Below are 109,905 nucleotides of genomic sequence, written 5' to 3' on the forward strand. Positions count from 1 at the left end.
ACACTGGAACTTGATTGGACAATAAACATTAACTTCATTTCGAGGTTAAGTTCCACATAGCAAGCAAGTCGTTCAAAGTTTTGCTTCGCATGCTTTTATAGAAAAGCTGTAAAGCAGCATTACAAGTAAATGCCATTCCATCAATAAATCAAGTCACAAATATAAATTTCTGCAGAAACTAAGATCTAATTCACTCCTATATTCTTAACATAATGAAAATTTAACTATAATATAATAAATATTCTTTCTTCTAATTTCTAAACTAAATGCAAATAGATGTTCAAATGCATAAACATGTAAAATTTATAATAAATACATGCAATGCAAATAAGTATTTTTTTTTAAATCAAATCTAAAAGTTGTGAAACTAGAAACGAACCTGTTTTTAAGGTTTTTAAACACTATTTTATATACTTTGTCTGTAAACTATACTGTGCAGTTAGTCCACAATGATACTTTTAATAACAACCTAATAGAAACAATATTGATTCACTATATGTTAATATTGGTAGCATCATCAATATTTGATTGAATAAGGCTATAAAAAGACAGTGACTATAACACCTTATTCCCAGCTTTGTATATTTTTCGGAATTCGATTGTTAATGGCACATTGTTGAAAACCCATTTCCCCGGCTGTTGCTACCCAATTTTGAATTGATATCCATTTTTGGATGTTCATGACAAAAATCATCAACCACTGTTCTATCATTTAAGCTACAAATTGCACAATTTTGTATAGTTTATTCATGGAAAAAATACATTATTGTGAACAGAAAGAAATCAACGCAATAGAATTTTGAAACAATAAGATAGCTTTGATATTATGTGCCTTTAGAAAATACAATGATAAAATTGTGTCAAGGAACTCATTCTTATTGCTGCAAGAGAGAAAAAGAAAATTTCATTAACATTCCTTTATAAAATCGTTGCTATAAGAGTTATCTTCCTTTATATGGCTGAGTTATAAATTGAATCCAACAAATATAAATGGTAAGTTTTTCGAGATCTGAAAAAAAAAGCTAAAAAAAAAAAACCCCAAAAAAACCCCAACTATTTTCGTCTATTAAAATAACAGTGTTCCATATAAATTGTCGATCTGTCCATACTATAGACCGAGATTTTGACTTCGTCAAACCCGACCAAAAATCAAAATACAAGCAGAACATGGTTATCCTTGATAATTATTATTGATAAACATTCCAATTCATTCTCTCCATCAACCAAAAATATGGTATACTACTTAAGAAAAAGAAACAAAAATTATCACAATTTATGGTAAAATTCATTTTAAGCTTATTAATTAAAAAAAAACAGGATGATCTGAATTGTGTTTTAAAACCCTGGAAATTTTTCCCTCATTCCGTGTTATCATGACACAACAGCCACAACTACAGCAATCATGCACTACATAAACAATACCATGCACATCTTCAATTGAAATAAAGTATTTATCTGATGTTTTTCTTAATTTGTAACATTTAAAAACTCTATCTTTATCTTCCAATTTATGCATTCTTGAAATACCTACCAGTGTACTAGAAATACTTGTTATTTCACCAAATTTGACCTGCAAGAAATTACAAACATAAATCTGTATTAGGTACTAATAACTGTATGATTCTTCATTTTTGGATACATTATTCTACGACAAAAGATTTTATTTGGCTAAAACATGATTTTTTCTGTTCATCAAGGAAAAAGTAATATGTGATTAAGAAATAATTCTTTCATGCCATGCTCTATGCTTATTTTAACATGGGTATGCATTATATTTGTCAATATCTTTATACCGAGCATTAGTATGTGTGGATGTGCAATCTGACTATAGAAATTTCAAAATGGCTGTCATTGCCATGAAAATGGCCAAAATGAAAAATAAATCAAAATTTTCCAAACTTAATGAAATTTTACAGACATGTTAATCGACACATAGAGATATTTTCTTTGACTTTGGAATTTTAAAAATGGCTACCGTAACCTTAGCCAAAGTAAGGTAGCCTGGCAACGTCAAACGAGGAGATATCTGCTTTAATTGCTCGCAATGTCAAATTGCCTATCTTGTGCAGACCAAACAATTAAAAATGTTTGTAGTTTTCTTATCTATAAAACTTAATGCTCTTTTCATCAAATGAAACCACCAAACCATACAAGCAACCCGGTATTACAAATGTTGAGCAATAAGATGGTTGCCAAAATAGGAGCAGTATCTGATTACCCTTCTGGAGCATCAGAGATCACTTCATTTTCGTTGTTGTGGGGATTGTGTTTCTCAGTCTTTAGTTTTCTATTTATAGTATTATATGCTGACTGCTAAATTGTCTTGTCATTTTGTATCTAAACAATCACACTGAGTATTTCAATTTTTTGAGAAAAAAGTTAAGACACATATATATATAACTGTTTTAATGAATACTAACTTGAGCATTATGGTAGTAATAGATTACATCTATTCTAAATTTTTCCCCATTTTTTGTTCTGCATCTGGATTTTAAACTAATGCCATCATGGCTTCTTTTTACAGAGCTGTGACCTAAAAATGTAATAATAATTGTTAAACAGTTATCGTTTTATAAAGTAAATGGAAACTATGATGAAGGTATACAATTTGAACAAAAATGATTAAAATATTTTTTTTACATATATGATTTAATTCTTAAAATTAAAAAGAAGATTTGTAAGGCAAATCCACAGAACCAGTTTGTTAACATAAGTCAGATGTTTTTGTTGCCATCTTCCTTACAAAGGTATGTTGTTTTCTTAAGGCACTTAAGCTTCATCCACCAATAAAAGCTAACCAACACACACAAGAGACCAAATGACACAGAAAGTTTTGTATGTAGTTCTAATATGTGTTTAATTTTTTGTACATTAACTAGGCCGTTAGTTTTCTCGTTTGAATTGTTTTACATTGTTAATTTTGGGGCCTTTTATAGTTGACTATGCTTTGCTCATTGTTGTAGGCCGTACGTAGACCTATAGCTGTTAGTTTCTGTGTCATTTTTGTCTCTTGTGGAGAGTTGTCTCATTTGCAATCATACACCATCTTCTTTTTTATATGTCTACCGAAGAACTGACGTATCTTAATTTTCTAATAAATCATCGTAAACTTCATATATGTCATCTCCCCAACCCCAACCCCACTTAAAAAAGAAATCAAATAGTTTTGCTTATTTTTAACGTCCAGTGACTAATATTTCATGGATGCCGAACGGTTGAGGAAAACACGAGTTTAAAAGTCATGTATATAATATCAAAAGAAGGAGATGTGCTATGATTGCCAATTAGGCTCCTGACTTGTGACAGACTGAAGCACATAAAGAGTGTGACAAGGTTAAATATTTTTGTGAGCGCTCAGCCCTTCCCTAAACTTGGACAGTGATGTAACAGTACAACATAAGAACAATCTGTAAAAATCAGTTGCAAATGGATTAACTCAAAAGATCGGTACGAGAAACAAGAACAAAATTAACAACTAACATTAAGACAATAAACACAAAGCATCGAAATAAGAGTATTTCCAATAACTGAAAGCTTGTTCAAAGCCAATTACAACTTACAAATAAATTATGTTCTCCCTGACGAGAGAGGACAATCATTACATAACCAACGGATTTAGTCAGAAGCAGTCTGAGAAATGCCACAACCTTGTATAATATACATATACAATTAAGGTTCTCGAAAAGTGGTGGTCCGAAGGTTTTGATCATCAAAATTTTGCAAGGAACGGCACATTTTTGGCATTTGGCAATAGAATTAATAGTTAGGACCAGCAGATTTTCTTCAAGAACCACCAGGGAAGAAAGATGGTGAGAACCGTCTGCGATATCTTTTATATACAACAATAATCTAGCTTTGTTACTTGAGAAAAATTGAGGCAAGATATCAGTTTCGATCATATACCAGACAAACATTGACAAATTCTTGTACAGTTTAAGATTATTGCTGAAAATTAAATGGTCGGAGCTTTAAGCCGGATTTGTTGAGCTTAATCAAGTTAGAAAAGCATAAAGAAAAAATGACACGAACACATGCAGCGATTTCTTCCAACTAATTTTCTTTGTTTTTTCACTGATAATATGATTACATCAATGCCAAAACAGAGTCATGTCTACCGAATGACCTGACGTAACTAGAAATTTTCTAATAAATCATCGTAAACTTTGTCATCCAACATAAAAAAAAAAATTCTGCATAACTCCAGTAGAGGGCCAGGCTTATTTATTTGGACTCTTCACTAGAAGACATTCTGGAGATGTACAGATGAGACCAAATAAAACACGCCCCTGGTGACAATAAAGATCAATTAATTTCACTTGTTACTTGCACCTTCAGTTAGGTTCTTCCAAAGAGAATATGATTTTTCCCTGTGATTTTTAAATCTTGCTACTCATGTCTTTCTTTCATAGGCAGATCAATCTAATGAATATGCCCCCTGTATGTCATCCATGTCACCAACGGTAGAGAACCAAGGCGAAAATATGGACATAGTATGTACAACAGTGTCGTTACAACATATAGGAAATCTATTGACTAAATAAAGTATACATTGTTCTATACTGGGCACAATCATCACAGGATCCATCCAACATGAAATACCATATTAATCTCTCATTGAGTCAAGAATGCAAAGTGTTATCATTAATTGGTATCCCCTTCGTGTTTTAGAACGAACATTTTTATGCCCCCAACGTAGCGGAGGGGGCATTGAGTGTTACCCATGTCCGTCCGTCCCGTCTGTCCAAAATGTCCCGCAAAGTATTGGTTTCCATTCTTTAACTTTAGTTTTCCTCAACCAAATGTTATGAAACTTATATACAATGCATATCACCACAAAACACATATCAATTTGGACATTGGGTGGCGTCACTTTTAACGTTCATGAGTTATACCCATTTATAAACATAAAAAATGCTAAATATGTCGTTTCCGTTCTCTATCATTAGTTTGCCTCAACCAATGCCTTATACACAATGCTTAAAATCAAAATACAGTCTTAACTACGTGAATCCTGCATCTGTTTGTGGAAGTTGACTCATGCATATTCACAAGAGAGGACATCTGTGGCTCATAGACATATTCTACATTTATTGTCTTCACGTTCTCATGCAACATTGAACGGGCCGAAACTTTTCATCTTTTTATATTGACTAACTATTACATCACCATTCTAGTTTTAGGGGAGCGTGTTACGAATGGTGTACATGTGATTTTGTCAATTTCATTATATTCTTTTTCAGGAACAATCAGAGAATGAAGAAATTATCACAGACACGCCAAGACAAGTGTATGCAAATAGATTTTTATCTGGTATGCAATGTACAAGAACCAAATCTTATTTTTTCATTTGTAAAATTATTTTTTCTTATTGTGTGTGCTAACAGCGGCTTGTTTCGTCTACATGTGCATTTTAGGTACATTGTCAGGAAATATATACTGTACTTGTACAAGCTTTAGAAACAGGACAAAAATATTCACATACAGTTGACTAATTTGATTTATCAGCAAAACACATTTATTGTGTCATTTTTATTTTTAATGTTACAGGTAGAAACATATTTGCATATATGTAAGAAATTCAAAAGGCGGTGGATGCAATAAATAAGAAAATAGACTTCCAAAAAAAATTTCAGGGTTGAAGGAAAAATTAGAGTTGAACTGAGTACAGTTGCAAAGTCAGCATTTGGTGTCGACATATTTGATATTTCTGGTGTTTTCATTGTAAGTATATGCAACCAAATATAATGCGATTCTTATTTGCGCTATTTGTTGTTCTACTAATCCATCAGTAGTCATGGCGCTAAACAATGAGATAGATTTAAAGGACAATTATTGATTTTGTTATAGCTTTTTATACAATTTAGCTATACAAGAAAATGGATGGGTAATCACACTTTTTATAAAAATCTGCACGTAGAATCATAATTCAAAAATGATTATAAGGGCCCTGCCGAATGGCGGGTCGCACAATAGTGAGCAGTCTGTCCGTCCGTCCGTCTGTCCGTAACAAACTGTGTCCGCTCTATATCTAGAGAACCGTTTTGATTTCATTCATACTTTATATTTGACATATATATTAACCAACACCAGAGGTTGTGTCATAATGTATGTACAACTTCCTAGTTCAAAGGTCAAGGTCAAAAACTTTGGTTTTAGATGACCCCATGTCCTATGGTAAAGATACAAATTTTTTACCACACGTTATTCACAGCAGGGCCCACAGAGATGGCTCCCATCTCAATGATGTCTAGTTTCTATTTGTGATACAGTTCAGTATAGATTTTGACTGTTTTTTTGCACATGCCATTAAACAGAAATTTTCTATGGAATATACACCTAACATGTACAAAAACTGCTCCAACAAAGTTATGAGGAGGACAGATTAAAAATGACACTCCGTAAATTTTACGGACACCATCACGAATTGGTTAATCCATACGATGTGTCTTTGTCCAAACTAACTAAGGACATTTTTACCACGTGTTAGATTGTGGTTTGTCATTACGTCGTCTGATCTTTTAATTACCGAACGTGACTTATTCCCGATTGTGACTGTTTTGCTGAGTGTGAAACCGCATTGCTATAAGACGTGTCACGGTACTTTTCTATCCCAAATTCATGTTATATTTGTTATTCTCGTCGGATTTTGTCAAATGTCTTAACGTCTTTTCTGTTATATTCGTGTGTTATGGTAAAGATAATTAAAATTAAAATTTTAGTTTGGTTCAACGAAATTTATACGATATATTTGGTTTACAGTTTGATTCAGAAGAAACACCGACATAGCTAGATAATACAATTAATTATCTATTACTACCACAATTTGATATTAATAAGTATTGTAATTTTCATTGTTATTAATAAATGTAATGTCAGTATTACAAATATAATCTTGAATCAATGATAATTCTATCTTATTTTTGGGAAATATTTTTACAAATTCAAATGTGACGTCACTTTGTGTGTTTTTTTTAGAATTTCAAATGTGACGTCACTTTGTGCGTTGAGGCGTTGGCTAACTCGGCTGTGTATTTTTATGTGTTGGATTAAGTTGTTTTATGTAATGTATCCGTTTTTATTCTGTAGTTAGTCCCCACTTCGGTTTTATCATGTATATCTGTTATATAGTCATTTTATAAAATTTACTGTTTGCAAAATTATAAATTATTCTAAATAATAAGGATGTTCTTGTCCCAGGCAGAAAACCCTGGCCATGTTAGGCGCAACTTGTTGGAAGTTTTGGTCCTCGGTGCTCTTCACCTTTGTACTTGTTTTGGCTTTCAAACTTTTTTCATCTGAGCGTCACTGGTTGGTCTTGTGTGGACGAGACACACGTCTGGCGTATTGAATTTTAAGCCTAGTACCTTTTGTTAGCTATTATTCGTGTGTTTCTTTGTCCTATATGTTGTCCCATTTATTTGCATTGTGGTCCTGTCATGTGATGTTGTCGTTTTGGTGTTGTGTTTGACGTTGCCATAAAAGCGGGAGGTTTGGGATGCCACAAAACCAGGTTCAACTCACCATTTTTTTCTTAAAATGTCCTGTACCAAGTCAGGAAAATAGCCATTGTTATATTATAGTTCGTTTCTGTGTGTGTTACATTTTAATGTTGTGTTTTTGTTGTGTCGTTGTTCTCCTCTTATATTTGATGTGTTTCCCTCAGTTTTAGTTTGTAACCCGGATTTGTTTTTATCTCTATCAATTTATCAGTTTCGAACAGCGGTATACTACTGTTGCCTTTATTCGTGCTAAAAGAGGGACGAAAGATACTAGAGGGAAAGTCAAACTCATAGACCGAAAAAAACTGACAACGTCATGGCCAAAAATAAAAAGACAAAAAGACAAATAATAGTACAGATGACACAACATAGAAAACCAAAGACTAAGCAACACGAACCCCACCAAAAACTGGGGGTGATCTCAGGTGCTCCGGAAGGGTACGCAGATCCTGCTAAATGTTTAGAGCAGTTTAAAAAAAAAGTCATTTTGCAAAATGTCATTATATGTTTGAAGGATGAACTAAAGCAGATCGTGGTTATAGAGATGAACAGGTCAGCTACGCCTTACGAAATAAGAATGGCAAAACAATTCATGAAAAGGAAATTTTCTATGGAATATAGACCTAACATGTACAGAAATGTAAGAATAATTCATATGTGTTGTTTTGTACAATTTCCTCATAGTAATCCCATGCAATGTCCTCATGGTAATCTTATAAGTTATCTACATTCATATCCGTAGATATGGATATTTTAACACCCTGAAGTATCCAAGTACACCCTAAATTTATCCCCGGTCTTAGTCCAAATCTTGCGATTTTTAGAGAAATTCAACCACAAAATGTAACGTGAAAGCAACGTTTTTTTCATTTTGTGAAAATCTTTTATTGAAATTTTGGAATTTGACCTATTTTTAACGGGGTGTAGGGTACTACCTTTGGTAGAACCCTACAGGTAGTTAAATATAAGACGTTTTCAATCCAGAGACAGAGAAACGGGAATGGGTCGAATTTGGCGCTCAATTTTGTGAGAGTTAAATCATAGACGATGTGACGTCAACGTGGGTCATTTGCATAGTTAGGTCAGTAGTCCAATTCATTGACAATGTGGCAGCTAAGTAATGCAGTTACTAAAATGTGTCCAAAATATCGACATAAGATAAAATCGTTAGTTGATTAAATATTTAATTACAAACATCATGGATAATCTACAGAATTCGATATTTCATAAGGAACAACCATGGAACTAAGGAAAACGCGCGTGATGTTCCCCGTTGTAATGGGTAGCAACGTCCGGGTATATGGGTAAGCAACACACAGGGGCTATGGATTTTGTAACGACGTGCGTTAACCAATCAAAATCCTAGAAATATACTAAGCCGGGGATAATATACAATGTCCTCAAAAACAGATATTGCAATGCAGTCTGTAAACTAAACTTGATTATGGTAAATATATTATGCCTGCAGATTTATAACGACTGCTGGACATCATATCATGTCAGTAGGATGATGTAAACGGTAATGCCATATAAATTGAAATGGTGTAAAACTTGCATTAATTCATAACACGAAATCGATACACACACACTAGCAAAAAAGGAGTGTTTTCTATTGACGTTATACATTTTAAAGTCACAGAGCTGGAGCTTATAACTAGGTTCAAATTTAAAACGGCTCTTGAAACCGGATACAAGCCCTTAAAAATGGTAAATTAGTTATAAAAAAAACAAAGAGGTTATGAATGCCACAATGAAAAAGAAGTAAATATTCGTTTGTATATATCGGCTTATGATTGAAAACATGTTCAAAGTCACGATGAATATACAGTTTTTAAGATTTGCACACACCTTTGCAAATTCAAAGAACCATTAAAATGTTTAACAATGTAAAATCATTCTGTCTGCAATAAATAAAATCAGAACCGCTGCCAATTTGTCCATACCATTAAATTGCCATAATGTCAATTGTATCTTAAACAAAATATGGATTTAGGGAGGGAGCCTTTAACCAGAAAACTGTTTCAAAACTTCCAGGATTCAATCCATCCAACTGATTCGAACACAATCAGTTACAGAAAGAAAATTGTTCTGCTGATGGTTAGGGTGTATACATATAAATATTTTGAATTGCTAGATCGAAAACTGATCGGAAAATTTTTTAAATATATTTGCAGATTAGAAACTGCATTTTGATAGCAATCTGATATATTTTTGTAATAGCCGATTATATAGATATAAGAAGATGTGGTTTGAGTGCCAATGGGACAACTCTCCATATGCATATCTGCCGCGTCACAATCATCCTGATATTAAATTAGTGGTAGAATGCCACATTCAACGTAACACATTGATATTTCAAATATATACGAAGGCCTCCTAACAAAGATGTTGCATCATTGTAAACCAGACAACTTAATTTTCGCTATAAAGCACAACCAAGAACCCATGTCGTATAATGCTAGTAACCTATAAAGGGCATCGATATTACAGAATGATAAACAATTAGAGCAGATATCAAAGACATATTTCATGTAAATTACATAGATGGAAAACAAATATGATAAACAAAAACCGACAAAATCCACACGTGAACATAATGTTCCTCTTTAAACAGTCTCCAAATGCAAGAACAAGGTGTTCCATAAAATTTTCATCTCTTTCAGTTTGAGTTATCAATTTTCTTGGATAAAATGTTCCTTGTGTAAAACTAGAAATTAGTAAACAAATTGATGTAGCAATGGTGTGAAATGTCCCTTGCATATTGAATTTTAAGTATTTAGCAATGAAAGTAGCAAACAGTAAACAGTTGAATTGACCTATTTTTATTTAGTGTTTTATTTTTCTTTCAGAAAATTGTATACATAAGAGGGGTTGAAAGGGGAACCTTCTGGGTTAAAGTTAGAGATTTATTTCAATTTATTGAAACAAAGGATCAACCCATGTATGAGGCTCTACAGGGAAGGATGACCGTTGTCACAATGAACAACGAAATAAAATAAAAAATAAATGAATAAGTGTTTTTTAATTATTTTATTCACCACAAAGGTCATAAGGGATTATATAAAGTTCTGAAACTGCTTTCAATATTTATACGTTTTCAATGCAATACTTATTCACAAACTTTTGTGATATGGGTGTGATGCTTACAAACTTTATTTGTCAGTCCAACGAACTTCACTCAAAGTTTAGCATGTCGGATGAGTTTGTTTATTGTTAAACTGCTTGAAAGAGGTATTAAGTCTATATGACTTATTTCAAGAACATTAACAGATGAGCATATAATAGTTTTTAACGACTACTATATGTAGTCTAAGTTTATATATTTTTTTCAAATCACAATAATAACTATATTTTAGTTTTCGCGACTATAATGATAGTGTTTTTGGTGTAAAATCCAAATTTTTGATCCATACAAAGACATACAAAAGACGATACTCACAAAATTTGAAATTAAATGCTTACAAACATAAAAAATGTATATTATGAAATGTATATACACAAGCAATTAAACATACATGGTATTAATGTGTGTTTGTTTATTGCACATTAGCTAGAGCTATAGGGGGAGGGTAGAGATCTCACACGACATATTTAACCCCGCCATAGTTTTTCACCTCTCCCAAGTCAGGAACCTTTATACTTTGTTAATCTTGTGTGTTTTAAAATTTTTGGTTCATTTGTATGTTTCTGAGTTTAGTGTGGCGTCCATTTAGCTGTAGTAGTATACATTATGGTTTAGGGGCCAACTGAAGCCAGCCTCAGGTTGAGGAATTGTTCAATGCGTTGAAGACCCAGTGGTAGCACTACAGTCAGAATTTTCTGACTCCAACCAACAGTCTTTAAAGATTAATTTCTCCAAAACTACTCAATGGATTTTTAAAATATTTAACTCATTTTAAAGCTGAAATATAACTCTTTCTTAATCTATAGATAAATTTATTTTTGGAATGATTAATCTCAAAATATAGCTCATTAATTGCCAAAAAAGTGGTCTTCCAACTTGGATGAAAATGGCACATTCAGGTCAAATGGTAGTAAAAATTTGTTTTCATCCCTTTAATCAACCATTCACAATCTACAAAACCGTGTCTCAGATTTTTGATATATGCCTCCAGTAATAAGATATATTATTTTTACTGCTGGATGCCAAACCTCATTTCACCTTTCATCTTTGAAGACCTATAAATTCATTTAGAAACAAATTATCCAAAAACTGGGACACGGTATTGTAGAATATACTCCCTTCAATCACATATATCAAAGTCAAGCCAATAGGGGTACCCATAAAGTTTCTATTTTCATTTTTTCCTTACAATTCTCATGAAAAATTGTTCTGAGAAATGACCTTTAAACTGAATTTCCTCTAAAGAACCCCTATAAATGCCACATAAATACAAAAATTCCACCGGGAACACCCCAGTAGTGTTCTAACACCATTACTTTATCAATAGAACCACACACATTGTGTCTTTGATGCTCTAATGCTGTAAAATTTACATTTTGTGTGCACTGTATAACACTAACTTGGCATTTGGCGGGAGTATGACGTCACAGATTTGACCAACATCTGTGTTGTAGTAATTAAATAAAGACAAAGCTCCGCCTCTGTCCAGACAGTCTAAGATAAGAGAATAACAGGATTGGCCAGCTGCATCATAATTAATATTTAACATCATTATTCTCACTATAAAGAATAATTTTCATTTGAATTTTAAAAAGAAATATAATATGACCATCATGACTGAAATTAGCTTAAATATTAAAATTGTGCATTAAAAGACAAGTCCATAAAAAGATCAAGACAATCCCCTTCTTGAAAATAGACTGTCCAACATGATTTATGAGTTTCGTGGAATTAAAAAATTTCACATAAACTTAAAATTAGTTAAAATGCCTAAAATTATTTTTAAATGTAGAAGAACAAAGACGAGAAATTTATACAGGCAGTCAGAGGCTTTCAAAGATACATTCACACTCTTTTCCATACTTTTTTTTTCATTTTAGTAGATTTTTTTCCCTTTAAATTTTTTCCTATTCATATCTTTTTCTTTTTCTCTGTTCTAAACTTCCATGTTTTATAAATTAGTTTTGTTGCAATGCAATGAGATATTCATCTTGTGGTCAGGGATTACCAGCTGGACACTGGTACATCATCAACAGATGATTGACATATTAGCCCCTCCCAAATGCCTATATATTTAGATTAATTACATGTGCTTTTATTTACATAAGTTCATTATCAATTTACTCCCTGTTGTGATATGATAATGACTTTGGGATTTTTACAAACTGTGCAGAGTAATACTTACTTCAAAATTATATGATAAAAAAAATATCGTCCAAAAATTATTGTAAGACTGTAGTGCTACCTTAATGCATTCAAATCAAAATACAAGCCACACCTACTTTATCAAAGTATCGAGAGAAAAAAAAGACATTGAAAAGACAGATTGCAACATTTACTTAAACAGAAGTTAAATATTGACCAAAATGAGGTGAGCACTGAATGGTAAGTTTACGGTTCGGTAGGGAAATAAATCATTCCACGAAACACACTACTAAAAAGTAGTACTGTTACAGTACTGCAAAAAGCATTACTGTTACAGTACTGCAAAAAATCAGTAGTGTTACAGTACTGAAAATATCAGTACCGTTACAGTACTGCAAAAATCAGTACTGAAAATATCAGTACTGAAACAGTACTGAAAAAATCAGTACAGTTGCAGTTCTGTTAAAAATAGTACTGTCCCATTACTGAAAAAAACCGTACTGATACAATACTGAACAAATATGTACTAAATATAACAAAAAAGTCACTGTACAAATATAAGTATAAATTTCAGCAGTACTTATTTAAACAAAAGTACATCATTACAGTTTTATCATGTAGCCGTTCAGTACAGTTTTACAAGAGGGTAGAAATGTACCATAAAAGTGTGATACAATTCTTGGTAGTGTATACATTATTGTTTAGGGTCTAGCTGAAGCCCGCCTTCGGTGCGAATTTTTGCGGTGCGTTGAAGACACATTATTGGCCTTGGGCTGTTTTCTGCTCTTTGATCGGGTTGTATTTTCTGTGACACATTCCCCGTTTCCATTCTCTAATCCACATTAATTATTGCCCTTTGAATCTTTGGCTCTTCATAATTTCTGGCAAATGTTAACCAAAATGTAGCGTTTTGGGTGAGAGGTGTGGCTAGGTATAAAACCAGGTTTAATCCACTATTACATAAGGAAATGCCTGTACCAATTCAGGAATATGACATTTGTTTTCCATTCGCTTGATGTGTATAAGCTTTTAATTTGCCATTTGTTAAGGGACTTTCCGTTTTGAATTTTCCTTGTAGTTGGGAATTTTTGCTATTTAATTTTTATGAACGTAAGCCTTGGTTAAAAAAATAAAAGAATAAAAAGTAAACTGATATGACTTCTTGCTCACAGTCTATATCTTGATTTACTTTTTCATAGTTGGTTATTGACCAAACCTCAAAATTTAAATCGCTTGCCAGCATAAAACGAGTGAAGCTTTAAATTTTCTCCTGGACAACATATATGAACGTTTCGGCGATAAAGTGTATCATTAGGTAAAATTGAGAATGGAAATGGGGAATGTGTCAAAGAGACAACAACCCGACCATAGAACAGAAAACAGCAGAAGGTCACCAACAGGTCTTCAAAGCAGCGAGAAATTCCCGCACCCGGAGGCGTCCTTCAGCTGGCCCCTAAACAAATATAAATACTAGTTCAGTGATAATGAACGCCATACTAAACTCCAAATTGTACACAAGAAACTAAAATTAAGAATAATACAAGACTAACAAAGGCTAGAGGCTCCTGACTTGAGACAGGCGCAAAAATGCGGCGGGGTTAAAGATGTTTATGAGATCTCAACCCTCCCCCTATACCCCTAGCCAATGTAGAAAAGTAAACACATAACAATACGCACATTAAAATTCAGTTCAAGAGAAGTCCGAGTCTGATGTCAGAAGATGTAACCAAAGAAAATAAACAAAATGACAATAATACATAAATAACAACAGACTACTAGCAGTTAACTGACATGCCAGCTCCAGACTTCAATTAAACTGATTGAAAGATTTTGTCTTCATCATATGAATATCAGGCACAATCCTTCCCGTTAGGGGTTTAGTATCATACCATCATAACATATATGAGAAGAACATAACCCGTGTCATACCAACAACTGGTTTTTAAATAAATGTGTTTAGTGCCGATGCAAAGACCCTATAAGTGAATCAATATTAACGCCAAAATATGCAATCTTTAATGACCTGACAACAGTATCGTAACTATATCCCTTCTTAATAAGTCTATTTAAAGGTTTTGTTAGCTTCAGAGGTGAATACTGACATTTTTGTGCTTTATAAAGAATATTTCCATAAAAAATTGGATGTGAAATACCTGAACGTATAAGAAGTCTGCATGTTGAGCTATATTTACGAATGATGTCCTTATACCGATGATAAAATTTAGTAAATGTTTTGCCTAGTTTGTGATATCGAAAACCCTGGTGTAATAATTTTTCAGTAATACATAAATTTCTCTCGTTAAAATCTAAAACATTGTTACATACACGAGCGAATCGTACAAGTTGAGATATATAAACACCGTAAGATGGTGACAAGGTAGTAGGTTTTCCTATAGGTACTTATTTCACCCCTTTAATATCAGATGTATTCCTGTATTGCTATGAATCACAGTTTATGGCCAAACTCAGTAAAGACGCATCATTGGTACATTTGGTTGACACAAATACCTACCGTTATCTTTATGATATTTTTTCATTAAATTCACTCTAAATTAACCACCGAAAGGAGAAAGTCCGGTAAGGGCTGATTTCGGCCTAAAATTCGAAGTACATTTGATGAAAGATTTTTGACATTTTTTAAACACTCAAGTGTCTACTTCAGTCGATTCAATTAGTTAATGTAAAAGATTTGAACTGATTTGGTCATTAAAGACGCCTAAATTCAAGCTTAAATATAAAAAAAATCAATCAAATATGCCACAAAACGTCACTTTTCAGATGGTTTTTGTCTAAAATAGAAGTGGCCGCATTCGTGTTCAGTCTCAACCATTATATATGTATTTGATTTATCATCATCAAATACAACATATATTTAAATATCAAGACTGAACACAAGTGCGGCCACTTTCATTTTAGACAAAAATTGTCTAAAAATAAGCACAAATGCAAAAATTGTGAAGATTTCAGTAATTTTGCCTGAATTAATGATGCTAGTATCTGATGCATGTGCATTGTATTGTCAAAAACAGCCCATATTTATGTAACAAAAGTATTTTTCTTTCCAATAGATAACTAACAGTTTATATATTTAACAAATTTTTGAAATGCTATATTTTGGGGCCAAAAAGGGCTCTTACCGGGCCTACTCCTTTACCAAAAGGAACTTACTTTAATTAAATCTAACATAAATAGCAGTAATTGTCCTTTTCTAGATTTAGATATTTTAATTTCTAAAGAGAAACTCCATACTTAAATGTACGACAAAAGAGACGATATTTCATTCCCTACTGTTAATTTTCCTTTTTAAGACGGTGATGTTCCTTTGGCTCCATCATACGGTGGTTATATATCCCAGCACGTTTGTTATGCCCGTGTGTGTAGTGATGTCATAGATTTTAATGAACGAAATCAATGAATCACTGGTAAATTATTAAGTCAGGGATTTCGTTACCATGAATTACTTAAAACATTTACTTAATTCTTTCATAGATACACAGATTTGATTAGTAAATTTGGCTGTTCCTGTAGGAAACTTATTAAAAACGGTATTTCACATCCTAAATTTTACGTTAATATTGTACAAAAAGCACTGAAATCCCTATGTGATCCGTGTAAACTCATCGAACCTTTAAACAAACTTATTAGCAATTGTTATCTTATTAATGTTGTAATAAGATCTTTGAAAATTGTTTACATTGGCACTAACATCGATTTTGAAATCAACAAATTAAAACATAACTCAATTTGTATTCTTTTCGAATGGTTTTTGGGATGTATAAATACACATCCACGTCTATTTTCAATTTAGAGATTGCTTTATCTATACATGAAATACATATTTATGATAAGGTTAAATCCTAACTATCCTACTGCCTGTCGATACTTTTATTTTGGCATTGCACAAGTCATGTCTTCTTTGACTGTCCATGGCATTAAAACACTAAATCCCTGGGATGTGTTTTAATTGATTTTAGCCTCTGATGCATGATTTTTTTATTATTAGTAATTATTTTTGGCTTTAAACTAGCTATCAGTAACTGCGAGTACTTTCAAAACGTGTTTTCATGTTAATTTGACCTGTTGACACAATTTGTACTGCATTTATGTTATTCAATGATTACGTATTTTGTGTTATATCTCGTCTAAATATTTTTTAATATGTACAACCTCTGATAAGTATTTAGTTACATGAAGATAAGTTTTCACTTTTGTACTCGTACTGTGAACAACAAATTTATTATTTATTTTGTAAAAAATGTTTCCGTACTAACAACTAAATTATTATATTTAAATTTACCTGTGCACGTTATTTCATTTAACGCCATTTTGTCCCAGGTTAGAGTTGTCTTTTTGATACTATTCCTAATACTTTTTTTTATTAATATTGTATGTATATTGTGTCATAGATCGAACTTGTTTGGTCAGTGTATGTTTACTTCTTTTTGGTTATATGTCTTTTTGGTCAATTGATATCTTAATTATATATATATATATATATATTGAATCTTTTCATGTTGTAATTTTACACTACTGTTTTAGGTTAGGGTGAAGGTTGGCGCCTGTTAAAACATTTAAACTCGATGCATTTGTATACACGTGACCTAAGTAAGGAGCATGTTGTTCAGTGGTTGTCGTTTGCTGGTGTGGTTAATAAGTGTTTTTTTTTTCTCGTTTTTTATATAGATTAGACCGCTGGTTTTCCTGTTTGAATTGTTTTACACTAGTCATTTTAGGGCCCTTTATAGCTTGCTCTTCGTTGTGAGCCAAAGCTCATTGTTGAAAGCCGTACTTTGACATATAATTGTTTACCTTTTATACATTGTGACTTGGATGGAGAGTTGTCCCAATGGCACTCATACCGCATCTTCTTGTTTATACTTATTTAGACGAAACGAGCGTCTGGCGTACCAAATTATTAACTTACTGTCTTAAATGAGTTTTTACAACCACTGGGTCGATGTCACTGCTGGTGGACATTTCGTCCCCTAGTAACAACAGCCAAGTAGTCATGAAATATCATTGATAGGTAATTTGTTCTGTAAATATTTTGAATCATTAATTTTAAACTCCCAGGTATAGATTGCCTTAGCTTTATCTGGCATACCTTTTGGAAATTTAATATGTATGATGCTCTTCAATTTTGTTTTTGATTTTTCCTTCCAACGGTTTTAATTCAAGCATCACTGATGGACCTTATATAGACAAAACATACGTCTTGTGTAACAATGATATACCTGGTATTTTTGATAAGTTTTTATAGGATTCCAAGCCGTTTATGTATATCATACATTTTGTATCATAATAAGACACAATGTGCAAGGTCATATGAATGGGTTTATTGTCCGAGCCTGTTTTCTGAGGGTAATAAAACGTATATATATATATATATCACGAGTAGAATATATATATATATATATATATGAAGGTTTCTTATATATAAACATATGATATTAGAACAAAATATTTGTTTATCAATGCGCTCAAAATCGATTCAAAATAGTAGTGAAAATGACTTTTGCTATTTGTAGATTCGCACAATGTCGAGATGGAGTTATGGAAAGAGCAAGACGTTATGTTCGTTGAAACTCCTGTTGTAGAAGATATTTCAAAGATCCTTGAATCAGAACATAGTGTATTGGTAGTAGGTGAACCTGGTATTGGTAAGAGTATGTTGATGCATCATATCGCTTTAAAACTACATTCAACGACGAATTACAACATAATTCCATGTGCAGCAATTAAGGATATAATTCATCATTATAAAGAGGACATAAAGCAGATGTTTATTCTTGATGATATTTGTGGACGATTTACAGCTAGTTTTGGTGAGATTGAATATTTGCAAAAAAAAGGAGAAACTTTAAAAAGGATGCTCGAAAAGGGGAAGATAAAAATAGCAGCAACATGCCGGTTAGATATTTACAGTGACGAAAATTTCCATGCATCATGTACTGTTTTCACATCGAATATCTTTAATTTGTCTGAAGAATATTCAAAAGAGAACAAACTAACGATATGTGCCAAGTATTTAACCGAAACTAATATTCAGCTGTTAAAAGATGAAAATGAGGTGTTTACACCTTTTATGTGTTATCTTTATTCTAAAAATGAAAATTTCAATTTGACAGATTTTTTACACTGTCCTTACGAAACATACCAAAATGAATGGAAAAAGTTAAGATCAATTGATCCATATAAATATTGCGCACTCTTTGTTTGTGTTCTTCACAATGGCATTATTACGGAGTCATTATTTGATATCTATAGTGAAAATATTAGCAGCAAAAACTTTGACTGGGAAACCATTTTTGAAATCTGTGGATTAAACCGTGGTGCACCAAGATGTAAAATAAAGGCAGTCTTTGACAGCATTATTGGAACTTACGTACGGAAAATAAGAAACAAGTATAGGGTAATACATGACCAAATGTTGGATTTTATGTGTGGTTATTTCGGTAACAATGATACAATGGTCAGATGTATATTGCGTGATGCATGCATTCAAGTTTTAAATGAACGTACACGGCTAGAATCGATTAATGAAAAACATGGTAAATTTACTATAATGATATCAAACAAATATGAACAGGAATACTTTGAGAGAATAAAAAATGAAGTTAAACTAGGAAAAATCACAGAATGTTCTCGGAATCCACAGATGAAGCATGACAATTATAGAGCTTCTTTAATCAAAGTATTAGAGTCAATAGACGAAAAGTTTCTTTTTAAACAAATAAATCAGGGACCCCTTTTAGAAAAATACAATAAAGGTTTTTCAAAATTTTTTATAACAGCATGCTTTCGAGGATATTATGATTTAGTCCAATTTCTTATTTCAAAATATGTTGATTTAGAGAACAGTCATTTTTTAGAAACACCTCTGATAGTTGCTTGTCGGGGAGGACATACAAATATAGTGCAGTTACTTATAGACAAAGGATGTAATGTAAACCAGGCTGATAGTATGAGACAGACAACTCTAACAGCTGCTTGTATAAGAGGAAATGAGAATATAGTGCAGTTACTTATAGACAAAGGATGTAATGTAAACCAGGTTGATGGTATGGGACAGACATCTCTGACAGCTGCTTGTCAGAGCGGAGATGAGAAGATAGTGCAGTTACTTATAGACAAAGGATGTAATGTAAACCAGGCTGATGGTATGAAACAGACACCTCTAACAGCTGCTTGTCAGAGCGGAGATGAGAAGATAGTGCAGTTACTTATAGACAAAGGATGTAATGTAAACCCGGCTGATGGAATGGAAAGGACACCTTTGACAGCTGCTTGTGAGGGAGGAAATGAGAAGATAGCACAGTTACTTATAGACAAAGGATGTAATGTACACCAGGCTGATGGTATGGGACAGACACCACTGACAGCTGCTTGTTGGGGAGGAAATGAGAATATAGTGCAGTTACTTATAGACAAAGGATGTAATGTAAACCTGGCTGATGGTATGGGACAGACACCTCTGACAGCTGTTTGTTTGGGAGGAAATGAGAAGATAGTGCAGTTACTTATAGACAAAGAATGTAATGTAAACCAGGCTGATGGTATGGGACAGACACCACTGACAGCTACTTGTTGGGGAGGAAATGAGAATATAGTGCAGTTACTTATAGACAAAGGATGTAATGTAAACCCGGCTGATGGTATGGGACAGTCACCTCTGACAGCTGCTTGTTTGGGAGGAAATGAGAAGATTGTGCAGTTACTTATAGACAAAGGATGTAATGTAAACCCGGCTGATGGTATGAAACAGACACCTCTGACAGCTGCTTGTAAGAGAGGAAATGAGAAGATAGTGCAGTTACTTATAGACAAAGGATGTAATGTAAACCAGGCTGATGGTATGGGAAAGACACCACTGACAGCTGCTTGTTGGGAAGGAAATGAGAATATAGTGCAGTTACTTATAGACAAAGGATGTAATGTAAACCAGGTTGATGGTATGGGACAGACATCTCTGACAGCTGCTTGTAAGAGCGGAAATGAGAAGATAGTGCAGTTACTTATAGACAAAGGATGTAATGTAAACCAGGCTTATGGTATGGAAGAGACACCACTGACAGCTGCTTGTTGGGGAGGAAATGAGTATATAGTGCAGTTACTTATAGACAAAGGATGTAATGTAAACCCGGCTGATGGTATGGGACAGACACCTCTGACAGCTGCTTGTTTGGGAGGAAATGAGAAGATAGTGCAGTTACTGATAGACAAAGGATGTAATGTAAACCCGGCTGATGGTATGGAAGAGACACCTCTGACAGCTGCTTGTAAGAGCGGAAATGAGAAGATAGTGCAGTTACTGATAGACAAAGGATGTAATGTAAACCAGGCTGATGGTATGGGACAGACACCAGTGACAGCTGCTTGTTGGGGAGGAAATGAGAATATAGTGCAGTTACTTATAGACAAAGGATGTAATGTAAACACGGCTGATGGTATGGAACAGACACCTCTGCTAGCTGCTTGTAGGATAGGAAATGATAAGATAGCACAGTTACTGATAGACAAAGGATGTAATGTAAACCAGGCTGATGGTTTTGGACAGACACCTTTGACAGTTGCTTGTGAGCGAAGAAATGAGAATATAGCACAGTTACTTATAGACAAAGGATTTAATGTAAACCAGGCTGATGGTATGAGACAGACACCTTTGACAATTGCTTGTGAGGGAGGAAATGAGAAGATAGTGCAGCTACTTTTGGACAAAGGATGTAATATAAACCAGGTTGATGGTATGGGACAGACACCTCTGACAGCTGCTTGTTTGGGAGGAAATGAGAAGATAGTGCAGTTACTGATAGACAAAGGATGTGATGTAAACCAGGTTGATGGTATGGGACAGACACCTCTGACAGCTGCTTGTAAGAGTGGAAATGAGAAGATAGTGCAGTTACTTATAGACAAAGGATGTAATGTAAACCTGGCTGATGGTATGAGACAGACACCTCTAACAGCTGCTTGTAGAAGAGGAAATGAGAATATAGTGCAGTTACTTATAGACAAAGGATGTAATGTAAACCAGGTTGATGGTATGGGACAGACACCTCTGACAACTGCTTATAAGAGCGGAAATGAGAAGATAGTGCAGTTACTTATAGACAAAGGATGTAATGTAAACCCGGCTGATGGATGGAAAGGACACCTTTGACAGCTGCTTGTGAGGGAGGAAATGAGAAGATAGCACAGTTACTTATAGACAAAGGATGTTATGTAAACCAGGCTGATGGTATGCGACAGACACCTCTAACAGTTGCTTGTGAAGAACGAAATGAGAAGATAGTGCAGTTACTTATAGACAAAGGATGTAATGTAAACCAGGCTGATGGTATGAGACAGACACCTCTGACAGCTGCTTGTTGGGGAGGAAATGAGAATATAGTGCAGTTACTTATAGACAAAGGATGTAATGTAAACCCGGCTGATGGTATAGGACAGACACCACTGACAGCTGCTTGTTGGGGAGGAAATGAGAATATAGTGCAGTTACTTATAGACAAAGGATGTAATGTAAACCCGGCTGATGGTATGGGACAGACACCTCTGACAGCTGCTTATTTGGGAGGAAATGAGAAGATAGTGCAGTTACTGATAGACAAAGGATGTAATGTAAACCCGGCTGATGGTATGGAACAGACACCTCTAACAGCTGCTTGTAGGAGAGGAAATGAGAATAAAGTGCAGTTACTTATAGACAAAGAATGTAATGTAAACTCGGCTGATGGTATGAGACAGACACTTCTAACAGCTGCTTGTAGGAGAGAAAATGAGAAGATAGTGCAGTTACTTATAGACAAAGGATGTAATGTAAACCCGGCTGATGGTATTGAACAGACACCTCTGACAGCTGCTTGTCAGAGCGGAAATGAGAAGATAGCACAGTTACTTATAGACAAAGGATGTAATGTAAACCAGGCTGATGGATTGGGACCGACACCTTTGACAGTTGCTTGTGAGCAAAGAAATGAGAATATAGTGCAGTTACTTATAGACAAAGGATGTAATGTAAACCAGGCTGATGGTATGGGACGGAGACCTTTAACAGCTGCTTGTTGGAGAGGAAATGAGAATATAGTGCAGTTACTTATAGAAAAAGGATGTAATGTAAACCAGGCTAATGGTATGGAACAGACACCCCTGACAGCTGCTTGTGAGCGAAGAAATGAGAATAAAGTGCAGTTACTTATAGACAAAGGATGTAATGTAAACCAGGCTGATGGTATGAGACAGACACCTCTGCTAGCTGCTTTTAGGATAGGAAATGATAAGATAGCACAGTTACTGATAGACAAAGGATGTAATGTAAACCAGGCTGATGGTTTTGGACAGACACCTTTGACAGTTGCTTGTGAGCGAAGAAATGAGAATATAGCACAGTTACTTATAGACAAAGGATGTAATGTAAACCAGGCTGATGGTATGAGACAGACAACTTTGACAATTGCTTGTGAGGGAGGAAATGAGAAGATAGTGCAGCTACTTTTGGACAAAGGATGTAATATAAACCAGGTTGATGGTAAGAGACAGACACCTCTGAAAGCTGCTTGTAGGAGAGAAAATATGAATATAGTGCAGTTGCTTATAGACAAAGGATGTAATGTAAACCCTGCTGATGGTAAGAGACAGACACCTCTGACAGCTGCTTGTAGGAGGGGAAAAGAGAAGATAGTGCAGTTACTTATAAACAAAGGATGTAATGTAAACCCGGCTGATGGTATGGGATACACACCTCTGACAGCTGCTTGTGAGGGAGGAAATGAGAAGATAGTGCAGTTACTGATAGACAGACAAAGGATGTAATGTAAACCCGGCTGATGGTATGGAACAGACACTTCTGACAGCTGCTTGTGAGGGAGGAAATGAGAAGATAGTGCAGTTACTGATAGACAAAGGATGTAATGTAAACCAGGTTGATGGTATGAGACACACACCCCTGAAAGCTGCTTGTAAGGCAGGAAATGAGAAGATAATGCAGTTACTTTAGACAAAGAGAGGAATGAGAAGATATTGCAGTTACTTAAAGACAAAGGATGTAATGTAAACCAGGTTGGTGGTATGAGACAGACACCTCTGGCAGCTGCTTGTGGGGAAGAAATGAAAAGATAGTTCAGTTACTTTAGACAAAGAGAGGAATGAGAAGATATTGCAGTTACTTAAAGACAAAGGATGTAATGTAAACCAGGTTGGTGGTATGAGACAGACACCTCTGACAGCTGCTTGTAGGAGAGGAAATGAGAAGATAGTGCAGTTACTTATAAACAAAGGATGTAATGTAAACCCGGCGGATGGTATGGGACAGATACCTTTGTCAGCTGCTTGTGAGGGAGAAAATGAGAAGGTAGTGCAGTTAGTTATAGACAAACGATGTAATGTAAACCAGGCTGGTGGTATGAGACAGACACCTCTGACAGCTGCTTGTGAGGAAGGACATGAGAAGATAGTGCAGTTACTTATAGAAGAAGAATGTAATGTACACCAGACTAATAGTATGAGACGGCCACCTCTAACCGCAGCTTGTCAGAGAGGACATGAGAATATAATGCAGTTACTTATAGAGAAAGGATGCAATGTAAACCTTACTTGTGGTAAGGGACAGACACCTCTGTCAGTTGCTTGTGTGGGAGGACATAAAAATACAGTAACTAATCGACAAAGGATGTATTGTAAACCAGATTGATGGTTTATGACAATACCTTTAACAGCAGCTTGTGAAGAAGGACATGAGAAGATGCTGCAGTTACGTATGGGATGTTATATATATCAGGTTGATGGTATGAAATAGACACTTCCGACACCCTCTTGTAGGAGAAGAAATGAGAGATTAGTACAGTTACTTATAGAGGACGACTTAATGTAAAAAGGCTATTCATATGGCAAGGACGCCTCTGGTTATTGTACGGTTATTAATAGAGAAGGATTTAATGTTCACCAGGCTGATGGTTTGAGTCATACATCTCTGTTAGCTGCTTCCGATGGTGGAAATGAGAAAATAGTACTATTACTTATAGACAAAGGATGTGAAGTTCATCAGACTGATGGTATGAGGCATACATGTACACCTCTGACAGCTGCTTGTCAAGGAGGAAATGAAAATGTAGTACCATGTCTAGTAGACAAAGAATGTTATGTTTACCAGACTAATCATTTGAGACAGACACCTCTGGTAGCTGTTTGTTTGTTTGGGAGAGAGAAGATTGTACATGATGTGACAATTACAAGACTGATGGTATTGGCGAGAAACCTCTAACAGATGCGTGTAAGGGAGGAAACGAGAAGATCATACAACTACTTATAGACAAAAGATGTAATGTTACCCAACCGGATGGTATTCGACAGAGACCTCTGACAATACTGTTTCTTATAGACAAAGGATGTTATGTTCACTAGACCGATGGTTTGAGCATACAACTCTGACAGTTGCTTGTGAGAGAGTAAATGAAAAGAGAGTACAGTTTCTTATAGAAAAAGGATGTGGTGTACACCAGACTAATGGTACGGGACATACACTTCTGACAGCTGCATGTGAGCGAGGACATGATACCCTAATAAAGTTAATACATATCGATCTTAAAACTTATATGGTGTAAATTTAAATCATTCCTATTTGCTGGAGTTTATTTTATGTAAAGGGCACAACCTGGTTAATGAGGCCCGTCTAATGTGAACATGCACGGGCCTAACGTATCAACTGAAATATGTAACCGCCATACAATTGAAAAGAGAAATGGAAAGTTTAAATCATCACTTTTGTCCTAGATTCTAGTTTGAAGTCGTCAAAATGTGTCAATATTGTTAATGCTGTATTGATATTAATACTAGACGAAATTTCAGTTTACAAAGAATGTGTTAACTTTTGTTTATTCTATTTATGAATCTAGCTATGAACGCTGTGGACAAGAAATACGTTAGTCGTTGTTCTGATGGAAATACTGGAAACAAAGTAATTCAGGAATGAATATAACTAAAATTTCATATTTTTATTGTTGCTTGAATGATAAAACGATCGTCAGATATTTCAGCTCTGCTGTTCATTTTCTTGCATTGTAAAGATAAGGACACTTTACTTGATTTGAAAGCAATAATAACATTTTAATAGAATAAATATATATGTTATGGTGAATATAATACTACGTCTACGGATATAAAAATAAGAGTTAAAATTATCGATACTTGATACTATGGGTATGACAATATACCACAAATGTATTTATATTTTTGTAATTTTCTATTTGTAGTTCTTTGCCTATAATATATTGCTAATACTATCCATACGATGTAATCCAAAAGAAGTATTCAATTCATTCCTAACGATATATTATTATTTTGTTCTTCTGTATTACATTGTATTTGTTGTGTTGTAATTTGCGTGATTATTTTCGTTTTAACTATTCATTATTAGCACATACTTATAACTTCTCGTCCAATCAAATTGCTTGCATTTGCCTTCTAATTTTCATAGTACATACTTTTCCCGTGCTAAGTAACTACGCATGAATGATCACAATGGTAAGATTTCATTGTATCGTAATCAAGATATCAAAATAAAAATTGCCACTGGCTATTTTGAAATAAAATGCTGTGTTCCAAATTAAATAAATAGTTTTGTAACTAGTTTTCACATTGATTTTTAAATATCCTGCTATTAAAATCTTTGGATCTAAAAAATGTTTTTGACGATTGCAAGTTTCTTTCATTTAAATAAAGAGTAACAAATATGATTCTTTATACCTTGATTAGACTACAACGCCATCTTAAAATTGTGATAATTTATCATCCATGCAATTACTTTGTACACCAAAAAGTGTGTACTATGAAACCTTGTGAAGGGAAATTAAGGCAACTTGATCTATTTCGTCATGAATTGATTGATTGATTGATTATTGGTTGCTTAATGTCCAGTGGCAAATATTTCATGCATGTTCAGGACGATGTCACTAGTTGAAAAACCGTGATAATGTCTGAAGAGAATGTGCCACCTATATATATATATAACATCTTCTGATAAATCTTTTAGTTTTTACTTTGAAATGAATAAAATAAACATAAACCCTAGTATCTTTGATCTATTGGTAGTTGCTTTTTAATGACTATCCGCTAGACTATCTATTGGACATACCAAAGGCGGATCCAGCCATTTTTGAAAGGGGGTTCCAACCCAGGATAAAGGGGGGTTCCAACCATATGTCCCCATTCAAAATCATTTTTATCGTCCAAAAAAGGGAGTTTTGCAACCCCCTGAAACCCCCCCCCCTCTTTGGTTTTCAAGAAATGTAAAGCTTCCACTGCAATATAATTATTGCCTGCTTTTGGTCAATTTATTTTGTCATCTTACCATGTAAAGAAGTATATGTATAGTAAAACACCGCTTTATTTCAATAAGCAAATTACACCAGCAGCTACCATCTTTTCATTCTGGAGTCAAGGGTCTTTTGAAATCACATATTTTACAATGATAGATTTACAAATTACTCGAGTTGTAAATATGTGCTAAATTGGATAGTCTATGAAAAGGTATATACTATGAAATTAAGAGCTAGGGGCAAGAGCTAGGGGCATGCCCCTCGCTCTAAATTTCATAGTATATACCTTTTCATAGACTAACCTAGACATATTGTCCAACTTCAAAGTATAATTATATGCCATATACTACTTTTTTCATATACATGTACTATATAAAAAAAGCCATATCTGTTTTGATTAAGTATTTGAACGTTTTTCAAAATGATTTGTCCTGTGGTTTAGACTTCATCAGGACTGTTTTATATTTCAAATATCTGGGTTTTTGTCGAGTCTGCGACTTCTGTAGCAGAAAGCTCGACATAGGGATAGTGATCCGGCGGTGGCGTTAACTAACTTCTTAAAAGCTTTATATTTTAGAAGGTGGAAGAACTGGATGCTTCATACTTTGTATATAGATGCCTTATGTTATGAAGTTTACGTCTGTCATATGTCCATTGTCCTTGACCTCATTTTCATGGTTCGGTGACTACTTGAAAAAAAAGAGTGTATCTCTTATTATGAGTAATAGGATAACTATATTTGGTATGTGCGTACCTTCATTTTCACGGTTCATTGCTCAGTGTTAAGTTTTTGTGTTTTGGTCTGTTTTTTCTTAAACCATAAGCAATAGGTCAACTATATTTGTTGTATGGAATGATTGTATGGTGTATATGTCTTTCTGGCAGGTATCATCTGACCTTGACCTCATGTTGATGGTTCATTGGTCAGTGTTAAGTTTTCATGGTTAAGTTTGTTTTCTTAGTTACTATAAGCAATAGTTCAACTATATTCAATACATAGATTGATTGTAAGGTGTACATGTCTGTCTGTTATGGTTCATCTGACCTTAACCTCATTTTCATGGATTGTAAGGTGTACATGTCTGTCTGTTATGGTTCATCTGACCTTGACCTCATTTTCATGGATTGTAAGGTGTACATGTCTGTCTGTTATGGTTCATCTGACCTTGACCTCATTTTCATGGTCCATTGGTCAATGTTTAGTTTTCCTGGTTAAGTCTGTTTCTTAGAAACTATAAGCTGTAGGTCAACTATATTTGGTGTATTGAATGATTGTAAGGTGTACATATATTTCCCGTTTGGTTTATCTGACCGTGACCTCATTTTCTTGATCATGTTAATTTTATGTGATACTTGTAGTAAAACTTTATATTTAAGACTATCAACGTAAAATCAATGGTTAGTAAAGAAGGCGAGACATTTCAGCGTGTGCACTCTTGTTTTTAAATAGCCCTATACTTTATGTTATTGAACATTTTCTATATTATGGATGATTTGTAATATTTGCTTTAGGGTAATTTTTGTATTTAGTTAAATATTTTCTAGTTATAGTCATCATTGACTAATGTTTGTAATTGATATCAACAATGATATTATCTTTAATACTGAATGATAAATCATCTGGGAAAAAAACATGAACAACTTTTGGTTCTCACCATCCAATTTAAACATCCTTGACAGTTTGTATTAAATTTTGCTGAGATAAAAATTTTGAAGGTCCTTTATGAAACTCCATATGTCCTTCCATTCAAATGAAAAAAAAAATTTGCCGCCGAACGTTTGCTTTTGATTTGCCAATATTGAAAATCCTCCACAAATTGTTTGAAACAATGCAGTATCGGTGGTACTAAGGACATTCTGCCAATTTTTGAAAAACTAACATTTTCAAAACAGACAGGAATAAAGAATGAAATGTATTCTTAATCGGTAATTATACAGCAATATTTTTTTTAACAATTAAGGGGATTTATGTAGACAAGGTTGTCATTTGACCCTATATTTATCAGAAGTTTTCTACTGTTAATAACATCTTACAATGATAAAGGAATATTGATCAATGTTATGTACATATAAACCAAATGATCAATAACTAAATAAATGATTAGGAAGTCTTTCATTTCAATCTTTTATTTTTAACAAGAATTTTCTTATATGCAACCTTATTTTTTAAAATTTTATTCCTATTTTGTTTTTACTTTTTATGGGCTCGGACAATTTTTTCAAGATTTTTTAATCAATGACTCAAAAGATTGCTCATAGTTATAATGATTATATAGTAAATAGTTGTTTCACAATCAAAGTGTGAGGTATATGTACAGCAGTCATTTATTTGTCACTAACTTTACCATGCAATGCAATTCAAATAATAAACACTTAACCAATATGAATTTTTTGGAGTTTGTGTTAAATGTTTATGTCTAAAAATGAAGCGATGGATGCTGTATCTGTGTTTTTTTTTCATCTCTAGTTTAGGAGAATATATAAATGGGACCCAATCAGAAAAGTTTGAATTGTAAATGGAAAGAACATTATCAATATACCTGAATGTGAAATGAAATGATCAAGCTTCTTTTGTCGTTTTTTTTTTACAAATGTCTTAAAGAACTCCGACTCATATGAAAATAAGAAAGGTTGGCAAGGAGTGGCGTACAGTTGGTTACCATATGAATGTCGTCAACCTGCTTGAAAATTCTACATCCATCTTCAACAAATATATTATCATTGAGAAGCTGCAGCATACTGGTCACTTGTTCACTGGCGAAGCATGTTTTTCACGGGTTCATTTGTATCAAAATATGTCGAAATGTTACCCAAAACAATAAATTTGTAGCGTATGGTACCCTTTTAATGAAAAAAGCATTGTGAATTATTTTTTTAAACTTTTTTTTAGCTTTTTCTCATGTGGTATGGTGGTATCAAGGGTAAAACAAAGAAGGTTTTGAAAGAATTTATTTCAGACAGTGACCAATATTTAAAGATTTTCTAAAGTTCTTCTGAGTTCTTAATAATAGTCAGATGTGTTAAAGCCGCTATGCTTGGAAACAGTATCACATCCTTTCTGTAATCCCTCTTGCACTGTGGACAAAATTTTGATTAATCTAACTGACATTTCATTGGTAGTATATGCAGATGATCCTGCTATGTATCGTTGTTTGTACGGAGTCTTATAGAGTTTAGTTATCTAATGCAAATATGGTAAGACCTCATATTTGTTACTCAAAGGAATATTCAATGAAGACATGAGGGACTTGTGATTTGCCATGATTTCATCCATATCAAAAGTAACGTTTTTGTTCATTTATTCCTAATTCTTTGTTAAAACACTCATAGTAATAGAATTTACATACAAACACAATAGTGTTTGAAGTTTCGTCCGCAGGATCAACACCCTTTATCTTGAAATGAGGATAGGTATTTCACAGCTTCTTTGTCTCTGAATACGGGTCCAACATTTAAACAGTTTTTTAACTTGCGGATTCGACGTTGTTTCAAAGAATTGCATGATTACTTGTAGTGAAAACGCAACCGATAAAGATCATTAGGATAAAAGATAATGTGAACGCTAACTGGTTTTTATTCAGAAAGATTCAAATTTAGACCTATTGAAAAAAAATGCAAGTGTGAACAGGGTTTTTAGTTATGTCACGTTCCTTCGATTTTTCCCGATTATACTGCTCTAGTATTTTTCCTTATCAAATTGATATTTGAAAGGGTGCACAAAGCTTACTCTTAAATGACTTAAAAAAATTATCTATCTGATGTGAACTGATTTATATTTCAGTCTTAGTTACATGTACATGACTGATTTTTCATAACTAGTAGTTGTTATTGGCTCTGAACTAGTTTTCACTAAACATGAGTACTCAAAGATCTATATTTTTGTCTTAAGTCATTTTTCTTTTAGTTATTTGTAAGTTTTCTGTGCTTATATAATGAGTCAAGCCTTTTTCAACTGATTTTATACATTATTTTCTTCTTATGTTGTGCTGTAACACCACTGTCCCAGGTCATGATAGGATAGGCATCAGCAAACATGTTTAACCCCGCCACATTCTGTATGTGCCTGTCCCAAGTTAGGAGCCCGTAATTCAGTGGTTGTCTTTTTTGTGGCTGTTTACCAAATTGTTTTCGTTTATTGTTTTTACATAAATTCTGCTGTAACTTTTCTCGATTCAATTATTATTCGTTTATCATGTTTAGGCCTTTAACAGCTTGCTATGCGTTATGAGTTTGTTCATTGTTGAAGACCGTACAGTGACCTATTTTATATCTAAGTAATTCTATTTTTTGGGGGCAGTTACGAGGGCTACTTGGTATAATAATCACCTCCTCGACCATAAGATGAAGTACACGATCTTAATTGTCATTGCATTGATGTATGGTAAAAAAGAAATACAAGCCACTTTCTCAAAGGACATTTTCATTTTACGAATCTTTGCTGTTAGGTTCTCACGAAAAACCGAAAACAATCTCGGGAAGACTACTTTGAACTTATTGCGGAAGGGGCAACTTTGATAACACATGTATCGTGAGTGTTAACTGGCTTAAATAATTCGCGAAAGTGACTGTAAAACAGTGTTGTATAACCTTCGTTAAGAATAGTCTTTGTTGAGGAGGTATTTAGTAGCTTTTCGATCAAAATACAAATAGGTGCGTCTTATTGTCCACCATTTTCTTTTTTTCTAAGTCTTACGTTCAACTAGGTTACCATCCCATAACAAGGGTGTGAAGGTCACGCAGAACTTGAACTTTTACCTTGGTCTAGTTCACATGTCAAGAAGTTCGATAGTGAACCAGCTGATTATTTTTTTTCAATGACCTTTGAATTAAATAGGAAAACGTTTGTTTGATAAGATTGTGTTGAAGTGAAGTATAAAGAGTGGAAAAATAAAAACTTTCACCTGAATCTAAAAGACAATCAAAAGCACGAAATTGATTTAAAACATCGAATGATTTTTTTACACTCCAGAAATTTTTATATATTTATCACTAAGCTTTTTTTTATAGTAGTTAGTGAAATAGTTAAACGCACTTTAAGATAAGTAGCAGAGCACAACTAGAGGCCAAGAGGAAACGATATGTTACGGGTGTTTTGTGTAGTTTAGGTAACCAATACATAGTGGGACCTTCAAATAATCAGAGGAGGACGATGAGTCGTATCTCTTCGGTTTACATATACTGTGATGTTCCGATTATATTCCAGAATTTACTTTTTCCCTATCTACTACGGTCATTTTGTCCTTTGATATTTTGATAATTGCCATGGTCTTGTGCACGGAACAACAATAATGAAAAATTTATATTTCTAGAAGTTTTGACGTTTGAAACGATTTAGATTCACACGCGGATTATTTTTTCTTATAGATTCAATTCTTATAAGTTTAATTAAGTATCGTCATGAGCCAAGAAGCATCCGATCATTTAGTCTTCTTCTGTCTATTACTGTTTCTGTTTTATTTTTAAGTTTGGAAGATAAGTACGCAAAGAAAGATTGTTCGGTCGCATGGCCAATAATATTAGTCAGCCCAATACTGAACACAAATGATTATATTTCATATGTTACGTACCTTTTGTCTTGGAGATGATTCGAAAAGACGCGGATAAAAAATCAAAACTTCGCTATTCAGTTAGGGGTTCCTGTTTATAAGAAAACAATTTAGTTATTTCTAATCGAACTTTTACCTAGGTTAAAAAAATGTATTTTTTTTTTAATTTTTGTTAAATAAATACTTTAATCTATCAAAACCGTTATTTATATTATTAAAGAATTTATGATTAACTGGTCATGCTTTAAATACATGTAAGCCAGACCTGTTAGAATCTCAAACTATGATCATGTAAAATAGGGTAAATAAGATTGAAAGACTTTCAGAACTGTTCCTGTCTTGTAATAACTTTAGGGAATATTGCCCTGCAACAGAAATATATTATAACATTACAGAATTGAATATTTCTTTGAAAAAATGATTGTTTTGTCTGGATGAAACAATGTATACGCAACTTTCTGACAAATAATTGACAAAGTGAACAAGCGTTGTTCAAATAAAATGATAATCTCGGCCTGATTATATTCAATGCTGTTTGGAAACGGGTTTAATTGGATTATGCTAGTTTAGATAAACAATATGTTAAGAAATACTGAAATATAATTCAAAGAATGGACAATCCTGTGGTAAGCAAATTCTTTACTTTTTTTCTAACTTAAGAATTAAATTATTATTTAATTTAACTTAAGAGTTAAATTATTATTTAATTATAATTTTCAAAAACGTACTTTTTATCCATTATTGATGCAAAAATTCCAAACCTATTTTTTTGTTATCAGACTGAATACTTATAGAATTTTATTTGCAATGGAAAAAAAAATGATACCGAATTCCTACTCGCACTTGACAAAAGTCCCTACTTGCACGTGACAAAATACCTACTCGCACTTGACAAAATACCTACTCGCACTTGACAAAATCCCTCCTCGCACATGACAAAATCCTTACTCGAACTTGAAAAATCCATACTCGCACTTGACAAAATCCATACTCGCTCTTGAGAAAATTCCTACTCGCATTGGAAAAAATCTCTACTCGCACTTTACAAAATCCCTACTTGCATTTATTAAAATTCTTACTCTGACTTGATAAAATCCCTATTCGAACTTGACAAAACCTTACTCGCACTCGAACATGACAAAATCCCTATTCACACTTGATAAAATCCGTTTTCGGTCTTGACAAAATCCCTTATCATACATGACAAATTCGTAACTCGACTTTGGGGCCCTTTATAGAATGCTGTTCGGTGTGAGCCAAGGCTCCGTGTTGAAGGTCGTAATTTGACCTATAATGGTTTACTTTTCACTAATTGTTACTTGGATGGAGAGTTGTCTCATTGGCACTTATACCACATTTTATTATATCTATTGACAGAATTCCTACTCGCACTTGACAAAATCCATATTCGCACATGACAAAATCCCTACACGCAATACTTGCCAAACCCCTTCTCGCACATGACAAATGCCTGCTCGATCTTGACAAAAATTCCATTCTCTCATTTGACAAAATCCCTTCTCATGATACACAAAACCTTACTCATGCTTGACAAAATCCGTACCCGCAGATGATATAATCCGTACCCGCATTTGACAAAATTCCCTTCTCGCACATGACAAAATCCCTCTTCACACGACCAAATCTCTACTCGCACATGACAAATCCCTACTTGCACATGACAGAATCCCTACTTGCACTTGACAAAATCCGTATTCGCACTTAACCTTAAGTAAAGGAACAGCGCTTTCCATGTTTTTACAGCAATTACCAAAACTAAAATATTCGGCAGTACAACAGACCAGACCAAACCAACAACCCAATCATCCGGGAAAATAGAAAAACAAACAACAAAGAACAACACGTTGTCAAAATAGCCTACAAATGTACATGCAAACATTGCGGTGGAGTTTAACCAGATTTGCACGTGCACAAACCTCCCCTTTGCCTATCTAGAACATACAAGATAAAAAACATATATCGTAAAAGTAAAACATTCAATATAAACAATGTACATTTGAACTTCCAACAGGATAACCGCTAACTTTAAGAAATATAAGTCGGCTAATAATTTGGAAAAAACTTAAAGCTTTATGATTACCACTACAGGAAATATGCTTTTGTAGTAACAACTGTTGGTGGGTACTGCAGGTCAAGAAAAAAAAGGCCTAGTAACTACGCCTTAACAGTTTTATAAAGTCACATAATAATTTTAATTGAGATCGACAGTATAAGCGAGAAGCCAATAAGCATTAACAAATTAAAGTAACTAAACAGCTGTACATTTTAATCAATATTTACTAAGTGATGATACTAGTAATCAGATATTCTGAAGGGGAGATGATTTTCCAAAATGAATCAATATTTTTGCGTGGTTGGAACTGAAAAAAATACCCAATCTTTAAGAGGGGATGCAAATGATTAGTCTGCCCACCGAAAAGAAGGAAATATATATGTACAAAAAATATATAAAATTTCGAGAGGAATTCCGTCCACAAAAACACTCTTGCGTCCACCCGCCCTCTTGACAATCAAATGTTCGTCCTCTTAAACACATTTACCCTTTTGGATCATCAATTCGAGGCAATGTTTGTTTAAACTATTAAATCTGCAGTAAGCATACATATATTTAAAACAAGTAATGCTTGGAATAAAATCGATCAGACTCGCAAATGAAAATTAGAAGATGTACTATGATGACATTGTACCAATTAGACAACATTACATCAGACCCCAAATGACGTAGAAGTTAGCAACTATAGGTCACCGTGCCTGAAACAAGAGCAAAACCCATACCGCATAGCAAGCCATAAACGACTTTGACACAATACATGTAAAATTATTCAAACGAGATAACCAACGGCCTGATTTATGTATAAAACATTAAAGAAAAATAAATATAATATACAGCAACTAACGACAACCATGACACCTTAATCAGGCGCACCGACTAATGCACTGGAGATAAACGAACATTGTAAAATAATTTTGATATAATGGCTTCCTCTGAAATAACGCAAAGCAGACTTTTGGAAAAAAATATATACATTTGACAAAACCCATCAACACTTTTAGTAGTGTACGCTACATTTAAGTAAGTTGTTTTGGAGAATGATGTCAAAGTCAATGTTACGAAGAAATAGGCAGCAAATCCTCAAAACATACAATCCTACTAAAGCATCAATAATCAATCATTCATAACTGCGATGTCATAATGATGCATGTTAGCAAAGAAAATCCTAGTTTTCTCATTAAGACCTAAATCTGGATATCTTTAAAAAAAATTATATACATAAATTCATGCATCAGCATGCTATTATGGAAGCAAGTGCATTTCACCCTCGTGCACAAATCATATGAAATAATAATCTCATAGCTCAAATCCTTGAATCCAACAATATTATGGTTATTAGTGTATTCCATTGAAAACAACTGTATTTTTTAATCTAATTATATGGTTTCTATCTGAGAAGAATCTACTGGTTAAATAGAGATGATCTGGACTCTTGGTAATTTTACCATTATCAAACTGGGTTCATACAAGGACAGGTTAGAGCCATTTATGGTATTATTAAACCTTTGATTGGGAGTATCTCGAACGTAGTTTTTCCGTCAAAATATAAAGAAGTTGCGGTTGATGTCCGGAATGATTTCACTTTTTTCACTTTTTGTATCTCTTAGGGTTTCTCAGTATATATACATTCTCTTAAACTGAGTTTTACTGTGCGTACTGTTGTACGTTTGTTTTTTCTACATTGGCTAGAGGTATAGGGGGAGGGTTGAGATCTCAAAAAACATGTTTAACCCCGCCGCATTTTTGCGCCTGTCCCAAGTCAGGAGCCTCTGGCCTTTGTTAGTCTTGTATCATTTTTAATTTTAGTTTCTTGTGTATAATTTGGAGTTTAGTATGACGTCCATTATCACTGAACTAGTATACCTATTTGTTTAGGGGCCAGGTGAAGGATGCCTCCGGGTGCGGGAGTTTCTCGCTGCATTGAAGACCCATTGGTGGCCTTCGGCTGTTGTCTGCTCTATGGTCGGGTTGTTGTCTCTTTGACACATTCCCCATTTCCATTCTCCATTTCATAAATAAATAAATGAACTTAACGTCAATGCGAATTAAAAGGTACTTGGTGAATAGTAAAATTCCTTGTTTTCATTTATTGACTTCAATATTATACATGTAAAGAAATTCCGATTTCTTCCCGAGAACTGAGTCATCACATACATGTTTCTGTTTATCTGGTTGTAATGACTCCAGAAATTATTTTAAATGCTGATCTCCTGTCAAAATTCATCACATATTTTAAAAAAAGAAAGTATATGCCACATGTAATGAAGTTAAGAAATTGAAAAATCATCTAATTGTGTGACCAGAATGTTGGCAATACGCCAACGAAAAGCATTGCAAATATGTATTGCAAAAGTAAGAAAGTATCACATTTATTTATTTATTTGAGGAAATTGATTTTGGCAGATTTTTTATTGTTTAATATACATGTTTTCCAAGCCTTTTTACATTTGGAATGATTTAGAACTTTACAAATTGTATAGACACCGGTCTATTGTCGAAAAATGAACGTTGCCCTGTATTTATATTTTTTGTCGTTGGATTACTCTTCTACACTACAAAAGTCTAAAAGTCTGAAAAGACCAGTTTTTGTCTTAATTTGCATGAACTTTTACTCGACATTCTCCAAAAGTATGACTTGTGTCTTAATTTTTCTTGACAAATTCTCATTTAAATTATATTGAATTTGTATGAAATTTACTCGACATATTCTCGACATTCTGAATATGGTCTTAAAATTTCTTGACAAATTCTTGACATTTGAATACTGTCTTGAAATTTCTCGACATATTCTCGACATTCTTATTTTTTCTCAGTATGGCTTGACATATTCTGAACATTTTGAATCGTGTCTTAAATTTACTTGACAGTTCTGAGTTTTACAAATCATGACCAATATTCATGATATAACTTTAATCTTTATTTCTCTTTATATGATATACTGTTGTTTCAAGTTACACTTCTTTACAACAAAAATAAAAGTTGGGCATGTAAAATAATTGAAAATTTGGGTATATAAATATTTTTACAAATGCAAATATGGCTATGAAATCTAAAGTATAAAATAATTCAAATGTGGGTGTGTTGATATAAAACAATTTCAATGTGGGTTTTTAAATAATTACAAATTTTGATTCCTAAATCTTATAAATTAAATGATTCAAACCAATCATACTGTAGACATATTTCATTCTACATTCATAATATTCAATGTTGATATGGTAAATAATTATTATACCAAAATGTGGTTTATATAAATAGCAAATTATGATGATATACAAATCATTCATTTAACAGAAGAAAAATTTGTGTAATGTCATCTGTTGGAATATATTAAGTATTACACATGGACAGGATGTTCCCCATAAAATTAAGGTATTCCACACCCCAGAGTACACGCAACTGTCAAATAGAAGTTATTGCTTTACCTGTAATCAGCCATACAACTTATCAGTTGACCGACCATGCCACTACAATTTAAAAAGTTTGTTGATAGATGAAAATGAAAATCATCATTTTGATGATAAAAAAATTGAATTGAAATGGATTTTCTTCATCAAAATTATGAAGTTGATTATTTTAACATAAAAACAAATTGAATAATTCCCAAAGATTAAAAGAAAATTATTATCTACTCCAGGAATAATAAAAAAAATGTATTTATAATGGGTCCCATCAATGATTTCTATAGAAATCATCAGTCTTATGAAATGGTTCTCAAACAGATATGCATAATATAGATCTAAACATTTTTTTCTTTTCATGAAGGAGTTATCACAAATATTTATTTTTGATAAAAAATTATAAAATTCGAATGTAGGACAGAAAGTCACAGGACAATAAGTCACGGACAAAAAGTCACAGGACAAAAAGTCACAATTCAGTTTTGAGATTATTTTTCTTTGAATAAGAAAACACTTATTTAGAAAAAAAAAAAAATTAAATTTTTCTTGAACTAATATATATAAAGCAACTTTGTACTTAGAATTTATTTAATAAATTTCAATAATGATCAAATAATTGTTAAGTAAACAAAATGTCAAAGTGGCTTGGTACTAAAATGGCTTCATTGTGCCAAGAAATATATCCTTTGCATGGTTAAAGATCGTTAAAATCTAATTATTTTTCATTTATCAAGGCTTAATGAACAATGTCCTAAACTGTAAAATGAATATATGAAATAAAAAGAATATTTTTCAAGATTTTTCTCTAATATATTCAAACAATTGGCAACACATTATTTGTGACTTTTTGTCCTGTGACTTTTTGTCCTATCAACTTTGTGACTTTCTGTCCTGTGACTTTCTGTCCGTTTACCAAAAATTCAACACTCAAATTTGAATAAAAAATGTTTTTGGGTTGTTCTAAAAAATGAATAAGGTTTTTGAATCAAGATGGGAATAAATTCTTTGACATAAACGAAAGCCCCCCCCCCTCTTTTTTTAGCCACACAAACCCAAAAGATGAATTGTGGGGTCCAAAAGAGATACAAGACACCTATTTTAGTAAAGCAAATTTGACTGGCAGTTTTGCGAACGGCAAAAATCTAAATGCTGTTTGTCAATACCTTCGACTTATATTCCAAGTGAAAACAATTACTTAAATTTTTAATAAAAATAAATCAAAATTAAACTACATGGGGGATTATTCAGGGTATTCCAACTTAGTTGCACCAAAAGGGTATCTTACTATACCAAATTAATCCTTGATTCTTCAAAGTTTAGTTTAGCCATAATAAAAAGGAGTATACAACAGCAATAGAATGTCATAAACAGTGCAGAATAAGTCTGTTCACATTTCAGGCGAAATTTATACTGTTGAGATAGTGTCAAGACATATTTAAGACTGTCAAGAATGTGTCGAGACATATTCAGACATTATTTAGAATGTCAAGAATATGTCGAGACATATTCAGACATTATTTAGAATGTCAAGAATATGTCAAGACAGATCGAGACAAATTTAAGACGGTCAAGAATTGGTCGAGACTAATCCAGACTCTTATCAGATGATACAGGAAGTGTCGAGAAATTTTAAGACAATGTTCATACTGTCAAGACACTTGTCAAGAAAAATCAAGAACTTTATTAGACAAATTCATACTATGTCAAGAATTTTTAAAAATTATTCAGACAAATTAAGAATGTCGAGTAAAAATTCATGCAAATTCAGACAAAAACTGGTCTTTTCAGACTTTTTGACTTTTGTAGTGCTATATACGTTTACCCCCAAATCGCCTTTTATTCACATAAATCTTACCTTGACATTTTTAAATAAAACTCAAAAACCGGTCTCAAATAATTCGCTCTAAATATTCCCTGTCAAGTTGACGAAAAGCAATAAAGTCCCTATTTGTTTCACACTTGTTTGTAGTTATCTCCTGCAAATTCTTTCTATTCCAATAAAGATTCATAAGATGTCATCAGAGATTCTGATTAATTTATCCTTTTATCAAATATTATAATACATTGTAGTTGCATGTCATTGTCTACGTTCACATTGAATTATATTATAGTGTATATAGAAAATTAAAGTGAAAACCTCGACCTTAAAAGATTAGTTAATTAAGGCAGTATCTCAATGTCAGCTGGTTTCGTCAAGCAGAACCGTTTTCGAAATCGCTATACTTTCTAAATGTGAATAAAAACAAGACCACTTTGAGTGAGACAAAAATTTATTTGATTACACCATTCATCTTCATCAGCATTTCCTGAACTTCTACTGATGGACCGTAAATAAACTGTCGGTCAGTGGTGAACTGCGCATGACACGTGGTTCTTAAATTTTCTTCGTCAAGTATGCATTGAACACAAATGTTGGGAATTCCATATAAACTAGAAAAAGAAGATACACGTACGAAGGTAATAATAGAAATAATAAGTCGAAGACAAACTGTACAGATAATTATACCATAGCCAAGAAAAGAAACGACGAAAAACACTACAAAAAACTGAGCAGCAGAAACCAAAAACCCGCTAGTGTCACCTGTCTTATTGCTCTTATCAAGTAAACTTGGTGATATCACAATCGAGGAAAAGAGGACAGGATTGTGACATCGACAATTCGACCATAACAGTGGTCATCTCTGACAGACATATTCCAAAAGGGTCAGTCAAATCTTGATGACGTCCGTAAAACATTCGAACGGATTATATCCCTAGGTCCAATAGCGTCATTGTAAGTGGCAACCCTCAATCAAGGAAATAATGGTAGTCAAACGCAAGTTCCGGATTTTTGATTCATCTGGGGGTGTATACAAACACTCCATATGTAATGGCTGCTGGAATGCTTTTAGCCGCAGATGATTTCCAGGTAAGGGATAGTTTTGTATAGTGAACACAGACAACACTTCTTTTAAAAAGATTGGCGTCGAAGCTTGAGATGTAGATTTGATTATGCAGCAGACTATATTATGCTTCATGTACAGCAGTATTTATATGTTTCCATTCTAACATTTCCCATTGTTGCATTATTCCACACATACCAATTGATGTTGTTTACTTGCAGGTAATAGTGTTTACTGCTTACAGCCTGATATGTACCGGTAGGTGATAACAACTAAATATGGACCAAAGTAGTATAGTAACTCCACAATACCGGGGGATACTTAAATATAGACCAAAGTGGTATTGTAACTCCACAATACCGGGCTTATATAGACAAAAGTGGTATAGTAACTCCACAATACCGGGGGATATCTAAATATAGACCAAAGTGGTATTGTAACTCCACAATACCGGGGGAAATCTAAATATAGACAAAAGTGGTATAGTAACTCCACAATACCGGGATATCTAAGTATAGACCAAAGTGGTATAGTAACTCAACAATACCGGGGGATATCTCAAAAGTATAATTGAACTAATTGAACCAAAAACCATGGAATGAAAATATTGTCAGATATTGTCTAGAGAGGAAAGTAAAGTTACATTGAACAATATTCTGTGGTGTGTCCGTTAAAAATACATATGCCACATTTAAACAAAGATAAAGCATATTTTTTACAAAGGCACATTACCATGTAATACCTTACACCACTTCCTTCATCTTCTATAAAACAGAATTGTCATTTTCCTCCTTTATCTCATCAACTTTGTAAAATAATTTTTACTTGCTTGATCGTATCAAAGTAGACTTCTGAAATAATTATATTGCAGCGATATAGTTCTCTACTCTTACTACCCTAGGAGTGCAAAAAGTTTTTTTACAAAGTAGTATTTTTAGTTTGAGGAAATCGTGATCTGAACATATAACAAGCACTGACGGCAAGTATAATGTTTAATAAACCTGCGATAGCAGCTATCAGTATAATATAATAATCTAATATTGCTGTTGTTACAAAGTAATTCTTCATATGTTGCTGTTTTATTTGACGTTGACATATTTCGTATTAAACATTAAGTAAATGACAAGTAATCAATTAACCAGATTAGAACTGTGAGGTGGGATTATAAATAGGATTACATTGTATTATATTAAAGATTCTGAAAATACTTCATTTATACAACGATAAATATAAACTAAGGCAACAGTAGTTAATCGATGTTAAATTCTAATTCGTAAACTCAAACGAACATAAAATATTTATCAAATAACCACAGTGGTCTACAAATCTGAAAATAAATAATATAATTAATAATATTATTTATTTGGCAAAATGCTACTGTACACTTTGACTGCAATGGCTCGGATGACTTTTAACCACCTGAGTTCACTCGTGCATGAACTCAATATCCCAATCGAACTGACCTTACTATAATTAACCAAACACTATTCAACTATAAACAAACAACATTTTTACATGTTCGATTTTTGTACAACTTTGATAAATACATTTCAAATCTCGTAAATCGATTAGGTAGAGACAAACCAAGGTCACAAACAGAAACTGAGGGAATCGCATGAACTCCAAAAGGAGATCAGAGAACAAAATTAAACAAATAACTTGCAGACCCATATCTCTTAGTTTTAACTGGTTAATAAATACTGTACATATGTCTCCAAATATCCGCCATGAAACTAGATAATGTGACAAGATTTGAACATTTTATTACTTCATAGAATAAAAGCTTCTTGGTGATTGTGGTAAAAGGCTAAATAACATGTTTATACTGAAATGTGCTTTAAACTCAGTGATTCCGTAAGGTATTGCGTAAGTTATGAGACTTCAAAAACATTTCTACACAGATATTGGCTATTATTCATAAATGCAATCTTTTGTACACCGCAGCTTTCTTTTTTTTTATTTTGTGTTTAAAAGGGACTATTTTTTATGACTTAGTGTTATTGTTCTTTAGTTTATTGTGATGTTCTGTTGCTTTGTTTTTGTTTTGCCATGTTTTTGGTGTTTTGTGTCCGTTAGGTTGCCGTCTCATTGTCGAATATCCGAAATTTCTTTTAATCCTAAGAAATACCTACTAATTTTCTTCGCTTTTTTTCGTATAAATTCCTTAACATTCTTGTTCTTCTATAATCATATTATTTATTTAGACTTGCTGTACGAAATATAAACGGGAGTACAGCGAGCGGTAATGATATTTCTCTATCAGCGATTAAGTTTTAGAGCTTTATCTTGCTTTTGGGGACAAAGAGTATTGTTGAATGCGATATCATTTCGTATTATTCTACTGGTATCTGTTCACTTATTGTCTGAAATATCAAGATGTGCATATTTGTTGTCTTTCTCTGAACTGAAAACATTTCTGATTTTAAAATGATAATGAATTAATCCCTTCAGCATCATCTAGCAATCTTGGCACATGCTATCAAGGATGGACGTGGCTTTCGGATCAATGCTACAAAGTAGAACATACCCCTATGTCTTGGGAGGATGCCAGAGACCATTGTATTACCATTAATGGTCATCTTGTACAGTTTGACGACATACCTCAGCAAACCGAAGTTCAGAAGAATTTATTTTCTGATATGAATGATGACGTATGGATCGGGTTGAAAGCAAATGTAAGACAATATCGTTTATAATATAAAAATAAGGAGATGTGTTATGATTGCCAACGAGACAACCATCCACCAAAGTTCAAATGAAGTTGATGTGAGCAATTATAGGTAACCGTACGGCATTCAACAATGAGAAAAACCCATACCGTTTAGTTTGCTATAAAAGGGCACGACATGAAAAATGTGAAACATTTCAACTGAGAAAACTAATGGCCCAATTTATATCAAAACCATTTACGAATAAAGAGCTGCGCCATGAGCGCTTGATACGCCGATCGTCTTTTAGCTCGTCTTTATGCTTTCAATGAATATATATGATCAACTGGAAATACTGTGAGCACTGCTCAAATAGACCCCCTCCATTACACGGGTTTACAAGACGTCATAAAAAGACTGAGTAACGCCTGACCTTGAGCAATGCCAAAATATAAGTTAACAGGATGTAGGGTAATAATAGCTACATATTATAGATAAGTAAGTTTCGTGCTATATTCTGTACAGATGAAATGGCCCGTGAATGACAAATAACGAACGCAATACAATGTCGCATGCATGCCATTTTATTGACCTCGTTTTCGAAAATAACTGTCCACAAAAACTGATGGTCTTTAAGGTATTTTGATGTAAAGAATATTTATACAAAGTCTATAAAAAAATTCTGATTTAAGCAAATATGTAGTGATATAGACTACTAATGTTTGTACGTCAGGAAGATACATTATACATTTCAGAAAACTGGTTGGACATGGACAGACGGTCAGAGTAACCAGTATAATAGTTTTAAAGACCAAACACAAGGTACAATAACTACATGTGCATGTTAAACTTGATATATTTCAAATAGGAAAAAAGTATAACAAAAATACTCCAAGGTAAGTTCAAAAAGGGGAATTCCATAAAAACTGACAAAGTCAACGTTATTAACTAACGGAAGCAGTGGAAAACAGCTGTCATTTTCCTGACTTGGTACAAGCATTTTCCGTAGAAAATTATGATTTAAACCTGGTTTTATAGCTAGCTAATCCTCCCAGTTGTATGATAGTTGTTTATAGTTCCGTTATAAGAATGCTTTTTTTTAATTTACATATGAAATCATCAAGATGTTGTTTGTAAAGATAATCAGGCAACCAGAACATAAAATAAATTTTACAGCAAAATCTGTATTTTAGTTACGGTTTTTTGATAAGGTAAAAAGGAAAAGCTGTAATATGAAATGCGATACAGTTAAGGACAAATATAATTTAATTATAATTAAAATATAATTATCAATAATTTTTGTGCACTTTTTCTATCCCTTTTCCTCTCTGGTATATTTCCCCCTTTTTATTAGAAGTTAGCTTATACCTAAAATAGGCATGTTAAACCCCGCCACATTATGTATGTGCCTGTCCAAAGTAAGGAGTCTGTAGTACAGTGGTTGTCGTTGGTTCATATCTCATATATGTTTTTCGTAAGTTGTTATAAATTAGGCCGTTAGTTCTATCTATTGAATTGTTCTTCATGCGAGGGCCTTTCTCATTGTTGAAGGCCGTTATGTAGCCTATAATAGCTTACTACCACTTCATTTTGACTCTTGATTGATCGTTGTCTCATTGACAATTATACCACATCTCCTCATTTTTATATAAGATAACAGTATACACCTTAAAAAGAAAGTATTTGCAAAATACTAGTTGTAGATACTTTCAAAATGATTACTGGTTTTATTTGATACCAGATGATGGCCAATGCGTCATGATGGATAGAAGATTCTGGTATGAAACAAACTGCAGCAACAATCATCCTGTTGTATGTCAGGCTGCACCCACAGGTACGTGTCAGGCTTAAGCCACAAACCAAAGGTACGTGTCGGCCTACAACCAGATTCTGAGGTTCTTTTCAGACTGCAACATACAGGTACGTGGTGGACTGCAACTGCATGTTTTTTCTCAATACACATCCGGTTTTGAGAACAAAGAACAGACAATACAAAAGTAAAAAGATGTGGTAGGATTGCCAATGAGACTTCTTTCCACCAGAGACCAAATGACATAACAGCTAGCAACTATAAGTCAACGTTCGGCCTTCAACAATGAGCAAATCCCACACCGCATAGCAAGCTTTTAAAAGCTCTGTAATATTTAACGTAAAACAATTCAAATATGAAGTCTTAAGTACTAACTGCATTGAACATTTATCAAACACGTTAAAAAATTAAAAACTTAATTGAGAATGTGTCCATGAGACACAGATGATGCCCCCGCTTGCATATAACGTTATAAAGGGACATAAGTCAAGAACGGTAAAAAGTGACGCCACCCAAATTCGAACTTGATCTGAATTTTGTGGTAATAAGCATTGTGTATAAGTTTCATAATTTTGGTTGGAACAAACTAAAGTTAGAGAACGGAGGCCAATTTTGGGACGTAAGTACGTTCGTTTGTACGGGCGGACAAGGGTAACATTTAATGCCCCCTCCGCTACGGCAGGGGCAAAAAATGTGTGCACACCTATGTTCAGAAAATCCTTCCGCTAACAATTGCGACACAAAAATATATAACGTTATATTTCCGTTCTATAATTTAACTTTATAAAATGAAAAACAAATAAAGTGAACTTAAATAACATTATGTACATAAATATAACCAAATATATAACACAAAGAATATAAAAAAAGAGGAGATGGGTTAGTCATGAAAATAACACAATTTAAAGCACCTTGAAATTTAATCAGCTCCTGACCAATTCACTGTTTTTGTAGAATGTGAAAATGCAGATGAATGGCTGTTAACACCAAGCTATCATTGTATATTGACAAAACAGGGAAACACAACTTGGCACAAAGCCCGAGAATACTGTGAAAACAACAACGCTGATCTGGTTTTATGGGATAGCAATACTGAATTACAGATGTTAAAAAATATCAGCGTCAGGTACACTAAGAATATGATATGACACCTTCTATTATAGATAACAATTCAATTTCATTATTGAATGTTTAGCAATTTACCCAGTAAACAACAGTCTCTTTGTTTTTTTATTCATCAAATTAATAAGCAAGCAGAATTTTCGTGTTTTTGATAAACATGTCAGTAAGCTGTGATTAATAATCTAACAACTGTTGTCTGCATGATAAAGAAATGTGTTTCATTTTTTTCATAAAAAAGCATAACAAAAATACCGATCTCAAAGAGAATCAACTCTCCAAAATGCTTTGTCCGTTTAGCTGTGAAGGATGACAAAAATGACTGCCACATTTAGTTTGAATTGAAACGTTAAATCCAAGTCACCGTGTAGGTAAAACACAACCTGCTTGAAGGTTAGTGTATCCTTGCAATAAATCTTCAAGGTCCGTAGATGTCATTATTTTCCACTAGCATTCCAAATTTCCGGCCATTCCTAACGAACGACGAATTCTGTAGCACCTACTTAAAATACCGTTTTTGTTAATTACAAATAATTCCATCATCTAGCACCATTGAGATCAAGAGCTTAGAAAAACAAATGAAACTTAGAGGGCATAAAACGAAACGAAACGAAAATGGTCCAGACATAACTTCTGAAATAGTTACAGAATTTAACTCTGGCTAAGGGAGCCGCAAGCGTAGTTTGAGGACAAGTTTATAAAGCTTTAAAGTGAAATTTCAGACCAGATGTCTTATTCAAAATATGCCAATACCGAAATACTGGCTACCAGGGGAATGGCTTCCTCGTAACTTCTCTCCTGTATACATTTAGGAATGGACGTTAATCAAACCACAATGAATAAATCAATCTATCACATTTTGATTAGTATTTGCAAAACAATCGGTTGGTTACATGTTCATCTTTGAAAAATGAGGAGAGGAAGGCGATTCAGACTTTTTTTTAATATGTTTGATGTGTTAGATTAAAAAAAAATAACACAAAAATGACTACCGAACCTCTGATTTGATTTCATTCATATTTACATCTTTAACCATGCATATATTTTTTTATGACATTTGAGTTTGTTTTACTTTGGAGATAGATTTTTAGCGAGTATTATGAGTAGACAATTGCATTGAATTATTATATTACAGCTTAAACAGTGATTTGTGGATAGGACTTTACTACAACGATTCAAACAAATTATTTACCTGGGTCAATGGAACAGCAGCAGCCAAAGTTATATCAAGTCAACACACATTTTCGTGAGTAGTAATTAAGATCAAAGACATGATAAGTTACAAGAGCATCCTCGACAATACACCACAAAACAAGCTTTTGGGTATATGTTGGGTAAACACCATAAATATGTCGTTATGTTTTTATTTTTTTCTCGTATTTTTTCGAGCAAGTTTTACCCATTAATGAAATTATTACTTGTCATGAAAAACCAAATGATTTTGTTTATTCGTCCTTTTTTTGTTTTGTCTTTCTTTTTCGAATTATGTGTTTTTATTGTCCTTAATATCTACTTTTCTTGGTAAGTTATGATAGATTATATATATAAAAGCATGGTCATCGTCGGTTGCTTTCTATCATATTATTTTTTTTTTATTGTTTTGAACATTAAATCATAGCGTTGTTTTTTACGTTTGAATTGTTTTATATTTTGTCCTGTGGGGCCTTTTATAACTGACTATACAGTATGGGTTTTGCTCATTGTTATAGACTGTACTGTGAACTAAACATCTACACCATTTGGTCTTTGGTGGATAATTGTCTCATTGTTATTTATACCATATCATCTTATTTTCATATTAGTATTCAGAGCAATGACTATAAATGTGAGGCTACAAGCGATGAAAGAATTTGATTATGTGGTAGATTTTAGTGACATAGGAGGAAAACGTTAGAACTTTCAAGAACAAGGAAATTTCTATTTACATCGTGCAGTATATTTAAATATGTCCGAGTACCTTTAGAAACGAATACGAATCATTTTCAGAATCATTTACCGCTGGTAATGATACCTCAGAGGAGTTTGTTGTTAAAATATTTTTCTATAAGATTTGTTAAAGCAAAAAATCGCTTTTTATCTGTAATCTTACTCTCTGAAAACACAATTATTCTTTACAAAATGTACTGATATATACGTTTCAGAACTGCTTGAGTTCTAAATCTTCAATATTCATTTAAGTGTTAGGTGCTTTTGATATTTATTGAATATGGTGATTGTATTTCAATATCCAGTTGGAATAGTACAAGCACTCATGTATCCTCGCATATCATCCTGTTCATCTGTTCATGAACAAACAAGAAGCATGCTTTTAGACTTTTTCGTTGAATTCTTTCACATTTTGTCACGTTGGGGCCTTCTACAGCTGACTATAAGTATCTTGTTGAGGCCGTACGGTGACATATAGTTACTTATATCCACGTCTTTTTTTACTCTTGTGGATATTTATCTCATTGGCAGTCACACCACATTTCCTTATTTTTCATATCAATAAAAAACATTTTCAAAAAGCAAGACGAATACTGTTTTATTATAGGTTGCTCTTTCATATAATTTTATTCAAGCTGAGGATTATACGGAGACATGAAAGTTGTTATCAAAGTCTGTTTTATTTCTAGAGGTTGACAATGATGAACAAACCATACGCCTCTGGTCAATGACGAATCACTTTTCTCGTTGCTCGTCACATACTACTCGTCAAAACCTAAGGAGTTTTGCATATGCTAGTTAATAAGATATGCAAGAAGGTCTTTTCGTCAGGCATGAGTACTTCAAGTTCAAAGACTATTATTAAGAAATCAACCATGATCGTACGTCTCAGTTGATCGAAGACTTCTTTTTATATTTTGACTGACATCTGGAATTAGCTGATAAACTTTTACCGTTTGATCTCAGAAATTATTCAATTATACCCTCCAGCTTCGATTTATTAATTGTCGTATATATACAAATATTTTACGCATACTCAGGACGATTAATTTGTTGACACGCTTGATGTAACATCTTTGCGAATACAACACTATCTTAATTTCTCTGGAAATTGCCTGATACCATTCAGGAGTATGACAGTAGTTTTTAGTTATTACGTTCCGTTGGTTGTTATAGTCAAGCGTTTTGTTTTGTCATTCTTAACATGTTTTGCTTGATTCAATCACAACTTAAACCTCTGATATTTGAAATATTGTTTTTTTGGTTTTAAACTTTACGGTTGAAAAATGCTGTAATCACACCTTAAAATATCAGTTAAACACGAGTGATAAATAAGAGAAAAATGTTGCAATAAAGAAGGAAAGCAACATAATTGATTGTGTTGTTCTGATCTGTCAATTCCAATTTCAAGATCGACTGTCATACAAGTGAGGTTTAGCGCTATAAAACCAGGTTCAATCCACCATTTTCTACATAAGAAAATGCCTGTACCAAGTCAGGAATATGACAGTTGTTGTCCATTCGTTTGATGTGTTTGTGCTTTTGATTTTGCCATTTGATTAGGGACTTTCCGTTTTGGATTTTCCTTGGAGTTCAGTATTTTTGTAATTTAACTTTTTTCCAATGTTTCAGTCCAACCTCGAAACAGTGTATAGCTTTGCAACCAGATGTAAGTCAACGGAAAGCGGTATGGACTCAGCGATCATGTGATGAACAAATTGGATTTATTTGTCAACTTGGTGAGTTTTTAATTTCAGTTATCTCGAAAACATATTTCTATTGTGCCATTGGATAAATAAGATGAATTCTTAGTACGATAGTTTGAATTAAATCAGTATGCATAAAATATATGTGCAATGTTTGGACGATATACTTATCTAGTTTGAAAAGACTGTTAGTTAACGTATAGACCATCTATCATATCTAAATAGCGTTCGAGACGATCTTTTTACTTCTGATTATTTAAAATCTAATATGTCAATGAGTACATCGTAAAAAATAACCTTTGGAAAATTGTTATGTTTCATTTATTAATTAGATAAAAGCGATTTTATTAACTGACATTTACTTTTCCATGATTTTTAAAACAGCGAGTATATAACAACACTTTTCAACAGTTAATTTCTGATTTATCGAGTCTCCAAATAATAGATAAAAAATATTCTAAAATGTTATTCAAAATGAAATGGAAAAGAAAAATAAATCTTAACCTATCAACATTATGGAATAGAAAATTATTTTACCTGTTGACACAATTTGTAATGCATTTTTGTTATTCAATGTTTACTTATTTTGTGTTATATCTCGTCTCACTATTTTTAATTTGTACCACCTTTGATTATTATTTAGTATGACGATAAATTTTCATTTCTGTACTCGTACTGTGAACAACAAATTTTGTAAAAAATATTTCCGTACTCCTAACAACAAAATTATTATACTTTAATTTGCCTGTGTACGTTATTTTATTTAACGCCATTTTGTCCTAGGTTAGAGATTGTCTTTTTGACATTGTTTCGTATCTTTTTTTATTAATATTGTATTTATATTGTGTCATAGGTCAAATTTATTCGTTCAGTATATGCTTACTTGCTTTTTGTTTAAATGTCTTTTTGATCGAGTTAAGCCATTTCAATTGATATTTTATAGTGTGTCTTTTTATGTTGTAATGTTACGCTACTGTTTAAGGTTAGGGTGAAGGTTGGCGCCTGTTAAAACGTTTAAACCCGCTGCATTTGTATGCACCTGCCCTAAGTCAGGAGCCTGTTGTTCAGTGGTTGTCGTTTGTTGATGTGGTTCATTTCTCGTTTCTCGTTTTTTATATAGATTAGACCGTTAGTTTTCCCCGTTTGAATTATTTTACACTAGTCATTTAGGGGCCCTTTATAGCTTGCTGTTCGGTGTGAGCTTAGGCTCCGTGTTGAAGGCTGTACATTGACCTATAAATGTTAACTTTTTATTCATTGTGACTTGGATGGAGAGTTATCTCATTGGCACTCATACCACATCTTCTTATTTATATAGTAGTTTGTGCTTTTATTTGAATAGTGTCTGGCAGAAGACTATCGTATATAACAACAGATGAAGCAACAACAACCGATGCAATAACAACAATAGACGAAAAATCAACGGTGACGATATCATCTTCGTTAGATGAAAACAACATCACTGAATTGTTTACAGCTTCTTACAAGATATCTACCAACGATGCAGCAACTGGGCTCACAACACATAATATCAATGACAACATGACCACATTTTCTCTTCAGGATAGGCAATATCATCTTGAAAGAGATGCATTGCAGGTTTGAATATCACACACTCTCGTAAACAAATTTAAGTCTTGAACGGTCATTTTCATCTTAACATCATCTGGAAAGGACTGAACAATTAATTATTCAGTCATGTTCAGTCTTGTAGTACATTTTCCACAGCGGTAATTTCAGTACTGTTCAGACAACTCGCTTGCAGTCAATTCAGTACTATTTAGTAGCTTTTTAGAAAATTCAGTATAATGTTGATTTGAAAAGGTTAAAAACAACTAATTTCATAGTTTGTTCTTATGTTATGCTGTTGCACCACTGTCCCAGGTTATGGGAGGGTTGAGCGCTCACAAACATGTTTAACCCCGCCACATTCTTTATGTACCTGTCCCGAGGTCAGTGGTTGACGTTGGTTTGTCTGTCATATATTTTTTTCGTAAACTGTTTTGCTATAAATTAGGCCGTTAGTTTTCTCAAATGAATTGTTTCATATTTTCATGTCGGGGCCTTTTATGGCCGACTATACGGTATGGGTTTTCTCATTGTTGAAGGCCGTATGGTTGCCTATGTTTGCTTACATCCACTTCATGTGAACTTTGGTAAATAGTTGTCTCATTGGCAATCATACCGCATCTCCTTATTTTAATTATAATGAACAGTCTGAAAATGGACTGAACAGATCTTAATTGACTGCCAGCAAATTTTCTGAACAATACTGAATTTACCGCAGTGGATAAATAAAGGCAACAGCAGTATACCGCTGTTTGAAATTCATAAATCAATTGAGAAAAAAACAAATCCGGGTTACAAACTAAAACTGAGGGAAACACATCAAATATAAGAGGAGAACTACGACACAACAGAAACACAACATTAAAATGTAACACACACAGAAACAAACTATAATATAACAATGGCCATTTTCCTGATTTGGTACAGGACATTTTAAGAAAAAAAATGGTGGGTTGAAACTGGTTTTGTTGCTAGCCAAAATTCATTTCTATGTAGCAACCTTCCAGCAGCGCCTGAATAATGAATCTTCGAGTTGAAACGATATTCCAGAGCTTGATTTCCTATCATGATTTCCTTGAAAGAGGGTTGCCGCCTATAAAGAAAAAAATGACTTTTCTGTGAGAGATTTATGTTTTTGGTTTTCTTACCAATACATGGCTATTGTTTAATTTGGGTGCTACCTAAATTGTATCCGAAACTCCCCCTGTGCAATTTATTTCAATTTATTGAAACAATGTGACAATCTTAACCATAAAATGCTATAGTGCGCTTCTTATTATATTTTATGATTAGAATACTTTAATGCGGTTTCCTTCAGTAAATCATGTACACACTAGAGTTCATATTTATATCCCTTTCTTTTTCTAAACTCGAAATCAAATTTTGGTGAAATTTGCTCAGAATCGTTACATAAAATGTCATTGTGCACCTCCTTTCTTGTTTTATATCTCAATTATCAATTGATATTGGAGTTCGCTTACCAAAGCACGGACTTTGCAAGTGGCGATGCATCAATTTGTGAGTTTTGCATAGTTTACTCTAATTTATTTGATATTGTTTGGCTATTTGGTTTAATATATATAAACAAATAAGAAAAATATGTGTTAATAAAAGGCAAAATAAGCAAAAATGTGTCGTTAGCTTAATATCAACTTAACAACATAAAAATGACAAGACAAGAGTTGTGTCCTCCGTAAGACAACTAAGGTCCGAAAAACCTCTGTCTAAGTTGACTTTAGAAGAATTTGGTTATTATTTAAGTTCCCTTTTGGTCATATAGCTTTTTAAGTGTTTCAATACTAAGGCATTCTTGGCTTCAAAAATGTTGGTTTTGAGTGTTCCTGATGGAGGTAAATCTAGAAAGGTGCTTGGGCTTTGAGTGTTCCTGATGGAGGTAAATCTAGAAAGGTGCTTGGGCTTTGAGTGTTCCTGATGGAGGTAAATCTAAAAAGGTGCTTGGGCCATGAGTGTTCCTGATGGAGGTAAATCTAAAAAGGTGCTTGGGACGCATGAAATATATAAAGTGTTTATTTCATGAAAGTTATTGTCTGGCATCAAAACAATTTTGCGTTTGTTTTTACTTTAATATAGTTTGCACACCAAATCAATGTTCAGTGTAATGTGGACGGAATGGACAATATGACACAGGCAGTAGCAAGAATTTTTACAAACTATATAAAAGTGATTGACTACACGGTCTTTTTGAAGGTAAGATGTAGGTAACTCTCTACTTTAAACAAACGTATTGTGATGCTGTAGATATTATCAATTGCACACTTCCATTTTAAAACCAACCAGTCGATCGAGCACTTTTATTTGAAAACTGGCTTGTTTTTAATAAATGTTATATTAGTATTATAAACCAAATCTTGAATTTTATCCTAATTCTATCCTATTTTGGGGAAATTTCAGAAATTCAAATGTGACGTCACTTTTTTTGCGTCGATCTCTTTGGCTAACTCCGCTGTGAATTTTTATGTGCTTGTTTATGTTGTTTTATGTATCCGTTTTTATTCTGTAGTTAGTCACCACTTCGGTGCTATCATGTACATCTATCATATAGTCATTTTTATAAATTTACTGTTTGCAAAAGTATGAATTATTCTAAATACTAAGGATTTTCTTATCCCAGACATATAACCTTAGCCGTATTTGGCACAATTTTTAGGAACTTTTGGTCTTCAATGCTCTTCAACTTTGAACTTGTTTTGGCTTTCGAACTTTTTTTATCTGAACGTCACTGGTTAGTCTTGTGTGGACGAAACGCGCGTCTTGTGTTTTAAATTTTAAACCTGGTCTTGTGTATTAAATTTTAAACCTGGTCTTGTGTATTAAATTTTAAACCTGGTACCTTTTGTTAGCTATTATTCGTATGTTTCTCTGTCCTATATGTTTTCCCATTAATTTGTATAGTAGTCCTGTCATGTAATGTTGTCATTTTAATGTTATATTTAACATTGCCATAAAAGCGGGAGGTTTGGCTAGCCAAAAAACCAGGTTCAACCAACCATTTTTTGTACCAAGTCAGGAAAATGGCCATTGTAATATTATAGTTCGTTTCTGTGTGTGTTACATTTTAATGTTGTGTTTCTGTTGTGTCGTAGTTCTCCTCTTATATTTGATGTGTTTCCCTCAGTTTTAGTTTGTAACCCGGATTTGTTTTTTTCTCAATCGATTTATGAATTTCGAACAGCGGTATACTACTTTTGCCTTTATTTATACAGTGACAGTTTCATATCAAAAGAACAGTATTTGTACTAAAATAACTTTTATAAATCTAGCTAGCTCTATTTAGACGATTGTCATTCCCTTTGGTGTGTTACGTTCTAACGTTCAATAATATTATTAATGCGTTGTTGATAGGTGTTTTAACACACTGTAAGGGACTGTTTACTACCATAACGTTTGATAACCGTACACAATTGAAGACGATGCAGCCATGAAAACATGGCGTCCACATTTGTATTCCAGATTATGTTAACCTTACAACCTAACACCTACACATAATATATTAGCAAGTGTTTACCAAATGCAGGAAACGCTTTTACTTCTTTATTTAAAGATGCTCACGATCAACAAAAACAATTCAATTGAAGTTAATTTGTTTGATTTCTTTAATCTACATAATCTATGTGTCAAAACAAATAATAAAAATGCGATATATGCCTGGTATACGTAGTAGGTCGCAAATTCTCTTAAAATTTTTGATTTTAACTCCTGAACTTTGTAGATCTATTGACAGAATGAAAATAATAAAAAGCCCATTCAAGTTTTTTAATATAAAGATAAGAAGATGTGGTATGGTTACCAATAAGACATCTTTCCACCAGAGAGCAAATGATACAAAAGTTAGCAACTAAAGATAACCATATGACCTACAAGAATAAACGAACATCATGCAGCATAGCAACCTATAAAATAACATGACAAACGTAAAATAAACGAGAAAACTAACGGCCTGATTTAAGTACAACACAATTAACAAAAACAACATATGATATACAGCAACAAACGACAATCACTAAATTACAGGCTCCTGATTTATGACAGTCACATACAGAATATGGCGGCGTTCATTTTTGACATAACAAGGGACAGTGGTGTAACAGAACTCGATCTACTAAATTTTTATTGCAGGTTCTATTAGAAATCTTGGATAGTGCTTTTGAAAACGACAATGACAGCAGCCTTCACGAATGTCTGGTAAGAGCTTTGGTTTACCTTTCTTGCAAATTAAACATGTCATAAAGGGGTGCAAACAAAACAATAAGTAGGAAACAAAATGTCTTGGCCAAAAAGCAAAACGATAAAAAAGACAAATAACAGTCAATATAACACCACATGATTTTTTTTAGAACAAGCAACATGAACGACAGAAAAAACTACGAGACTGTACACGTCTGTTCTAAAAAAGATATCTAGTTCCTGCTTCACTAGTGTCATCTATCGTGTTCCTCCTGACAAGTAAACATTCTATGATACGTTGTATTTCGGTGTAATGGAGAAAACCACGACTTGATTCTGGCTGCGACTAGTACAACATAAACGGGATAATCAGTGGGTAAATTCCATGACGGTTCATAGATGTTAGTCAAGATTTGGAACAAATTTTTTACTGTAGCCTTTATTTCAAGTAATGCTCGGTGAATGCGATAAACACCACCCCTACAGTAGTTTGTTTCACAGTAACTCGCAAAGACGATTTTATTATTGATGAAATAAGGTTAATAATCTTGAAAGATATTTCTCTTGCACTTGGCAGACCAAACAATATATATTCTTTTTTAATGACATTCCGTAATTGAATAAATTTAATGAATTCTTAGATACAGTTACAATGTAGACTTTGTATAAAATTAAAACACGACAACAGAACGTCTGTGAACTCCTCCAGGTGTAGTTCAGTGGGCAATCTAGTGAAAAAATATTCATTTGGACATTTTCCGCAAGAATGCTATTGATTACAAATTCAAAAGAAAAGGTTCTCGTAAATAGTAATGATGAAAATCAATTGAAATACCCCAAATCACAGTATATTGTCATCGCTTCCCTCTTAATATACCAAACGATGAGAAAAAACATGATATTGGAGTTTGGTGAAAATTTGGTATAAAGTGTTGCTATGCGATTAAATTCTTAGCGTACGAACCTATATATTTTTTTCTACTGGCTGTACACCTAACTGGATTATGTCTATTATCCGTAACGTATACAGCTAGAGAGTTTAGGAAAAGAAAAACAATATTGACAGTTTAACACTTTTGAAATTAAGTTACTAAGCAAATTAAAAAAAACCTCTTCCCGATGTAAACATTGAAAGGGAATAAATCGAAAAAAACGCATAAAATGTACGAAATTCGAGACGACGACGACCTTTTTATCAAATTGTAAAAAAAATATAGTTAAATTCTTTTTACGGATAACATACTTTGTAAAAATATTTATCTTTAATTTATTCACCTGCTCAGACACAACTTTTAAATAGTTTTATTTACGAAAACATAATATCTCTATATTGAGAATTTACGTGAAAATGAGCAGAGCGGCGTACTCGAAAACTTAATGGTGGAAAATATGCATATTTGAGAAATTGTAACATGCTAAAGTCTATGTGGAACGCTCCAAATATTGATAACAAGAAAGAGCTTAGATTTTTTAAGACATGATATGCAGCAAAGATTAACTTTTTTAAAAATTTTAGTTGGACAAGCTTCTAATGCCATTATCTCAATATTTAATAATTAAAATAAAACATCATATATCTGCATGTATATTTCAAATAAAACAGTTTAACAAATAATTTCTTTAAAATGTACGATAGAAATTTAGAAATAACTTTTTATCAGAAAGGTTAAAGGCATTTTTTACTATTGTTTGTCTCGACTTTTCATAGAAGAGTTACTTTTTTATTTTTTTTTTTCGCGTTATCGGTTTTCTCATTGAGTCAAACTTGCATGCTTTTATCTAATATTGCTTATAAAGGTGATCACGTTCTGATATGTCTGGTGAAAATATATAAAAAAGACATATTAAAATGAACCAATACAGTCAACTGTACTCAAATTGATAATCAACTGTTACAGTACTTATGTAGAATATATTTAACTATATATCTTTATAAATGTATGAATGAATAAGGAGATGTGTTATGATTGCATTTGATACACCTAATCACCAGCAATCAAAAGACGTGGATTAAAACAAAAAACATTTAAATAGAATGAACCCAATTGTTTTACAAGGGGAAAACAAATTTTCATTTAATATAGTAGTTTTATACTTAATACACAATGGCATTGGCAGCAATAGTATGAACTAAATTGTATAAAAAATATTTCAGCAATCTAAGGAGTCAATACCTTTGATAGAGCCATTTGTTAGCTTTGCGTTGAAAAGACCTTATATATCTACAAAACAAGAATTTCATCTGCAAAACCTAGGTGAGAAAAACAAATAATAATTTGTACATAAACTTCAAAAGAAACGTTTAACATCAGATGAACATATTTTATGTCAATAGTTATCTCTAGTTATTTGTGGATGCATGTTTTTCATGATTATCAATTATAATACTATTTTTCGTAGGGCAACAAATCGCTGGATGAAGAAGACCTAATAAGTCAAGTTATGTATATCGTTAAGAACCGTATAGTAACCATTTATTAAAGTTCTGTTTCTTCGAACTTTTGAACCTTTTGGAATGAAAACATTAACCGAGAGGTTATAAAACCTCATATAAGATACCAGGCTCATAATCCTACGTCAGAAGACTGTAGTCTAGTGGTAGTCTTTGGTTTCTGCCTTCAAACAGTTGTTAGTATATATAGTAACATGTTGTTTTTTTTATTTTCAATTGTTTTACATTTTGTTACCCCAGACCTTTTATACCTTACTATGCGTTATTATGTTTGCTAATTATCGAAGCCTTATAATAACCTAAAATTGTTAACCTTCATGTCCTTTGGTGGATAGACAATCATACCCATCCCTACACTCTAATGGGTGACTTGGGTATTCCAATATAGTAATCTGATGTTCAAATCTCGTAAATCGATTAGGAAGAGACAAGGTAAAAAACTAAAACTGAGGGAATCGAATGAAATCAGTTAAATTGAAAATCAAACGACAACACTGGTAATTAAAGATTTAAGACCGTGAAAACATGTCGCTACTGAGTTTGGATACCGACTAATCGTATAGGTCAACCAATTCGTGGTGGTGACCTTAAAACTCATGTAGTGTCAATTTCAGCCGTTTTTCCTCATTAATCCATTGGAACAGTTTTGGTGTAAAGAGCACACCCCTGTCAATGAAATCCATATACTGTTTACGAGCATAACGTATTAATTGAGATATGTAAACGTCATACGATGGAGCAGAGGGATGTTACGGCAGAGAAATGATTCTAGTTTGAAGTCGTCCATCATGTCAGTATCGAGGAAAAGATCAAGATCTAAAACAGACTACTCTCGGTTGTATCGTTTATCTCAAGTACACTAGTACAGTCCACCGTTGAACTTTTTGGGATGTATAAATATGCAGCCACGATAGATCGAATGATACGTTAAATTATATGCCTCGTGTAGAGAATATTACTCTATATACACTATATAGAACAATTGCAGCAACTCTTTGATGAGCCCGCAGAAAATAAAAATTTAAGCCCCTTTCTAACATACTTTCATTATCAAAAATAATAAATCATCAAAGATACCCTGCTTTTGTACGACAGAAGCGCGTTTCGTCAACAAAAGACTCATCAGTGACGCTTGAATAAAAAAATTAAAAAGCAAAATAAATTACAAAACTGAAGAGCATTGAGGACCAAATATTCATAAGGTTTATCAAATTTAGCTAAGGTAATCTATTTCTGGGTTAGAAAATGACCATATCCTCAGTGTCTAATAACTTCTTGTTACAGTTCCATTAAGTTGTGGGTAGCAGAAACTCTGCAGGGGAACTGATGGGAGATTATATCGAACACTCCTGTAGTACCAAAATGGGGATATATCTTTTCCTACGGATTCCGAACAAAACAATGCTTAACGTCTTAAGCCAACAAAAAACCCAATGACTTAGTAAAACAAACCAATCAAGTCTATGTCATAAATTAGCAATTAGGTGTTAGGCTTTCTATTGTTCAACGCCTATCATGATGGACAATACACATCAAAGACTATAAGACCTCTGCATTGAAAATATTAAAAACAAAATAACTCAATATTTCACATACAATCCTGTATATCACATTTTGGTACCCTACTAACACTATAAACAGACAATGGGTGGGACGAGGGTGGGATTAAAATAACTACAAGAACAGGCTATAAACAGACAATACAGTACAAACGTTGACTATTCTGGCAAACGTTTACCTTCTCATTGAGTGGATATTAAACAAATGAGACAGAATCACACGTACTTCCGCCTAAGTAAATTGGCCAATGAGGGTATGACCATATCCTCAGTGTCCAATATCTTTTTGTTACAGTTCCATTAAGTTGTGGGTAGCAGAAACTCTACAGACTTCCTGAAGATGAAACCCAATCTAAAATACAAAGGCCCAATCCATATATAATGCACGAGTATTTTATAAATTTTACAATGAATTACTCGTGCAATTACACATTCACCAACGGCTCCCAACAGTTTAACTGATCCCGTAACAATTTTCTCGCATAATTCTTTTGAAATAAAATCAACATGTTGCTTACAAATTTTTAAATTTTAAAAATATTGATTTGGGGGAATATCCGAATTATAAAAACGACCCTTAAAATTTCCTTTAAAGTGTCTGAAAAAATTTGTACATTTATTAACCATTTTAGTATATCTTTATTATCTGTCCCTTCTAGAATATCTTTCCAGTTTGACAAATGATGATGAATCTGACCTCTTAGAAAGAGATCAGGATCACGCAAAGGCAAAGTCCCACTATCAAAATGAACACCACATGCACCATTCAGAACTTCTTCAGCCGATGGAAAGTGTGTTGTAAGTGAGAGAACTTCACCTCCAAGTGTTACCCATGCTGGTTCTTGACGTACTTGTCAGTGGCGGATCCAGAACTTTTCATAAGGGGGGGCCCGCTGTCTGATATAAGGGGGGCCCGCTCCGGTCATGCTTCAGTGATTCCCTATATAATCAACCAAATTTTTCCCACGAAAGGGGGGCCCGGGCCCCCCAGGCCCCCCCTGGATTCGCCTATGCTTGTACCTTTTTATGGATTAAAAACAATTTACATTTCCCATCCGGAACATGAATGATTAATGAATTTAAACTTCACAATGTTTTACTATTCTGAGGAGAAAAATAAAAACACTCTCTATATCCAAGAACCAACATAAAAGCACTTAAAGGAGAAATCCCTTCACCTACAATCCACGTGGAACATGTAGAACCACTAGGGTATCAGTGACCCTTGAATTGTAAATGAAGACATTTCAAATCAAGTAAAATAAAAACCATAATAATTCACAGTAATTCCCTAATTGAAAATATAAAAAGATACTAAATAACATTATTTCCCCTTTGCAGCCTTCATTTCGTCGCAGTCTCTTATCTGATGACTTGTACTATCACAAAACAAACAAGCACCTCTCTGACGTATTCCCAAATTTCGTGGTCTGCCCCTATAACCATTAAAGCCACCTGGATACATCATGATTAACCCGTCTTGCAGCTTTAGAAAGTTCCTCCAGAGTAAGTAATATGAGTGAATTGTTAAGGATTATCTTGCAGACAAAGTGTCCTCACCTTCTCCTGTAAGTTTTTAACAACTTCTTTTTTTGTGATATTCTCTAAGCTAGCAGTCCTATCCTCCAAATCATCCCTCTTTCTTTATTGTCCCATTCTTGTCACCACTACTCTGCAAATTATCACCACTTCTCTGCACATTGTCACCACTTCTCTGCACATTTACAGAATTACCACTAGTAGTGGGGGTCTTAAAAATAAAAACAAAACCACTATGATATCAATATTAACACACATTAAGTAACATCAGTGAATATATATATAAATATCAAAATTCTGTGTAAATTACTTCAGTGTTATCAATATTTTCATTTATATGAATAAACTAATACCTGGATTCAACTAGTGTGGATTACATCACAGTAAGAGTATTGTGATTGAGATTTTAGAAAAAAAACTGCATTAAAAGTAGTCAATAAGAGATCTGTGAATCTAAAGCAGTAATTATGTATTTACCAACAAGACAATTTTACATTTCAGCTAAATATTGCTTGTTATGTGGTACAAGTTGTTGCTCGTAATTGAAGGCCACACAAAGACCCAAGATGATGGCAATGTTCAATTACTTTCTTAAGTTATAACCTCATTAGCACATACTATGTATCATTTCTTTTCATGTTTAGAAATTATTTCTAGTTTGATCATTTATTTGTCTTCTAAGCTTGTCATCATAGGCAATGTGCAAATTTTTATGCATAAAATTCAACAGATTAAATTTTATCTGCCAGCCAAGACATAACATTCAAAGTGCAAGACGTAGAAATGACTTACTTGATCTTGCGACTGGGTTAAATCTTGTCCACTGGGTTGTCCGTATTCATTTGCATACAGTATCAAACAATGCGTGGCCCACCTGGCTTTCTCAACTGTATAGTCTCTATCAGCAAATTGAAGTAAATCTTGTAGTTCTTCACCCGTTCAATCGAGAACCTATTCAATAATATAAAACAAAAATGTGAGTTAAAAACTCAACAGAGCTTTTATTTTACTTGTTGTACTAACCTTGCCGACTTTAAATAAAACTTATTTATTTTATTACAAAACACTTAACTTAGTTTCTTATGATTGTCTATGAACGTATTGCAATAATAGGAAAGATAAAACATGTCAAACAATGAAATGATGAATAGTACAAACCTGTTGCCTCAGATCATTCATGTATAAATCATTCAATTTTTTATTCTTTTGAAAACGAGCAAACTCCTTTAAGCTCTGTGGTTGTCCTCCTCTTATTCTCTTAATAGCCGCCACTAGCCGTACCCCTTTTAATGAGTGTCTACGTTTGAAACATGTGGGTAAAACCATCTGAAAATAAATACACAACTATCTACACAACTGAACACACACTGTCACAAGTCTAGACATCACATGACAAATAATATAACATAATATGTACAAAACTAAATACAATTAGAGAACAATTATTTTCCAAAATTAGTGAAATAGTTCCCTCTTTTTTAAATATGACTAATGAAGCAAGATTTAAATTTTTTTATACCTGTGGTGAGACTGATATAATTAAAATTATTGTAAAAATCATAAGCACCATGTATTATTCTAGAAATGCTTTATTGAGTACTTAATAACTTTGTGGTACCACCTCCTCGGCAGAGATTATATACATTCATTTATTATTGTAACAATATTTACTTTTAATAATGGAGGGATATACAGTTATATATATATATAATGTTTATAATGTGGTCAGATTTTGTTTATATGTTTATGTATTGTCTTGGTAACAATCCTATAATTTTGGATTTTGAACCAATAAAATTATCTTATCTTATCATGACGTCGCGAACCTGCTGAGGGAAATCCCCTTTAGGCAATATATACTTTTTCTCCGCTATTTGGAGTACCACTACGTAATAAACGAACATAGGCAAATGTACTTTTTCATTAAAATCTTTTAAAAGAAAAAGCGAACAACCATTTGTTTTTTAAACTGTATATATCATTTTTAAATCCTAGAATTCAAATCAACATAATGACTCTTTAATAAAATCTGTGATGACACGTGTCGAGCACACCCTTCGCCACGATGGGATTTTGAACTGCCATAAAATTCTTTAACATAATACCTCATTAATTTTTTTGAAAAACTAGGAAAATGCACATATTTTAGCAACCAGTTTGGTAATACAAATGTTAAAAACTTATAATTACTTATATTTACACTCGACCTCGTGTCGGGCTTTTCCAATCTATCAATTTATTATATCTCTTTAGCCTTGGTCATTTTTCAAATTATATCTCATGGCCCTTGCCATTATTCTTCAATTATATCTCAAATAAGAATTACCATCTCTAAATAAATGTTATCTCATTGGCCCTCGCCATTTTCCAATATCATATCTCAAGGCCTCTTGCCCATTTAAAAAATATATATTGTCTATTGCCATTCTCAAATTATATGACCTCTTGTCATTCTAATATATGGCCTCTTGCCATTTAAAAATAAAAATATATACCTTCTCTATAAATTATCACGGTTGGCCTGAGCGGTCAGGACACGTCCACTCTCTTAAGTGGATATTAAACAAATGAGACAGAATCACATGTACTTCCGCCTAAGTAAATTGGCCAATGAGGGTATCCTATGTATTTCCAAATAAACAAGGTTGTTAACATATAATTCATAAATATGACCAAATCAATGATATATCGAAGTCTAAATCGAAATTTCTGCCCTTTATCCAAGTTGACATTCTATTATGAACCTACCTATTGGACATTTATTGTTTTCTAATTCAATTCCTTAAAATCGCATTAAATTATCACACTGGATGTTAGGGAAACTTACAATAAGCGTCAACAATGCCACATCTCCTTTTTTTTTGTGTTTATGCAGTTCGTACATCTATGCATCGTGTAAATACATGTCATGGCACGTGCTTGTTCTTAGTATATTTTAAGGAAACATACAATAAGCGTCAGCAGTGCCACATCTCCTTTTTTGTGTTTATGCAGTTCGTACATTTATGCATCGTGTAAATACATGTCATGGCACGTGCATGTTCTTAGTATATTTATATGCTTGCTCAATAGTTTTCTACATGTGCTTACATCTGCATTTGTTGCCTACATTTACTTATTGATTAAATATTTTTCAGATTATATTCTTGACTTCGTTAATATGAGTAATGTTTCGGATAAAAAATATTATGTACAAAACACTAGAATCCAGGAGATAGAACCCATGGACAATGCAGGTACTACAAGTAGAAGTATGAAAAATAAAAAATAAAAAACTATGAGAGTATAGAAAAGACTTGGAACATGGGTTTGTATTAAGCATTTTAGCATGAAAATACATTCATTTACTCGGTTTGGTATGTGTTTTCCGACTCAGTAAATAAGGCGTCATAGAAAGGAGCAACACTCAAAATTTATAAAAAAAAGAATCTTTTTGCTAGGACCCAAAAGATTTAGTTACAGACAGATATGATAACGAAAATTCAAAATTTTATATAATGAATCTACTTTTATAATTCCATTCCTTTTCGAAGTTTATAATGCAAATGAATAAATGGTAATTCCGAAGTTAACAGTTGTATTAAGCATAAAGTTATTAGTTCACAAGGAGACTGCCTTTCATCTGTTATTTTTAAACCCTACAGATGGTTATCTTCAAAGATAGTAATCATATCCGAAGATAATAAATATGTCGATGAATATATCTAAACCATAAAGAAATAGAACAGTATAACATTTGAAACTAGAATAGATTCTGTTCCCCGAGTCTATCAAAATATACTGACCAAACAAAAAAGTGCCAGAATTCTAATTTTAGATCTTGAAAGTTCTATATCTGTTACTAATGACGTCGATATTTTGAAGCTATATTTGCACTAGCGCAATACTATAGAATTTGTCACACTTTTGTTACTCTCCGTGGGAAAATGGTGTTGCTTCACATGTGTTATATTTGAATTTAGACTTTACAATATGAAATATATAGGAAGGTTGGTAATACATATGCCTTTTAACGGTATTAGTCGTCGATCCTCATTTCAAAAGTATGTGATCAAAACATCAAAATCACAGATATGTATCATCTAAACACATCTTGTACAACATCTGAAGAGATGTGTTGTGTTTTGTTTTTCTATTGTCTCTATTTAACATTGACCTTAAATTGTATATTTATTTGTTTAATCGTTTGATTACATATGATGTCTCAAAATAAGTTTTGCATGGTATGTTTTCATTAACGATATACAGTCTTTGAAATGGAAGTAGTTATAGCAGTTTAAAGTTTGAACCCGTTTTTACCATGAGTTATCCCTCTTTTACTTTATTTTCCGACAACAGATGCAGACTTGGTGCTGTCAATCATGGTATTACGTATAAACATATCAACAGAAGTGAAATTCATAGGAATGAATAGGTTAGTATTTATTATACTTATATCACTATTTATCAACATAGTTCACATATTTTCAATTTCCATTACTTAAACTGTGTTTATTGTCTCTAGATCTATTTCCCCAACTTTAAGCATTAAGTGTTCTTTTTGCCCTCTACTGTATTACTATAATATAGCCTCAGTGTTGTGTTTTGATTATTTGTGCACGTATTCTTTTTGTCCCCATGTCAGTTCCAAAAATTTAATCTTCAGTATTGTTTACTGTTTATGTGTACACTTGTTATTCATGGTAATTTAAGTGTTAGTTATATTTCACCCTGCCATATTTCCCAAACTATAAGCGTCAGTGTTGTCTTTTGTTTATGTGTACACATGTTTTTATAACTTATCATGTGTAGGTCTTTGTTGTTGTTGCACAATTGCTACATGTAACTTGAAAACTATCATTAAAACGTTAAATAGAATATGAATTTCGTGATACTTTTATTGGGTATACATATACAGACTTGGCTTTCAAGTTTTTGTCTCGAAGCGTTCCTGAAGGAGACAAATCCCGAAAAGCACTTCGGAGATACAACATTTTACAAAATTCTACGCTTGTGATATTAGAGTTTACTCTCCCTTGAAAGTGAAATTCAATTAACTGTCCTTCTGGTCATGCTATTACTGAAGATCTAAGAATAATTCAACATGAACATCTCCGAAAGGTGATATCTCATGGTCCTAAGTTCGGAGAAACCCAACACATCACTTGGAACCATAACTTTAGAAAAGTTATGGATTCCATTAAGGACTACACCAGAGCATGGGCTAAATGAGAAGACGTTGAACTGGACACTTTGTCAGAATAGATTAAAGCAATTAGGTCTCTGACAAAACATCGAATCCAATAATTGAAAAACTGTGTGAATGATCGACCAGCACTCAGGTAATCCCACATACAAAAACATGTCATTTGACAAGGATGATACTTTGGCGAATAATAAGTCCTTCATGGCTTCAATGAACATTAAAACGAACAGCAAATCTGAGCACTTACCTTGTTTGTATAGGATACCTAAGCTTCACAGAATTCTATACAAACAACGGAATGTTTGTTCTAAAAAGGAATAGTCCATTAGATTGACAAAAGTTCTGTTCGCTGTGAAAGAGGATCTTCAGAAATACTGTGAAAATGTTTACTCGAGTAGCGGTATTAACCATGTATAAATATATATATATACAAGTCTAAATTGAAAAGAACGTTCAAACCTATGATTGCGTTGGATAAAAACCGCAATTTTTATACGTGTGCATGCAAAACAAATTTCTTGGTAGAGGGGTCTAAATACAGCACAAACAACCTTTTTCAAAAGACCAAAAAAGAGAAAAAGTATATTTTAACAAAACGCATTTGACTAACAGGTCGAACAACTGATGTTCTTAAACCCTGTTGACTGCCATTGGCGATTGCCAAAAAAACGTATCACAAGATATAACAAAATGGATCTAAAAAATTATTAATTTAATATCAAACAGAAAACAATCAACTTGCGGAAAAGATGGTATACCGCAAATATGAGGTGCAAAAATTTGTACACCATATCCGGATTTCGACAATTAATCTTAAATATTAATTATATATAATTCGTCTGAATAACAGCCCAACAATGTTAGATCTGTTAATTTGCGGAAGCAAATTTTTGTTCTTCCCTGGCCGGGATTCGAACTCATGCAACTGAGTGACTATATGTATATATATATATATATATATATATATATATATATATATATATAAGAAAGTCTAAATTGAAAACAACGTTCAAACCATTATATATATATATATATATCAAAACCTTTGCTTTTTCAACACTTTATTTCACCATTCCCCATATGAAATTGAAAAATCGTCTGACAAAATACATAATCCACAATGGTTTTCAATATAAAATTGGTAGCATAGGCTTTAAAGTTATTGCTTTGGAATACCATACGGCATATTTTGTTAATAGTGAACAAAAAGGTAAAAGATACTATACCGAGGAACAGTGATCTTTCTTATTGACAACTTATTTGTTAAATTTGGATGTTGACTTTTTCAACAAATTATCGGCATTCCTATGGAAACGAACTGTGCGTCTCTCTTTGCCGACATATTCTTATTTTCATATTTCATATGAATTGGCGTTCCTTCCGACACTTGTCAAAAACAGGAATATCAAAACGGAAAGTCCCTTATCAAATGGCAAAATTAAAAGCTCTCACACATCAAACGATCCAGATAATTTAATTTCACATCTTAATTTTTTAGCTCACCTGGCCCAAAGGGCCAAGTGAGCTTTTCTCATCACTTGGCGTCCGTCGTCCGTCGTCGTCGTCCGTCGTCGTCGTCCGCCGTCGTTAACTTTTACAAAAATCTTCTCCTCTAAAACTACTTGGCCAAATTAAACCAAACTTAGCCACAATCATCATTGGGGTATCTAGTTCAAAAAATGTGTCCGGTGACCCGGCCAACCAACCAAGATGGCCGCCATGGCTAAAAATAGAACATAGGGGTAAAATGTAGATTTTGGATTATATCTCTGAAACCAAAGCATTTAGAGCAAATCTGACTAAGTAAAATTGTTTATCAGGTCAAGATCTATCTGCCCTTAAATTTTCAGATGAATCGGACAACCCGTTGTTGGGTTGCTGCCCTTGAATTGGTAATTTGAAGGAAATTTTACCGTTTTTGGTTATTATCTTGAATATTATTATAGATAGAGATAAACTGTAAACAGCAATAATGTTCAGCAAAGTAAGATCTACAAATAAGTCAACTTGATCAAAATGGTCATTTGACCCCTTAAGGAGTTATTGCCCTTTATAGTCAATTTTTAACCATTTTTCGTAAATTTTTGTAATCTTTTACAAAAATCTTCTTCTCTGAAACTACTAAGACAAATTTAACCAAACTTGTCCACAATCATCATTAGGGTATTTAGTTTAAAAAATGTGTCTGATGACCCCGCCCGCGAACCAAGATGGCCGACATGGCTAAAAAATAGTACATAGGGTAAAATGCAGTTTTTGGCTCATATCTCTGAAACCAAAGCATTTAGAGCAAATCTGACATGGGTAAAATTGTTTATCAGGTCAAGATCTATCTGCCCTGAAATTTTCAGACCAATCAGGCAACACGTTGTTGGGTTGCTGCCCCTGAATTGGTAATTTTAAGAACATTTTGCTGCTTTTGGTTATTATCTTGAATATTATTATAGATAGAGATAAACTGTAAACAGCAATAATGTACAGCAAAGTTAGATCTACAAATAAGTCAACATTACCAAAATTGTCAATTGACCCCTTAAGGAGTTATTGTCCTTTATAGTCAATTTTTTAAAATTTTCATAAATTTTGTAACTTTTTGTAAATTTTTACAAAATATTTTCCACTGTAACTACCGGGCCAAGTTCATTATAGATAGAGATAATAGTAAGGAGCAAGAATGTTCAGTAAAGTAAGATCTACAAACACACATCACCATCACCAAAACACAATTTTGTCATGAATCCATCTGTGTCCTTTGTTTAATATGCACATAGACCAAGGTGAGCGACACAGGCTCTTTAGAGCCTCTTGTTTCTGATTGGGATCCATTAATATATCCTTCAGAACAACTCCTCCAAAAATTTCCTCAACAAATGTACAATGCAATGTAATGTAAATTAATATGTTTTTCTGTATACCTTTGTTCAACTTAGGTGATACCAGAATAAAATGATATATACAAGAACTAGAAATTAAAGAAACAACAGACACGGCTTCCTCCACCTCATTTTTAGATTCATACCTCGAACTTGACATAAGCGGTCATCTCAGTACCAGAATCTATGACAAACGAGACGATTTTAATTTTGAAGCTATAAATTTAAACTTAGCAGCAATATTCCAACTTCACCTGCATATGGGATATACATTTCCCAACTCATCGGTATTCAAGACCTTGCAGCTGCTACTCAGACTTCATAAAACGTCATCAGTGTCTGAGCAGAAAGTTTTTCTAAAAAAAAATCATCGGAAGATACAAAGACCTTGTTGATAAATATTCCGTATCAACTCATCAAATAATACATGATGATTTTGAAATACAGATTCTGGGTACTGACATTGTTTGTCATCTTAACGTGTAATAATGTTCTTCTTATTTGTCTTTGTATATTTTTAACCTTTACTGTTAAGTCCATTTTTGGTAATATCCTTTTGGCGTGGCTCGGTATTTATACATCTCGCCATTGTGTTATTGTCCTATGGCCATTTTGTTTTTCTTTGATGACATAGTTGTTTGTTTTATAGTAATTAAGATTATAACACAATGTTGACTGCTGTACCCTAATTTTTGACATTTTACCCTTTATGTCTGTTTGTTTTGCTAACACATTGTTGTCAATATAATGGAATTCTATGCGACTGTCATACAAGTGAGACATTTTGCTAGCTATAAAACCAGATTTAATCAACCATTTTCTACATATGGAAATGCCTGTACCAAGTCAGGAATATGACAGTTGTTTTCCATTCGTTTGATGTGTTTGAGCTTTTGAATTTTCCTTGGAGTTCGGTATTTTTGTTATTTTACTTTTTGTAAACAAGATTGTTTTTGTCTCAATTATTCTTTACAAATGTTTAAAACTTAAGTTTTATATTTATGTAAAATGATATCAAATTATGAATTATAAAAAAAAAATAGTTGACCGCTTTAAGGAACTATGAACGAAGTCAACTTGGCAGGATATCAATTTTTGGTCTTTTGGAAAATGTTGTTTGTGCTGTATTTAGACCCCTCTACCAAGAAATTTGTTTTGCATGCACACGTATAAAAATTGCGGTTTTTATCAAACGCAATCATAGGTTTGAACGTTGTTTTCAATTTAGACTTAATTAATTTATATATATATATATATATATATATATATATATATATATATATATATATATAAGTCTAGAGATTTGCACAACGATACTAATATAAGATGGTATTATACGAAGATGTTGTTAATAAATCGTGTTGACAAATATTTCGGCTTAACAAATAGCCTTCTTCGGTGTCAATTATTTTAACAATACTGATAATATGTATAAAAATAGCTCAATAATACAGGTAAGTTTTGGTCTATTGATTTAATCCAAAATCCTGAACATCATAATATAAAACAAAACTCAATACTCAAATATACGTGACTGTGTATATTTACAACCCAAAATGAGTGAAAAATAAAACTTAGTATTTTTTATTGATGCCGTTTGGATGATGTACATTTAGTTCCTTTATCCAAAAGTGAGTCAAAGCAGCCTTTCCACAAACGCCTCAATGGCCATAGGAGTGATATCTCTAAGAAGCCACTTCTCCCAGTTTTCTCAGCATTTCAGACAGTCTGGTCACACACTTGATGACTTTAACCGCATGAAGATCCTAGTGATTGAACAGAACATTCACTGGAGTGATGCCCAGCGACAGGTTCGGGAAAGCTTTTGGATAAAGGAACTAAATGTACATCATCCAAACGGCATCAATAAAAAATACTAAGTTTTATTTTTCACTCATTTTGGGTTGTAAATATACACAGTCACGTATATTTGAGTATTGAGTTTTGTTTTATATTATGATGTTCAGGATTTTGGATTAAATCAATAGACCAAAACTTACCTGTATTATTGAGCTATTTTTATACATATTATCAGTATTGTTAAAATAATTGACACCGAAGAAGGCTATTTGTTAAGCCGAAATATTTGTCAACACGATTTATTAACAACATCTTCGTATAATACCATCTTATATTAGTATCGTTGTGCAAATCTCTAGACTTATATAATTTTTTCCTTATCTGCACAGTATCGTCTATTCTAGACGATCCGGTACATAGTAAATTTGCTGGTTGGTCCTTTTTATAGACTTCTATATATATATATATATATAGCATAACAATTATTTTTTTCTTGTCGTACAAATAAAAAAAAGGAAAATTTAGAAAGAAACAAAATTATCAAGAACATAGCTATTGCTTCCTTTATGTAAAAGAAATGTAAATTGGCGGCAATGTGAATTACACAAAACAATATACGTAAACATGAATAAGTCACACAGAATAATTCATGAATGGACAAGTTTCTTTGACAAACTCTTTGGAGTGTTCAAAAAAGTTTTGATTATATTCTTTGACGTTTTGTAAGTGTAAACGTCATTACGGTCGGAAAATGCCTATACAAATTCAAGAACATTGCAGTTGTTTTCCAGTCGTTCCTTTGGTTGATAGTCGAGCGTTTAATTCTGTCAGGCTTTATTGACTTACCCTTTTTTATTTTACCTTGGAATTCGGTATTTTTGTTAATATATATTTAATAGTAACTTTTCTATTCAAAGTATAATGGGGTAAACATTTACAAGTGCCATATATATTTTTAATGTTTCCTTGATGGAAACTTTGTGATAATGCATACGTGCAATAATCGCGTTAATATTTCATTAAATGGGACTGCCGAGTTAATTGAAAAATGGAGATCACGGATATGTTTTACTGACAAAAAAACTGTAGTTACTACCTAATTATTGAATCGTTTATTTTTCATCACATAAAGCATATAAAATTATATTTGATATTCAATTTCTATTATATTACCAATTTATAAAGAGACTTCTACCTGTAATTATAATAAAATATTAATAGGATATCATGACAATATCTTGTAATTTTAATATAAACTCGCAATAACTACTTGAATTAACCTTAAACCCAATTTGGCATCGCAGTACTGATCACTTCAGGGACATACATTTTTATATTCATACCTTATATTTAAAATGAAAATGTTGACCTTGATGTGCATATTTGATAATTTTTTATGAATAAAACATGATGTAGGATATATGCTAAGGATGCAGCAACTCAATAACAGTCTTGTAATGCAAATCAAATTTGTTTTAACACTAAATGAATTTTTTCATTATGGTAGAAATGTTACGGTGCACGGCAATGAAGTAGAGATATATATGTATATAGATAAACCACAAAGGAGTAGATTTATAAAGAGTGAACATAAGTCCGACGACATTTCAAACATTTCAAATGAAATGTTTCATGTGTTTTTCCTAAACTATTTTAAAATACACAATTAAATAAAATCAAATTAATTTGGTTCACCATGTCTTATGGTTGTGAGACATTAATAATAAAGTTCTAAACTGAACGTTTTCTGTTTCGTCTTGAATTTCTCTAATCATACAAAATTAGGTATCACTTCATTAAAATTCAAAGTTAAAATTAAAAACAATAGCTGAGACAAATAAATAGTGCTGGGAATTCTGAGTAGAATACTTCTTAAGGAAGGGTTACAATAGCCAGCTTTTGGTGTTGAAATGCATATTCAGGTATCAGATATTAAAAAAATATCCCACCATTCCCCCCCCCCCCCCAAAAAAAATATATAAAAAACAAAATTAAAACACTATAATAGACGTTTCTTGTCCAATAAGTCAATGTCCATTTATCTGGCTTGTTTTAGGAATATATGACCATGATTTTCGTATAAACATTTGGCGATTGTCTGGCATAATCTTTATTCAAAAAAGATGCTGTCGAACGAATTATGGGTTGAACAATGCTGTATCTGACTTTATATTAAGCAAAAATCCTTTTATTTCAAACTATGTTTGATTCAATTACCCTTTATCAAAATAAGAAGATCTGGTAAAATTTCCTATACGACAACTATCAACAAGAGCCCAATGATGCAGATGATAGCAAATTTAGTGCATTGTTAGGCCTTTAACAATGAGCAAACTTCATATCGCATAGCAAGCTTTTTAGTTCCCGACATGACAAATTGTAAAATAATTTAAACGAGAAAAATTAACTGCCTGATGTATGTTTAAACAATAAATGAAAAACGAAAATGATCACAGGCTATGGCGGATTAAAATGTTTGAGGACGCCCAACGCTCAATTTAACATGGGATAGTCGTGAATTAGCACAACCTTTAAACAAAGTGATAAATCAGATGAAAAGGGCTTCACTCATCAGATTGATACAAAGCAGAAAAAGACAAATAACAAAAAGACTAAAAACACAAAGTACCAACCTGTGAGTACTCGCAGTTACTGAACGCTAGTTCAAAAATCATATATGTTTTAGTACATCTAGCATATGCAGTCAATATTAGTTATATTGTGTAAGAGGAAGGAATTGTAAGACCACGTTTTAGTCCTTAAATTCGCAAATCAAAAGTATAATAACTCTACAAAACGACATCATTCAGATGATAATGAAACATTTTGAATTTTGTCTTGCATATTTGCATAAGGGTTTCAAACTTCTTGGAATAAATGAAAAACGGCATTAAATGGCAATATAGCCCATTTTGAGATCATTTTGAGATACATTTTGTCTAGATATGGTACGGAATAAATAAGATAAATATTGTCTAAATATGGTAGAGAATTAATAATCAGAAATGAAACTACATATGGTAACGGAAGCATTAGACAATATTGTTGTCTTTCTGTAAATAAAGGCTTCTTTCTTCTTTTCTTTTCAGATCAAATTTCTCGATCGATAGTAACAAAGCCTACATTATAAGTCCTGTAATGTCTTTGACAGCATTTTCTGGAAACAAGGAGATATCACTTAGTCATACATTTCAAATTCAACATTATACTTTAATACCTCAGGTAAGTAGCTTCACCATTTTATTCTAGGTTTTTTGATAAATGAGGTCAATTCATACTACAATTGTATTTTGGGAATAGTTTACACAAGCATACTGTACTTATCTGATTCGTTTGTAATTGTTGAATCGTACAAAATTTAGTTAAGTTCAAAACCTCTTTAATAAATTAAACAACATAGATATAGTATAGTAACCATTGAGGAAATTATTCACCAGAGACCAAAATGAATAAGGATCTAAACAACTATGGTAAACTGTGCGAAGCCTATATAGTCATCTATGAAATGACACCGGCATGTCAAAATGTGCAGCAGGTCAAACGAGAAAAACCAATGTCTAACTTATGGTTAAAATAATAAATGGTAAACACAAATGGCAAACAGCAACCAACGATAACCACTGAATTGCAGGCTTCTGGCATGGGATAGGCATTTTAAACAGAGAGACGGAAACTACTAAAGGAATATTCAAACTAAAAATTCGAAGAAGACAAGCCAAAGTGACAACGCAATGGAAAAAAACATGACGAAAAGATAACCAACAGTCTAAAAATGGTGGCGGGGTTCAACATGTCTGTGGTCGCTGAACACTCTCCTAGTATGAGACATTGGTGAAATAGCAAAACATCAGAAAAAAACTATACAAATGAGTCGGAAAAATAGAAACCGAAAGATAAAAACACTAGGTACCGATCCGATCTGTGAGTACTCTCAGGTACTGAAAAGTAGTGCAAAACCAATTACAATTAATAAATGAATAAACAATGTTTCACAGACTAAAAAGGAAATCAAAGTTAGTACCAATGCGGATAATATTGAAGGAACTAACTTCAGTGTTTAAGAATAAGTGTATTAAAAAAAGTATGAAATTACTGACATGCTTCTATAAGTTGCATTCATTAGATCAAAGCAACAGTTTTTACCGATGTTCAAATATCATCAATCGATTGAGAAGACAAATCAAGGTAACACACAAAATGATAACTCCAAAGAAGCGAGGCAGGATAAGCATCTCCTTGTATGCATGCATCAAACGCGATCCGAATCCACACTCAGACAAAATGTTACATTTGGTAATAGGACACAATCGGTAAAATAACATATTGGACATTAGTCTAGTATCAAAAGATCTTAGACTGCTAAAACATGTCTCTGGTGAGTTTAGAATCAGAAATAACGTATCGGTCAACCAGTTCGTGATGGTGACCGTAAAACGTATGTAGTGTCGATTTCAGTCGTTCTCCCTCATAACAATATTCGAGAAATTTTTGTGTAAAAGAACAAGCATTTAGTCCCTATAGTGTGAACATAAACGGCGTAAACGCCATACGATTGTTCAGAGGATATTTTGCTGCTGTAAATGGGAAGTTGGCATTTGAATAACTTTAACTGTAAATACCTAACGGCATCAGATTAATGTCTCTTCAGTCATGCTCGAGGTCAAAATATTGGAAAATAAAATCTAAATCCTAATAGAAAGTTGAAATCTTCAGAAATCGTGTAACTAAAAAGGGGGACATGCACCATTAAATTCTGTGTATCAATGATATTTCTAAAAGAAAGGAATAGTTGGTAAAAACGTGTAGGAAAACGATATTTGACTGATTCTTTGTGATTGCCTTTACACATGTCTTTTCGATTTTTTTTTTGCAGGATTGCTGTTTTTCTTATTTACTTTTGTAACACGTTGAACATTGAATTAGGTTTTATTATGGTATTTGATTTTGATTGCAGATCAACATTTCTGAAGATGCAAACAATACTTTGTGTGCCTATTATGATAAAAAAGAAAGGTAGGATTTCCATATAAATGAAAATTTACAAAATAATTAAAACAAATTGATAATGGTAAACATATTGAAAACACGAACAAAACATTTTACTACGTTTAAAAGCACAGGGAAGATGGGTAATTTATAACGACGCAGCCAATTATGGCACAGATATTTCATGGCTCTCAACCAAATCAGGATGGTGTCCATGAAACTTCGAAAACATGGATATAACTATACTTTTGAAAATCAAGGTATCAGTAGATTCCTTATAGGCAGCTATCCAGTATCAAACAAATCCTAAAAGTAAATGCAATAAATAGAAATATCGGATCATCTGGGAAATATTAATTATATTTAATATGCACATGATATCGAATTGTTGCTACATAAGAATAGAAAGAACACAATCTGAAAATCTGATGTAATTTTTCTATGTTGTAAAGTGTAAAAGAGGGGCGAAAGATACCAAAGGGACATTCAAACTCATAAGTCGAAAATAAAATGACAACGCCATGGCTAAAAAAGAAAAAGACAAACAGACAAACAATAGTACACAAAACACAACATAGAAAACTAAATATTGAGCAACACGAACCCCACCAAAAACTGGAGGTGATCTCAGGTGCTCCGGAAGGGTATGCAGATCCTGCTCCACATGTGGCACCCGTCGTGTTGCTCTTGTTAGTACAAACCCGGTAATAAGTCTAATAATTCGGTAGGTCATATTCGGGAAAAGGGGACGGGATTGTAGTTACGACATTATGAACATATCCGCTATCATCTGTGAAACGGATATTCCGTAACGGTCAACCAACTCGTAATGGCGTCCGTAAAATTTACGAATAAATATCTATTCACCAGGATGCGAATTTATTTTGATGTAACATTTTATTTTTGTACAGAATAGATTATTAATGAAAAAAACTGGGCAGTGAAAGTCTCTAATGCAACATACATGATATGAAAGTTAGGGAGCTACCATTTGATTTTTATGGGGGGCTAGGATGAAAAATTTTGTCCTGCATTTTTTTTAGTTGTAATCTCTGTCCTGCCTTTTTATTTTTCACTCTATTCGGTCCTGCCTTTTTTATTAGTTTATCCTGACTTTTTTTACATAAATTGTCATCCTGCCTTTTTTTTGCCAAATTGCTCATCCTGCCTGTTTTTTTTTACTCAAAACTCCAGTCCTGCCTTTTTTTCAAATTTCATCCTAGCCCCTATTTTTTGTTAAATTTAATTCAAAAGGTGAAAACAGTGATCTCCCTCACATTTTTATTTGTTTATGATTTACAAAGGGTTGCTGATTATGTTATTACATGTGCGAGTTCTCAAATTTTATTCACACAAATCTTGCCATTTTCACTTAAATTGGTGTTATACGACTAGATAGTATCTTTAACATGATATATAAATAGCTCAGAATTCCCTTTTGTCTTGACACGTTAGAGCATAACGACACCTGTTTTATTCTTACGTATACAACAATAGTTATCCTGTTAATTATTAATTTCCCAAAGTTCTTATCTTTGACATCTTAATTGTTTGCAGCAAAGGACAAGATAAAAATGCGATGTTTTCTATAGATAAATAACAAAATAACGACTGATCGTTTTAATTGAATAAGTATCTGACGTCTTGACACTGATAAAATTTCCTCTAGAGATTTCATCCAAAAGAATATGTGTTCTACCTTACTGTTATTGACAATGGACTATGGAAAGCTACAAATGGTAATTATAGGTGATTTTTATAGACTATCAATCTATGGTTTGAATGTCGACACAGTTTTATATAAACTTATATAGATGTTTCACTGTAATCCTGTTCGAATTTGATGACTCGGATTTTAACTCTTTTCCTACAAACGTGATGTTCATGCGGTCAACGATGATAATTAATGATTGGTTGTCAAATGCAAACTGAATAGTAATATAATTTTCCCTGGTTTGACCGTATTCAAATAACATATTTTAGAAAAACAAATTTGTCAGAGGTACGAAATGTACATCGCCTTTCCTTTTATTGACTGTAATGCTCCCTTGTGTACTTCTAATAGATTTTGCATTGGTTTCGTTATTCTATCGACAAGTCTTAATTGAAATGAGATCGAAGATTGTAATAAACGACTTCTTCAATTTCTGCAATACTCGACAAATAACTCAAATATATCCGAAACTTAGTTCATTTTGGCGACTTCTGCAGAAACGAAAAAAAAAATGCACTAAGTCTTAATTGAAATTCATAGCAAAATCCAGTTAAGTTTTATTATTCTGAAACTAAAAAATGCATTTAACTATTATTTATCTGGGTCCAGCCATGCCTTAAAACTTTCCGAGGTGCACATGTCTGTCTGTAAACAAAGTACAATGTGTGGTGTAAAAACGGCAAGATTTAACAAATGGTTGTGATGAACCTTAACGGAGTTCAATTATGTCACCTAAACATCAATGACTACCATGGAAACTATTAAAAGTGCAAAAAATATGATCTAAGATAAACATCTTTTCACGCCTTTGTGTAATTTAGTCCAGACAAAAATAAGTAACATGTGTATATATATATATATATATCTATAAATACAAGTCTAAATTGAAAACAACGTTCAAACCTATGATTGCGTTGGATAAAAACCGCAAGTTTTATACGTATGCATGCAAAACAAATTTCTTGGTAGAGGGGTCAAAATACAGCACAAACAACATTTACCAAAAGACCAAATGAGTGAAAAAGTATATTTTAACAAAACGCATTTGACTAGCAGGTCGAACAACTGATGTTCTTAAACCCTGCTGACTGCCATTGGCGATTGCTAAATAAACGGATCACAAGATGTAACAAAATAGATCTTATTATTAATTTATTACCAAACAGAAAACAATAAACTTGCGGAAAAGATGGTATACCGCAAACATGAGGTGCAAAAATTTGTACACCATATCCGGATTTCGACAATTAATGTCTCTTCAGTGATGTTAGGAATCGAAACGGTATTTGGAAGGCCATATAATTTACCTCAATTTAGGATAGACTCTTGAATTTTGAAAGAGTCAAAATAGGATGAACGGATCATTTTTATCCAACGCAAATATAATATATATGGCATGTAGTTAGTTCTCCTGTGCTCCTCAACCACCATATTGATTTGGCCGTCTAACTGTTTTGATTTGATCACCTCTGATGTGTATAATGTAAACCACATCTAGTGTTCTCAGATAAGTTATTCATTGAATCCTTTTTAACACGAATGTATGGTCGAATGTACATGTAGATGGTTTACCTAGAATAAAATGGTTTTTTTAATTGATATATGGTAAGTTTATGAATATCAAAATGAATATTTTTATTATATTTACACCTTTTAAAAGTATACTAGACTATGGATGGTTCATAGCAAGTGTGTGTTCGTGTACTTATATCGGATTATATTGCATCACCGACATGGTTTTGTTTAAATAGTTCTCAGTTTACCCTTTTTCTCATGGCATTTGTCTTTTATCCTTCACGGAGACGCTTGCTCTCTTGTACCCTTTACAACATTCTGTGCGTTTTTTTTCCAATGTCCATATAGTCATGAATGCTAGGCTTAAGAATAATGGAATTGTATTGCGAATATTTAACTTAACCATCTATATGTGTATTCTTTATAATTAAACAGATACATCATGTTCAGGAGAGGGATTATTGAATAAATATCTTAGTTGAAAAGAGATCCCTTTGTCTACCTATAGAGGTTCAGGAAATAGTTTAATTATATTTCTATTGACATGGTATTTCTGTAAAGAATTTGGTCAAATTATTGGTGTACAACTGTTTTCAAATTAGTATACTGTTATGGGGGAATATTGGCGAACAGTTTACTGTTAATAATTTCGGTATCTGTAGAAAAACGATAAATATACCTCGCAAGAAATTTGGTCTTGAAGAATCAACAGAAACAGGAACGAGAAAACGCCAAAAAGAAATCTAAAAGGTTTTTCCAAAGAAAGTCACGAAATTAAAAATCCCATGAAAATAAACCACTATTCAGTATTGTTATATTAAGGATGTTTTCATGGTTCATTTTTTTTTTACAATAGTATATGGTCAGATTATGGTTGTTTGAAACTGAGAGGAAACAGTCATCGAACGATGTGTAAATGTAACCATACAACAAACTTTGCTATCTTAATGCAAGTTCGTGAACTAAAGGTACTGTTTATCATTTTGTTATAATGACAACTTTGAATTCTAATGATAAAAAAATTAATTAAGTGTTCGTTGTGCAAAGAAACAATTCTGAACCTGCAGTTTAGTATACATAGTTGTGTTCTAATCTTCATTTCATGTTCACGATGACAACTACAATGTAACTGCATGTCACGCACTCAATAGGGTAAATCCAAATCACGATCGGATGTGTCGAGTTGTGTATGTTGCAATACAGTTTGTTGATCTGTTGAATAAGTAATTTTTTTGTTGAGACAAAGATATTTGAAGAAAAATCAATGTTGTGGGTTATTGGCATTATTGAAGACTGAACGAAGTCCTTTAGAGATGTAAATATTCATATACACACCTAAGTGTCTTTGAGTGATTTGTGAAGCTGTGATTTATACCATGTTGTACAGCATGTTAGGAAAAGAGGATATAACTATATAATATTATACCTTGATCACATTTCACGGGTATTAGGGTTCGACCAAATGATTTTCGCGGGTTGAAGGAGGATTGTTTGAGTCTGGAACGTTCTTTTCCACCTGTTAATAGGCCGGTTTTTTTAATTTCTCGTGGCAAAGTTGTTCATAAAATTTATTTTCACTTTTGTACACAATTATTTCCTGTTTTTTTTTTGGATGGACAGAATACTCATTTTCATCTTATCTTGAGTAAGATTAATAAGTTCAGTTCTTACTAGGCCAGAATATTCATTTTGAAATTATCGCCTCCCCTCCTACAAGGATATCAAATACATGTAGTCGATCAATGTAACAAATTGATTTCGATAAAGTTTGCTGAAATTATATATAGTAGTAAACGTTTTCAAACGGTGGCAATGGTAAAAAACTCATCACAGATACCAGGCTTATAATTTTGTATGTGATAATCATTGTACTAACGATCCACTATTTGAAATACAATTTATCTTAGCTTATCTTATCTACAGCTAGATAATGTCCATGTTTTGGTATTGGACATTATAACATACATAGGATGTAGTATATCATTGCTTACCCAGCTGATAACACTAACAGTATTTACCTGTGTTGGGTGAGTATCTTCTGATAACACTAACTGTATTTACCTGTGTTGGGTGAGTATCGCTAATGGCTGCTGTTGATTGCTCATGTCATGTAAAATAACAGTTTCAAGTTGCATTTAATTATTTTTCTTCGGAAAACGCTTTTACCATGTCAGGAATATGGCACTTATTTTTCAGTTGTTCATCTGGTTGATAAAGTTTGATTTTGTTAGTTTTTATGGACTTCTCCTTTTTGAATTCACCTTGGAGTTCAGTATTTTGTTATACTTTCTTTCATAGTCCTGATCAACGAAAAGATTAAGGAAAGTGGTTACGACCCAAGAAACATATTATCCTTTGTCATCTGTTATACAGATATTCAATAACGGTAATCAAAATAATGATGGTATCCATACAAAATTGGAGGAGATGAACTCAAAATTACTCTTAACGAACTTGCAAAATAGCAACATACCTTTTAGTGATGATTGTTGTAAACATCCAAAACACCTATATTAAAATAGGTAGATGTGGTATGATTGCCAATGAGAAAACTCTTCACCAGAGATCAAATGACGTAGAAGTTACCAACTATAGGTCACAGTACGGCCTTCAAATGTTTATTACAACACATGGAAAAATACGTTTAAACCCAGTTTAAAACGCTGTTATTTTTCTTGTGTAGATATGACTAAACAAGTCACCAATCTTTGTATTAAGTGGAACGGGTAATTAAAAATTTCGATAGCTTTATCTTTTTTTTCTCTTGAGAAGAACCCGAATAAATTCTTACTCCTACATGTATTCTGTATTTTGTTTTCAATAAAACAGGTTGCTCCCAGACTCGGTTTTATGTTATTTTCAGAGTTCCTTCAGACACTTGTCAAAAACAAGAAGATCAAAGAAGTCAGGTTATTTAATTTCACTTTCAGATATATTGATGATGTTCTTTCCATTAACAATCCGAACTTTTCTGATTGGGTTCCATTAATATATCCACCAGAACTAGAAATTAAATAAACAACAGACACGGCTTCCTCCGCCTCATTTTTAGATTTATACCTCGAATTTGACATACACAGTCATCTCAGTACCAGAATCTATGACAAACGAGACGATTTTAATTTTGAAATTATCAATTTCCCCCACCTTAGTAGCAATATACCAACTTCACCTGCATATGGGATATACATTTCCCAACTTATTCGGTATTCAAGAGCTTGCAGCTCCTTCTCAGACTTTGTAAAATGTCACCAGTGTCTGAGCAGAAAGTTGATGAACCAGGGGTATGTCAAGGAACGTCTCGTCATTTTTCTAAAAAAAGTTCATCGGAAGGTGCCAAGAACTTGTTGATAAATATTCCGTATCAATATCACAAATAATACACGCTGGTCTTGAAGTATAGATTTTGCGTACTGACGTTGTTTATCATCTTAATAACGTGTTATAGTATTCTTTTATTTATCTTTATTAATATTACTTTTACTGTTAAGTCTGTTTTTTTTAGATATGTGTGCTTATGTATCCCGTCATACTTTGAACGACAAAATTATTTTATTTATTAATATTACTTTTACTGTTGAGTCTGTTTTTTGTGATATACATTTTACGTGACTCTGTATTTATGTATCCCCTCATACTTTGAACGACAAAATTATTTTATGTCCACCTGTGCGAATTTCAAACGCGCGATTTTACGCCAGTACTTAAAACCTTCCATCCTTTATGGGTGGATTTTACATAGATAAATAAAATCGTATAATATAAGCAAAATGAGGATGTTAAATTTGATGTATGCCTTTTTGTGCTTCTTCGTTACATTTGTTTGTTTTTATAGTGATTATTATAAGATGATAACACAATGTTGACTGCTGTACCCCTATTTTTGACATTTTTACCTATTGTGTCTGTTTGTTTTGTTCACGCATCGTTGTCAATATAATGGAATTTGATGCGACTGTCATACAAGTGAGAGGTTTAGCTAGCTATAAAACCAGGTTCAACCCACCATTTTCTACATAAGAAAATGCCTGTACCAAGTCAGGAATATGACAGTTGTTATCCATTCGTTTGATGTGTTTGTTTTTTTTTGATTTTGCCATTTGATTGGGGACTTTCCTTTTTGAATTTTCCTCGGAGTTCAGTATTTTTGTGATTTTACTTTTTTCATGTAGGTTAAATACAGTAAAGTTTTTTTTTGTGAATGGATTTTTTATAGCGTAGGTTTTTTCTGTATACCTTTGTTCTTCCACTGCAGGGAATTTCAAAAGAGGATATTTCAAGTTTAGTCGCGACATAATTTAGTATGCTTACCCTATGTCATAAGTCTTTTTAGTGCATGTCCCAATGTTTATCTTCAAATTTGCATGTCTTTACGGGAATCTGATAAACAGGTGATCTCAACAAACAGTTTTTTCAATATATCGACAACTTTTCTACGATCCGGAAGATCTACTGTGCAGGAATACACATATGCATATAACACTTTATAAAATTTCGTTCGTCCGTAGCGCTTTTCTTGATTTAGCTTCATTTGAAACGTTTGGAGCTATATGACAAAAAAACGACCTAAACAGAATAGCCAAATTAATCTTAGGTCTGGAAGTTGACACACAGCGTTGACACTTGTCTATGTTTTAAGACCGTATGTTACTAGAACCATTCAGATATCTTATATAGTTGGTTGAGTTCCTGTTTCATTTGCGTATTCCGAACCTCTCTTTTTATTTATTCTCATTTCATTTTCAAGAAGAATTACTACATGTATATGATTCAAGAAGTTGAAGAATTTCTATACCTTTAGAATACATTTTACATGTTAAAAACCATCACGATTAAAAATCATATATCAATTTCAGATCATTAAACTCAGAGCGTGTGTTTGTTCACAGAAATCTTTGTATATCCATAATTTGTGCTCAGTTAGGATTTCTATCTGGCATCAAGGCAATAGAATACAAGGTAAGTATCACAAAAGGAACAAACTCCTAACCAACTATACTACAAGGCTGATCTTACATCTACATCCAGAGAATATAGCGAACATTGCAAACAACGAGGGTATGGTGCTTCGTATGATTCAACATTGTCTACTTCCCTAGAATGCTTAGTGATATCCAATGCGATACTCCTCTATTTAGACATCCGTTGACGAGTTATAATAGGTGATATGGCATTAATTCAATGCGTATTGGTTCATTCATCGTCCTTCCATTTCGCCTATATCACTCTGCTCAGTCGCTCCGTAATTCTTGTAGAACCGCTTGGAAATGTGAGCAGACATTGTCAGCAACGTCACAACTTCTGAGAAGAAGTTATCAGAGTTGTCACAATGTGGAAGGAGACGTTATCAAGCTAACTTTCATAAATCGTCAAACTGTCTAAAGGAGGGTGCAGGAACGGTAATAGAAAGATAAACAGATTATTGGGTTTTCAACTTACAGATATCATAAAATATCAACCGCTGGACACAATGTGAAGCTTTTTAGCTCGTTTCAACTCCTAGGCAGAGAAATTGCCCTGGTCAGTTTTGGCTTATTTTTTTTTGAAATTTTTATTATTAATACTCTTCGCCATCGTTATTGCTTTGGACTTCCAACTGTTTTAAATCCAGCATTACTGCTGAGTCTTGTGATGACGAAACGCGAGTTTTCAGAGAAAGCATGACAAGGTTGTGTATTTATACATACCACACACGTATTGAATTATATGCCCGGTATCTTTGGTGAGTTTCCACGACAAGCTCAAACGTACGTTAATTTGGTGGTGTCATCGACGTGGAGAGCCAAACAGGATAGCAGCAACATATTCATTGTCAAATGTGACATAGTTAATCCATGATGGTCAACCAAATCAAAACTAACTTCGTTAACATTTTTAAGACATGACTTAAACTTTCCTGGAAGAATGTTTGGTTGAAAAGCTTCCTTGCGTTATTGTTCTTGTACTATTGGTATATAATTTTCCTTATTGTTAAGCATCAATCTTATATAAAAATAAATTATGATTGTAAATCGGCCTAGAATACGGTATCAACATAGGCATACTATATGTATACAATTTATACTAGCATATACACGTATGTATAACATTTATCTTTCGTGTCCTGAGAGATAGTTTAAGGTGAAAAATGCTGAACTATATATCCTTGGTTGGTGCAATTTAAACATGAGTGGCCATTATATCTTACATGCTTTGCATAATTTGTTTTGCTTTTACGACTGCAGCAATGTGTATATGATACAGTACATGTCGGGTGTTTTTACTATAATTGTATATATTTACATGCAGACAGTATGTGCTATAGTAGCCGCAATCCTGCACTATTTCTACACAGCTGTGTTTGTATGGATGCTGGTGGAAGGTTTACTCCTGTACAGTAAAGTTGTTCAAGTGTTTGGCACAGAAAAGTCACGTGTGACTTACTATTGTATATTTGGTTGGGGTGAGTTTCCGTTTTTTTTTCACGAAACCTTTATGATATATGTTGCCATTAGCGTAATTCAAAAACATTTTTGTCATAGTTTGATGACAGAATTACGGGGCTCTTTTCCTGGTTGAAACTTTAGTCATGATAGCTAGTACACAAAAAAAATATAAAGATGTATAATACAACTGAACAGACATTTGCCATGCCATGGTAAGATGTAACTTCCGCAATATTAAAAAATAACTTGATACAAAATTTAATTTTATGAACTATATAAGCATTTTTTTTATCGAAAGTTGATACTAAAAATCATAAATTATAAAACCGCAAAAAAAGCAATAAAATTAAAATCAATATTCAACTAAATGTTAATAAAAAGGTGCCACAATAGTCTACCAATGTTCAAAACTCGCAAAATAATTTTAAATGTCCAAACCAAGAATAGAACAGTTGAGAAAATTGCATGAAATCCTAAGAGCGTGATCTAATGCATCAAACGGTTAAGGTTCTCCTGCTGTACATGTATCAGTGAAAAACCAAATCCAGACTCGGTGAATGACAATCTGATTAAATACAGATCCTGTGTTCAAGCTTTGGTTACGAATATCTGACAACTATTACATCAACCAATGAAATTTCAGTCTTCAAATTTTTGAAGGTGTGTATTAATCCGACAAAACCAGAGGATCTCGAAGGTCTTTAAAACAAAGAGCAAATGAATTTTTTCAGATCCGTGTAAGCAAAGCTTGGACACATGATCTGTATTTTAATCGTATTGGGTGAAAGATATCACGTAAGGGAAATCTGACACAGTCAGTTAATGTACACATTAGACAACTATTCTGGTGTCTTGGAATCTAGGACCAAGAAAAACTTGTCTCGCGAGAGTTGAGACACTGCCTAGGAAGCATATTTACATTCTATATTGTCTGCTCATTGCGGATGATTTATATCTCGCAGTTTCTGACTTTTCTTCCATTATTGATTTAAATAATTCAGCTATGTATAAAAAAAAACTGCATATGAGTGAGCATGTACTTGTTACATCTTCTGATGTTTTGTGAAGCAGTACAGAAATAACGGTCAAATGTATAGATATATAATATAAAGAGAGTGTCTTACATATTCTTTTGACCTAAAACAAAAATACAATTGCACTTCTCTTTATATTTGCAATATTAGGAGTGCCAATAGTTATAGTTGCTGTGTCTGCCTCTGCTGATTGGAACGGATATGGGACGTCTACCAGGTAAATATACAATGCAGTATGGGACGTCTACCTGGTAAATATACAGTGTAGTATGGGACGTCTACTTGGTAAATATATATATACAGTGTAGTATGGGACGTCTACCAGGTAAATATACAGTGTAGTATGGGACGTCTACCAGGTAGATATACAGTGCAGTATGGGACGTCTACCTGGTAAATATGTACCGATTATCAGGTTGTGTACATATTAATATTATAAAATGTCAGCTGCGAGTCACAATATGAAGCTTTTTGTCGAGTGAGCGCAGCGAACGAGTTCAAACAGGCTTCATATTGTGTCGAGCAGCTGATATTTTACAATATAAATATGCAGACACCAAGATAATCGATTTATCGGGTTAACTTATCAACGTCGGTTCATACATTATGACGTCGCTGATATATGTCCGGATCAAAGTTATTTAGGCCGGGTCAACGTATTTGACTTCAGAAAGCCGTGATATGCAATTTGAGTAAGAGCTGAGCAGAGTGATACAAACAGTACTAGTGGGACGACCGATAAACAGTGTAGTATGGAACGTCTAACAGGTAAATATACAGCGTTGTATGGGACGTCTACCAGGTAAATAAACTGTGTATAATTGGACGTCTACAAGGTAAATATACAGTTAAGTCTTTTGTTATCTCTCTTAAAATCTGCCAGGAACTTTCAAGGGATCTGTTCTGGGAGAGTCGCTATAACAGTCCTCCTGACAAAACATACTCTAACTATTTTCATAGCCAATGTGGCGTACCCATATTATACAAAAAAGCCGACATCACCTTAAGCTCGACGTTCCATATAGATAAAGTCATTTCACTAAACTTTTGGTTCGACGTTCCATATAGATAAGGTCATTTCACTAAACTTTTGGTTCGACTTTCCATATAGATAAAGTCATTTATTACATTGGTAGCAATGAATTACATTGATTTCCCAGTCAAATAAAAACCGATAATTTCACATGTGAAATAAACGTGGTTATTTGACTCTCTGACGTCATACAACAATAGGCGTTGTCAAGACGTCGATAACGTCGAATCAAAACAAATTGTGAATGCGTAGAAAAAAAATATAGTTCCTTACATTTTTACACATTAATTTCATTAAAAAAAGCCATTTGCCAATGTAATAAAAAGAATAACTAATCAAAGAATTCAAATATCGAAAAATATTCAACTCGTGACAGAACAACACTGATAATTAACTCATGCGCTACGCGCATTCGTGAATTACTGTGTTGTTCGGTCACTCGTTGAATATTTTTCTCTATTTGAATTCTTCGATTAGTTATTCTATAATTCACTAAACTTTTGGTTCGACGTTCCATATAGATAAAGTCATTTCAATAAACTTTTGGTTCGACGTTCCATATAGATAAAGTCATTTCAATAAACTTTTGGTTCGACGTTCCATATAGATAAAGTCATTTCAATAAACTTTTGGTGTCCATTTGAATAACATTTAACTGAAATAAAAGATACTACAGATATGGACATGATTATTTCATATATTTATCTTGAGCAACACGACGGGTGTCAAATGTGAAGCAGGTCTGCTTACCCTTCCGAAACACCCGAGATCACCTCAGTTTGTGGTGGGGTTCGTATATTGCTCAGTCTTTACTTTTTACGTTGTGTTTTGTAGACTGTGGTTTGTCTTTTTTGGGCTTTTTTCGATTCTTGCCTTGGCGTTGTTAGTTTGTCATAATTTTAAATCGACATCTCACCAACAGTAAAAATTCAAGAATGAGCAAAACCTATACCTTATGCTAAGACATAAGGGATCCCGACAAAAGTGAAGCAATTCAAAAGAGAAAACCAATGGCCTGATTTATGATTAAACAATAAACAAAACAAAAAAAAAAAAACAAAAAAAAAAACAATATGTCAGACAGGAACCAAATAGAATCAGCGAACTAGATTCTCCTGACTTGGGAAATGCACATAAAAACTTGACGGTTAAATACAGATTACCGAAACGGGAAAGATTTAAAATCTGTTTTATGTTTTTGTTTTATGAACATTGTTTCTCCGTGATGTTCCTATTCTTTTCCTTCCTTGTTTATTTTTATTTCTCCGTTTGGACTTTCATAAATTTCTTTAGTAACTGTATTACAAATTGCTTTTTGTCAAACTGTTACAGATTATCAGATTCATAGAAGTACTCCTACATGAATAAATGTAAAATATCATGATCTATTTTCTGGAGAAGGTATTTGTAAGAAATTAACACTTTACATTTACCTTGAAAGTAAAAATGATCAGGATATTAAGTAAATAGAAGAGTTCATTCACTTGGAATAGAGTTTGTGGCTTTCCTTTATAAATTTGGTTTAAAATTCATGAGATACTACGGTTTATAACCGAACTAATATTTTTATTTTTAAATAGCTGCTGGTTATCAACAAAAACGGGAGCAATATGGGCCTTTGTTGGACCAGCCATCGCCATTATTTTGGTAATTATGATGTATTAACAAGGACACGATACATTTCAATACAGATATGGCTATTTTGCGGGAAAGTTAAAACAAAAGAATGTTTTCTATTCATCTTAAAAGTAATGAAAGCTTTAACAAGAGGCTCATAAGAGCATGAATCGTTCACTTGGTAAATGTATGACTTTTGCTATTAATTGTTACCTTCATAACAGTCGGTTATAATATTTACGTGTATATTTCTGATTATTTGTGCTGTTTACAGTTTCTATCTATCTATTATATTTTTTGAGGTGATAGGCAAAAATACTAACATATGTAAAAAAAAAATCGCCATGGTTTCAGTCATATTGGTATTTTGGTAGATCTTGTATTGCTGATCATGTTTGCCTATCCAATTTAGTTTTTGAATTTATAGACCTAAACATTAAAATTAATTAATGCAATTTATCATTATATTCTTTTTTTGGCCATAACGGCTATGTTTCTTGACTGACCTAGAAAGCACAAATGGGCCAGGTGAGCAAAATACATGTATATAATTTTATATTGAAAATGGGCTTATCAATGAAGCGTCAATTTGAAAAAGTAATAGTTATAGGTAAATAATCGAACCATAAAGGGTTACGTTATAAGATGGTTGTTTCATGTTCTTCGTTTAGCAGTGTTCAGAATAGGGGTTTACTTCAAGTAGAGAAAAAAGTATTAGTTAGTAAAACAAAATTATTTTTTTTCAAGTTCGTACATTGAACGTTATGTGAACGAAATGCATGGAATCACAATAAGTACGAAATTACCGGAATCACAATAAGTACGAAATTACCGGAATCACAATAAGTACGAAATTACCGGACTTTACTCTTTATACTGTCGTTGCTTAGAACTGATTACAGTACCAGCTTAAACAGGAGGGATTGTTGATGATCTTAACCTTAGTAAGATATTACAACCATATTTATTGTGAAAATAGGTAAATGTTATATAAATTCTCCCTGTTGTGCGTTTGCAATACAACCCCATAAATTCGACGTTTGTCCGTACTAGCTCATAAGGTATGAATCAACCGCAAAATTGTTAACATACATGAACCTACGTTATATTCGTGATCCCAAAGAGAAAGGTTGTTGCCGATATAACTAAATTGTGTTGGTAAGAGAGAAAGCAAATGCCCAATTCAACTATGGTTTCACCCAACGTCTAAACAAATCGATGACGTGCTGCACTCATACATGGTATTATTCGCAAGAGGTTACCAAGTTTATTCAATGAGCGGAGAGAAAAACAAGACTAAACATCTTTATATCAATAAGGTTTATTTTGTTTCATTGGAAGAGCTTTAGGGAATAATTAACGTTTTTTTTCTGTTTAGTTTTTATACATAGAACATTCTTATTCTAGCCATGGAAATGTTCTTGTGATAGTCTATTTCGTATACAAAATGATACACTGTAATGCAAGGTCGTTACACGTAGTAAGTGTAGTGGTCGTTACACGCAGTAAGTGTAGTGGTCGTTACACGTAGTAAGTGTAGTGGTCGTTACACGCAGTAAGTGTAGTGGTCGTTACACGTAGTAAGTGTAGTGGTCGTTACACGCAGTAAGTGTAGTGGTCGTTACACGTAGTAAGTGTAGTGGTCGTTACACGCAGTAAGTGTAGTGGTCGTTACACGTAGTAAGTGTAGTGGTCGTTGCACGTAGTAAGTGTAGTGGTCGTTACACATAGTAAGTGTAGTGGTCGTTACACGTAGTAAGTGTAGTGGTCGTTACACGTAGTAAGTGTAGTGGTCGTTACACGTAGTAAGTGTAAGTGGTCGTTACGCGTAGTAAGTGTAGTGGTCGTTACACGTAGTAAGTGTAGTGGTCGTTACACGCAGTAAGTGTAGTGGTCGTAGTAAGTGTAGTGAAAGTATGATGAATCAAACGCTTGTACCATTTTACCTTTATTTATAGGTTAATATTGTTATTTTATGGATGGTTATCAAGATTGTCATATCATCAGCAAAACATGACCAGAAAACAGAATACAGTCAAATAAGGTAGATCTAACGTTGCTTAAATCTGCAAATATTTAGAAAGATTATCAATTAATGTATCAGACTTTCGTTTAGATAAAGAAAAATAAGTGATTTGTTGCATTATTTAGACTGTTTTAACAAATACTGAATATTTGTTTTTGTTCAATTCAATTTTTCAACTTAGTCATATAAGGGGAGATTTGAAATTTTTCAACTTAGTCATATAAGGGGAGATTTAAAATTTTTCAACTTAGTCATATAAGGAGAGATAACTCTTTTAGTTGAATTTTATACTGGAATGATAGAGAGATTTTCATTTTTTACTTGTAGCAAGAAAACAATTTCGGTGACACCATTTTTTCTTTTTATTTTTTTAAAGCATATTATAAAAATTATCTTCCATTTTATTTCAAAATTCTTTCTTGTAGATTTCTTTTTATTCACAAAAAAGTGTTATTTTTATGAATTTTCTATGCAAAATTGGGCAAATTTGGCCGACTTGTAGCTTGAAGAATAACACAGTGACCCATACTTTTGATTATATTTTTTTAAAAGGCATGCCAAAATCTTCGTTTTGGCAAAGTATAAGAAAATTGTATCTGAGGAAATATATAGTGATGATCCACCTCAAGATTAACCAACACCAACCCCATTAAATTTCCTGGGTAGACTTAGATTAAAGCATTATTTCGTTAGAATCTGCGTTTATCGTTTATGTATATATTAATTAACAAATACAAAAAGACTTCCGGTGATAATAAAACATGAGTTGGACGATAATCTACCATAAAAAGGCAAACTAATTTAAAAAGAGTAATGGACAGAGAAACATTTTTCCTAAACGGCAGTCTTCAATTTTAGCGTATACATTTTGCTTCAAAGGCTATTTGAGGTTTTGTAGAAGGCAGAGGAAGAAAGAGATTTCATAAGCCAATGAAAGATATGTGCTCTTCTTTGTATGCGGTACCGTCAAACGTTTTCTGGTGCTCTTCTTTGTATGCGGTACCGTCAAACGTTTTCTGGTGCTCTTCTTTGTATGCAGTACCGTCAAACGTTTTCTGGTGCTCTTCTTTGTATGCAGTACCGTCAAACGTTTTCTGGTGCTCTTCTTTGTATGCAGTACCGTCAAACGTTTTCTGGTGCTCTTCTTTGTGTGCAGTACCGTCAAACGTTTTCTGAATATTTCTAATATGTGTAATATATGACCTAGGGCTGGAGTGAAGGGAGCTTTGATTCTGATTCCACTACTAGGACTGACGTGGATGTTTGGTCTCATGGCCGTCAATGAAGACTTTGTCATATTTCAGTACCTGTTTGCTATCTGTAATTCACTACAGGTAAATTTGTGTAGTACGCAGATGCTTTAGTTTGTAAATGCGGATTGTATACATATATAAAGGTAGTGAACCAAAACAACTTCAAAAACATAATTGACTTTTGAGTTAGACCAGCTATGTCGATAGATAAAGCATTTCCTGTCATCACCGGTCAAGGTCATATAAGAGCCAAAATTCCCTGCAAAGATTTCACAAAACATTATCAGTAAAAAAGTATTATCCTTTTCATATAATTAAAGATTGCATTGATCTTATTAAGCACCGTTTGCTAGAATAATTTCCTGATGTTAACTATCGTGACGGAAAACACAGGTGTTAGTATTGTTCCAATGATATACAGGTACCCAAAGTGCTATATAATTGTTAAATTAAACTGTATATACAAGACGAACAATGACAATAGCTAATTAGGTTATTGTACAAAATGAAATATAGTAAATTTATTTAATACAGTTTTATTTCGTGTTAGCTACCAGAACTGGAAGATAAATGATTCAGTTATAAAATTTCTATCAGTTCCTTCTGCAAAGTAACTTTTAGTTTATTTTCAGGGCTTTTTCATATTCCTTTTCCATTGTGTCTTCAATTCAGAGGTAAATCATTTATTTCCGTATTGTTTTCCTTAAAAATGATAAAGTACAAAGAATTTCCTCGGTCATGTTGAACCCATATATTAGTGCTTATCTTATTGTTGTAATTGAATGATGTCAATTTCAATAAGCGCAACACATTGTTCATGGAAGCACTTCTTACAAGTTCACTCGAGAGAAAAAAGCTACATATATATATTTGTTTAGGGGCCAGCTGAAGGACGCCTCCGGGTGCGGGAATTTCTCGCTGCATTGAAGACCTGTTGGTGACCTTCTGCTGTTGTCTGTTCTATGGTCGGGTTGTTGTCTCTTTGACACATTCCCCATTTTCATTCTCAATTTTACAAAACATTACAAAAAAGAACCCCGCCACATGTTTGCGCCTGTCCCAAGTCAGGAGCCTCTGGCCTTTGTTAGTCTTGTATGATTTTTAATTTTAGTTCATTTATATGTTATGGAGTTTAGTATGACGTCCATTTTCACAGAACTAGTCTAAGTACACATTTTTGTTTAGGGGCCAGCTGAAGCCCGCCGCCGGGTGCGGGATTTTCTCGCTGTGTTGAAGACCCATTGGTGGCCTTCGGCTGTTTTCTGCTCTTTGGTCGGGTTGTTGTCTCTTTGACATATTCCCCATTTCCATTCTCAATTTTAATTGGCGAAATTAGAAGTGATTTAAAAAGTAACTGACTAAACAGGAAATAACAAAGTTGTGAAACAGTTACTCAATAAGGTGAAAACTTTTGTTTTAGGCGATTAACTGAACATGTACAAACAACATTAAAGCAGGAATGAAATACTGGTTGTTGGGCGACTATACACGGGACAACAATATAAACAAATTATTCATATTATTTTAAAAAAAAAACAGCAGAATGAAGTTCAATTGGATCTATTGGAATGCAACATTACAACTCTTTTTATACATATTTTGTATTATTAGGAAAGGATAATCTAGATATAATAAAAGAAGATGTGGTGTATACTTTAATGAAATAGCAACCGAACAACATAAAAACAAAGACATCAAGACACGATCTTCTCTCTGTTAAAATTCAATAAAATCAAATCAAACACTCAGTTCAGTAAACGAGGCGGACGGTATTTCGTGGAATTAGCAATAAATCGTAAACAATATTAGCATTACAGTAAGAAAGTGACGACGGTAAATGAAAAACAATGCAAATCACATGAATATTTAAACCATAAACACATGAAGTTGTGATGGACTTATATTTACAGTCAGCACTTTGTCATTGAGGCCTCATTGCGAAAGTGCCTTTAGTTAAGATAGTTGTTAAATAGTCTTAACCTATATTCTTATTAAACGTTTTTTTAAACAAGTAAATATGGACTTATAACATTTATTTCCAAAAGGTTAGACAAGCACTGAAAAGACTTCAGGAACGTCAGCGATTAATGAGAGATTTTTCCTCATTTTCTTCAGCATCTTCTGTACGTATATGTGTGATAGTAATAGCATGCTTACTTTGACCTATAATTGTTTACTTTTTACACATTGTGACTTTGATGGTGAGTTGTCTCATTGGCACTCATACCACATTTTCTTACTTCTATTTACAAATATTAACAGTAATATACCGTCAACTTTTCAATCACACATGGTCAGGTAAAGATAGAACCTTTCACCTGAGATCACCCCCATTTTTTGGTGGGGTTCGTGTTGCTCAGTCTTTGGTTTTCTATGTTGTGTTTTGTGTACTGTTGTCTGTCTGTCTGTCTGTCTGTCTGTCTGTTTGTTTATTTTCTTTTTTAGCCATGGCGTTGTCAGTTTATTTTCGACTTATGAGTTTAAATGTCCCTTTTGTATCCTTCGCTTCTCTTTTGGAGTGTAAAACTTCTAAATTCAAAACGGACCGAAAAAGGGTGACAGAATTACTCATTTCTTGCTACAAAATATATTTTTCAATTACCAAATGATGTAGTCTGAGATTGCTCTGATGTATAACGGCCCTTTAACGACTTACCATGACCGCACTAAGTTCCGAAAAAGGTCTTCAGACGTCAGACCAATCTTAGACTATCTATGAACATCAAGTCATTTCAGATAAATTACAAACGTTATGTTTGAGAATTTTAATACATGTATACATTTTGGAAATCCAAATCCTTATACGCAATCAACGTTCTGAATTGTTTTATTGAAAGCCTTAATATACTTTATTTTAAGGTTAGTATTGTTTTACTTGATTTTTAAGTTGTAGTCCCATTAGATTTTTTTTTATCATGCATGTAACCAGTATGTAAGCTTGAGAGTACATGTTTGGAATGTAAAATGGCTTGAAAATAAATACAACATTTCTTTATTTAAGCCGGATTTACCTTATAATTTACAATGGATTTATTATAAAGGCAATTAAAAAAGAGAGTTATGTTTATAATTGTTATATCAAATATTTAGGATTTGATTTCGATAACTACCTTACATCATTAGAAAATTCAAACGACGCATTTTACGGTTTGAAGAATGCTTCCATCAAAATAATTAAATGTTTAAATCATCAGACAGTATCATTGAAATAATAATTTCAAACGAAACAAATAGTAAATTTTCATAAAAAAAAAAGATAACTTCATTTTGAATAAAACCAACAGTTTCCTAATGTTGAAAAATGTTAAAATAAGATAACTTCATTTTGAATAAAACCAACAGTTTTCTAACGTTGAAAAACTGTAAAAAAAATATATCTTCATTTGAATAAAACCAACAGTTTCATAATGTTGAAAAACTGTAAAAAAAAAAAAAAAAAAAAAGATAACAATGTGTAAACATTAACTTTCAGACTTCAGCCTAGTAAATCGTTATTAAAAGTATATTATTCTTATGTTAAAACTTTAAATCTGTATTTGATGGTTTCCCTATTTTTTGTTGAATAGAGGAACAGTTCATCAAAGGATAAGGATTTGAAGCAGCGAATTATTCGTCGGGAAAGTAAAAATTCTAGCGGCACAACTTTAACGAGTTTAGGAAGTAGAAATAGTATAGCAAGTAGAAGTTCAAAGTTGACAGGTAAATAAGAATCAACATCAAAGAGATTAGGCAGTAAAATTAGTATAGAGAGTAGATGTTTAAATTTGACAGGTAAAGTTTCGTATGTGTAAACTTTAAGCATGTGTGAAGCTCATTACAGAATCATGGCTGGTTAAGAGGTCGGTTCAAACATATCTCCTTGATTCAGTATGAATTCAAAATTATATTTGTGAAACTTTATAGCAAATAAGTCATTGATACACCTACAAACAAAAACAATACAAAAGGAAACTTATGTCTGTTTCGTGTTGATCCATGCGTTTCTCCCATGATCTGACTGCTGTAATTTAAAATGACGTAAATAAACGTCATGTGGCACCATAGCAACAACCTCACATAAACTCCACTTAACGTTCACATATAGAAGGCGAGGCAATTAATCCGGGTTTGCTCCATATTGACTCCACCTAAAATGAGGGAATATTTTATTCCGACTTCGCCCCCGGCTGTGTAAATGCGTCCCAATTACCCAAATAATTCGGGTCGAACCCGGATAAAAAAGGCATAGTGTGAATGGGGTGGTGAACCAAATGGGGTAATATGCTCTTCTGGTGTAGTACAGAAAATTTTGTTTAGTTCAGATTTCAAGTGCAGTTCAGATGTCAAATATTTGCAATGACAACACATTTTAGGCTAAGACTAATGGCGATTGCCGTTTGATTTTACATTTATAGGAAATAGTAACTGCAAAGATACCAGAAAAAAAACTGTATTCGAACCCAAAAAAACACATACACCATAAAAAATAAATTCCAAAAAAAAGGTTTTTTTCCTTGTTCTCTTTATTGAATCAATTTGGATTAATAATGTGCTTAAGGGTAAGCACATCTTAAATTCACCTCGACCTCTGTCACAAATTTACAGACCAAATAACAATGCTAACATATATAGATTATTTATCAATTTTAGATGACATAGTGGTTGAAGATATAAATGGAGAAGAATTAGAACTGAGTTATATATAACACAGGCGTGTTACCGACCTACGACAACATCATAAATTGATGGAACATGATCACAAGACTCTTTAAATCTATCTAGATAAAGTAGAAGTCTCTTAGTTTTGGTCAAATAAATTAATTTTATTTTGCATTTTCTATTCCCTTTTCATCAAACATTATACTTGATACATCTATTTAATATGGATATTTGCATCCCCGTGGTTATAATATCATATAAAATTGTACTGTTTGTTGATTTTGTTTCGATTGATGTATGTTAAATCATGCTTTCATTGAAATATAACTGCCTGGATACGAAATATAATTGTAAATACATGTTGATAGATACCATAGCTAATTTTGAAGAGTTTTGTACTCTGTTCAAACCACTTCCGCTGCCATTTACAGCCTTGTGTGTACGATTTTCTGTGCAAATAATGATACTACATCGTTGTGGAGAGAGTGAACTGGTTGATACTTCCTACATATTCCATGTAATACTAGACACGCACTTACAAAAAGGAATGATTCTAAATGAAATAGTTGACCATATGTTGTAAAATTATTTTAATAATGCAAAGGATAAATTGAATATGCCATTGAATATGACCAACAAAGGATTTTCAGTTGTGCTTTATATCACATTGGCAAACTGATCTAGTAGTTACAGCAATTCCAATTCGATAGTCAGTGTTAATCAGAAACGATATACTAAATATTTAAATGGATACTTCTTAAATAAAAAGCGTAATTTAAAAATGATGACGAATAGAGAAACCGTATATCGGTCTATTTATCAAACATTTTAAGGTGTAACGTCTCGATTTCACAAAATACTTAATATTTCATATACTTTAACAGCTGGCATCTACACCAATCTTGTTTGAGCAGTTATCCAATGTCATGGATCCTGCAATTAATTTGAAATTTGAAATCAAATTCATGATAACTTAGACATTTTGATAAATTAATATTCATGAATTCTTTGCTCCACTGGTATTTTGTGTAACATTATATCTTATTTAATATAAAAGTGTGACGTTGAGCGTCACGTTTCCGAAAGCAGTATAGCAGCATTCATTTAACTAAAAGGGAAGAAAAGTAAATGTTGGGATTCTTTCAATGCAGCAGTAAAAAAAAACCCAACATAGCCACCCCATATATGGGAGCAGCTTCGATTAGATAAAAAATTTAGCAGAAGCGTACTTGCGCTCACTAAAAGGGCCGTACCAGTATGATTTAGATATACAAAATAAATAATAATACTTAAGTCTTGGAGAGAACATGTTTTTCTTAATAAGTTGTATAAATTGGCTTTGAACTAGCCGTCAGTAACTGTGTCTATTGTTGTTATGTTACTTTATTTTTTGAGTTTAGTACAGATCTATTAAGTAAAGCCATCTTGTGTTGTGTTGTTGTTGTTGCTTCCCCAGTTTAGGAGAGGGTTGGGCGCTCACAGACACGTTTAACCCTGTCACATTCTCTATGTGCCCGTCCCGAGTTAAGCGCATGTTATTTGGTGGTTGTCCGTCATATTTGTTATTCGTAAATTGTATTATTTAAAGTTATGCTGTTAGTCTTCTCGTTTAAATTGTTTCACATTTTTCATGTCGGTCCCTTTTATAGCTGACTACAAGGTATGGGTTTTTCTCGTTCGTTGTTGAATGACGTACAGTGACCTGTACTTGCTTATATCTTTGTCATTTGAACTCTGGTGTGGGTAGTTGTCTCATTGGCAAGCAAACCAGTTCTCCTTATGTTTATATGAATAGAGATGTAGGGTTAATTAACATTAATGAAACGGAATCAAAACAACTCGGACCAAAGACAACTCGGACCAAGACAGCTTGTACCAATTTAAAGACAACTCGAACCAGTGTGAAAGACAAGTCGGACCAGTTTGAACACCGAGTTGTCATGTACGGCACAAATTAATAAAATCGATCGTTTGTTGAATCCTATTCAAACTTGGATAAAGGTTTTCACTCATCAACAATTTTCGAATGAGTTTGATTATAAAAAAGTTTTGAAATGAAAACCATTTTTAGGTAGGGAGACTAGTAGAAATATCCAATATTAATTATTGTAGCCTGTATATTTTGTTATCCTCATCATGTTTCTATAAAGGTTTCTACTCATTAAAACCAATGATGAATTTGATCATCAGAAACACCTGAAATGGGGAACTATTTTCTTTGAGGGGAGTTGATAAAACATATCAATTCTCATTGTGATAGAACCCTCAATTTTAACCAGGTTCTCTTCAAACTTGCATGATGGTTTCCGCTCATCAAAGGATTTTGATGACTAAGATAATATAAAAAATCTCCAATGGTAGACCATTGTTGGGATGAAAAAGAATAGAAAAGATTAATTCTTGTCACCAGGATGCGATCTTCTTTTTATCAGATCCTTTTCTAAATGTGGAAGATGATTTGTAATAATACATACCATGTTAGTTTGATAATTAGAAATAATTAATGAGGGGAACTATTCAATAAATATATTAGTTATGATCGATTTTAAGACAGTATTACTTAGAAATTAAAAGAAAAGAGAATTGCATTAAAAAGTAAGCAGAAATACTATGCTAGCAGGTATAAGTCCCCCTCCCTTTCCCGGCCGATCTTTTTAGGGTGACGTGGGTTTGGGGAGATTACTCACTAGGTTTATTTAATATTTTCTGTAACTACAAGTTTAAAAGCCATTATATAGTCTTTATATTGATTTGCATTTATAAAATATACATGTCCTGCTACCGACCTTACATTTTATCATCAATTCGAAATATAGAATTATAGATCAGTTTTTATGTTCAATTTGAAAGAAATAAAAGTCTATATTCAGAACATCAGACCATTATATTTATAGCCAATAATCGTCTGGAGAAAAGGTTTCTTCATTTATTGTTTTATATTCCATAATTATCGTGTTCTCTACGTCAATATAATTCAGCTCGGCATTTTTGATATACTATTAAAGATTTGACCCGGAGGTTCACGCAAAAATCAAACATTTTTAAAGAAAGTACAATATGTATGAAAGGGGTTTTAGGGTATACACGCCAAGGAGGCCAGCAACAATCATCTACGTTTGGATTTTAGAAAAATTGTAAAAGTCAATAAGATAGACAGTTGATATCAAAAAAATATCTATATCCTTTGCAAACGAAAAAAATAAAAGAAAGAAAGAAAGAAAAGAAAAGAAAAAAAGAAGGAAATACATAGAGAAAAAAGAAAACAACGTTTTGTGGGCTGATAACCATCGATAAATTGATAAGAAAAACCTCAAATACAACTGGTAAGCAGATTAATTCAAGAGAAACGCACCCACTATATGAGGACTAGATACACGAAGTGATCAACTACTCATTTTGTCATCACTTAATGCTAAATATGATTATATGTGTTCTCTAAAGGATACAGATACTTCAATATGATTTATTTTCAATGATAAACAACATTGACATGACGTTTCATTCTATTTCCATTTGATAACTTGTTAATACAAAGTTCAGTTCATTGATGTTTAAATAATAATAGTTTTAGTAATGTTATAAACCGTATGAATGGAAGAGGCATAGATTTATAAAAACTCCTTCGGTTTTCAATAATTTATATTATAACAAGTTTTCAATGTTCTTATGTTCTGTTCTGTTAGTTATTTATAGAACATGTAGTTTATGCCGAAAAATATTGTACAAAATCATAAGTTAGTTGTTTTAGTTAAAATCAAATAAATACGTACGTTAACCTGGGATAGTTGCGCAACAGCTGAACATAAGAAAAAATACCCGGTAACAATCAGGAAATATCTTGACTAATCAGATCGTCACGAACAGTAAAAAAAAAACAATTGGGAAAAAAATCAAAAGACACAAAATGCCTATCTCAGAGTTCTTGCAGTAAATGGAAGTTAGTACAAAGTCAATAAATAGAGAATATTATATGGCATTTTCAATATCACACCCGTATCAACCCGAGACACCAATATAATCATGAGAGCTCTGCTCGAAGGATTATATTGGTTGAGGGTTGATACCGTGTGTGATATTGAAAAAGCCATATCATATACACTTTATTATATACTTTAAACAACTCATAGACAGTACAAATTCTTCGGTATAAATTTCAAAGTTTGCTACATCATCACCGTCAACATCGTCAATCTTTGAAAAAGTAGCGTTATGACGTAATGACATGACGTCATACAAATAAGGGGTTTGATAAAGCCTTTGCAATCGTGCTGATATCGATATCATCACGGGTGACTGATACAGCAAGCTTGCCAATGATTGTATTACACATACAATGTATCTGTATTTACTACTAAGTATATAATAAACCATAATATTTTCCCATACTGAAACATCAACTAGTACATATCCAACGTAAAGATGTTATAAAAATAATGAGAAAAGCAGGACCCTGTGCAATGCTACAATAATTTTATCGACATGATGTAGGACCATAAGTTTTCATATCTGTATAGCATCATATAACTCATTAAAAACAATATCAATGTTTGTACCGAAAAAGACAATGTACAAAGATCTTACTACGATGTTATATTGATAACCTTTAGGAATAGGTTAAGGATTAATAAGTTAACATTGGTCGTATGTAAATGTACGGGGTCTACAAACGACATCACCGTGAAATTTAAGATGGCATATCCCGTTTGTAATAAGTTTTTACAGGTACAGTCAAACTTCAAAACCTATGAAAGAATTTAAAAAATTTGACAAAACAATTTTTTTTCAAAAAAGAACTCATTGCTAGTTCGATCATTTAAATATATATAATAATATTAATCTAAATGAAATTCAAAAGGTGCCCAGTTTACAATCATACATGTATATGCAGTCAACGCAGATATGAATGAATATTAATTTGTAAAAATCTTACCAGAAAATAAACATTTAGGAGTTAATTTTCCATTATATGTGTCATATCAGTGTAATTTAGAACCGCGCTTCGCAGTGTTTTTTAATCATGCAAGTACATGTACTTGTAATTAACGCAATGACTGCTTAATTTTGTGATCATCATAATATGCAGTGATCACAGCATTATATGAAGTGGTCACAGCATTATATGCAGTCGTGACAGCATTATATGAAGTGGTCACAGCATTATATGCAATCGTGACAACATTATATGCAGTGGTCACAACATCATATGCAGTGGTCACAACATTATGTGCAGTGATCACAGCATTATATGCAGTCGTGACAACATTATATGCAGTGATCACAGCATTATATGAAGCGGTCACAATATTATATGCAGTCGTGACAGCATTATATGAAGTGGTCACAGCATTGTATGCTGTCGTGACAACATTAAATGCAGTGGTCACAACACTATATGCAGTGATCACAGCATTATATGCAGTCGTGACAACATTATATGCAGTGGTCACAATATTATATGCAGGGGTTAAAACATTATAAGCAGTGGTTACAACATTATATTTAATGGTCGCATCATTATAGGGCCAACATTAAAAATATCTGTGTTTCCCCTTCCCGACTGAGGTTTTCAGGGTATGGGTAGGTAGGTAGGCAAATTATTTTATTTTATTCCTTGATATGGTTTTCCATATTTAATTTGTACAAAATTCAACAGGTTGGGCTCAAGTCAGGAAAAGTGGGGTATTCCCTGTATTCAGGGCACACCACAGTTTTCTGGTGTTAAAAAACCCCCAGTATGCAGGGAATTCTATTTTTATTAAGTCAGTTTATGGTATGAGATCTACAAAAGTGCACCTTTTACGTGTGATAACTATGTTTTATGTAGCAAGTGTTTTCATTTGTTCAAAAATCAAGCCAATTTCAAGTCTTATGTTTATGTGTAACTCACAACAAAAAAATTCCTTTGTTCACCAATGTATGCCTTGATCATCAATTATGAGATGACAAAAAGATAAGTTAATCACTTGGGCATGAAAATTCAATGAATAGACATTTCCAATAGAAGTGAACATAATTCAGTTATGGTCAGCTAAACCTGGAGCATGCAGCTTGGTCAATTGATTCCTAAGATTTGTATGTCTTTTGAGTTCTAGAAATAAACAAGGCTTCACTTATTCATGTTTTGTAGTTCCTGGAATACTTTTTTAAATAAAAGTATTTACAAATTCTACTGATGCAGTTAAAACGTGCCCTTTTGTATATTTCATGATAGAAAATCAAATCAAATAGAAAAAGGAAGTCACTGTAAATTGTTTTTTTTAAACACTAGAAAACTGGGGTGTTCCCTGAAAACAGGGAATATCCCACTTTTTCCAACTTGTTCTCAAACTGTTCAAAGTAAATAGATTTTAAAGCATGATTCAGACCATTTTTACTCAAAGATTTTATCCTTTATACAGGAACATCGGTTATAGACCAAGCAAATCAAGATGCACTTAGTGGGTTGAAAGATGCTTCAGTTTTTATTTTTTAAAGATCACCCTTGCAGACACAAATCGTGTGAACAGCCATTTTGTTTGTTTTTCTTAATTCCGAATCATTTAGAGGCTTCAATGCAAAAATGCCTTGAATTATAACGCTCTTGGACTACAGCATCAGAAAGGTAACACCAAAAACCAAAATAGAAAAAAAAATATTGGACACGTGCACAAACTGCCAATAAAATTTGTTGGGTCGCAGTGATTTTACCGGGTCGGTCGTGGGAGGGGAAACAAACAACATATTATTATTGGCCTAGGAAGTGGTCGTAGCATTATATGCAGTCGTGACAACTTTATATGCAGTGCAGAAAAATGGAATAGTAACTAATGTCCTGTAATTTAGGCAATTCGATTGATTTATTAGAGAAAAGATTAACACCTGATTATTGTCTGTAAATTGGAAAGACATGATTTTGTCAATTTTGGAGTAATTCATTCCGTGGAAATGATGAAACTAAGAATTACATGCATTAATTATAGTTCTGTTCGTCTTAAGAAATACGCATGGTATAATGTGAGTAAAAATAATGAATAATGATAATGAAACATCAAATGGCAGTTTGTATACTATATGCCTCTAGTTCGTTTCTTACTGAACAACTAATACCTAGGTGTCACTTTAGTGATGTTCAGTGTAAGACTTATACCTAATCGACGTCTGTTCCTCAAATCGACGTCCAATCTGAAGTCACATTTTCTAATCAAAGTATAATATTTTCACCGTCCATCGTGGTGTCATGAATCTATTCCTCTGAGTAGCCTCTCATCGATGTTTAATATAATTAAATCATTTGTTCCCAGTTTGATCATTTTATCTGAAGTAATCGTTCTGTTTTCGTATAATTCTGTCTTAATATACTAATTGTTTAAAAAAATGTTATATATATATTACAAATCATAATGACGGATATAAAGTGACCAAGTGACAACAATACAACCATCGAGAGCAGATTCTATGGACATTAATATTTTGCGTACATGATATACGTTGATCCACTCAATCTAGTTGTCTCATTCCTTTCAAATTCATATAAAATGGCAGATGTGGATATACTGTACGTCAATGAGACATCAATCCAACGACAAGGATAACCGTACAACACTATAGAGTCAAACAGTCGACAACAATATCTGAATTGAAATAAGGAAATGAAGAAGTAGGACCTATTTACCCCGAATTTATTCCACGCCAGGGTCATCTTTAAATATAGATTCTTACATTAGTACCAGTGGATTATCGGATTTATCCAATGTCGATAGTTTGAAATTGAAAATTTTACAATCAAGATTGGAAAAATCCGATAATCCACGAGTAACAATGTAAGAATCTGTTTATCTAATGTTTATCAAATACATTTTCATTTTTGATAAACGAAAATCCACTTCGACTGCCTTCCAAACGATACAAAGTCAATTTCTCAAACACATTTCGATTCATCCAGTGAGCTGATAAATGTTATGACCCTTAAACTCAGCCAAGTATCTTCTGAGATCATCGGCAACGACGCGTTGATTAATTATAGAATAACTAATCGAAGAATTCAAATAGAGAAAAATATTCAACGAGTGACCGAACAACACATTAATTCACGAATGCGCGTAGCGCATGAGTTAATTATCGGTGTTGTTTGGTCACGAGTTGAATATTTTTCGATGTTTGAATTGTTTGATTAGTTATTCTTTTTATTACATTGGCAAATGGCTTTTTTATGAAATTAAAGTAGAAAATGTAAGGAACTATATCTTTTTCTACGCATTCACAATTTGTTTTGATCCGACGCTATCGACGTCTTGACAACGCCTATTGGTGTATGACGACAGAGGAGTGAAATAACCACGTTTATTTCACATGTGAAATTATCGGTTTTTATTTCACTGGGAAATCAATGAAATTCATTGCAACCAATGTAATAAATGTTTTTATTCAATGGGTCCAGAAAGAAAGAATTAGTCTTAAGAGAAAGCCTTTTAATCTTACTTCAATTATCAGTATCATCATAGCTTTATTTCTATACACAAGTATAAAAGAACATAACTGCGCAATTCTGAACATTTAACCACAAAAAAAAAAAAAAACATCTTCAGATTACTCGGGACTGCAATTTAGATATAATATTATGACCGAGTATTTTTCAAGAAGAACCCAAAATTCCATCGGAAGTAAACTGTTTATTGCATTTTGTAAACAAATTAGTTTGTGTTGGTTAACGATGTCATTCTATTCAAAAAATTTCTGAACTAGAATTTGCAATATTATTGTAAAAAGGCCGTCATCAATAATTTTTAGCGCAAAATAACTATTTTATAAATGAAAATCTTATTTAAGTATAGAATTCAGTATGTGCAATGTATAAAAGTCTAATAAGTTTTGACACTTTCCGATTTTTAACCCGTGCGTATACAGGTGAAATGAGCTCCACGTCTTTAACAGAAACAATCGAGATCTACCATCAACAGTCAATTTTCCAAATAACAAAAAATATTCAAATATAACATTTGACAACTTTTGACGAGGATTTGGAAATAGTTTTGTTAGCAAAGATAACTGAAATCCCCAGACTAACAATATGTATAGTTATTCAATTCGATTCAAAACGTTATTGTTGATATGATCTCATTTGAGTAATTATAGGATAGCGTTTAAACACTCCATAACTAAAACCTAACGTTAAATGCAAATATTTTGAATTTTAATGAGATGTGGGGTGTTCGTCTATGAGACAGTACCCAAACCGGGGCACGATAAATCTTGAACGGCACATAGAAATGGTCCATGATGCTTACTGGGGTACCATAAGAGTTGTCAATCAAGGGTGACTAAATTATACAGCAACTTAATATTTACTTTCTTGGAGTGATATAGAAATTTACCCCTGGATTTTTTTAAAAGGACATTTTCAGAAGGTGTTTTAATCTTCACTACTTGAAATGACAACTCCATGTATGTGTATTCACTAAATTACGGCATATTGAAACACCAAGCCGTAAACGCTAATAAATAGATCAACATCGACAATTTTGATAAATTTGGCATTTTCTTTTTAGTTTTTATCTAAAATATGTAAGAAGGGCATTCTTAATCAAAACCAAAAATATGTTGGAAGTAAAGCTTTACATTTTCTTTGGGATACACATTAATTCGTTTTGGTAAGAGACGTATTTCGATGCAAAATTTTACAAACATTTGGTACAAGTAGAAATAGATCTACAGATGATATTTAAAAAAGTACCAGTTTATAACAACCATTTAAAACAGCTATTTATTCTATTTTGTGTTTAAATTTTCATGATTTTCATTGTATACATGAATGGACTGCACATTAGCAAAACCCATTGTGAGTACGTCAATTCATCCAACAAAATGGGCGTCTGACATAAGTCCGTTAAAATAGATTATAATCACAAAGCGAATACAATAATTAATTCAAGAGCTAATACAAAAGGGAATATAGTCATACGTTGTATGTGGCTTCCATAATTTGATATTTTCACCTGTGTTGGAAAACAATCAAATTAAATATGTGAAAAACATTCCCAGTTTAAAATCGAAAGCGTATTTCTATGTAAAACAATAATCATAATAATAGTGAGGCCACGCCAAATTGCTTGCAGTTGTTTTACACGTATTTTTTAGATCATAAAACTTGTTTTTAAGCGGGGTTGTTTGGTTTCTTGTCATCTTTTTAGCGGTAAAACTCTCCTTTGTCTGCCATATGCATAAAATTATGAGTAAAATTTAGACAACATGTCAAGCTCTATGTAACCTTGAGTCTACACTCCCTTGTTTTATTTTTTTAATCGAAAAACGACCGAGGTATATTAAACATTGTCCTGTTACGTCTCAGCACGCTTCCGAAGTTGTTCAAATTAAATGAAAATTAATTATGTTTGCAGGTCATTTGCCAAGTCCAGTTTGTTAATGAGAAAATTAAAAAAAGCAAATGTTCAAACCTCTACTAGAGAGGTAGAGCCACTTTCATCTGAATGTTCAAAAACTAGCCCAGGTTACCCAAATTCAAAGTATTTTAGATCCATGTGTTTACATTAAGGTTAAAATAATATTATTTCTAAATCGAAATGCCTTCAACACCAATCTTTAGCATTGAATAAAATTTGAATCCATAGGAATTATTTAAATTCAAAAAAAATATATGATATAGATTCTCTTGTCGTGATTAAATTTTTTGTAGGATTTTGATTGCTTAATTTATTGGGAACACCAATTTTCAAACACGTGTTTCCAGACAATTTATGGGCTCATTAATTTCAAGCACGAGATTCAAGACATTTGTTGGATCACAAACTTTCAACACGAGATTCTAGACAAATTCATTGAAATCATGATAGAAGAGGGACGAAAGATACAAGAGGGACAGTCAAACTCACAGATCGAAAACAAACTGACAACGCCATGGCCAAAAATAAAAAAACAAACCGACAAATAATAGTACAGATGACACAACATAGAAAACTAAAGACTAAGCAACACGAACCACACCAAAAACTGGGGGTGATCTCAGGTGCTCCGGAATGGTAAGCAGATCCTGCTCCACATGTGGCACCCGTCGTGTTGCTTATGTTATTACAAATCCGGTAAATAGTCTAATTCGGTAGGTCACATTCGTGAAAAGGGAAGGGTATTGTAGTTACGACATAAGGAACATATCCGATATCATCTGTGAAACGGTTATTCCATAACGGTCAACCAACTCGTGATGGCGTCCGTAAAATTTTCGAAGGGATGATTTCAACTTCACCATTTGGAACTCTTGGTTTAATAGCTTCCTTGTGAGCAGCAATCCTCTATCAAGGAAATCATGATAGGAAATACCAGCCCGGGAATATCGTATCAAATGGGAGATATATACTCCGTATGCAGGCGCTGCTGGAATGTTGCTACATAGAAATTGAAAGTTCACAATTGGGAAGCTGAAATCATCTCTTTTGTCGTAAAGTTTTGTTTTCAACCGACCCTCATTGTCAATTTCTAGATGTAAGTCAAGATATGAGGCAGACTTAACTGTATCTGTAGTATCCTTTATCTCTAGTTCGATGGGATAGATTCGTTCAACATAGTCACCAAATTTTGTATTATTTAGTGAATAACATCATCTATATAGCGGAACGTAAAGTAAAAGGATATTGCTAACTTCTTATCTTTCTTCCTAAGAAGTTCCTGTAAGAAGTCAGCCTCATAATAATAAAGAAACAAGTCGGCAAGAAGAGGGGCACAATTGGTTCCCACTGGAATTCCGACAGTCTGTTGAAAAACACGTCCTCCAAACGTAACAAATATGCTGTCAATCAAGAAATCAAGCATCTTGATGATGTCAGTTTCAGAGAATTTTTTGTTTGAATCAGAGTGATTCTTTACAAAGTAGGATTTATCCCTCCCCAAGACAAGATACTTGTATCTACGTTCGCCATTCTTTTTAATGAAACAAAGTAATACCAACTCTTTCAATTTGTCTTTTAGTTTGGAATGGGGAATACTTATCTAAAGTGTAGAAAAGTCAAATGTTTTAATACTATTGCAAGATGAGAGAGTCTTAGATTGTATGTACTCTAAAAGATCTTTGAAATTTTTTAGTATCCACATCTGATTCACGCCACCTCTAGAATAGGCAGTTTCACAATAACTTTGGAGCCCGGCTTTGATTGCTGATAAAACAGATGTTAATAATTTAGGAAGAGGTTTCGTGGAGTACTTGGAAGACCCAGCAATATACCGTTGTTTATAAGGACACTTATGTAGTTAGGTATCCAATACAGTGATGGAAGATCAAGTTCTTCATCTTTGGTTGAAATTCCAAAGGAACATAGAACAGACCTAT

General features: G+C 33.0%; 3 protein-coding genes and 1 long non-coding RNA gene across 5 annotated transcripts in view; all 4 read left to right on the plus strand.

The window, feature by feature from the left end:
• LOC127735911 (uncharacterized) overlaps positions 1 to 8,188 on the plus strand; it is a 9,564-nt gene extending 1,376 nt beyond the window's left edge. The window contains exons 1-4 of one of the 2 annotated variants that reach the window (XR_007998653.1): positions 2,385 to 4,490; positions 5,241 to 5,310; positions 5,548 to 5,721; positions 8,014 to 8,188. This is a non-coding gene — a long non-coding RNA (uncharacterized LOC127735911). Of the gene's footprint in view, positions 1 to 2,384; positions 4,491 to 5,240; positions 5,311 to 5,547; positions 5,722 to 8,013 lie in introns of those variants that run through there. The other variant, XR_007998654.1, reaches the window with a different exon arrangement.
• An 11,544-nt stretch (positions 8,189 to 19,732) lies between these two features.
• Positions 19,733 to 22,320, plus strand: LOC127733729 (ankyrin repeat domain-containing protein 17-like; the record flags this gene model as incomplete). The annotated part of the gene is made up of 3 exons (XM_052243045.1): positions 19,733 to 20,713; positions 21,110 to 21,802; positions 22,000 to 22,320. Coding segments are annotated over exons 1-3 (1,995 nt in total), but the record flags the coding sequence as incomplete, so codon positions are not given.
• A 21,082-nt stretch (positions 22,321 to 43,402) lies between these two features.
• On the plus strand, positions 43,403 to 54,321 carry LOC127733730 (secretory phospholipase A2 receptor-like). The gene is made up of 9 exons (XM_052243047.1): positions 43,403 to 43,655; positions 44,384 to 44,450; positions 45,370 to 45,462; positions 46,393 to 46,564; positions 47,693 to 47,803; positions 50,116 to 50,222; positions 51,532 to 51,788; positions 53,850 to 53,966; positions 54,280 to 54,321. The coding sequence occupies exons 1-9, from the start codon at positions 43,512 to 43,514 to the stop codon at positions 54,319 to 54,321; spliced, it is 1,110 nt and encodes a 369-aa protein (XP_052099007.1). The 5' UTR covers positions 43,403 to 43,511.
• Positions 54,322 to 55,855: 1,534 nt separating this feature from the next.
• Positions 55,856 to 99,011, plus strand: LOC127735912 (adhesion G-protein coupled receptor D1-like). The gene is made up of 18 exons (XM_052246350.1): positions 55,856 to 55,961; positions 58,099 to 58,198; positions 64,631 to 64,729; positions 65,832 to 65,907; positions 74,441 to 74,573; positions 76,306 to 76,364; positions 80,423 to 80,534; positions 81,490 to 81,593; positions 84,423 to 84,525; positions 85,855 to 86,008; positions 87,176 to 87,242; positions 89,639 to 89,705; positions 91,634 to 91,719; positions 92,909 to 93,035; positions 93,587 to 93,628; positions 95,000 to 95,077; positions 96,521 to 96,653; positions 97,584 to 99,011. Exons 3-18 carry the CDS (start codon positions 64,654 to 64,656, stop codon positions 97,637 to 97,639), a joined length of 1,473 nt encoding a protein of 490 aa, XP_052102310.1. The 5' UTR covers positions 55,856 to 55,961; positions 58,099 to 58,198; positions 64,631 to 64,653; the 3' UTR covers positions 97,640 to 99,011.
• Positions 99,012 to 109,905: the final 10,894 nt, after the last annotated feature.

This window comes from Mytilus californianus, unplaced genomic scaffold (genome assembly GCF_021869535.1).
Source record: "Mytilus californianus isolate M0D057914Y unplaced genomic scaffold, xbMytCali1.0.p SCAF_3, whole genome shotgun sequence".
NCBI classification, from domain to species: Eukaryota; Metazoa; Mollusca; class Bivalvia; order Mytilida; family Mytilidae; genus Mytilus; species Mytilus californianus.

What these genes read in the sequence shown, in the direction of transcription:
- LOC127733730 (XM_052243047.1), top strand. Translation starts at nt 43,512, where the DNA reads ATGTCTTGGGAGGATGCCAGAGACCATTGTATTACCATTAATGGTCAT. An exon ending in GGATCGGGTTGAAAGCAAAT is followed by an intron (nt 43,656 to 44,383) that starts GTAAGACAATAT and finishes TATACATTTCAG; the next exon opens with AAAACTGGTTGGACATGGAC. An exon ending in TGGATTTATTTGTCAACTTG is followed by an intron (nt 50,223 to 51,531) that starts GTGAGTTTTTAA and finishes TTATTTGAATAG; the next exon opens with TGTCTGGCAGAAGACTATCG.
- LOC127735912 (XM_052246350.1), top strand. Translation starts at nt 64,654, where the DNA reads ATGAGTAATGTTTCGGATAAAAAATATTATGTACAAAACACTAGAATC. An exon ending in AGAACCCATGGACAATGCAG is followed by an intron (nt 64,730 to 65,831) that starts GTACTACAAGTA and finishes TTCCGACAACAG; the next exon opens with ATGCAGACTTGGTGCTGTCA. An exon ending in ACAGAATACAGTCAAATAAG is followed by an intron (nt 91,720 to 92,908) that starts GTAGATCTAACG and finishes TATATGACCTAG; the next exon opens with GGCTGGAGTGAAGGGAGCTT.